At 39.1% G+C, this 144,179-nt stretch overlaps 3 protein-coding genes and 1 long non-coding RNA gene across 4 annotated transcripts; 1 reads left to right on the top strand and 3 right to left on the bottom strand.

Annotated features, from left to right (window-relative positions):
• The first annotated feature begins 7,772 nt into the window (after window positions 1–7,772).
• Window positions 7,773–55,199, top strand: IL16 (interleukin 16). The gene is made up of 23 exons (XM_064456280.1): window positions 7,773–8,492; window positions 12,419–12,520; window positions 17,421–17,455; window positions 21,978–22,389; window positions 32,236–32,372; window positions 33,082–33,214; window positions 35,454–35,547; window positions 36,026–36,168; window positions 38,331–38,441; window positions 39,782–39,896; window positions 40,113–40,186; window positions 40,279–40,492; window positions 41,539–41,656; window positions 42,844–42,976; window positions 43,844–43,931; window positions 44,770–45,245; window positions 47,702–47,843; window positions 49,046–50,141; window positions 50,633–50,816; window positions 52,434–52,535; window positions 53,227–53,479; window positions 54,347–54,472; window positions 54,731–55,199. Exons 2-23 carry the CDS (start codon window positions 12,506–12,508, stop codon window positions 54,922–54,924), a joined length of 4,395 nt encoding a protein of 1,464 aa, XP_064312350.1. The 5' UTR covers window positions 7,773–8,492; window positions 12,419–12,505; the 3' UTR covers window positions 54,925–55,199.
• A 2,493-nt stretch (window positions 55,200–57,692) lies between these two features.
• Window positions 57,693–62,972, bottom strand: STARD5 (StAR related lipid transfer domain containing 5). The gene is made up of 6 exons (XM_064456281.1): window positions 62,749–62,972; window positions 62,605–62,654; window positions 62,348–62,480; window positions 60,853–60,970; window positions 59,735–59,828; window positions 57,693–59,166 (listed from the first exon to the last, which is right to left on the bottom strand). The coding sequence occupies exons 1-6, from the start codon at window positions 62,836–62,838 to the stop codon at window positions 59,019–59,021; spliced, it is 633 nt and encodes a 210-aa protein (XP_064312351.1). The 5' UTR covers window positions 62,839–62,972; the 3' UTR covers window positions 57,693–59,018.
• Window positions 62,973–63,452: 480 nt separating this feature from the next.
• On the bottom strand, window positions 63,453–88,880 carry TMC3 (transmembrane channel like 3). Its single transcript, XM_009504333.2, has 22 exons — window positions 86,432–88,880; window positions 85,033–85,176; window positions 83,065–83,140; window positions 79,949–80,030; window positions 79,151–79,257; window positions 78,038–78,136; window positions 77,803–77,945; window positions 76,223–76,370; window positions 75,237–75,280; window positions 74,931–75,078; window positions 74,012–74,121; window positions 73,781–73,859; window positions 73,094–73,339; window positions 71,375–71,503; window positions 70,632–70,699; window positions 70,266–70,394; window positions 69,342–69,452; window positions 68,742–68,867; window positions 67,490–67,568; window positions 67,250–67,292; window positions 65,865–66,162; window positions 63,453–65,123 (listed from the first exon to the last, which is right to left on the bottom strand). Exons 1-22 carry the CDS (start codon window positions 86,539–86,541, stop codon window positions 64,289–64,291), a joined length of 3,354 nt encoding a protein of 1,117 aa, XP_009502628.1. The 5' UTR covers window positions 86,542–88,880; the 3' UTR covers window positions 63,453–64,288.
• A 27,768-nt stretch (window positions 88,881–116,648) lies between these two features.
• LOC135314182 (uncharacterized) lies at window positions 116,649–125,477 on the bottom strand. Its single transcript, XR_010373633.1, has 4 exons — window positions 125,389–125,477; window positions 122,888–122,985; window positions 122,592–122,734; window positions 116,649–117,133 (listed from the first exon to the last, which is right to left on the bottom strand). It is a non-coding gene; the product is annotated as an uncharacterized LOC135314182 (long non-coding RNA).
• Window positions 125,478–144,179: the final 18,702 nt, after the last annotated feature.

Consider the following 144,179-nt stretch of genomic DNA (forward strand, 5'->3'; position numbering starts at 1 on the left):
GGGAGTTGCTAGGAGAAAAGCCCACAAACCACGGTGCTGTCCATGTGGGTCTGACAAACCCACAGAGGGCAAAAGAATTATACATTGCAGTAGTTATTTTTATATATATATATATTTATATATATACAGTTTTTTAATTATATGGTATACTAGTTAAAAATACCTAACCAACTGTTAGCATAAGTCCCATTTGCAACAGTGACACTGGTCCTGAGAAATTGAAGACCTGTTTCTGCAGCTTGTTCACATTAAAACTGTTAGAAATTAGGTTGTACATACCTTTGGAGATCTTAGTCTGACTAAGAAAATCACTTTAAAAAATGGCGTTTAGCTGTTTCTAAAAATGTTACCTGTAGAATTTACAAAAACGTCAAATCCCTAAGCAAAATGAAAGCAAGAAACCAGTGAATAAGCAAAGCCCTGAATTAAAGTATGAGTTATCTTTCCTTTATGGGCAAAACCTCTGACAACTTCTAAAATGCTAATGAGCATGGATTATTGTTATAGGGTCTCTAAAAGATTAAATGCAGCAGTTTGTGAAATCCACATCAGACAGCAATTTCTATCCTTCCTCCCTGGATTCCTACCACTCCTCTTGCTTGGGCTTTCTGCCTCTTCTATATCCTGAAGAAACAACTGAGCAGTTGTTTTGGGAAAAGTTTAAGGTTCATCAGCTTTTCCGGTCTTTTTGCTGACAATTTTGGCAGCATTAGTTTAGCCAGAACACCCAAGATGTATTATAGTCCTGCAAATAACCAGTGTATTTAACTGACCATGAAAAGAGGTGTATTTTGCCATATAAATACACACACATATTTATGTATATAGATATAAATAGAAATACAAATGAATTGGCACTATATACACATACACACACTGGGTACTATAATGCTGACACAAAAATAACGTGTGGTTCAGATATGCAGAACAATATTTTCCTCCTCTAAAAATATTAATTGGTTTCTTTTGAAACAACCTGAACTGATTAGTTCTGATGTGTAATCTTAAGTGGTCAGGGACATACTCAGTTCTGATTATAAATGGCTCCAAGGCATCCCATGGTAATCCAGAATGACACTCCAGCTGCACTTATTGCTTTACTCTGCCCCTTTTTTCATATTCATCATCATTCCCCTTTCTGCTTGCTGTACAATTGTGTCTTCAAATCCAGCTGACCTCAGGTTCTACTCGTAGTCCCCACAGAGAAACTAAAAAGTTGCCTAGAGATGGGCCAACTTACAAGCTGTGCTCTTTGTGTGATAATTCTTTATAGAACATGTTGATTAGAGGACCTAGATGACTCTACTGTGTTGTCTACAATTCATAATTACAGAAAAAGCAACTTTTAACCGTGGTGGTGTAAGTTCTGCAATAAGGTCCTAATTTTTTTACTGTTTTCTGAATTTTCTGCCAAAAAAGCAGTCGAAATTTGCTCTTCAAAACTTTCTTATTGAAACATCAGCTTTGGATCAAACCAGGAATTCTGGCAGAAGTCACCATATTGAACAGAAAGGTTTATTACCAATAAAACAGTTTAGACCTTAAATCAAACAAAGGTTAATAATTTGAGCAGGTTGCTGTGGTTTTAGTAAAATGTTCTTTGGGAGTCCCAAGCAGGCATAGTTGAAAGCCCCAGGATTCAAACTCTTTAAAAGAATGGGGCCCTTGAAAGGTAACTAAAGCGTGCCTCCCACCTTATTGCCTAGAGAGGGGAAGCCAACCAGGATAAAGGAGAAGGTCTGAGTATGAAACTGCAAACCTTATAACTATGTCTTTTGTTTTTATGGCACCATTGTAGATCGGTGATCGTATTAGACAGAGGTAAAGAGCAAAGAGACTACCCAGGCCAAAAATCCCCAATGTTTGAGCTTTGTATCTCCATTTACTGTTTCAAACAAAGACAAAACTCCTTCTATTTCCCTGGCTAATACAGGTAATGGTAATGATAATTCTGCGCTTCGTCATACATATATTATGTGCCTTTTCATGCCTCATTTACCATATCTGTGCATCAGCATCACTCCCTGTTAAATGGGCATAATTCTTTCCTAAAGGAAGATAGTAAGAAGTATTTTGTGGATGTTTATTAGATGCTTATAAGAAAAACACAGAAGCTTTACAAAGAAAATATTATCATTGTTCTTAAGTGTCATGGCATTCTAAAATTTACCATAAAATCTGTCTGCATATATTTGGTCTCAGATGGCACCAAATTTCACTGGCTGAATTAATAAAATTATCACTTTCAATTAAGTTAGCAATTTATCCAGACAAAAATCCTCTTGATCTATTCTCTTTTCCCCACATTCCTTTCTCAGACACAAATGACAATTTGTTTAAAAGGGATCTGTGTAGCTACCTCAATAATTACAATGTATGACCTTTAATACAACATAGCTTAGTGTTCTCGCTGCTTATTGAAAATTTTGATGCTTCCAGAAGTAATTCAACATTTTCCTCCGTCCCGTGCTAATTAATATCTAACTATATATCAACTGATTGTGCCATGTTAGGCGGTTATGGAATTTTTGTCCTTAAGTGCCAACTGATTTTAAACAGTGTCACACTTTGGGACTAGTGAATGGTTTCTAATGAATTGGGCTTTATACAGCGTTCAGAACACCAACACAAATTCCTGCTTCCTATGAAATTAGCTTAACAAGGATTTGGGGAGTAACCATTTGTACCATATGGTTGATGTGTGCAACCTTTTCATCTAAGCAATTATGAGAACACAACATTCATTCATCACAAAAAGAATTGAGGCAAAGTCAATTTATACCACATATTTGGCCTGTTATACGACACAAGCATTAGCTGTTTGGTTTTAGAAGTTAAGCATTACATACAAGCCAACAAGTGGTGAAGGTTTTTTGGTCAGCCCATGTAACCTTTAGCAATTTTAGGTTTTCTGGAGTAATGCAAGGTTCTTATTGTAAAGAAAGATGTTGTCATAATTGGTATAAATTCACAATAATGATTTTTAAAACATATTTGAAGCTATTCCATGAAAGAGAACTTACTAACATGCTGGGATAGGGCAGCAATTTTTCCAAATGAACAGTGTAATTAAGTGAGCACAATCCTCCTGTGTAACTGTCATGAAGAGAGTGTTCATCACCTAGAGTTCTTGTGCCTGCAACATAGTGGCATCATTGGCTAAGACAGCCTTCCTGAGGGTGGGACAATGAAGTTGGAACTGAACTGACATGCAATGAAAGGAGTTCTTAAAGAGTTCAGAAAACACATCCACGAAAACAAAATTATAAAAAAAAAAAGAACACAAACTAAAGCTGTTCAAATGTGTTTAAACTTGTACAGCTCTCTGTCCCTGGGAACAACTCAATATGATATTAGTCTTCTGCAGGTGAACATAGGTTATTTTTCCTACAGAAGTAAACAATGATCATCTTTACAATTTAGTAGTGAAATATAGCCATAGTTATATTCTTCGACAATAGTCTATGAAGTTTTGTGTTGATACTTTCTCCCTTGTTGATCAAAGTTAAAAATGTTTGCTTGAAAGAGTGTTTTCAAGATTTAAAAAAAAAAAATTTACTACATTGGAAAACAGTTTCCCTCATATAGTTCCTGTTATTGCAAAAAGATCCTGGTATGATAAAAACACTGGGTATGGAATAAAAAGTGTATTGGCTTAACATCTCAAAATTCATTAATCTCTGTAACATTTGCATGTTCAGTACAATCAGGGCAACACCTAATAAGTTATAATTAATAGCTTCATTTAGGTAAAGAAAACAAACCAGTAATGAGGTGAATATTTTACCTGATTTTGCCAATTACTACATTACATTCTTCCAATCAGGAAGAACATTAATGCAACATATGAATGGCTGGGCAGGCTTTTGAAAAAAGAACTAAGCAGAAACATAGCTCCCAGAATTGGTTATGAGAGGATTAACTGTTGAAATTAGATCAGCCACTATGCCCAAAACAGTACATTGCTGCTGTGGTAAATTGCATAGAGCAGAATAAACATTCCAGGAAGTTCTAATTACCTTATTGATGAACTTTCATTTAACCATATTTCTGATTCAAATGCATCTGCCTTCACATCCCAGTCCTCTGAATTCTGTCTCATGAAGGTATGTACACAGCAGAGAAATCACATTACAACAATTTGCTGGAAGAAAATAAAAGAAATTCTTTAGTCTCTTACTGAAAAACGCACTCCTCAGGCTTCTTGTAATTGTTTTCTGAACTCTTCCCACCTTTTTAATATCTGTGCTAAACAGAGTGGATGCCAGAATTGAACATAGAGTTGCTCCTTTAATGCTTTGTTTGGTAGTAAGGATGCTGGTCCTCCTTGACCCTTTTTGGCACATGTATCCATTTTGAAGGCTGCATCCAAGGCCACAGTGAGGGTGGGTGGCCTGGGGCTAGCTGGAGAAGGAGTTGCATCCTCCAGCCTGCTCCTGCCCCTGCCGCCTTCTCATTTCTCTTTGCTTGAGCAGTGTGAGACCAGCACAAGCTATTCCCCCAGAGTCAAGGAAGCAGGGAGGGGAAGATGGAGAAGTGAGATTGGATGCACAAAAGAACGTGCTTGGGCTCAGTAGTTAGGCTGGGAAGAAGTAGGACCTGCTTTACTGAATTCAGCCATTAGTCAATTACTTCACACTCCTTTTGGGAGACTGGAAGGGACTCTTGTGCATTGACATTATGATTTTCTCTTTCCCCCCATTATGCAGCTCTAGGTAAATGCTAGCTTTGCCTATAGCTACACTGGCTGTACTTCTCCATACAGTTGCCATTAAATTATTTAATAAAGACATTAGAATACTGGATAAAAGTATAATTTTTAGAGGTATAACCTAGCTGTATATTTTAAATGGCATAATGTGTATAAGGGTAAAGAATAACTGAAGACTAAGAAAAATATTATGCCTCAGGAAGTAGTGAAGACTGAATAAAAACTACAAGTTAATGGTTATTTTCAACTGGGCAGGACATTAACAGGGGGAGATCCCAAGACCTACACCAAAACTGGGGGTTAATTTAATATATATGTACTACTCATCTGGAAAGCAAGCATGCAATAGGAGCGACAGCATAATTCGGAATTGTACACGATTGTTTAGAAAAGCCACAACTTTAACAAAAATACCCCAAAACAACCCTAAAGAAAGGGATCGGACAAGCTGGCAGCTGAAATTTAGTGTAGGTAAGTGTGAGGTAATGTGTATTGAAGGGAACAATTTGAACTATTCATATATACTGATGGTTTGCAAAATCACTCAAGAAAAGACCTAGGTGTAACTGTGGACAGCTTAATGGAAATTTGTACTCAGGGCAGAGCAGTGGTCAAGAAAGCCAACAAGACATCAGGCTATATTAAAGACAGGTTGGACAATAGTACTGAAAATAGTAACAATACCATCAAATACTTCAATAAAGTATTCTTCATTTTAAGATTAGCTTATTTTGCTTTCATTATCTGAAAACAAATAGGAGTCACTTGGCAATTAAAAGGGATGTAGGGGCATAGATAAACTTCTATAAAGTATAAGATTTTTAAAGGGTGTCAGAATCATGACATCCTTCCAATTAAGTTTTTTCTTCTCTAAACAACTTATCTGCTCCTCAGTTCATCATTTTGTAAGCAAGGATAGCAGGAGCCATTGACCTTTGTCTTATCTACTGAGATGAATGGATGAAAAGTGGCATACAGCCTATGGATGACCTTCTTTCAAGCACTAGACCTGAATGTAATTTCCCTGCTACCCCGAAGACAAAGGGAAAGGGTCAGTTCCTCATCAAACCTCTTCTCTGCTCTCCCCGAGCCCAAGTCTGCAGGGCCCAATCCAGCACCACATCTTATCCAGCTTACGCACAGCTGAGGCCTATACCCAGCACCTTCTATTCAATCTTTACCCACTTCCTCAAATCCAGCCTAGCACCCTAACTTGAGACCTTTCCTCCTTTAATCCCTTCCTTCCCCTCGTGCCCTGCACTTATATCTGAACTGCCCTCTGCTGCTTCCACAGTCTCACAGCAGTTACCCCACTGCTCCCCATATGGCTTTTTAGCCCACTTTTCCCTCACAACAGGCACAGATGACCAGCTTAGTTCCTTCAGCGTCTGCTGTCAGGATTACCAGCGCGGTTGGACATCCATTAGTTTGCCTCCCTTGCAGTACCTACACAGCAGGCCACTTCCCCATGTTCTGCAGACTGCTGGTAGAAGTGCATGATACTGCTGACATTATCAATTACTATTCATGGTAACTGAGAAAAACTGAAATCAGAGGTTAATTTACAGCAGAGGAACACCGCCCCACACGCACACCAGCCAGTTTAGGGCTATAGCATGCCTCAGTGCATATATTGCTTAGATAGCAATTAAGGCAGGAGGTTTATGTCCTGACTACTTGACATGCCAGCTTGAAGCTGTCCTGTGGGTTACGGACAATGATCTACACCAACATCCGTGGTTCCTAGGGTAGAGTGCTTGCTATAAATAGACGTCAGATTTGTAAAATTAACATTGTTTAGTCTGAGGATAAATGAGGAAATTGGGAAACTCCTTTGCTCAGCAGTGGGATGGTGTGGAGTGTTGTTTTCTGCTGAGGATTTTTATTTTTATTACTAAACTCTTGAGAGCGTTGATATGTCACAAGGTTGTTTTGCTTCTGGGCTGTGAAACCAGGAGGGGAAAATATGAACTGATGCAGTTTTATATAACTTATAAATGTGTTTAGCATTTTCTGTGACAGTGAAGGCAGTCAGAAAATTTAACTGTTTCCTTTGTGAACTTTATTTTGTTTGTCTGGAAGCTTGCTCTTTTCCAGCAGAACTGGCAGTAGGCTTGTCCAGAGTGGGGGCAGGACACTTTTCCACATAAGCAAAATAAATTCTAATTACAATAAAAGGGGAGGAAAAAGAAAAATTAAATTTATACTGTGAAGTGGCATTATTACCTCTCTAACAGGAAGCATATGGAGTAGTAGCATGCACATAGGTCTGAGAGCCAGGAATAAATCAGGGACAGTCTAGACATGCTGATTCCAGCTGTGGTCCTGAAACAAGCTGTTAGGGTTACAATTTGATTAAGTCTAATACCCATCTGGAGAGAATGGTGAATGACAGCAGAATAACACTGTCACATCAGAGTTGTGCTAGAGGTACTTACATTGTGGCTGGGACACAGGCAGGAGAGCAAGGGTTCCTCCATTGTAATCCCCTCTTTCTGACAGTGACTGGTTCCACAGCCAGTATCAGAAATCAGGGTGGTACATCCTATGGAATAGTGACTTATCACATAGCCCTGTTCTCTCCAATATAGAAAAAGGACCAAAGGAAACGTCTATATGCAATCCTGTTTTCCACTTCTTACTACAGCACTCAAGGTTTCTTTTGTGTTTTCTCCATTGTGGCTATAACATTTAATTAACTAATATTTAGAAGTACCCAGAAGATGGAAAGCCTATATATTATCTATTTAGGGTGAGTAATTACCTCACAAAAAGACATAAATGAACATTGACCAACAATGTCATTCAGAGAGCAAAGCACTAGCAGAGTCTTACAAACCCTCACAAAAATACCTCCTCCCTCCTCCACTCACTTCCCCAAAACAATGAATACCTCTCAGGTGATCTGATGTGAATAACATTTGCATTTCCTTTACTATTATCATATTTTCACACAGCAAAAGGATCCTAGTTTTTGTCTGTTTGCTTTAGCTCGATCTCAGCTATCCTCAGACAAAACTTTTCCCTCCACTACACAGACTTTATTCACCAAAGAAAAACCTCCAAAGCCCTTGCAGACCTTATGAAAGGCGTTTTCACTCACTTGGGTTAAATGAGCACTGTGTGTTTTCTTTCTTCTTTTTTTTTTTTTTTTTTGTGGGGGGGTGAGCTGTAGGCGGAGAGTAAAATGTAATAAATGAATCATTTCAACTTTGGGCAAGAAGCTTAGGTGTTGTGTTTGTACCATGCAACTACATAAACACAGAACGAGGCAGTTAACCAATGAATTGCAGGAATGAGAAGCAATGAGATGATCTAAAACATTTTAACACATTTTCCATATATTAGCCCTTGGACTAGTTGTGTTTTGCTTTCTTACAACAGACACAAGTCAGTAAAAGTCCAAAAGGAAAGTCTGAGGTTTTACATTTCTGTTTGTGGTACAGGAAAAGGGTTACGATCTCAGTGGTTGATTCAGTGAAATAACATCTCTTTTATACACATCTGCCTAGCAAGTAGGGCGGTAGTTGGAAATACCCAATCTAAAGCATTAAAGATTTGCTGGCAAATAGCAAGGCATTTTCTGCAAAGGAAAAGTTGTTATATTGAGTAGTCACTTTGAATGCTTAGGAGTTACAGTCAAATATCCAAACACTGTGGAGTTACACGGCATTTATTATTTTGTCAAGTATTTAACACACTGGGAATTGACTCTGCTGCATATTTCATATCCAAGGAGGCATGATAATAGTGGACTTACATAAGAAGACACTTGGCAATGGTAAGTGATATTTTTCTAGCAAATTATTTAGGCATCATACAGTCAGCTGTTTTTACATGTCAGTATGTATCATTTTCAACTGTTTTGAGAATTTAAGAGGAGAGTATACAGATAAGAGGTGAAACCAGAGGTGTTTCACAAACTACGTTTTTCTCTGTCTATTCACTGTCATTACTGTTTTGTTTTTAAATAATATGAGAAATTTGGAGCAAATTATTGTTGCCTAATTATCAGCATTATGACTTAAAACAGAGATGCTCTACAGGGAAGTACCTTAATTTAGGACACTTTTAGTTTGCTGTATGGTATTTCTGCTATTTCTCCTGACACATATAAAAGCCAGCAGAGTGGATCAGAGACTTTTGTGAGTTCGTAGCTTTCTTCAGTTTTGAAGGCCTCTCTAAACCTGCAATATTATAAGAAGCAGAAATGAAACAAAATCACAAATCAAATTATTATTTACTTAACAGCATTTTAAATCTACAAAATCTCTCTCACTGGAAATTAATCTTCATAAATAAGAGAAATTAATTAGTTTCAGAACCAGATGAAAAGGGGATGATATGAGATATTTTTTTCTTTTTTAGCTTTTGCTAAGTCCATTTTTTCCCAGAATGGTTTCTAACCTTTCCACTCATTTCTACTCTGGTGTGTAACTGCAGGATATGTTCTTTAACTAGTTTATTTTTCTTTAAAGAAGCAATGCAAAAAAATTTATTTCTCTGTGAGAACTCTGTAAGTATAGTATCTAATCTCTGAAAACACATACACATTTCCAAACCATTTTAAAATGAAACATTAATATGATTATCTAATACTGTTTCAGAGCATAGTTCCAAGCAAGACGTCCAAATGCACTATTTACTTGAATTTCTGTATGAACTAGCCTATACAGGAAATCAGTAAATTGCTGCAGAGCCTCAGCCTCAAAGGGGATACGTATTTGTTTAGTCATATACTATAAATAACATCTGTAGACTTGAAACCTTGCCAGCATTATTAATGCAGTGTTCACTTAATAGTACCCTTTATTATGAGCCTCATTAGTAACTGATTCATAGAGTATGAGTCTACAGAAAAAACATACAGGCTAGTACAGCACACACATATTGATGATATATCATCCGTACTGCCAGTGTAACCTCATTTGTTGTGGAGCTGGTATGCTCTAAGCTGAGCTCACACCTCCTGGCAAGCAGCCCCTTGGGAGACGCAGTCAGCACAGAGGCTTCTGGAGGACCCCTTTCTGCTCATCTGCGGGGGATCGCTGTCAGGGTGGTGATAAGGCCAAAACACTCCCCTCTTCCCCCACTGTACTAGCCTGTGGGTGCAAACAGATGACATAAAGCTGTGAGGCTGTCAGATTGCTTCAGTTTATGCTGAAGGACTGACCCAACAGACAATGGCTTCTTCATCACTTTTACAGCTCTTTGCTATTAGAGAACACCAGTGATGTGATCTGCTGCTTTTATTTGCCTAGTGCTGTTATAATATTTATGCTGTCTATATTACAGTATGACACATACTGTACACTGTAAAATAACTTACATGCTTTATCATAAGGAATAAACTTTATATGTGATAGGTTCTACATAATATGAGATGGTTTAGTGTAGGATATCATTACCTGCCACTAGCAGATTCTTTTTGTTTTCTAAGAGTAGTTCATTGGTTTGTTCTTTGTCCCATTTAAAAAACAAAAACAATAACAAAAACACAACAACAACAAAAACCAAAACCCAAAACATTTAATTGTCTTATAGTACGTTTCATCAGAGGAATCCCCACCCCACACATCCAAGAAAGAAGGTGATAGCCACAACCCAATTTTCATAGATGCGGACAATGATTCAGAAGTGAGGGAAAGTAAACCTATCTGAGGTCAAAACAGCAGGTCACTATCAGAGCTGGAAGGAGATCTCCATACCCAACACAGTGTTCGGTCAGAAAAAATGAGCTGGGGCAGATTGTCACTGCTTTATAGTGAGTGGTGTGTGTTAGATGTGATTGGTAAGGTTCACTGATAAGTAGTTTACAACTTTGCCCAAGATTAATGCTGAGCCTAAACTGATATTTTCAAGAGCTTAACATTTTCCCTCTTCCTATACATTTAGGGTCCTTTGCTTTAGCCAGAGATAGGAGAAAACCAACTTTAAAACTCCCATTCTTGTATGCAACTGCCCAAGGTCTGGGTATTCTTACCTCTTGAATGTTTATTTCAATCAAGTCTTTCTGGGGAAGTGATTATGGGCCTTTACTGTGCCATAACAGTAATAGTCAGGCTCTTTTGGACAAATCTAGAAATAAAAGCAAATGAGCATCAGGACACAGCAATGTTTAAAAGCTATGGTAACTAACCAGTGTAACAATCTATCTGAGGATATAGCAAGTTTTCAAGATTGGTGGAATAATGTCTTTACAGTCACATTTGGTGCTTATTTTAAAATATATGCTTTACCTGGAGCAGAAGTTATTGCCATCAGTACAGGAATTACAGGTTAAATTTTTCTTTTTCACAGGCCAATTGGACTAGCTAATTAGAACTCCTTCTGGGCTTAAAACCTGTGAGTCTTTAGGAAAAACAAAATCTGAGATCAGGAATCTTCAGCTGAGATCTCTTAGTCGTTGGATCCAAGCTATTTAACATTAGATACTGCTCCAAAAGTGTAGGCTGATTTCAAAACATGGAAGAAAAGTCATCTCCCAAAGACACTAGATCCTAGACTGTTTAGGATGCTACAGCTGACTCCAGCATGATCTATCATACTGATGAGCAGGGTGCCCTCAGGTCTCATGAAGAACCAGAAGCACTGTGTTTTGTGTCTCGCCAGGGAGCTACTTATGTGACAGATTATACTGCTTCACCCATGACAAAGCTGTAAAACAGTCTAGTCTTATCTTACTGTCAACAATAATGCCAGCAAGTAACATATGTGGTGTGCATTATGACTAAAGTTAGTGTTAAAAGCTACAGTATTGTAGAAGTTAAGAGCAAGAGAGCTGCCCTCAGAGCTTTATACTGTTATCTTCAACACCACAAATAAAAACCATCCCCTCAGCTTCATTCTGATCGTCACAGTCTTAGAGATAAAGTAAAGCAGCAGCAATGTGAAGGGTCCTCAAGACTTGTTTAGTGCAGAGTTAAGCAGCAGCCCATGTTAAGTAGCTTTGCCTCTGCCAGGCACTAGGAATGACAAATACTCAAAAGAAGCTACTCCTAAAGCCTTGCAGGTTGAAATAACAACTGTACTTATAAACATAGTAAAGTCGTCTTACTCGGGCATGGATATGCAAGAGAAGAGATTGTATAATTACTCATCACTCACTGACAAGATTAACTCAAAAACAAACCAAAACCAAACCCACAAAACACCCCCCCCCAAAAAGCTTCACAACATCCCCCCTCAAAAAAAAACAACAAACCAACAAAAAAGCAACCACAAAACCCAACCTAAACCAAAAAAAAACCCAAACAAAATGCCAAGTCAACTAACCCGGCAATGAAGACAGGACCATGTATGCTATCTGTGAAACACTAAAGGATAACAAGCCCCTGACTTCAGTGAGACTGAGTAGAAAGTGGTGCCTGTGCCAGAGTGTAAAATATGGAGCAAATTCTGCCACTGGTACTCACATGTACTAAATATATTCACCTTTTCAGTACTTCCATTCATTCATATCTGGCTGTTCAAGGTGTAAAGGAGAAGGCAGTAGCAACAAATATGACAGAATCCAACACAGACTCACAATAAAATGCAAAACCAGTCAGGTCTAAATACACCTTTTATACCAAACCCACGAAAAATACAGAGAAAATTTTCATATGATTTTTGCATGTAGAATAAGTTCATTTTTCTTTTACTCTTTTTTTTCCTGATAAATCATACTTTTGGCAATTGATAATTCTCCTTTCATTCAACCTAAAGGGCCTCTTATGTCAGCCTACAGTTCAGGCGAATATAAATCAAAAGGAATGCAAAGCCAGATGAAAAAGGAACATTATGTGACTGGAAATGTGGAAAGAAGAGGTAAAGTCATAACTTTTTAAAATATTTGTTTTAAATTAGAATGACACCATACAGGGGAGCTCACATAATGTTTTTACTACTCTGGTGCAGCAGTAAGTTATAAACTCCGTATTGGTCAATGGCTTTAAAAAACCCATTTCTTCAGTATCAGATATTTAGCAACTTCATAGCTGACACAAATATACTGTAGTGTTTCTCTAAGCCTAACATAATCACTTACACATAGTTGATGTACCCAGTGCAAAAATATTAAAATAACAAACACAGTTCACAATACTTTGTTGTGATACCATCCCTGCTATGCCTCATACACCACACCATGGCTACAGTCAATGCTCTTTACACTGGTAGTGCTGTAATTTTTCAATCACACTCCCTTAATACAATACTTATGTAGAGCACATAGGCTACTTTTTCTGTAAAAAAATACATTGTATGTATACAATAACATATTCTTCATAAAGTTCAAGGATATGTTCCTAAGAAGAGGCAAAGGTACTTTTTGACAGGCGAACACTCAGTATTAGACCCTCTTCCATGGAACTACAGGAGCAATATTTTACAGCTTATCTCTAAGGCACTGCAAAAAGTAAGGACACCAGAATAAGGCTAGTAATCATGCAGAGTGTGAGTGCATGTCATGCAACACAAACGTATTTGGGAAGACAAGGTCTAGAAATTTTTATTAACTCACAGGAAGGCAATTGACTGGAAACAGTCCAGAAAGCTGCAGAGCTGGATGCCATTATGAAAGAGTCAGGTAATAAAGTTCACAAAAGGAAGTGGATTTTAAAATAGTTCTGAAGAAAAAGAAGATCTAAACATATGAAAGCAGCATGAAGCTGAAAGAAAGGAGGGGCAGAAGAAGAAAAGAGAAAAGTATGTAGAAGATAGAGGATGACATCGGTACAGAGATAATGAGAAAAGGATTCTACAGAGACTTGAAAGATTGGGATATTTTTCTGGGTACAAGAACTGAACAAATCTTAGAGGCAGCAAATTTAAAACAATTACAAGGAAGTACATTTTTATGTAACACATGAAACTCATTGCTTCTGGATACTCTTGAAATCAAAAGCTTAATGGGAGCCAGAAATGGATGAATTACAGTTACATTACACAGGATTCATTTCATCTGTTGAAGGAAAAAAAATTCTTTGCACTTCCTGGCAAAAGTTAGGTACTAAGTGACGATAGGAATTAGAAAGAGATTTACCTAATTTGACATAATGCAATACTTATCCATTATGAGGCAGCTGTATCTTCTGCTAAAACAAGATTATCCAATCATAATATAAAAAGCTTCAACAATTTTGGAATACATACAAAACCTCAGAATGCCAGCCTACTCTCAACCTGTAAGGTACCTCTTGATTATTTTTTTTTAACAAGGTAATCCCTTCGAATCAATTGCTATTAGCCATTGCTGGACAAGGGTCCTGCATTAACTGTGCTTACAGGGTGACTCAACATGCCATGTTGCTATGTTTTGATGGATGGAAGGGCAGAGTGAAAGTTACGAAACCCAAGACAGAGATGACTAATCCAGTCCTGGCTTAGCAGCGATGAGGGGATGGATTGTGTTGTGCAACATAGCTGTTGTCTGGAGTATGGCAAAATGTGAAAATTGTGACTCTGTTTAAGGCAAGAGTAATTAATCAGTTTGCTGAGCAATGTAAGGACAGGACAAAAACTAGAAGACTCCAAACTATTGGCTTGCTTTCCCATTAACACAAGCAGCATTTGGAGTTGGGCGGAGTTCAGGACTGAGGCTAAGTTCCATCATTACTTAGATTTGCTTTGCCCAGTACTAATGTTCTGTTTAAATTTATATGCTTCTTTTTGGAAAAGGTTATCACCAGTAGCAACAGGCAAAATATTTAGTACTGAATAGTCTGTATATTTGTCCTCTAGAATCCAAACCTTTGGATATGGAAAATAATTTAGGGAAAAAAGGGATCAGATCCTGTATCTGCTATGGTTCCAAACACATCCTGATTTTAGCCAGGCAAAAGAGAAGAGCTGTCATAACAAATAAATTCAGTGGCTCTATTTCTTTTTCACACCTCCAATAGACATTAACTCTAGACATCAGAAAACTTCCTCCATTTTATGGTAACTAGGACCCTATCCCAGGACAGAAGTATCACTCTACCTGTGAACGGTACTGTTTGACTTCTTCTGTGAATCAAGAATTGCTGCCACTTCTACATGCTATTCCCTTTAACTGCAGATATTTTTTCATATCTGAAATCAATATACCCACTGAAATCAAAGGCAAAACAGCTGACTTCAAAGGGCTCATGATTTCTGCTATCTTCATGTTCCACACACTGATTATGCTTTAGGTTACAAGTATTTCCTTTTATTTGTTTGAACTCTCTTCATTTTACTGCATTCTTTTCCCGTCCCTCACATGAAAAGGCAGTAAAGAAACCCAGCTGATTTTCCTTAGAGTACTTACTATCTCATAAACCTTCATCACTACAGCTCCTTTCTGCAAAGAAGAGTCCACATAATTTCAATCTTTTAATATAAAATTTCAGCCTCTGATCGTGTTCACGGCCCTGGTACAATACCTTTGAGCTAAGTAATGAAGATTGACCACAGTATCCAATATCAAAGCATACCATTAGTGCAACATGGCAGGCAGAGCAGAGGTTCTCTCTTTCTCTCCCTCTCTCCTTTTCCTTCTGGCTTCTAGAAATGTGCTTTTCTGTTCACCACTGGGCACTGAACAATTACTCTACAGAGAAGATGGAAAAAACTGCAAAAGGTTAGAGTGAAACAACATGAAAAAACCAGCCCCTCCTTGTGATATTTATGTTTCTGCTGCTGGCCCTGGCAGAAGTCCAGATTCTGAATGAACAAAACTCCCAGAGGCTTAGGGGTTACAGTATTCAGCCCATAGTCAGGAAATGCAATAGCATGTGACAATGAGAAGAAATAAAAAAAGCTTTCCAATGCTTTGGAGCTTCCAGCTCAATCAGTTTGGATCAAAACTCAGGGGCTGCTGAGATTTTCTATGAATGAGTTCTCTATTGCTAAACAAAAATGTGTGTGTTACAGTGTAAGACAGTTAAGTAGTAAACAGCATGTGGCTTTGCTTCCTCAGTGATATTTCATTTTTACAGTACTGGCACTATACAACCCCATTTTATGTATGTCCTCTCCATACAAATACAAATACAGTGAGGAACTATTTCTCAAAACACAAAATCAGCTCCCTATTTCTCCCCCTATCCAGCTACTTGATAACTGTTGTTTACTGCTCAGTGTCAAATCATGGTTCTTGTACAAGATTAGAACTTAAAAGAGTGGGGTAATGTTCAATGTTTACTGTCATCCAATGATCCAGGTTAAAACTATTCCCTTTACAACAGATTTCCTTCAGGGAACTAATATCCTGAAAACTTATTTGTTGGGAAAATTAATGCCAAATTCTTTTCTTTTCGTTAACACCTAAAATATAAATTATCCACAACTGTATTATCGGGGACAGAGTGTTTTGGGCCTCCTGCAGACACTGTAGAGAGCAGAGGTTTCACCTTCACTTTTTCTCCCAGTATGTACATCATCCTCATGGGGCAGATGCTTGTCTTCACAGTCCATGTTTTATCTAGAAGTCACAGGACCACTAAACATAAGACCATGTCAGTGCAATATTTTAAACCTATTTTATAGTTCTCTCTCTCTTTTGCAAGACAGACCAATAAAACCAGGACCTTCAAGCCACAGAACAGAGGGCAGCAGGTGTCTAAGCAGTCTCTTGACCATTTTCATGACCATGCAGGGCCAGGTGTAAAATTCAGGTTTCTGTTTACATTTTCCTGAAAAGTATAGGATTTATAGTTTGTGAGAACATTCCAAAGAGGCCTCACTATTTCAATAAACTAACATTAACTGTTTCAGAGACAATTCTTTCTGTTATGGAATATTTTTTTTAAATCTACTAACTCCCTATGTATCTTATCACACAAATTAATTGAGACAAAGCAGGTTTCTGCAGCAAGATTGCTATTTGTCCGTGTGAGCAGAGTTAAGGATTGACAGGTGGGAACCGACACATTGATCTGTGTAATTGATGAAAAATAGCTAAGTGTGCCTAGGGACATGATGGAAAGGTGGATCCCTGCTCCTACAGGTAGGATGGTAGATGCAACTCAAGCAGTGTTTCATGGGGGGAGTGACCACAATAGTAGCATAGACTGTGAACCATTTACTTTGCAGCAAATGAAAGGTGTAATTGAGGCAATATGGAGTCTATGGCATAGTTCTCACTTCCCGGATGCTCTGTGGAAATAGCAACAATTGATCAGGTTGGATCACAAAGTTGCAGTCTAGCCCATAAAGGGGTGAGTATTTAAAAACTGGTAGGTTAAAGGGTCCATGCCACTTCATGGTGCACAAGCCAAGGGCTTGGCACTCAAAAGCAGCTCATATTATGTTTTGCTCCTGGAGGAGAAGTGGCCTATGAAATTCTTCTAGCTTTATGTTTAAAATATCTGCTAAAAATTACGAGAAACGCGCTTGCCATCTCAGCCTCCAGCAGGAAATCCTGCACTTGATTAGCACAGATTCTGGCTGGCCCCTTTCGCCTCCCCCCAAGTAGGTTTAACATGCCTGAACCCCCTCAGTCCTAGGAACAGAGAGTGATGGGTAGAAACAAATGACACAAGCGCCTTAAATGGTCTTGCCTTCTCTGGGTACCGAGGAGCCTGCTGGAAACAGTTTCCCCAATACTGCATCCCATTGCTTTTGTTTATCTATCCTTGCTGACATTTTCTTCAATTAGGAAACAATAGCTCCGTTCCAATGTACTGAGCAGAATTACTGAAACCAAGTCACGTGACACGATGAGAGTGTGTTTTCAATTATTCACTCTGCCTTTTTTTGCCAGGCCTATGAAGAGGAACAGCCTTCTGCAGGAGTCAGGTTTGTCTGCCTCGCTGTTGTAAGTTCCTCCATTTGAATTTTTATTTTACAATTAGGGATTTTTAAAATTTTTTAATTTTTTTAACAGTAAATTCAAGTCTCAGTGAGTTTCTTACTCTATTAGAAAACTTCAGCTGTGTAGCTCTTCCTACTGCCTGGAAATCCTAGACATTTGCAATAGTTCAGTGCTAATAGTACTGCTCAGTAATGAATCTGACAAAGATCACAAGCTCTAGATTAAAATGGGAAGAAAGATATTGTGCTGTAAGCACTCAGTAATGTAAAACTCATCGTGTTCTTGCTAGTAAAGAAAAGTTCTATCTTTCCTACTGCCTGGTTAGCAGAGCATTTGAATTCAATCTGGGAGCTACACCAAATTATTTGCATCTTGTAAATGCTTGGTTTAATATCCAACCAAAAATTTGAACCAAATGGGCACAGCTCAAATTAGGTATTTTGTTTGCAGAAGGCAGACCGAGTTAGAGCTTTTTAGACTTAAAGCTGGAAAAATAAAGCTTGGGAAAAAAAAAAAAAAGAAACAGAGGAGGAACATTTGGTTTGCATTACAAACCACAGACAACTTCCATCAGGCATGCTGGAGGTATAAGAATGGCAAGAGAAAATGACAAGCAGTGAGTCCACTGGAGGAAAAGATGAGTGGTTTGCAGAATTGACTTTGAAGTAATTGTCCATGCCACCAATACCTTGAATTAAATTTGGTGGAAGGTGGCAATGAATCATAAATCTTCTCTGGCACTTGTGATATTGTTTTCTGTGTAAAATAACATTTCTGGATATTTTTATTGGAAAACTTATAGACTATGTTTATGGTACCTCCTATGTTTCTGTCACTTATGCAACCCTGAATCAGCAGCTCTGGAGAGGATGTTGCCTTAGTTAAGAATTGGGCTGTGACCTAATCTTAGAGCAAGATCAAGTATTTAACTGCAAGTCTTCAGGTCTACTGGGTTTATTTTCACCTCAGCCACTGGCTTGCTTTGAGATTCTAGGTAAGTCATCCAAGGTTAAATTTGGTCTTTGAGCCGATGGAGCTCTGGTGGGGGTTGGGGAGGAGGAAATAGCTGATGCAGCAGGGCAAAAGAGATGTTCTCTCCCATAAGATAAAATTCCTCAGGAGCATTGCGGGGAGGGGGGGTGGGATGGCAAAATTCACTTAAAACAATGTTTCCTCACTGCTTCAACAGGTGCTTCTGTGTGTTCCCTGCATCCCAGATGCTTATTACAGTCAGAGGGACACCTCTTGGAGCATTTAGTACCCATGGCAGTGCTCCCTTTTAAGCTCAGCAGCTTCAGGCAGAGCAAGAAAGGGCTCCTGCATCTCTCCATCCTTCAGTCTAGCATGCCCGTCTCCAAAGAGCTGTATTTTGACCATGAAGCTCTCGAGTCCTCTGCTTACCCATGTGTTTAATAGCTCTTTTTAAATTCTTTCTCTTCCGGGAATTAAGAATGTAGTTAATGTTTGTACAACATGAAAAACCTTGAATGAAAAGTACTATTTCTTCTAATTTTCCCCCACAGGCAAGATTGTTTAGGTCTGAATGTGGAACTCGGGCTCATTTCTGACATTCTTATTGCTGGTGTCTGGTAGTAATTGCCAGAACCAGAGAAGGAGCAACAATCCCTGTTGTAGACTTTCAAGCAGTATGCATTCTATGCACTTTCGGCAAGTTAGCTCTGCTGCTTCCTACCGAGGTGCTGAGGGGAGGTACTTGCAGAAGTTGCCCTCATCCTAGCCATCATATTGCTTTTTCAACTCTACATTCTGGTCTAATGAGCCAGACTGCATTTTTGCTTACCTTCAGACATGCAGAAAAAGCAACATCAGGCTTTACAAGATTAGTTTCCTAATACGCTGGGAACACTAACAGCGATTTCCCAACTCAAAAATTGCAATTAGGTACATACATATTATGGCAGACTAAAGCTTTAGGCTTACCAAAACACTAAAAAGTGTCTTTAGTTGTTTAGAACAAACAAACAAAATCTCCAAACCTTGAAAGTCTTTACATATTTGTAGGGATAAGTGTCAGTCAGCTTTTAACTAGTGTAATCAACAAAAAAGCATACAAAAATTGCCAACTTGTGATGCTGAATTGCACCACCAACTACTTATTTCAGCTCTCAGAATTATTGTTCTAATATAATTCATAGCACTTTTCATCTCTGTACTTCAAAATAAATTACCACAGAGGTTCTGAAAAGTAGCTTCTATCAACGGTGCAGGAAGGGAGGTTAATCCCAGAGAAATAAGACCCCACGTCAAAAACAAAGATAAAACTGAGCTTCATTATGTCGTACCTTTCCCCATCCCCTCTGGCCTCTGTGTCCTTACGCATAGGCTCAGACATCCTTTTATTCAGCATGTGCTCTGCGTCACAGGAAGGGAATGTGGCTGTGCTGTTAGGCAGTCCTCTATCCACGCCATGGCTGCATTCAGCCGTGGTTGCAAATCTTGTTATTCGTAAGAAGAGAGGCTACTCTGATGAAAGAGAAAAGCAGAACATTCTGTGTACTGAAGGGAGTGGAGAATATGCTAGTTCAGTGTGACCCTTAAAGCTTCCTTCATGCTAGTGTGGGGAAGGCTGTGAGCCCAGTGACTTCAGTTCCAATGTTCCTATCCAGTAGGGTCAGACTCTCCCACAGGAGCAGAGAGGATCCCAAAGACACACAAGAAGAGGGCCAGAAAACACACCAGCATTGTGGAACTTGACGTGTTCCATCAAACTTAAAATTTGCCCTGGAATAGTGTCCTGCTAGGAAATCTGACAATCTAGTGAGTTCCAATACTCAGGGCATGAGTTTCTGAAGTGCTAGGGATTTTGTTTTGGAAAAAAGACATCAGAGAGCAGAGCAATAGTAGCACTGGTATGATGGAAAATAAGTTGTGACGGAAGGCTGTAGGAGCATTACCTATCAAAAATACCAGAAAGGACTGCAAAACCAAACATAATTCTCCCTGGGAGAAAAGGGACCTCTTTGCTGCTCCTGAAAAATCTATGCTTATTTCTCCAGCAATGCCGTATAGCTCCTTTAGACAGGTACTCAATGGCATAGTATTTATCACCTGTTTTTGTTTTTCCTGGTTATTTGTATGAGGGGGGGGGGGGAAAAGAAAAATAATCCTGCAGGTTTATTATAAGGCTGGCTTGGATTTATTATATGAATCTAGCTCGGCCAGAATGTGCAGGCCTGTATTTATTGTTGTGGTTGTAAGGAGCCCTTAGAAAATCTGCCTTCTATTTCTATATCACTAGTGGCATTTCAGGTACAAAGTGCATGCATACCTACCTAATTCTGCATAGAAGCAGAGTAAAAAAACCAAACCGAAACAAACACAACCTAGTTTAGAGCACAATGTACAAACTTCTCTCTCAATAGTATACTTGATATGTGCTTTTCAAATTACATTGATTTTCAGTTTTGTGTGTAACACCTATGGTATCTTTGATTTATGTAAATCCTTTTGTTTCAATAGGTATTTTCTCTGGAATGGCAGCATACAGTATCAATTAGGTACTGTGAAGAGAATAGAAAAGTTTGTGTAATAGATATGATAATAACAATTATGTGAAAAAGTCAAAGTAATTAATTTAGACTTCCTTTTGTTGAATTTTCAGCACTGACACACACCTACCAAAATATTTCTAGGAAACTTTTCCTGAGAGAAAAAGGAAACAGTTTAACAAAGGTCCCCTCTGTTATTGTAACAGTGCTTTGCTCATTTTACAAAAGTTCCAACTTTTGCCACGTTTTGATTGTATAGCATTTCTTCCATTTTCTCTTAATTTTGTATGCTGAATCATGTGCTGAAACAAACCATTTCTGTAATGGGATGCTTTTTGATTGATGTATTGGAGCTGTATTCCTTTATAGAGTTCAATCCCTAATCAGATATTCATATCTTAAGTGCTTCACTGGTTCTGTTACTGTTAAATGCACAATCTTAAGTGAACTCTGGTCTGCAAAGGTAGGAGTTCTATAGCAATCTGACGCTCCTTGCTCTCTCATGGCTAAGATCTACTTTTGCTAAACCACTTACAAATCAGATGTGCCAGGCAGAGAACTTAACCTCGACAATTTGATTAATCTTCTTTGAATTATAGTGGTTTCATGAATCAAACCTCAGAAGGAGCTTCCACTTTCCAAATAATGTTAGGAGGATGGAATAATGCTTTTAAAGTATCTTCCTTTTCAATTTGGGATTTCAACATGCAAATTCAGCAGAAGCCCAAAGGAAGCAGCACAATGGAAGCATCAAAAACATTTATTAAAAGCACTCTATTGTGCTTGGGGAGCATGGGAAGAGAATGAAAAGGTGAAGGAGAATTTAGTAGAGCACTGCACAGAAACAGAATTAGCAAGTCATGAGATATCACGTGGCTGTTAGCAGACTGAAAGGCTCTGTTGATTTGATTTATTCATTAGGGCTTTTCAGTAGTATAGGTTATTAAGTGGGAGAAAGTGGGGTATATTAAAACTTTTTATATTTCCTTTCCTGGAGGATATTTAGCACGAGAGAAGTGGAGAAAGTCATCGAAAGGATCATGCCGCATAAATGGGAGAATGATAGGAAGAAGAGCAGTGCCACCAGCTCTCTGAAGATGGATCGAAAGAGCAATGCTGGGAACAGGAAGTCAAGGAAGTTTCGCTCCATTTCAAGATCACTTATACTCTGCAATGCCAAAAACAGTGACGATGGGTCAAGTCCTGATGAGAAATGCCCCGATCCCTTTGAGATCTCTACCAATTGGGGTCAAGAGGATTTTGATTGCTGTCCTAGAACACAACTGCCATGCACATCAGAGACTGAAGACAGCCCACCTGATCCTCCATGTGTGATCACCAGCATGGTCCAGTCCAAAGCTGCAGCAAATGAAAACTGCAACAACATGAGAAGAAAGTTACTTGCTAAGGTAGGCAACTCAGTACAGTATATTGTAATGTTCCCATTGCAGTAGTTCCTAAATGGATTAGTTAATTTTTCTCAGGAACACAGGATTTTACATGGCTTTTTCAGAACCTATGAGCCTGCAGTGTTTCTGCTCTATATAAACAGCATGAAAATGTATTAACTTCCCTGCTGTGATGTTGCACTCTGCTGACTGATGTTCTGTTGAAATCAGCGGCCGCTAGGCCACTCTCTTTGTATTCAGACTAGCACAGTTGGTGCTTTCTACCTGCAATATAGTATTCAGCTCAAAATATAAACCTGTCACTACAGTAAAGTGTATTTGTAAAGTGTGATACCATGAGATCTCACAAGCTATGCAGGTATGGATTATATCAATACTATGAAATACACAGGAGATTCAGCAGGCAGGTGTTCTTTCTCTCTGATTCAGGAGGGAAGTAGTGATGGCTCTAAAACCACCAGAGAGGTCACTTTTTCCTAGAGATGTAAAACTCTTGACAACCCCATATTACAAAATTATTCTTTAATCAAGAAGTAACTGTGTTAACCCTAACAATCTTTCAGTCTGAGCAATATATTCTAGATGCCCTTAGAAAGAACCTTTTCAGTAGCTTATCCCAATTTTTCCACTTTCTCTCTACCTGTTGGTGTGATGTGTAAAAGGGACCTCACTGCAAGTATGGCATGTATTTTAATACAGTTTGTGTCCTCCTGGCACCTCCTTTATTATATGTCCTTTACCTGTGCAACTGATTCTTTCATCTAAAATATTTATTTCTTACATATTCTATTTTATTTTACATACCTTCAACAGAAATTGGATAACAATAGACTTTTATGTCTCAACACAGAGTGGCACACACAGTGGTACTGAAAATCAGAATTTCCCCTTACTTCTTGAGTTCCTTGCATGCAGACCAGTATTACAGAGACTGCAGCAGGACAGAGTTCTGTATGTGAGGTGTTTCAGCCCCTGGCAAAGTCACAGCATGAGGACAAAACCAAGCCAACTTTCTATTACATTCTGACAGAAAACATAAATAAGTGATGCTGACCCAACTCCCAAAATACACCCAGTCACCTGCAAAACCATACCACCTCCTTCCTTTTGGAAACAGTCCATATGTACTCTGCTTATTTCCTTCTGTGATTGAAGAAGGAACTGACCTCTGTGGCCTCTCACCTCTTCTCTTTTAACAAAGCTGAACTACTTGCTTAGGTGTGTGTCAGATGCCACAGTCACCTTGCTTGCATACCTCCAAAATATGCAGGACTCCATTAACTGTTGTGAACCACACCCATATGAAACTACTCAGTATCTTATTGCAGACTGTAAGTTTAGATAATTTGCTTTTCTAGCTGGCAAGCAGCTCAAATAGGGATTTGGGGAACAAAGTAAGTCTTTAACTAATGCCATTGCACAGGTAAAATATAACCGCTAAGGGTAGAAATCCACTCTTAGGCTGGAGTGTTAGTGTCACTGAACAGGATGGGTCAGGAGCCTGGATGAATGGCAATATAAATTAGTCATCAACCCAGTCCCTCACAGCAGAGTTTGGGTTTCTTAGTGACATTAAATTCCCTCTACAGAGCTCTCATAGCAATACAAACCTCTTCAGATGGTATTTCCTAATCTTCCATACCTTTCAGAGTCATGGATCAGTGAGTGATTCTAAAAAGTCTTATTCTCAGCATGCTAAATAGGATGAACTTTGGGAACAGCTACACTGACCTTATCCTGTACTACTGTTGCTGAGGCTTTGCCCTATATTATGAAAGCAGTGATCTCTATCTTCCATATGGCACAAGCCTGCCAGAACAATCTTCCTGTACCATGTATCTTAGAGAGCTTAAGCTTAAAGCCTCTCTCTTTAAGAAAGGAGTCACAAGCATTTTTCAAGTCCCAGTGTAACACTCACTCCCTCCATCTCCATGTGATGCTTCAGAAATTCATGATGTGTGACTCAGAGCTGAAGGATCCTTTTCTTTGTTCAAGAAAATTGATTCCATTCTTTCTGTGGTGATGCTGAAGATATTCCACTATTCTGCTTTCCAGCACCTACACCCCTAAGCACGACTCTGAAGGTACTAATAACTCCCACAGAATTGAACAACTTAATTTTTGCTGTCACCTTGGAAGGACAAAAGAACCTCTAAAAGTTGTGCATCATTTAATGCTCCCTGTGTATTTCTTCTCCAGAGCTAAGGAAGAACCTGAAACATCAGTATTCCAAATACTAGTTCCTCTCTTTTGTTCAAAACCTTAAGTATCTTTCTAAGCCATACTCTGCAGATTGCATGGGGCTCACTATTGTATAAACCATGAGCAAATTGAACAGTGTTTCAGGACTTCTGCATATGTATTAGAGATATGTTTTCCTGATTCCAAAATCTTCAGGATCCCAAATAGTCCTATGTCCCTTTACTAACAGTCTGAGAAACTAGGTGCTACTTACAACGAGGCAATGAGCGGTAAGAGGAGGATTTCTGAAGAGAGGGCATCTATGCATCATGACATCTATTCCTTTCACTTCAGTCTTCAGTACAAGATCTGAAAGGAGGTTGTAGCGAGGCGGGGGTTGGTGTCTTCTCCCTTGTAACAAGCAATAGGATGAGAGGGAATGGCCTCAAGCTGTGCCAGGGGAAGTTTAGGCTGGACATTAGGAAAAACTTCTTCACTGAAAGGGTTGTCAGGCATTGGAACAGGCTGCCCAGGGAGGTGGTGGAGTCCCCATCCCTGGAGGTATTTAAAAGAAGGGTAGATGTGGTGCTTGAGGATATGGTTTAGTGGTGGACTTGGCAGTGACAGGTTAGCGGTTGGACTCGATACCTTAAGGGTCTTTTCCAACCTTAACAATTCTATGATTCTATCTTTCTGTATCCATTGAGGAAAGCACTGCCGCATGAGCACAAGCCATACTAGACTCCAGAAAATCCCTACAGAAACACTGCTCTGATTGCACTAGCTGTAGAAAAGACTTTGAGCTGGAACTCAGATTTTATTACATACCAGAGAATTTCAGAAGACTGAAATTCTGATGATACCAGATTTTGTTCATTCTTTTCAACAAAATATGCACAGGTTTTGGTGCCAACAATACTACACCAATTGGGGTGGGACTGCAAATTGAAGTAACTTCTTCTCTATCATCTGACTCACAGCACAGTGCTAGCATGTGTGTGTGAAGGGACCAAACCTTGTGTCTTGGGTAAATTTGGCTTGTGAGGAGTATTCTGAAGGTTGGCCCACAGATGGGCCAATGGGTACAAAAATGGGTACAAAAACCTGACTTGTACCTGTGCAGATATTTTTAACTGAAGCATCCATAGTCTGCATTTACACCACTAGTGCACCAAATGGGCAGATTCACTGTGATGCTGCCTACCATTTTTACTGTGATGATATGTGGGCAGTACCAGATGATAGGGGTTTCGGTTCATAACTGTATCTTCTAGGCAACTTCTTTCCAACAGTATGGGGCATGGTGGCACACTCAACATGAAAGGTCAATCCGTGCAGCTTTATATCTGTACAGAAGTTGTAACAGGTGGAAGGAAATAAAGTTGAGACAAGGCTTAAATAGGAGCCCATCAACAACTATTCAGTTCATTACATTCAGGGCAAAAACCTTGGTCACTGCTACATCCATCATTCATGTGAACTATGGAGTTACCTCAGACATTTGGGTGACCAAATAGTCATTCACATCCTGCCAAGACATGGCCACTATATGTCACATAGGGCCCTTTGTAACAGTCCTTTGTGGTTATGTCCTTCTTTGTCCTCAGCCTACCCTACTGCCACAGATATCTAACTTTCCTGCTGCAGTCCTATTTCCAGTCATTTTTTTGTCACAGAAAAGCTGCTGCCATGACATACAGAGAATGGAAGAAAACAGGAGATAATCTGGGAGAAGGGAAATGGAGAGGGAAGAGAAAGTGTGGAATTACAAAGATGGGAAAAGAGGAAACAGTTGACCATGGAATACTTTAAAGAAAGTGAAGTGAGAGGAGGAGAAAGCAACAGTCAGGAGCAGTGAAGGAATCATATCTGCCGCAAAGTGCATCACCTAACTACTTCCCAATTCCCATCAAATGCCACATTCTTCTTTCTGTTCTCAGCACATTTTGTGCATTGCAATAGCAGCTTCATTCATCTACTTGTTGAATGGCAAGTAGAGATGTTCCTACTAAGGACCATCACTTCATAAACTTCCCAACCATCTCTCTCCTTCTGCCTGGCTGATTTTACAGGAAAGCAGTAGAAGCAAATAATACATCACCATGCACACCTAGGCAAAGAAAAGCTGTATCAAATTATTATAGCACATAAAAACTTATGCTTTGTGAGATAGTACCTGGGAAAGAATGTCTCAGTCTGATCCATTAATCTCTACATTCTCTTCAAAGTATCTCCTTTAATTATATATTCTAAATAGCAATGGGTTTTTTTCCCCTTCTCTAATGTACTGTCAGCAACGATGAGAACAGATGAAGAATCTTTTAATTAATTTGGTTTCTGTGTTCCATTATTCACTCATATTGGCTATTGCCTATTGTATCTAGAGCACACAGGATTACCTGGGTGTCATCTGTTCAGCCAGCTCCTGAACCACTTGGTTTCCAAGATGAGGTACACTTAGTCTGGTATGGACAGAGCTGGAAAGCCAGCTTGTCAATGTATGAACAGCAGTTCTCCTTATAGTTTGTTTCTCAGAAGATCAGCAATTTTCAGGTGGCCTGAAAGGAAAAAAAAAAAAACAAAAAAAATTATAAGCAGTGTCTGATACCTTGTGCACTGACACAGCAAACACTGTGGAAGATTGCCTTGCCTGCTCATGAAATTACAAAGTCTGAAACTATGCCAGCTGCAGGGAGAAAGGACATGACTAGATAATATCAGCTCCTATTCTTCAGAGAACAGCAGTCTTCGCTGCGTTTGAGAGCTGTTTCAAGAAGCATGCCATTACCTCTTCCCTGCACCACCAACACCCTGGGAAGCACCGAGAGCCAGAGGGCCTGGTAGCAGGGTTGAAATAGCATCTAGAATAAACTATAACAGGGAAGGGCTGCCTTGTCATGCAAACACTGCATCTAAGCTGATCTGACTGCATGGCTCCACTCAGTTCTAGAAACTTCTCTGTCCTTGCTTCCTTTGGTCTTTCACCCTCTGCGTGAAGGAGGAAAAAAGCAAAAGGTCTTTTTTCTCTCTTGGTCATCACCAGAATATATTTTCATTAACTCACCTTTATACAAACACCAGTTAGCTGGTCCTTTCGTACAAGAACAAGTGTTATGGCAACAGACTGTAATGTCTCAAACATAAACCTATGGGCAGGATGGACAAACAAAACCAGGAGAGAAGACTGCACTTATTTAGACATTCATGTGTTCTCCTCCCTTTTCCTACTTGTTCTCTCTTTCTGTCTTCCTGGCCTTCTTGCTTTTGTGACATCAGGGCCATGTTATTCCCAGAGCAAGTTGGGAAAGAGACTGTTATATTAAGACAGCGTGTGCTACAAAATGTGGGCCAGGGCAAAGGCTCCCAGAAAAACATACCAAAGGCCAGACGATGGGTAGAAAGGTCTGTCTGTAAGATCTGACATGCTGAATCATCCATCAAGGGCAGAACCTGAATCCCATGCCCTGCTTCTTTCATCATCCAAAGGCTTTCTAGCTTCTGCCATTTTATTAATTGCAAAGAGAATATGCTCCTGGGAAAAAGAATTACATCTACCATAAATATTTTGAAAAGACCAAGGCATTGGCTAGGGTACGTCAGAATTGGCGAAGTCACATCAGTTTATGCCAGAGAGACTCTGGCCCTCTCTTTGTAGAACTGATATAGAAAAAAAAATACTTATTGAAGAAAATCCCCAAAGACTGTATTCTCTTAAACTTCTACTTGGAAATCCCAGGCATTTCACAGTCAGGAGACCAGAAAACCTGAATATTTAAATTCATTATTATACTGTTTTTAGATTTTTTTTATTTATTTTTTGGCTTTTTTTAAGACAACAGTCAATCAGCTCATTGTCATATGCTTGGTTAACCGAGTCAAAGACCTTACTTGAACTAGCCTTGTATAACACTTCATATCAGACAATCTAACTACTGTGTCTTACGTTAAGAGGGCACAAAAGTTTTTCAGTTTTCCACTGATGCCATGGTTACCCTTATTTCTAAACAACATCTGGAATTAGATGTTTTGAGACACAACTCTGGGCTAGAAATGTCTAATGAGAGCATGAAGGAAAAATAAATCTTTTAAATGGCAGACAGAAAAACATCCTCAGAAGCTTTGCATTCTGCACAGCAAAAAAAAGAGGGTAACAGGAGGAGAGAGTTGGTCTGGATGTGCAAATTACTTTTCCAGAACTAAACACATGAAAAATTAATCTACTCTCACCTGTGACAAAAATATATTCAAGAAGGCTCTTGAACTCCACGTTTGATTTTTATCTTTCAGCCAAGCAAACTCAGTTTGAAGACAAATTTTGCTTATAATGCACTCCCACAGGCTTTCTTAATTTTGTTTTTACAAAGATGAATGCATATTATAATGCAGATACAAGTTTCCCCAGAGTCTTGAAGTGGTCAGTGGCAAAGCCCCTTATAAGCAGAAACATTTTATTCACTGGCAGCAAATACATATTTAAACATATGTTCTAATAATGAGTAAGCAAGGTTGACCTACAATCCACCTGCCCACACACCAAACCTGCCAACCTTATTTTAGCAAATTTTCAGCATTTGCTCCATTCAGAGCTATGAATCACCTTTCAAAATAAGCAGGACACTTTAAAAAGAAGGAGGATGCAAAATAAATACTGTCTTCACTCTTGGAAACATCAGCTGTATTTCTATGTGTAAAATAATAAGTGAGACAGGAAATAAAAGATATTAAAGAGCAAAACCCAAAGCAAATTGACTGCTGGCACATGGATTGATCAAATGTTTATTTTTCTAAAGAACAGCTTTTATTAATTTTCTGTCATGTTGCAATACCTTGGATGTGAATATAGTGATCTATATCCAGGACCCAAAAGAGCCCAGATGCTGGCAACATACAGATATGTGCCACATGTCCCTACAGCCCAATAAAACCTTTTTTAAAAAAAATAATTCATGTAAATGAATTGCAGAAACGATTAACTCACAGAGTTTATTTGAAATGTAGCCCAACTTGGGAAGATGACTACAGATTTAAACAAAAATTGTTCCCAAGATTTTTCTGCAGTGTACAATGGATTTCACCTCTACTTTCCTTCTGAATAAGTGCATGCAACTTATTGCTCTTGGAAAGAATATTCATATAAGTATTTATTTGGTGTCATTTCACATGTATGTCCCAATACAACCCAGAAATTCTGGCTTGGCATGTGTCCCATTGTACAAAATACAATGCTTTCCCCACTGTACTCTGTGATGTCCTGTGAAACTGATGAGATCTGAATTACTTTGGGACAATTAATTATGAAGATTTTTATAAACACCATGAATGCAGCACCTGTACACTGTGAACAAGTCATAGGAAGGGCATAAGCATGACCATGCCCTTAACAGAGATGAGTTGAAGACAGTCTGAAAAGGCCCGCCATTAAGACCAAGAAAAAAAAGTGTGGAAAACAGCTATGCAAAGTTGTGTGTGGTGTGTCTGACCAGTATCTGTGAGAGGATATACAGATATTTCAAAGGAGCAGTTCACAAGAGTCAGGGCTCCTAGGAAGAAAAGCTGGCAAGTCCAAACTTGAATTCTGACTACAGAAAAAAAGGAAAACAACTTTTTAAAACACTGACTCTAAGACAATTATTCTTTCACAACAGCCCCAATCCATGAACAGCTGAGGTCTCAAATACTTACCAACCAGCAGAATAATTTCCTACCTTAAATATCGATCTTACATTTCTCATGTTTTAGAACAAGAACACTACCGTTACTGAAAGTTCTGTGAGCTTCTTGCATGCAGAATCTGGCTGGTAATTTCTTACAGATACCTAAATCAAAGCACCAATACAAATAAACAGAAGAGGTAGCTCACATTTTTTTTACTACTCAAGATCTGAAATTTTAAGACATCAGAATTCTAATCTTTATTTTGTTACCATGCCAAAGACTTCAAAGCACTGCCATATAAAATAAAAAAGAACATAACGTAGTCCTGATTTCAAGTATGTATTTCCCAAGATATTTAACTTGGGTGAAAAGTAAATATAGACGCTCAAAAACTATATACTAGAGTTCAAACAAACTCATTTAAAATAAAATTCTGTCCAGGCTTATACACTTACCTGTTACTCACTAGAAGCACTCTTCATGAACAAAAGAGGCTTCGTAAGATTCAGACACTCCTCACTAACAGCAGACAATCTGGAATGCAAGCAAACCCACAGAGTTACCAAGTCAGTCAATACAAGTATAGCCCTTATGCATTACCTACTGATTTCAGCCTGCAGTGAGCCTAGGGCTCAAAGTTAAATACTTAATTCATTCACAGCTTTAGATTTACTCTGGCATGTCTCAGAACGGAAGCCAGGCTTCAACAGTCTGCCTGGAAGATAATGACCATTATTGACATTGCTGTAAATTCAAAGTTTCTGTGCTGTAAGTTAGGTATGATGTGATGCCTATTGATTTGTGGGGAATAGGCATAATGATTCTAACCCTCAGGGCTGGATGAACTCTGCTTAGGGCAGAAATGAAGCCCTACTGACAGTGAAGAAGGTTACACAGCTTTCCTTGTGCTGTCAGAGGACTACAGATTACTGGAAATAGTTATGCCACTCCAACTACAGGATCCAGGAGCCACACAGACAGTTGACCGCTGCTGTATTTTGTGGCCTGTCCTAACATGAAATCTGTCTCCCCTTCAGAAATCTATACCTCAGTCATAGAAATCTCTCAGGAACAAGCCTGGATCCAGGATACACTGAGAGCCCTCTTTACTGTGTGGAGTATGGAGAGGCTGGTGAGGGCAGAGGAGGTGGGCTCAGCTGGGAGCAGAACAAGTGAATACTTGAATTAGGAGATTTACTAAGCAAATAGAAAAGAAATTATGTGCTAACTTTTTCCAGCTTTCCTTGTCTCTCTAGAATTTTTTAAGTGTTCACGCATTTGTGCTGCAGCAGTGTATTTGCTAGACAAATGTCTTGTCCTTCATGTGCTTAGTCAATCCATTCTTTGCTTTAGTTACTCATATGACTTAAGACACTCTTTTTCTGTATGGCCATATGTTAATGATTCATAACTGTGTTTAAAATATGCTTACAATTAGTCCTCCAGATGCAACACACAGACTACAGCAACCTCAACCAGTCTGGAGCGGACAAAGAATCTTCAACTGCTGCAGTCCTCTCTGCTCCCCTGCCCCCACTAAACAAGTCAGCAGCAGGGGTGGAGCTTCTACTGTTTTGTATACAGTTATTTTCCATTAAGACCTCTTCTGTTTTCCAGAGTATTTCCTTTTCTGGCATATGCTTATTTTCCTCCCTGTCTTTTCTTATAATATTTAGCATAGGAAAAATTTATCCAGTTATTATGAAAAGTCTATTATCTGTTCTCTTCCCTTCTATGCAAGCGGCCACTCAATTCTAATGCCTCCCTCTTGTAGCCAGAAGCCCTGAAGTCCTAAGGAAAACAACTTCTTTTAAACACTGAACCTATAATACAATTATTCTTTCACAACTGCACATTGTTAAAGGCTTGTTCCTATTCTACTTGGAGGCATTCCAGTTCTAAGAACAAGAGCATTTTCTGCATTTCTTAAAAAGGCTCAAGATAACTGTAAGTAACTTTTAACATCCTTGGTACATTTTCTTTCATGCAACATTTCATCTTCTGAATCAGGAGAGCTGCATCTGCAGGCTGTGTACAACCACAGGGAACAGCAACTCAGGAATCAAGCTCTCCAGGAGTCCGAACTGTGCATCTTTCTGGAAAGGGTTCACAGCCAGCCACTTGCTGGCTGGAGGTGCAGCAAACAGGTACAGTACCTGTGAAATCAGCAAGCTTATTAGGGAGCCATTTGCATGGATGTTGCATGACCAGCTTTCTGTGACAAGCTATGCCTGGAAGCTCAGTTTCCGAGAAAGGCATTGATGTCTGGGAATAATTTCTTAGAATGCTTCCAGTTGAGAAGACAGGTCAAGATTCTAGAAAAACAAAACTGTGACCATTCAGGGATTTAATGCTTCTCAATTATACTAAGAAATAAAACCTAGGAGAATGAAAGATTGTATATAACATTAAGTTTGCAAACAGTGTTTTCCTGGTTGCCCTATTAAAGGGCAACGTCAGATATCACCAGCATAGCAAGGCCACTGGAAAGCAATATGAGCCAAAGTTCCTGAAAGGGAGTAAAGTATATAGCCTCTGATCAACTTGCAAATGCAAGACAGTGAGAGGAGGAATATTTTGCCTGGCTTGGGCTATTCTATCCTGTTGTCTTAGCCTGGATGTAAGCTATATGTGGAAAGGCAGCCACTGATCACCAGGACTGAGCAGAAGAGAGCAGCAAGAGGAAAAAATCCTAGCAGGGGATGGGGTGTATCACACACCAGGCCACCTCCTGGCAGCTCTGTTCAAAGCGAGGACTGCAGCTGACTCCTCAGTTAGTGAGACACATAGCACAATAGTACTATATTTTCCTTTGTAAAGCAATATGTAAGCATGTTCCTGTTCTCTTTTTTTAAGGGATGGTTGTCTAAGCCCAAGAGATGAACTGTTAACACTAAATGGACAATCACTTAAAGATCTGTCCAGCAAGGAGGATGAATCTCTCATTCACCCAACAACACGGCTGGTGAACATCATGATGGCTAGCAAAGTAAGCGCGAAAGTTGTGGTCCCCTCCCACAACTGTGGGGTGATTTGACATTTACTTGGGAGAGAAGGGGAATTTATGCATCAGACAGTTAAGAACATAGTTTTGCTCTTCCTTACAAAACCCCAAACCTCTTGTGGCCAGACTCTGGTGGCTTTCAGCATAGCTTGTTCCCAGATAAACAGAGGCCATGGGGAGGCCAAGGCCCTGGGAAATTCTAGCAAGGGCTGTACAACCCCTCCTGTTAGGAACACATAGCTTGATAAGGCTCTTTTTCCATTTGGAAGTCGAGCAAAGGCAGAGGTGGATTTAAGGGAAGATCCATGAATCCAGAAGCCAGAGAGCAGGCCCTGTACTGAAGTACTTCTGTCGATCTAGGATCTATAGCTAGAAAATTCCCATGGTGAATGTTACTGGAGTCTGTTACAGAGAGAGAGGAACAGGAGCCAGCATTAACAGGTCAGCAATCCTGGATTGTCACCAAATTGTTCAGCGGAAAACACTTTTGATCTTTCTTTCAGAGTCCATTTCATTGGATTAGACACATTTCATTTCAGGCTTCTTGTCCTCTCATCCGCACCCCAAACTAGTTGGCACCAAAGGCTTTTCACTTGCAAATTCAGGATGGCTGGTCAAAGTTATCCCCCTTCCACACATTCACCACTTCGAAGGCAATAGAGCTCAGCCAGAGATTTGTTGCAGGCTTCAGATCTTGATATTCATGCAAAAAAGGCATGTTCTTCTTGTTATCTGCAAATGGGTCACACAGAAAGCTCTGATATAATCCTAGACTGAGAAAACAGCCCTGACTGGAGCTGCTATCAGGTCTCAGTAGCCTCATTCTAGGACGGCAGTGAAGTGTCTAACCCAGACGTTTGCTGGATTCTGCCAAGACTTTTGTTTCTTTTCTCTCCTTTAAATGCCTAAGTGTCCAGAGATGAACTATATTAAACTTTTGTAGCATAGTACCACCCAAGAGGCAGCCAGGTGAACTGTACATTTCAAGACAAGCCTGCAACAAATTCATTAAGGGTTAATATCAAAGGCTTTTCAAGCTAGCTAGCTTGGTAAGAGAAACACTGCAAAATAATTTTCAAAATGCCTCTTTAAGGCTCTTCTCTGCATTTCTTATTCTGAAGAGTTCCCTAGGGGAACAGGACTGGAAAGCCCTAGCAGGATTTTGCTACTTGGCAATGCCTCCACCTGCTGTCAAAGAGGAAAATTATCATTCTTTAGTTCTTGAGGTATCTCCAAACAGTGCTACTAAAGTCAGGCTTCTGGAAAAAAGTGTTTGTCTTGGTTGGCTCCAGACAGATTAGAACATATAGATCCTGCTCTGATGCTGCTCTTGTGGCCTTCTTAGCCCCTGCATAATATCACTGAGCAGAACCCTTTTATATTTGGAGGTTTACTATATCTCAGTCAGTTTCCATATGATGTCTGTATTTAGTAATGTTATTGCTTTAACTGTGATTCCCACAGGATCAATGGCATTCCCCATGTCAGAACAGAAGCAAGGCTTTTGGGAACCATACACAACCAGAAACTATTCCTAATGACAAATGTTATTCAGATGTAATAATTTATTTGTTTTCAAACTGTTCTAAAAACTGGTATTTAGAAACCTAAATGTGTTATCTACAAGTCTTTAAATGCTAGAATTATTAGCCATATTTTCAAAAGCAACTAAGCATTTCCAAGTAGAAGGCCTGAATTTTTGGAAAACACTAAAGCCTAGTTCTCAAAGGTTTATAAACACCCTGGCTCATATTTGGACTAAAAATGGTCCCTCTGAAATCAGCAGAAGTTAGACACCTATCCACCACAGCAAAGCTGGGCCTAAGAATTTTCCGATAGACACCTTTCTAAGGTGATGGAGACTGAGTACCTAAAAGAACCAGTTATCTCCGGAAAATAGTTAAGCACAGCTTCAGTTTATCCATACATCAAAATATCAGTCTGTATGGGAGCATCCAATTAATTTTCTGTCCATTTTGACAGAAGACCAGAATCTGCTTCTATCTTACAACTTTGGCAAGTTAAAATCATTTTTACAGCAAAGTTTTGAGCTGCATTCATCTTTATCATTCTATTTATTTTAAATAATTAATATTGCTCCATGTTTTTTGATTCAGGTTGAAATTTGTGCAAGCCAAATTAGGAGAAATTTAATTTTTAAATTTAGATCACTTTCAGAATTTCTTGCATCACAATAGCCTTTTTTCTTTTTCTTTTCTTTAAGGAAATGCCAACCTGTAAGGAAAGGCCTTTGGAAATACAAAATGGTTTTCTGCACAGTAAAGCTGCATGTCAACGAACTCGCAGTAACTCAGCCAGTAAGTTGCAAAAAAGTAATCAGTAAGTTGCAAAGAAGTAATCTTTTCTCTTGTAATAGTCAGGGAGCGCACAGCACAGCACTTTATTGTGTCTCGGTATTGCAGTGTTGAAAGAAACTGCAGCTGTTGTCCAAATTTAGTCTGCAATCCTTAGCTAAGAATTGCTGCATTCATAAAAGCACCAGCTTTTATATTCACCATATCCTACAGTCAGAGGTTTTATGGATAAGCATTCCATTATATGTTTTTTAAGGTGTATTCTAAATAGGCCAATGCTCTTTTGGTAGGGAATATTTGCTTTTTACTATATTTAACATTGATAGCTATCCCCACAGGGAGGACTGAAAAGATTATTCCTTTCACAGAGGGATTTACAAGAGGATAAAACATTTTGAAGTAACATTTACCTGATAAAACGGATGTGCAGAAAAGTCCAACGCTTGAGAAATAACCCAGCCTCTCTCCCCACATCTGACAGGTGTAAACCCATACTGGATAGGGGAGATGGACTGCGCAGCTCCCCGGAAAGCCGTGCCCTTCAGAGACCGGCAGCCCAATGCTCTCCACACCAGCTGCAAATCTCTTTCCCAACAGCTGGACTGCTCTGGCGGGAGAAACCCAGTAAGTGCCTCAGGAAATCACCTGAAAAACAAACAAAGCTGTCTTCAGTAAGAATATCTCAATGACCTTGGCCGCCACTTTCCCGCCAAATCCTACCTTCCTTGCAGGGCCTGTCAGGGAAGATGGCACACTGTGGTTCCTCCACTTTTTAACCCCATCCCTCCTCTGCGAGAAGTAGGAGAGTGGGAAAGGCTCTGTACCAGCAAAACCCCTTTTCTTCAGCAGCTTCTCCCTCCCGTTGCCCCAGCAGGTTTTACAGTGTGTGTAAATCCCCCTGTGTGGTTCGCACCACCTTGGTAGCCACCTGGAGCCACCTCAGAGCTCACCGCTGAAGAGGCCCTTCCCGGGCATCTCCCCGCTGCTGGCCATGGAGATGCTCTGTGCACGTGGCAGATAAAACCCCGGCCTGAGCTTTGGGCCCCGCCGCCGCGAGCCTCCCGAGTCACCTCCGTTGGCCCAGCCATGGCCACAAGCAGGTATGGACTTGCCTCGTGGCTGGTAGTCGCTGCCCTGAGCTGTGCTGGCTGTGTGAGGCATCCCGCTTTCTGCCCCACAGTGACTCAGACATATTGAAACAACCCCGTTAATGCAGACTAGAGACTGACAGAGTCTCTTGCTATCCAGATAGATGCCAAGTGATTCACCACAGGCTGGGAGAATGGAGGCTGGGCAGGGTAGAGAGGGTGTGCTATTTATGGCCGCAGATCCCCAGGCTCAGGACTGGAGTGGGGAGATGGAGTGGAGCTCCTCACACTCAGCTGCCACCTCTCAGCCTGCCTGAGGGACTTGCTGCTGCTCCTCTGGCTTTTCCTGGCTAGTCCCTCACCTAAGGCTTTAAGTGAGGAGATGGCATGCTGGAGCACAAAGCCCAGCGAAACAACACCTGTGCAGACAGAAAGACCCTCAGGGATTTGCTGGGCTTCCTCCTGCTTGAAGGTCCTGTGTGGCAGATGCTGCCAGTTGGCAGAGGCTCTTCAGCGGCATCCTGGTTCTGGGTATCGTTATCCACCACACACAGAAATACAAAATACACCTCCTCACTCAGAAGCAGAAGAAATTTGAAAACTTCCAATTTCAGATTCAGAAGACCCAAAATGGAATAAGCAATTACTCTGATCTGGCAGAATTATACTTTTCAGAGAGTATGTTTCTGGTATTGTACAGACATTTCCCTCTTAATCATGTTCGCAATCCGATGTTGAATAAATCATTTTGTTTTCATGTCAAAATTGAGACTTATTTTCTCACATATGCAGAAGCTGAAATTTTGGCAGATGTTCCATACACTTTAACACCTGTTACTTTCACTTTGCTGCATTAAAAAAAAAGGTGTTGAACTCTCGTCTACTTGTAATGAGTGCAATTATCTCTGGCCCTGCTGAAGTTCATGCATAGTTAGCTTTGGGTAATGACTTTTGTCAGTGTTTAAATTAATTTGTAATACTGAATTCCATGTTCAGATAGGAGTTTTTCATTAAATATTCCATTAAACATTTCATTAGAGGTTCATTAAAATGGGTCAGATCTCAGGGGCTGGAGTTCAGAAATCCACTATCTGTGGGATGGAGGGAGGAAAAGCACTGAGGAATAGCTTACCTTGGTTATCAAGCAAAAAAGATGTGATTCACATTTCAGCAGCAGAAAGAAGTCTGTGTGGTACCTTATCGGAAGCAACAAAGGGTAGTTCACAATCTGAAGAACTTTTGCAAGCACTAATTCTTATTTTAGGGGAAATGCTGAAAACAGGTTCTATATGGCCCAAGATAAAGTTTTTTAGTGGCCAGATGAGGAAGGAGTTAGAATTTCTTCTTTTTTAGTTCAGTTCTTAGAGGCAAATAAGATAATACTTGTTTAGGACCCCTAATGGCCACAAATGTCATTTTGGCATGGAGAATCAAACGACACCACAAATATATCTTTGCACCACTTCAAGGACCCACATTCCCTTGATTTTGGTCTAGTTTACCCGCTGTGGGACAATTTCAGTGAGCAGTGATTGAATAACAATTCAGGCTTCTGAAAATTAAAGAGAATTTATTTTTTTTTAATTTTTAGTACCATCAGTTATAAGGAGGAAAATTTGAAATAAACAAGTTGTCCTAACATATGTCCAAGAATTTCTGGTTCTGCAGTAAAATGATTTTTTTTTTTTATGTTCACAGGCAATTTCAAGGTCATCTAGATCACTAAGTACGGCACACCTAGTGCACACATTCTGTGGCTCACAGGCTTCAGTAATCTCAAACATTGTATTGATGAAAGGACAAGGGAAGGTAAGATTGGCTCTGTTGACTTACCATGTTTTACTTCAGTTCTCACATGCAAGCTGCAAAGTGCAGGGAAGTGACTTCAGGTATTATGGTTGCTAATTCTGGGTTGCCAGATCATATCCAGGCTTTGACATGAGTGATTAGTTACCATCACTTGCTTCTCAACATTCTGAAGTATTTCTTTGCTGAAACACAGTCTTCAGGTTCTAACAACATACCCACATCAAGATAGCAGCACCAACACTGACATTCACTGCTACCCTTTTTGGCATCGGGAGACAGGCTTGAAATCATAGACTGTGTGTCATCCATAAGTTGCACTAGCACAGCAACCTTAGAGCTTCCTTCAAGTCAGAGTTGAGACATAAAGACAGTTCTGTTGAGAAGAGAAATGAGAGCTACCAGGAACACATAGGACCTCAATAAAAACAATACACATTTGCAAAAACCTCAGTAAAGTCTGCAGAAAGACAGAAGATGCTTAAAAAGAGAATACAGAAGCTATGAACTTAAATACATAGCTTTTGAACTTGTTGAATAAGGTTCTAAATTTGTTCATTAATAACCTTTTAATTTAAAGTATTTAATATTTTATTTATAACTATTTAAGCTGTCAGAAGACTCTCAGAAATCATCCCATCCAGTATCATCATCATCATTTACAAAATAATAATTTCTTGCTTGTATTTTGGGAGCCTATGAAGATGTCATCAGCACAGTACTTTCACTTTCCATTTGAGGGACCTTAAATGCTTCAGAGGTGCGAATTAGTCTTGTAACATCCTTCTAAGGGTAGCACTTAGTGTTTGACTTTTATATAAGGGGAGGAAGGGCAAAGAAAGAGTAGACAAGAAGTATCTACCTACGAAGGTCTATCAGTGTTGCTTAAACATACAACTCTCATTAACTCTGTTTGGTAGATGGTAAGAGAGAGAGATCTCCATGGAATTTCCATCTGTGTGTCTGAACTTAGTAGTAATATCAAGATATTATATGGTGTTATTTATCAATCTTATTTAAGGGAGAGGAAATTAAGGGCAAGAACGGGTAAATTAATCTCTCAAGGCTGCTTATTGGTTCAAGGGCAAAAAAAAAAATTAGACACCTTGTGTGTTTATAATAGTGAACTAACTGATCACAACAAACAAAAAGTAAATCATGAGGGTACTCCACTGAAATTTTAATTTGTTTGTACTACTGCCATGTGGTTGACTATTTTTTCATGGATTATACTTCTTCGTTGACTAGTACTGCCCATGTAGGTAACGCAAAAGAAATTGCAAATGAACTATTATAAGAACTGAACATGGGCTCTCACACACTATTTTTCTTCCATAAATTAGGGTTTGGGCTTCAGTATTGTTGGAGGGAAAGACAGCATTTATGGTCCAATAGGCATCTATGTCAAAACCATCTTTCCTGGTGGAGCTGCTGCTGCTGATGGAAGGCTACAAGAAGGTGGGAAATCCCTCTTCTCTCCCTTTCCCACTCCAGATTCCCAAAGAATGATACCTAAGGCAGATTAAAGTGAAGCTGAAATGAGCCATAAGTGACTTTTACACCTACATCCATTATTACATTTGCAAGACTGCTTTTGAGTACATGTATGTATCACCTAATTTATTGCACAGTACAGTAATAATAACATAGTACCATTTCTCTCTTTAAAAATAGGTGATGAAATCCTGGAACTGAATGGAGAATCCATGCATGGATTAACACATTATGATGCTTTACAAAAATTCAAGGTTACGTACTCTTCTTCCAGAACAATTTCTGTCTTTATACACCACGTGCATGTGAACTCAACCATTCATTCATTATCCTTTCTTTCTAGCAGGCCAAAAAGGGTCTTCTGACACTTACAGTCAGGACAAGCTTCAGCACGCCTCATTCTGCTTCCAGCTGTCTGTCACCCCTCTTGTGTCAGTCACTGAGCTCTAGTACATGCATAACCAAAGAAAACAGCTCTTTCAGTTCAGAAAGTGCAGCATTCTCATTAAATGCTACAAAGCCCAATGACAGGGTGATAATGGAAGTTACCCTAAACAAAGGTAAGTGCTAAAATTAACTGAGCACTGGTGAACAAGGCACTGATTGACAAAGCACTCTTCATTTGTTCTCTGGTTGTCTTTCCTCACTAACCTGATTCTTTTCCTGAACTAAGGTTTAATACACTAAATTAGATCTTGGTGCCTGCCAGTGTTAACCACTATCTATCAACAGCGGGATTTTGAATACCATCTGTCCTAAGGACCAATCATTAATTTTTTTTGCACTCAAGCATTATAGTCACATTCATATCCTTCATGTGAAAAAGTAAACCTCTTAGCAACAACTGCCAATTATTAAGCAGATTATGCAACTCTTACCCATAATTATGCAAGCAGTTAATTTCATTCTTGAAAAGGTTTAAAAACAAATAAAATACATATCTATATCTTCTTGTAGTTCTTTCACCTCCTCGCTAACTGTCATCACCTTCTATTTATAAACAACCATTGGTAGAATGAAATAAACTTTTAAATATGGGAACATCAAAGCAACAAATAAAGCAAAGTCTCTATGAGGTAACAGCATGACTTTCCAAGCATGCAGTATGGGATCTGACATCAGAGTGATTGTCCAAAGCAAAGATGGTAAATTCACAAAAATCTTAAAGATGTATTATGTAAAACAGAAAGGGGATTGAGATGATATAGCAAATAGCCACACATCCTTAATTTTTTTTTTCTCCTTAATTTTTGCTCCTCCTTAATTTTTGTTCTTTTTTTTTTCTTTCTATTCTGTCGCCTTGTAAAGCCTTTCAAATTCTTCTCCAATAAACCTGCATTACATTGTGTCTGTGACACACCAGTAATGAATTGCAAAACAGATCTTGGATCTCTGCAAGCAATACTGGTGTGCACTCACTTTAATCGCGAGCGGAAAAAAATAGAAAACAAAAAAGAAAAAAGCAGTAGGAGCAGAAGCTAGTACTGAACACAAGACTAGTTCTGGTTTGTATAGAAAAAAAGTATTAAATTGAAGGCAGTTTTAAAAGAGGTCTCTCCAATGGTTTGACTGCTTCTTATGTCTTTTTCTTTGTTAATTCTTTCAGAGCCAGGTGTTGGCCTTGGAATTGGGTTATGTAGCATTCCTTACTTCCAGTGTATTTCAGGAATTTTTATTCACACTCTCTCACCTGGCTCAGTGGCTCATATGGATGGGAGACTCAGGTAGGATGAGAAAGAGTGTCTGTCGTATGCCACAAGTTTTTCATTGCTGTTTTATGGGTTTATTTTTGAGCTGCTTTGGCAGGAAGTCTAGTGGTTTCTGGGAGATTTGGGTTTAAAGCATATGTGTTATTCTGAGGTTTTGAGCATGCATATTTAGGATATGTGGCATTTCCAGATATTTAGCAACCCAGTGAAATTATTGTCTTGTCCATGCTGGGCTAGCTTTGGGGGTCTCAGGCAAGCATATAGCGTGCTTCTTGGAGAAGATTTCCAAATGAGAAAGTATCTGGAAAAACCCCAACATATGGCATATTCTATCTTGTTTGAACACTAGTTTTTCCTGACACAAGCTTCTCAAATTCTATCCCTTCTTGCCCAACAGAAATACAGATTTGCTAAAATGAGCTTTAGTGGGAGTGTAGAAATTAACTTTGTAAGATTTATGACCAGTTAGTAGCGTTGAGCATATTTAGAATAGAACAGAACACAGTATTTTCAGTGAAGGCTTTTTGGTTTAACTTTAGGTGCTCTGTAACCCTCCTCTCTACATGACTAAGACTTTAGCTGAAAGAACTGTGGTCTTACACTGTTTGAACGTTTGTATGATATGAATCTGTGCCTTCAGTCAGCCTCTTAATGTATGTGGGTATTTGCAGTTGAGCAGAGGAGGGCAGTCTCAGTTTCCATGTGGGCCAAATTTGGATTTAATCTGGAAAGATTAAATCCAGTAGTCATCAAGATTACTATAGTTTGCCACTATAATTTTTCCATTATGAATTTATTCATATGTAGCAGAAACACAATACCCTTTCTGACCTTAAGTAAAACTATCAGACCATAAAGATATGAAAAGTGAAGTGTTAACTTGAAAGGAAGGAAGGAAGACGTAGGTGCAAGCAGCAGCTGAGCTGCATACAGCAACAAGATCACAAAGTGTGCATAGCTGAGCATGAAGAAAGCTCAAAGGTTGCATGCAACAAGGCATTTAGATCAAAAGAACTTTGACGTCCAACTCATTTCCATTCCATTTTCTGTAACAGGAACAGAGAGACATAATGATTCAATCTGTGATCAAATTAGAGGTCAACCACATGAATTTCTTTTTGTATGCTTTCACATGGGTGAGACAAGGTTAGGAAAAAATCTGTTTTGTTTACATCCTCTCTCATTTTTTAATATCTCTGTAGGTGTGGAGATGAAATTATTGAAATTAATGAAGCTTCAGTACAAAATACAACTCTTAATGAAGTTTATGCTGTACTAAGCCATTGCGATCCTGGTGCGGTGCAGATTATTATTAGCAGACACCCTGAGCCACAGGTAGCGAACTCTGTATTCTTTCTGACTTTCAATAAAGCACATATTGAGAACTAAGACTAAATAAGGAAGCAGGTGCTAATCTAAAACAGGTGGAAAAATGTTGATAACAAAAATGCTGGTCTCTTTATAGGCATCACTGCACACAAACAAATCAGAGACATGCACTATCTTAAATACAATCATGTAAGATTTGAAGATCACTGGAGACAGTCTTGCATGAGTTTCTGTGCTGTGAATAAGGAAACTACAGAAATGACATTTAATGAATAAACCAAAATATAGTTCTTATTCGAGAAAGAATTCCCAATAATAAGAAAATAATTTGAAAGAGGGAATATGCCCCCCAAAAAGAAAGAAATGTTTATACACCTATCTTTCATTAATTAAAATTTAGGTCTTGTCCAGCCAATATTTATAATTAAATTAATATTAAAGTAAAATATTTTACTCTTGCAAGATTTTTCTACAAAATGCTTCCTCACACCAAATAACGTATAAATGATTATTAAGTTCAAATTGTTGCACAAATTATCATAAAAATGTAGTGTTAAATTATCTTATACTGGTAAATCCAGAAGTCCACTCCTAGTGAAATATGGAAAATAATATTTATCTTTGAAAGATTCCATTTCACCTAAAAACCAATATAAACAGCACATCCATAGATATACTTCAGCTATAATAGACTATATACAAATACAATGGTATGCACTTACTTTCAAATTAACTGATGTGAGATATAACTGGGCCTATTAATTTCCATTAGAGGGCTTGCAGGACTTGGAAATCTTTGTGAAAGGAATAAATGTTTAAATGTTACTCACCCCACAGCAATCTCTGAGAGTATAATGGCATGATGTTTTCTAGGTATCTGAGCAACAGCTAAAAGAAGCTGTTGCACAAGCTGTGGAAAACAACAGATTTGGAAAGGAGAGACTCCAATGGAGTACTGAAGGTAAGGGAATAAGTGCATTCATTGAGACATGGTAATTTTGACTTAAAAGATATATATAATATATATCTATATCTATATAAAAAGATATATAAGATATATATATAAAATATATAAAATATATAAAATATATATATATATATATAAAAGATATAAAAGATATACATGCTGTATTAGAACCCTTGGTAACAGTCAGGTAACCCAGAGCAGAAAAGAAGAGGAGGAAACCTCACAGGACAGTGCTCCTACCATGCCTCCTACCTAAGATACGTTACCAGAGTGATGAGAAAAGACCGCATCCGACTGATTGCCAGCAAAAATTTTTGTGCAAACTTCCTCTCACTCTTGCTCATCCTTTCCAATTCATAACCTCTGCTAAAAGCTTTTCAAGCAACTGTCAGTGGGTGACAGGACTTACAATGGCAAGGAACTGCACAATGCAGGTGATGTCCTGGGGACAAACAGCTTGTTAATCCTCTTGTGAGGAAAGGCATATGCAGTCATGGTTAGCACTATTTGCCCAGTTCAGCTATGACAGCCTCCCACAGTAACATATTGCAATGATACTCCATTTAGTGTCCTCATTTCTTTTAAAGGACCAAAGGTAACAGAATCATCATCGGTAAACTATATTTTGAGATATATATATATGTATGGGGAAAATTTAACATTATATTGCTGTCCGAGAACGTAACTCTTCGACCTACAAGCCTTTAATGCATAAATTGTACCTTTGCATCAACCAGTGGTGGTATTTAACTGCAAATTTAATCAGCTGAATCCTAGAAGTGAGCGCTTTGCATGTATCTGAATAGACATTTTGAACATGTTCCTGACACAGGTGTTAAAAAACTAGAAACAAGCTGGCATGGAAGACACTCATGTGAAAAACATATTGAAAGGAATGGTGCTCATTGCAACCGCAGGACACAGAAGCTAATGACCCGCTCCAGCAGTGACAGCAGCTACAACCCTAGGTCCTCATGTAGTAATGGTGCTGCATACCAACTGACTGACTTGAAAGCAAGAGTACATAGCATTGATGTACCAATTACCAGACAGCCTGGCCTGCTGTACTCATTGTCTGGTAATAATTCAGAGAGAAATCCCCCTCCTACTTGTAGCGAGGGAGGTCGTCCCTTGCAAAACAGTAAGAAATCATCAGAGATCCTTGTTAGAAAACCTAAATCATCAAAGCCCAAACCTCCACCAAGGAAATATTTTAAGCAGGACTGTACATGTAATGACCAGTGTAACGCAGACAGAAAAGAAAAGCTTGTATCGGAAGTGGCTGTATCACCTTCTGCAATTGTCCAGGTAAAGTAAAATTTGCAAAATTTTTCTTGTGCTTGCGTATTTGTGAGGCAGGGGAAGGAGGAAGGCAAAGTAACTGTATGATGGCAGGAAGAAAGGCAGGGAAGAAAGCGTGCTCGAATATGTGACGACTGGAGGAACAGGATGAGGCTTTTCTGTTTTGAAAATAAGGTATGTATCTTAGTGAAGCCAGTTTAGGTCAAAACGTGATGTGCAAACTAAGGTCAGAAGGCAGAGAAGTGCCTGAAGGAAACTTTCTTCCATATCAAGGAATCTGAGTTAAAATCCCAATCCTCCAGTGCGAGCAGCAGCAAGAATGAATTTGAGTCCCTCACTGTCATTCTTCATGAACCTGCGCCACTGGTTGTATCAGACTCTCTCTGGTTCCAGTCGGACTGGAACAGCGATGTGCTCTGGGCTGGGACTGGAGTATTTTGTGCAGCCTCTGATGGCAGCTTGGTATGGTTGATCTAACATTAACACTTACAGAGTCAAATCATTTATGAAGTAGAGAAGCTGTGAAACAATTTCTTTGTTTTAGTAGTGAATTTCTGTTGAAAGAAATAACATTATGTACAGCAGGTAGTCTTGAGCTCACATATATTTCCTGAGACCAGGAGGTACTAAACAAACTCATTTAAATTGTGAGGCACATACATATTTGTTGATGAGCTGCAGTATTTGAAAACTGAGTGTATATCTGTACATTACTAAATTTCAGTTCCCTCTCTAAGATAGAGCAGAAAGACAGTGTTTCACATTTGCATGAGTGTGAGGGATTGTGAGATCTGCATGTTGAAACAAAGTTGTGGTTTGTTTAAAAATGAAACCTCTTTCCCCTAGGTTTAGTAATATGCCAGCAGAAACGAGCAGATCTCAATGCAATGCAAACAAAACCCCCCACAGTTCCCAAGCTGCAAAGATCAAAATAAAAGTATACAGCTCAGACTGAAGTCCATGTACAATGTTAATAAGCCAAGAAAGTTTCAGTTCAGCACCTCATGTAAGGTCATTCTTTTACCATCCCCTAAGAGAGCAGTAGAAACATATTCATCAACAGCTACTAGATAATAAGCTTTTAGAAGTAAAATTCAGGGAAATAAGTACATGTTGAACTTATCACTGCATGCAACTTATTATTCTTCAATACTCTGTTATTCTAAATGATAAGGAGGAAAAAAATCTTAAGATCAATAAAGTCCATGAAAAGTTAAGCTCTCTTAATGAAGAGAACTTCTTCCAATAAGACAGTCTGTATATCTCAGGGCAATAGCTCCTTTCAGTCCTCAGGAGAGAGCGTTTCTTGTCAGAACATATTTTAGATCATTAAGAGAAGGTTTTATTACTGGTTTTTGTTTTTAAAAACCACCTTTATTCCCCAAACATTTTGTTTTAGTCAGTTTGAGGCCTGCACACAACAGTTTTATGTGGGGGTTCTGCAGACTGTAAAGTTGTTTTTTCATAACGAAGAATGCGTAATTGATATTTTCGACTGTGCTTTAAACAGCATCAATAAAAAGGTAGGTATAACTGCCATCAGTAAAGAGTAAGATCAAGCTGTCTGGTCATAGTGCTTCCAAATTGGCTACTTACTGAATGTCTGATGTCCCCATCTAACAGCTACAGAGCACAAGTGCAACTTCCAAGAAGGACCCTAATAAGCAGGGGATGGAGGAAGGTTTTCCTAGAATAAGAAAGTTGCATAAGAAACACCACCCCATTACAGAAAAGCTAAGAAATTGTTCAGTTAGTGATTTTTTCAGGACAATCTCATTTGTCTCTAGACCTTCCCTCTCTGTCCTGTTTGATTATGGTTCTTATTAGCAGTCCTAGAGCTTAACTACATAGCAGAGAGCACTTACAGTGTCACAGCGGAGCAGGTGGTAACTTGGTATCATTGGTTACAAAGGAATCAAGTAATTCCAGAGCGTATGTTAATGATGTTAAGAGTGGCATTTACTGCAACCTCAAACTAATCCTCTCACCCTGTGTTTCCAGCCAAACACAAGACAGGGAGAGCTCTGAAACTGCAATAACGATTTAGATTGTCTAGCTTGTGCTTAAGAGCAAAAGGCTTCAACACAAAACACTGTAGTATGAAGTTAGAGGCAATTTGCTTGACTGGTTTGCAGAAGTCTACTGGATGTTTGATTTTACAAAAATGGAAAATTATAGTAGGCAGTCTTTTAGTTTATTACTAAATTTTTGAGTTGTTAATTGCATTTTTTTCACAGTCTGTTTACAAGTGTAACCATGAAATATCATGCCAGCACTCTTGAAATGTAGAATAAATTAAGTCCTATGAGGATTACATCCAAAGCAGAAGTGAAAGCCTGATTTCTATTCAATATTTCTTTTCAGATTAAAAACAATTGAAAATATGGGGTTTTTTTCAGATTCATATATAGTGTGGCTTGTATAATTATATTCTGACACAGTTCTATTTCCTGTTTGTTCAGCAGGAAGTTGGAGAACCAATGCTAGAGGGACATCAAACTGATGTAACCCACAGTATCTTTACCACTTCTCCTACAGCATGTGATACTGAACACATAACTGCTGTTTCAGCGGGCAGAGATCAAGAAAGAAAAGCAAACTTAGGTATGTTTCATTCCCATGAACTTTTTTTTGCAGCTCAACCTAGCATTTAGTTTGGATTCCAAAATGGCTATCAAGCTGACTTCACCTCTCTCTTTAAATGTAGACTTCAACCTATATCTGTAAATTTTTGGGTGAACAGATGAAATTTCAAATTACTCATTAACCTTTGGAAAAAAGGGGAAACTATATCAAAAGAAGCATAGCAGATTATTTATTGTAAAAATACATTAATGGACAGATACTCTATTGCTGTATTTCTTCAGATGAAACTGCTTATTCATATTGTAAATTTTATATTAAATGTTAGTTTTAGCATTTCTAAAGGACATTTTTATGCACAGTTTCAAGGCTCGAGTGTTGCAATGGTACAAACCACTGATGACAAGTTAGTATCTTGTGCTAGTTAAAATTAAGGAAACTTAGTATTAAGGGAATTAGACAATCTCAAGATGTCTCTTACAGTTTAAACCATTATGTACTTCTGTAACTTCTGGCCAGATCATTAAAAAAATAATTGTGCCTTAAAAATATATATATTTTTTTTATTTACACTGAAGCAGATAACAGTAACTGTGCAACTGCAGAAAGAAAAGTTTGCTGCCATTCAGCTCTACCATGTCTAACATTAAAATGCTTAATCAGTCTGTGATGTAAAAAATATTCCTACATTAGAATTGAGCTTCTGCTTACTAGAAAAATAAAACTGGAAACGCCTGCATAAATTTAAGGAAGCATAAACATTAATCAAAGATCTTTATGGAAGATTCATTTTAGAGTGGGATATACTTATAAATGTAGGAAAGAAAAATGACTTTTTTAAAGAATTTACTGTAACGCCAGCTTTTTCAGTAGGCTGCAGACAAAATTGTAATTTTAGCCTGTTTTAACTGTTACAGCCTATATCATGACTTCAGCACCCCAGAATTTCAGGTTACCTTTAGAGTTACAGGCTCTTTAGAAAAGGGATCTTGTATATAAGCACAGAAGAGCCTTGTTTTTCGGTTAATGTCAGTGTCAGAAATTGGAACTTGTAGATCAAGAGTTGTGAACTTTAAAAAAGTTTAAATTTTTAGCAACTTTAAAAAATACCTATTGGAGGCTTGAATGAAATTCAAATTTAGTGGATTAATAGCAATGCATAGATAAGGGATGGAGAAGAAGTAGGAGGCGATTTGTTTATAATCGATGTTTCTCTAATACAGGGAATCCACTTTCATCAATACAAAGGCCTATACTTAAAAGACAAGCACGAGTAGATTATAGTCTAGATACAACAACAGAAGACCCTTGGGTTAAAATTTCCGACTGCATAAAAAGCTTATTTAATCCTACCATGAGTGAAGACAACATCCACTTAGATTTGCAACCTGCCATCGACACAAAGAAAGATAATGAAAATCAAAGCAGCTCAGAGACAGTTCAGAAGAAGTCAGAATCAGAAATAGGCAGTTCAAAAATGCTAAAATCAGATGAAAATGACAGTGTGAAAAAGGGTCCTCCTGTTGCACCTAAGCCAGCCTGGTTTCGCCAAAGTCTGAAAGGACTGAGGAAAGCAAATTCAGATCTAAAAACACAGGCAGATCAAAGTCCTTCTGACCTCGAGAATATTTCCAGCAAAGAACTGCAGTCCAGCTTATCTCGTGTCTCTCCTAGGGGATCATCAATAAAACAAAGAATAAGCTCATTTGAATCCCTGAGTGCTCCGCAGTCACCTGAAAAAATACACCGAAGGTTTAGCCTGAAACCGTCAGTCCAGAAAGAACATTCTCCCACTGCAACAGGGTCAGAAGCAGCTCCAGCTCATTTAAACCAAGCCTTACTCCAACATTGTGAAACTAACCAACAACAGGCAAAGTCACCTGTGGTCATGGGCACAAAGAGCCTAGACAGAACTTCCTCTCCCAGGGAGGTCCTTGTGGCTAGCTCAGAGAAAAGCAACAATGCCAACAGTGAAAATTCCTTGGGTCTCTTAACTACAGAAGCCATTGCAACTTCCCATCTTGTATCGGTAGCAAAAGCACACAGCCTAAGATCACGAAGCTTCCCACTTACTGCTACCCAGTCTTGTGAGATGATGAAGCCATATAATGAGAAGTATAGCAAAATCTATTCCATCAGTAGCCAGGTGTCATCTGCTTTAATGAAATCTTTGCTCTGCCTTCCTCAGTCTCCAGCCTCTTCTGGAAATAGTGCATGGGAAACTCTGGACACGTTGTCTCAGTCCTCTGTGGAGGAGGATGGGACTTCTCTCTCACCCGCAAGTGAGAATCATCACCTGGACACTGGGTTTTCACTGAAGTAAGATACCATATTTAAAAATCAGATCTGTACTGATCCTATGACAGATTAACATTATAAGGCAGTAGCACAAAATAGTAAAGCACAGACTAAGTTAAGAACTTTTTAGAGCACAAAGGTTGAATGACTCACATGACTGTTATGCTTGTTTTTAATTTGTACGATATAAGCACATGTATGTTTCAAACTTCCTCCTCCTTAAGGAGGAATGTTTCTAGCATCTCCATGGTAAAGGAGTTTTAAGTCTTGGTTTTTGCCTGGGGCCAAGAGATTATTCCTGTTCTTTTATGTGAGGGTTCCTACTTCTGTTAGGCTAATATGATTAATTTACATTTGTATGTATTTATAATACTTATTATAGGAGCTACCACCACAATTAAATGCTAGTAAGGTCAAAAGGTGGCTGCTCCAAAATTGTTTGTGCTAGGCTTCTGAGGGTATGTTTCTTCATAACTCAATGTTTCTTTTTTTCTCTGGTTACAATGGGACAGCCTCTCTGAGTTGAGAGAATACACTGTAAGCCTAGCAGACAATGAGAAAGGGGAAGAGAAACAGGAACACAGCTCACCTCAAGCGTCCGGTGTGTCAGGGCAATCTGTCATCTCTCTGCTTTCCCCTGAAGAGTTAGAAAAGCTCATAGAAGAAGTCAAATCGCTAGATGAAGCAACCTTAAAGGTAAATCTGCTTTTTCTTTTTGTGCACAACTTCCAGAAAGCTGTGGAGTGGATGCACCTGGCTATTCTTTGCAAATTGATATTATAACAAATAAACCAGTCATCTTGATATGTACCAGTAGTAATGTTTAGCTCTCTTGATCAAAAATCTTGAAGAAGTTTTCAAAGACACCTGAGCTAGGGTAATACCCATTTAACTAATGGGATAACAGTTATTTCAGCAGGTAAGGTCAGTGTATGCAGAACTAGGCATTGATATTTTAGAGGCCTTTCTTTTTATTTGGGTTGCCAGTCTGAGATACCCAATGCCTCATTTTGGGGATATGAAGAAACCTTTAGTCTTACTGGATTAACACAGAATTGTGATAAAGCTCAGAATAAGTCAAAATCAAGGTTAAATGTGTGCATCCCAGAACTGTAAAGACTTTTAAAGACTGCTCACACTCAAAGATAAAGGAGATAACATCCAGAGCTCAGCACTGGAAACAGTTCAGCTTCTGCTGACAGCTACATGCTTCTGTGTTTAAGACACTTCAAGCTGTGCAAAAGCGGCATAACCATTAATGCACCAATGAGCCTAAGCTAATATAGTTTTTGCCTCTTAGCTAATTGCAGTGGCATGTCTCCCAGGTTAGTCCTGGTTTGTGTCTGTACTGCATGGAGCATGGGTAGAGAATTCATGTCTGCCTATCAGAATATTAGGTAGACATATTCTCATGACAAACACAAATTCTTACTGACTACGTTAAACTTTGCTAGTATGTTGCAATCAAAAAACAGTTTGACAAGCTGAATTTTTGAAAGCCAAATTTTGTATCAATTTAAGTTTCTTCCAACATCCCACGTTGACATTTTTGGTCTGATGAGCAGTAAAAGCTATGTTGCAATGTAACACTCAATGGGACATTAGTGTCTCTCGTATCAAGTCGTCTGTTTTCATGGAATTTCCAGGACAATCTCTGAGCAGCATGTACCGTCTGCTTGGTTGCAGCCGGCCAGTGGATTCAATTGTGGAAGGAAACAAACTCAATATCAAAAGATGCAACCACAGTTGCTCACATTTGAACATGATTGTGAAACTGTGGTCAAGAAAGCCACGTTTCCTCAGGAAACTAGCTTGTTACTCTACACAAACTCATCTTTGGGATAACACAATCAGAGGCAGCTTACTCTACCTGTTACCAGAACATTGTTAAAAAATAAAAATAAGACTAAGAAGCAATTTTTTAAGCTGTGACACTTACATCCATGTGAGTTGTATGCCAAATTCTTTTTCCACTTTTTCAGTGAAAAAGTCCTCTAACATGATTCAGCAATATTTTCTGTTTCTACAGTACATATCTATACTCTGTAATATAATTCAATTTATGGTCCAGATCCAACTGATAACCTGTTTACCAAATCAGAACAATTTTAGACACAGGATAGCATTTTATAAAATACCTAACTGATAGATAAATTTGATTAAAACCTAATACTAAACATGTCTCAGTATTATGCTTATGCTACTAAGGCTCATTATAAAATACACAATGGACAAAAAGAAAACATGTTAATTTTCCAATCATCCTGACATATCTATTGGGAAGTTCTTGACACTATTTCTTTCTCTGCCTAGGAATTCGATGATATTCATGTTACAATTTTACATAAAGAAGAGGATACTGGGCTTGGATTCAGCCTGGCAGGGGGCATTGATCTAGAAAACAAAATAATAACAGTAAGTAGCATCTTTCTTAAAAAATGCTCCAAAACCAACTACTCTATCTAAAAATATATAACTTACTGGATTTGTAATACAGAGGTTGTTTTTTGGCATAATCAAGGTAGGCAGCTGTACTGATAGGGTCAGAAGAATCATGGTCTTACTGGGTGAAAACAGGATCCTTCTGCACAGAGCTCCCCTCTCCAGGTGATTGGCAGTGGTGTCCTGTTTCCTTGGGCACCATACACCTCAACAGCTCTGAAAGCCAAGGCAGAAAAACACACAGCCCTCAGCAAGAAGTAACCAACACCTTATTCACATGCTTATAGGAGACCATGCAGGGTGGTCAGGAGGAATGAGGTGAGTATGTAGACGTGTAAGTCAGGACTAGCTTTGCGCCTTCATCCTCCCACCAGCAGAGCAGAGAGAGGGTCAGGAGGTAGCACAGGCAAGGAATATACCATGGGAAGCAAGGTATTGGCCATCTGATACAAGGGCTAAACAGACTGCCTAGCTGCTTGAGGGGGGCAGTGCCCAGAACTTCTCTGTACTTCTCAGTCCTGAAATGTGCTAGAAGCAACTTGTCGCTGGCAAAGAATGGAAGATGCACATGGTAAAAACTATCTATTAACTGAGTGATCTAGTGATTTGTCCTTTTTTTCCCTCTTTCCTTGTGTGCGTGTGTGGTGACTGTGCTCTTCAATAGGTTCACAAAGTGTTTCCCAATGGACTAGCATCTCAGGAAGGAACTATTCAGAAAGGAGATGAAGTACTATCCATTAATGGAAAGTCTCTTAAAGGTGCGACTCACAACGATGCCTCAGCAATCATGCGACAGGCTCGACAACCCAGACAAGCTGTTGTTGTCACTAGAAAAGCTAAAGATGGAGAAAAAAATCTCAATGTTTCAATTGACTCTAGTACATCTTCAGTAGCAAGTGATGCCTCACAAGAATCTGGTGAGTAAGTTCAGTGGTGTTACCTTGCAGCCCCCACCTGCTAAGTGTTTACTCATCACCTTGCAATCCTGGGTGTTCATAAAGCAGCTCAGCGTTGGCTGTGTAAATCTGAGAACAATGATTAAAGACAGCATGGTTAATAAAACATTCCTGAAACAGACTTTTGGAGTAACTGTTGGAAAGGGAAAGAATTAATGTATTTCTAAAATAAAGGAACCCTCTGAAAAAAACCAGCTGTGATCCTCTGTATGAATCTCTGTAGACATACAAAGATAATTATTGTAGTAACACATCTAATTGAAGGTATAATGACAACTCAGTGAACAGTGATTCTAGTATCATTAGTCTCTAGTTTACAAGACTTTCTCTGCAAAAGAGAATTTCGGTTTGAACAAACAATGTGCTATTGTTTGAAATAGCAGGTAGCTACATCTGAAACAAGGTCAGATTCACATTCTTAAGATGTTCTTGTAGTTTTTTTCTAAAGCATAATCTGGAGATCTGTGGCTCATTTACATACTGCAAATACATTAGCTGCTCTGTAGTTGATAACAATTTCATAACCAACATCAAGACAAACATGTTTACCTTAAATTTTGTTCATTGAACAGATTTTTTCTAATTCTAGTAAATGTCACCAGCTTCCATTTTTATATTTCCATTCTGCCATGAATTCAAACATAGCCTTATCTCCCCAGCTTCCCAGAGGGCCTTACAATGACAGAGGAATTAAAAATTATAGTTTTCTCTTTCATTTGGCAGTTTATGGTGCCTTTGCAAACTAAACAGAAGTTCATCTTTTGTAACAGATGTTTTAGCTTTCCAGACTATGTGGTGCCCATCTGCTAACTTTCCATTTGTTTCCAGCAACAGAAGATACAATCTGCACTGTAACTCTAGAAAAAACACCTGCTGGTTTAGGATTCAGCCTGGAAGGAGGGAAGGGCTCTATTAATGGAGATAAACCCATCATCATCAACAGGATATTTAAAGGTAAACACACTTAAAAATCCATACATGGCAGGTTCTTAGCTGACGCAAACTTGCACTGTTCATAACTGACTGCTGATTTATACCCTGGAAAATGGTATTTTTTGTAAATGCAGCATTATCCTGTGCAGCGCCAGTAATTTGTTGCCTGCTGAGACCAGGTGCTTTATACCAAACATGCTGGTGATCCTTAATAAATGAAAGATACACTAAAGACTCCTCCACACAAAGAATTAAAGGAAATTAATTTTCTTTCTCCAGGGACTGCATTAGAACAAAGCAGCCCCGTTCAGCCTGGTGATGAGCTATTACAAGTGCACACAACTGCCATGCAAGGACTCACTCGTTTTGAAGCATGGAATATAATCAAGGCATTACCTGATGGGCCCATCACAGCTATCATCAAGAGGAAGAATCCAAGCTCTGTTACCACCAAGTCAGCTGAAACTTTGTAAGAGAAGGAGTTAGACTACTGCCAATATTACAAAAAAAAAATAAAAAAGGACTTTATTACTTGCAACCATTTGGCTAACACAGCAAGATACTCAGAAAGTGCATCTGAAAAGTACAATGATCTTACTGCCAGTTACAGAGCAAGCTGTCTGGGATAAAATAAAATGTGCACAATTCTTATTTCAACATTCTGAAGCAGATGCTATAAAGTTTAGAATTATAAAATAACGACTTTATTAATAATATACTGGTTGTAATAAAAGATGTGACAGCTACAGTACTCTCCTATTTTAAGCCATTAACTTAACAAATATCAGAAGCACGTTCTGTGTTAATTTTTCAGTCCTAGTCTACAATCTTGCTCCCTACCTTACCTTCCCAGGAGGAAGAAATGCATCTACAAGCCTACAACTAAACACTGCAGCAAACGAAAAGCCCTAGACAATGCGTAAAGGGCAGAGAAAGGGGGATGCGACTTCGTGTGTCAAAACAACAATGTACCTTGGAATACTCCAGCTTTTCTATTCAAACCACAGAATATCCAAAATGATCAAAGCTGTCTAGGGTAACTTTCTACTAGCAATTGACAGAGCCAGCTCAACTCCAGCAAGCAAACACAGAGTGGGGGGGGGTGTGTGTGGGGAAGAGTGTCTCACAGTATTGCAAGGGTGAGGCAGGAAGCTAAGGGTAACAAAGCAAAGGTTTTTCTGACCTTCTGATCTTCCTTTCTCCAGAGGTCTCAGCGGACTACAGCAGGAGAGTAACAAGGCCATTTAAAACCAACTCTTACTTTCTAACTACACATATTTTTTGAAATGTCTTTGTGTTAATTTTGTAAGGAAAAGTACCAGAGAGAGTATTTGGGAACTAGAAGTTCTGAATCCAAATGTTTCTTCTGGAAACACTAACTTGGAGATAAATCTATGCTTCAAACGCTGCTATCAGCATTTTGGCAGCGCTTTTTAAGCACTGTATGGAATTCTACCAGCAGCAGCACGTGTACCTACAGCAAGATGGCCTTGCACACCCATTTGATCTTCTCTGACCTACTTCACTAAAGGGAGAGCTGCAACATCAGGATGGAAGTAGTGACTCACCAGCTGAAAGCCAGACGGCTGCACTGGTTATTGTCTTCAGCTGCTCACCTTCCCACAGTTGGGAATTTGCTGCACCCTCCTTCGGTTACTTCATTTCAGCAAACCGTAAACTGCAGTTCAGAAGCCATTTTCTGTGCACTTAACACAATGTCACAGAAACAGCAAATGAAAGAAAGGGAAGTAGGATGGAAGGTATTAAGGGAATCCAGGCATATAACTTGGTTTGGCCTTTCCTCACAAGTCAACTCTGTGTTAATCCTTTAAAGAATATTCTTGACAAGCCATATGCCCTCAACACTTCCAAACCCCTTCCCCATTGAGTTGTCTTTTCCCAAAACCAACCAAACATTCCTCAAAACAAAATTTCTGTGAATTGAGTAGCAACCAGAGAAGGAGAGAAATGTGAGGGGGAATCTTTCTGTACAGTTTTTAACCAGTACCTACCTAAAACTCTCTGAGTATTTCCTTTTTTGGGGTAGAATTTCTTGTATTTAACTTAATCTGCATTATTGGCTTAGGTTTAACAAAGTCTAAGTAAATGCCTGGTGCATACAAAAGATTCTAAGATTTTTCAACCACTTGCCCATACTACCAATAATAGGAAAAACATGAATGATTTCTGAACAGAGGAGCAGGCCTAAAGTCTTCAGCACTGTTAAGGATATTTCCTGTAAAAGACAGATCATGTTACGGTGAGTTTCATAACTTTAACAGAGACTGGACCAGCTACAGCCACGGCACAGAATGCCTTGATTACTTCAATGCCATCTGCTGAAGGTGTCCTCACCTGAAACAGCTATTTATTTTCATCAATTTAAGAACTAACACACAACCACCAAAACAGATTTGATTGTTTTATTTCTGGAGGTGCTCTTCTCACTTCACTTCTGAAGTTTTTAGTTTTTGCATGCCTCTGCATTTCCTGGCATCTGCCAAAATCAGTCAAAACATGCTGTGTGAGAGGCAGCATGTCTCACTGGGGAGTCCTCAAGGATCTTAAGAGATGATCTTTGCCAAGACATTTCCATCTCCCATTTGGCAGGGCAGAAGGCTGAACCTTAAGGGCTCTTAATTCCTTCTGGATAGGTGTAGAGCACTTAGAAAAGGGATCCTTAAATTATTCCAAGAGCCTTACCTACCACTTTTATTACTCAGAGCAATTTAAAAAAAATTAAATAGATGATAAATAGCTAATAATACCCCCATTATCTGCAAAAGGTTTACTTTTCAGGAATAATGAGCAGTGACCTCAGCTCTGCTCTTTGAACTTTTTGTTAATTAAATTAATCCTAATCCTGCAAAGATTTGCCAAGATATTGAACTTCATGCCTAACAGCTTCAGTACATTTACATGAATATATATGAGCCCCTGTAACATCAGGGCTCAAATGTCTCCCCAGTCAATTTGTTACTCTTCTTAAATACAGAAAGCAGCAATCTAAATCGGAAATAAGGACCAACCAAGGGCAAAGAAGTCAGTAAGGTGAGTGTTCTCACCAACAACCTTTATCCCCACTTAGTGAGGAGGGCAAATGGGAGTGAAGGATTTTCCCTGCCTTGTTGCCTTCAATTGAGAGAGATGCTGGAGGTCCAAGTGGCTCTTGCGTTTTTTTGATGGCAAAGAAGGTGCATGAGGAACCACTTTAAAGGATGAACCAGGAAAAACAGGAAGATGTAGCAGAATAATATTTATTTCAAACTCATACAAGTTTTCACATCTTTGTACACAAAAGAGACTAGATTAAAAGCCGATTCCTTAAAAAAATCTGTTCCATACAGTGAGATTTACAGTAGAAACTTTGTATGCAAGTCCACGCCCTATACTAAATATAAAACAAATACAGGGACAGAAAGCAGAGCATATTAACCTCGTTAAATGATCAAGTTACAGCATTAAAATTGCAACCTGCATTTATATTTCTAATTCAGAAATTAGTTTTTCTGCTGTAAGTATATATAATCCATAGTAATGTCTGACATTCCTGCAGCAACCAACACCATAAATATTTTCTAAAGCTGGACGCATCACTGTAGACAAGATCAGAAGCTGATTTCCCAAGCTAGTGCCGCAAAGCAAACCAGTCTTAGAGAAAAAGCAATGTCCTTACGGCCTGTCAAGTCAAGGCTAAGCTACAGAAAAGATTATTTACGTGTTAAAACCTCTCACCACAAGAATGATGAGACTCTCAAGAACAATTGCACTAGATTCAAGTGCAGTTAAAAATGGCCATTTTAAGTGCAATTTAAAAAATGGCAAGTAAAGTGCTTAATCCTCTTTATTTATTGCCACTATGACAGTGCAGTTTGTTTCCTAACACTATGAAAATCACTGGTTTTGGTAAGGGGGGGAAAGAGTGTCTGCTTGCCAACTCACAGACCTAAGAACTGATTTGCACTGCATATTTACCATCAGTATTGAAGTCTGCTGGAACAAACAAGTGGGACCCACCGCACAATCCAGTTTTTTCTGGCCATTTGCTGGCTTGGACCCACTGAAGCACCTCAGCAGCTCTATGAGGGCTGGCAGCAGAAGAGCTACCTCATCTTTTGGGGAAGGAACACTGTTCCACAGGAGCCTGCGGGCAGCTTCAGAGACAAAACAGGGCTGGCCTGCACCTGGCTAATGCTGTAGTGCTAAGTGGATTTTCACAATGCTCCTCCTCACAGACACTGACAAAGTGTGGCCAAGAACAGATCTAGTTTGTGCATCTTCTCTCCGCAGACAGCCCCAGCGCTGCTGCCAGGATTCTTCCAACCTCTGGTGTCATATTTGACTATGAAAATGAAGGATATCATATTAGAAAAGGATGCATTGGTTTGAATACAGATGGGTAGAAAATTATGTTTTAAAAATTTACTTTACTTAAGCCATTGTTCCCCTTTCACCTTTCCTAAGTATCTTTGCTGTTAGAAAAGTCCTGTAGGGCAACTTCCTACTCCTACCCTTAAGCTGCCAGGTTTTTCCTACCCTCAGCTGGTGATGTCAACAATTGGTCTTGTCACACTTTTAATGCCTTAACAGCTTTGGTCAGGTTGCTGTAAAATCCAGCTATGCTAGCTGGAAAGAAGGAATCCACCACCGTCTGGGGAAGATAGCCACCAAGGTCAGTCTGAAAGAAACTGAGGAGTTGAGTCCTGCCTGGCTCCCTGCAAAGACAACACAAGTGATTTTATAGCCAGCGGTTTAAAAACATTAAGAACTTTATGATAACTCATATATGTATTGGCTGATGATAGATATTTCTAAGTACTTTTTTTTTTTTAAACAGACAACAGACATTGATTTGAAATTTCAATAAATGCAGTTATCCCCACAAGTCAAATTACAGTTAAACTAGGCCCTAATAAGGCACATGACTCTGTTTATGAATTATGGCCATGTAATAAACAACCGGATATTCATTTACCAAAAATTTAGGCTGCACTTGTGCATTCTGCTGAATCTCTGCTTAAAAGGTCAGCAAGAATCCTACCACAATGATGGTTCCTGCAACATTAAAGACTTCCCTCTAGGAAATGACAACAGACTAATTAATTGCACAAAAAAAAAAGAGAACAAAAAGGGCACTCAGTCATACTGATTACCAGTCAAAGGAGGACAGAAACATGCTATTGCCAATAGGCTACTCATGTGTGGCCATACACACATAAACACACCACACAATGGATAAGAAGGGCTTTAGAATACATAACGGTCAAAGAGAGAGCTTCTTACCCTGGAAGAGGTATACAGAAACAGCCACAGGGATAATTAAAACCTCTCACAAAATTTGGTTGAGGAGGACACAGCGGGTGTTCCACATTGGTGGCTGTAAGAAAAAGCATTCAAGAAAAATGTCATTTTTAGAGGAGATGGAAAAGAGTCCTTGGTACCTAAAGCACCAGCTGAGAAGCAAACTCACTGAAAGAGAATATATTTAAGAAGAATGGCCGTATAACATTTTCAGTGTGGGGTTGTACCATACAAGCAGTCAGAAAAGACCATTAAAAGGAACTACTTGGCCAGGGGATGGGGAAATCAAAGCAGCGCTGAATTAAGAAGCAGTTGCTACTGAGCTCTGAACTAAGCATCAAGATGGTTTGAGGGAGTTTCACTGAACCCATGTTGTATGAGACCTTTGCTTTTCTTGAGAGGTCACTCAGGTTACTTCCAACAAATCCATACCACAGAGGTATATGCCACATGACTGCTGAGAAGCTGCACTCTAACAAGTATATAAATTCCTGGCAAGGCATTCCTGAACAGGACAGGAAAATGGGACAGCTGAACAGCAGGGCCATAAAAGCACTGACTTGTAACAGTTAAACAACAGGTTGAAAGTAAAAAACCCGAAAGAAACATCCTTCCATACAGTGACAGCCACTTAAAAATCAGCACTGCTTGGTTTCATAAGAACAATTACTTCCACACACAGGAGCGGTACCTTTATTCAGTGGCTTCACCAAAATCTAGAGGCATTGCAGAAAATGTTAAAATATGATTTAGCCTATATGGGACTCCTTTCAGAAAGTTCTACAAATTCTTAAAAAAATCCACAACAAAAACACACACAAAATGCCAGAATTTAACAGTAAATTAAATACTTATTCAATCTCAAAAGCACAGCAAGGGAAGAAACCACAGCCCATCAATATCATCATTATCTGAACATTAACATGACTTACGTACTCTGAGGACAATGATGTAAAGAGACTGCTAATATTTTACATTCTGATCAAGATCAGATCAACAACTACTAAACAGCATGTTACTTTTTATTTTATATTGACTTCTGCTAGCTGCTGGTTACCTCTGCACATAATGTGAACATGTTGAGAACACAAGCATCTTACCAGCAGATAGCATTGTCCCATCTTCATATTGCTTCACTAGTACCACATCCACAAATTCTCTTGGTGAAATAATCCTCATGAAAGCTGAAGGTGTTGTGGTTCTGCATACAGAAACAGTCTGAAAATCACAAAACAGAGTTATGTCAGTTGATTTCAAAAGTATAGCAGAAAAATCCCTGTACTTTCTGGCACTCTTTCAGTTGCACTTTCTAAACTGAATCAAGGAATTCTATTACACTCTTTGTTGAACAAAATGGAAATCAGCACCATCAAAAGGCACTACAGTGTGTTGGTGAAGAAGACTTTAATGGAGAAAAACATGAGTGATAACGCATTGCTTCCAGGCTGTTTAAGGACAGATACCACAAGGGATGCTGAAAAGCAGATCTGGCACATCTGTGCTCATAAGACAGTTAAAACGCTTCTCCTCTCCAGGAAACTAACAAAGATAACTTCTTTCTATCATATCACATGGGATACAACTTGATAACCAGATTTGTTACACTGCAGAAACCTTAACACTACCATCCCCTTCCGCGGAGGCTCTGTGGTGATAGGCTTCCCAAAACAGAGGTTTCTACCACGCTGGTAAGTCTGATAAAATCTATGAATTTCAAGTGGCAGGTTGCAGCATTTCTAAAGGTTAAGTTTATAATTAATACTAAACGTCTGTAAGGTTCCCCCAAGAAAAAGAATCTCCCCAGGACTTCCACAAACATTCCTGGGACTGGCTGTGTTTGCACCCTGGCTGCCTCTGAGCACCAACATGCACTTCAGATTTGGAGATCTAAATCCAATGCCCTTTTAAGGTTCTGACACACTTAAAAAAATTGGAAAGTAGACTGTATAACCACAGCGGCAGAAACTACTGCTCATACATAGCCCTTTTAATGCTCCAAGTGCAGCATCTCTATCTTAATGATAGAGTCACTGAGGCGAAGTGCTGGGTCCCAAGGTCAGTCAGCCGGTTAAAGGCAGAGTGCAATGTGCCATGGGTGAAAGACAAGGCCTGAAAATTAAGGGCTGATGACATGAACGCTTGGCTGCTTAGCTAAATCTATGTGTTCTCTAAGCCTCCTCTTCCCTCACAAATAGCTTGTTAAAAATAATCATACTTAGCTTGATTTACAGCATTAACAACAATGTAATGCAGGAATCTTTAATGTTATACGTTTACATATCTTAAGTATGCAGTATTTAACCAAGAATATATTAGTGGTTTCTTTCAGAAAGATAAGCCATTGTTAAGAGGATACATGCAATTTACGGAAAAGAAAGGAAAAAGAAAGGAAAAAAAAAGGGGGGGGGGGGGGGGAATATTGTTAATCCCAGAACTGTCAGACTGATCCAAACAGAGAGGCAGTACAATTTCCTGAAACCTTTCTACCTCCCTGCACGTGACACAGGGCTGTCCCATGAGGCACTACAAGAAGACCCAGTGCTTCTGAACGCAAGGCTGCATTAATCACATCACAACAGTTTTTAAGGAACTTACATCGCTGACGGCTTCAACGACCTCAAAGTCCTTCACGTTTTGGTCCCACTTGGTCCTAGGCCCGCCGGCCACCGGCTGTATGCATTCCCAGACGTGCCGGGGGCTGGCAGGCAGGATGCCCTCGCCCTTGTACCTGCGGCGGGACGAAACGAAACCGAAACCCGCTGCACCACCCGGCCTGGCCCCAGACACTCCGCGGGGGCGATCCCGCACCTCGGCAGCGCGGGAAGCGGACGCGGGGCGCCGGGCGTACTCACACGTTGCCAGCAAACTCCGCGGACGGTCTCCAAGACACGGAAACCTCGCTCTGCGGGGAGGGGAAGCGTTCAGCCGCCAGGCCGGGCCCGCCGCCCGCCACTCCCCAGCCGCAGCCGCGGCCCCCGCCCCGCTCGCCCGCTCACCGTGCGCCGGCAGCCCCGCCAGCCGCCGGGGTCCCGCCGGTACAGCCCCATCTTCTCGGCAGCCGTCTCAGCGAGCCCCGCGTAGTCCATGGCCGGGCGAGCCGCAACCGCCGCTCGGCCGCCGCCTATGAGGGTGCCGCGCCACCCCCGTGGGCCGATGGCGGCGCCGCCCCCTCACCTGAGGGCTCGCGGCCTCCCGCCGGCCCGGAGGAGGTGGCTTGCCTCCCCTCCCCTCCCCTCCCCTCCCCTCCCCTCCCCTCCTCTCCCCTCGCTGTGGGGGGGTGGCCCCGGCGCTGGAGTCGGCCGTGAGGCCAGGCCCGGAGCCGCGGGTGGCGGTGGCCGTGGCGTGGCACTCCCCGACAGCTGGTAACAGCGAGCCTCGCCGCCGGCAGTCTCCGGGCAGCGTCCTGAGGGGAGAAAAGCCGCCGGGCGACAGGCAGCTGTGGGGAAGCGTTACTCAGATCGCCTCTGGCCTTCGGAAATGGCGGGGAGCCAGGGCAGAGGCTCAGCTGTTCCCTTACCTAAAGATGGATGAGCCTGCTCACCCACCTACAGCGCGGCCGTGGCGGAGGGCCGGTGGCACACGGCACACACCCCAGCAAGGCCTGGGGCGGCCAGCGAGGCGCGGCGGGAGGTGGCCGTCCTCCGGCCAGCCTCTGGCGGCACGGCACGGCTTGGTGGGACCGACTGGAAGGAGACAGCGTGGTTCTGGCTGAAGGCCAACGGTTCTTTTAACCCGGTGTAATACAAACGGCATGAAAAAAAACAATCTTCAGCATCTAAAGACGGTGTAAAATTCCAATGGTGTGCAAAGAACAGGAGACAATTAAATTATGAGTAATGAAACAAATTTTTAAAAGGCTGCGGACAGAACGTTTTCCACAGTCTTGCAGTGAAACTTACAGCTGGCTGGGCTGAGCAGTCTCACCAGAAGATGAATTGAAGACCTAGGATTTCGTCTAGAAGACTATTGCTACGATCAAATAACGTGGTTGCCCATGCAGTACACTCCAGAGAATGCCTGTATTCTCTGTAATAAGCCTATTGCTGGTTTGTTTGAGCTATACCATATTCAAACTAGGCATGTCAATATATAATAATTTATACTGTAGATAGCAACTCTATTTGTAGGAAGTTGATTTACTGTTGAATTTACTCAGTGGAAGCGTCTTTAGCTGTGGCTATGTCAAAGAGAGCCTCATCTGACATGGTTTGTACTGGTTTAATTAAAGTGCCCCAAGTACATAGCTTTTGATTTTCCAGTAGGTGGGGTTTTTGGTTTTTTTTTTTAACAACATAACAGTAAGTAATAAATTGTAATAATTTTTTTCTTCCAAATTTTGCAACATGTTGGGTGTGATATTTAAAGCGAGGTACAGTTAACAGTAAACACAAGGCTAACTATGCTTTTCCCACCTTGAACGGCTGTATATACTGCTGTTGCAAAGACAATATCATAGTTATTCCGACAGACCTCAAACAGCAAGCACAACAAATGCATGTACACTTGTTCAAAACACAAAAGGGCTAGGGCACTTTCTCAGACATTTGAGCATACCAGTTCATTAGGCTCAGACATATTTAGATCAACGCTGTTTTTTGATTTCTTTTTGGTGAGTTTTGTCCCAGGTTTTGGATACTTTTCCTTGCTATGAATGACCTGGATATACTGGTCATTGCTGCTGTTCTGCGGATCACTGCTGGATTCGATGGAATCAGATTCAGTTAGAGATTGCTCCATCTTTTGCTTTGATTTTGGTTTCACACGTGGCTCAGCATAGTTCAGGTGCACTTTCTTGTAGGCATACGGAGGCCTGTCCAGGTCCAGCTCAAAACCATCATCCCAGGATTTGTAATGCACTCTGGCTAGATCCTTGCTCATAAGGATGTGGCCATCAGCACGTTCCCCAACGTAAAATCGTGGTGTTGGGCGAAGATCAGACAGCGAGCGAGGGCGATGGGATCTGTTCATTAATTCTCTCCCAAGTTCCTCTTCATCATCCTCATCTTCACTGGGGTGAGGGGAATACATCTGGTGCGGTGCTCGAATCACATATCTTCTGACATTGCGTGGATACAACTCAATAACGTCTCCTGGTTCATCCTTTCTGATGTGCCTTTGGAGTCGGGAGGCAGAACGGAGCGATTTTTTGCGGGACTCATTTTCATTAACAAGAAAATACCTGGTAGCGTATGGTCTGCGTCCCACAAAACCAGGAGCCCCTGCCCCAAGAGCATCCGGATTTACCTGCCGAATGCCTTTTCTGAAGAGAGGCTCAGAATGAACATGTTCAGCATGCTTTTTGAAAATCACTGGTGTGTACGGCTTTGTTTTACAGAGCTCACTTGCACTCCCATGCACAAGGCTTGGGTACCTTTAGGAAGGAAAAGGAAAGGAAGGAAATGTTGAGATACACACTTATCTGTCAATGTAATTAAAATGTATAAAAAAATTAATTGCTCTGGAAGTCAAACACTAGGTTGTAAGGGTGGAGATTACAAAATCTCCATTGTTCCAGATTTTTAGGACCAGTTTGAGAAACAGCCTAGAAATTAGGAGATCTATTTGTCTTCCCTGGGAAAAGGCAGCAGACAATCAACCTCTCAAGTTACATTCCCGTTCTGTTTTCTTATTTTTCTGAGAACTGTTTAAAAATGCTCTTTATCTGATCACCTGGAAAAAAAACAACATGCAGCTTAAAGCATCAGTCTGCTGATGTCCAAAACCTGTTGTCCTACAACTAGACCTGCACAGGCATCCTGCAGAGTTGCTTCACTCTTACTGTGTCTGTCTCGTTCATGCAAACAGTATCCGGCACAAACTTAGTTATATGCCTGAGGGGAAGCTTAGTATTTCCCTTTGCTTAAGGTGTGTGTATACTCTATCAGCTACATTATTTCAAAGGTTTTATAATCCCATCTCAATTATGGGAGAGTTAAGGGGGTGGTGTTACCATCAATCTGAATGGTACCCATGAATTAATCTGCTTTTAAAAAAATTCCTCAGCTGTGTTACTGCACCAGACAATCTGAATACACAGCTATTTTGTAAGTAAACAAAGGTATGTCATGAAGCTGCTGGAAGAAATGCCATTTCAAAATCAAAGAAGTCTTGCCTGTTTGTGATATGATCATTTCTTGGTTTCTGTACACTTGATACTGAGGGAGCTGGTGTTAAAGAAGTTGAAGTTGTGGGAGTGGCATTGATGGGTCTTGCAACATCAGCTGAGGGCACAGTCTGGGGCACAGACTGGGAAATGGTTTGTATTCTGGTGCCTTTGCTCACAGGAGATTCAAAGTTCAAGACACTGCCATTCTTTCGGGGAGTTGAGGACCGAACAGAAGACTCCTGGCTGATAATATCACTTTCTTGCTCTGGTCTCTTGTCATTCCCATCCAGATTTTGGATTCTGGCTACAAAACAAAAATTATTACAGGAACTGTTCAGGTCTCTAAATTCAGAAGGTGCTGTATAAATGCAGTGGTGCAATTCACCCTTCAGTCAGGGGATCCAATGCTAACAGAACCCCACTATGTTCAGAAAAAAGAAACTGGTGTCACACTGGGAGACATGGTGATAAGGGGGTGGTTCGGCATACTATGGTACATGGCAGGTGTAATATTGGGGAACACAGGAAAAACACTGGACATTGCACTGTAGGATTCCAAAATGGGCAACAAGCCGCCATCTCTTTTCAAGAGCTCTGGTTTAGTTCACGATGTACACCACTTCCAATGTGAAGGTGGCCAAATTCAGCAGACTGGCTCCAGTGACTGTGCTGGTCACAGCCAAAAGCTGAATTTTGTTTCTGTAACAAAGGAAATCCAACTAGGACACATGCCTCATTGCCCTTAATAGTCACTCCTGATCACTATATTGTTATACATCAGGTATTTCACCATTTATGTTTGCTGGAGAGCTACAAGGGGGTCACGGTAGCATTAAGATCTAGCCAGAAGGCTGCTGAATCATGTCTTCTCTTTGGCTTGGCAAATTTGTACTTGTTCCTTTCACTGAGAGGTGTTAGAAGGACAGCATCCTTTCTGTGGTTTCTTGTTGCTAAAAACTGAGAAGTGGAAGGCGCGGGTTCAGATTTCCTCAGGCACAGTAGACAATTAAGTCTGAAATCTTTTAATTGCTGATGCAATATTCAGCCATTCCCTTCCTCCTCTTCTGCCTACTAGCCTCTGAATTTTATGCAAGGTGTGGCATGATTTGGATCATCAGAGATGCCTCCCACATTCTGCCCTGTTCGTGGTAAAAGCAGGAAAATACCCGGTCCAAAGACGCAAACAGGATTTTGGTATAAACTACACACCTTGTCTTTCAGTGCTGCCAAGATTAAGTCAAGCTGAGGTCAAAAACCATCTAAAAGGACGGCTCTACAGTGAATACAGTTTTTAAAATATAGTTGACCTTTTCTATCTGTATGAGAAATCAAAATGGTTTTGCATCCAGATACTTTATTAGCAGTGGCATTTCTAAAGCTCACCAACTTACCAACTGCCATCTGAACCACCTTTTTCTTATCTTCAGTTCTTTCCTAAAATACATTCAGAAGAATGAGAAGCAGCAAATTATTATGGATTGGAGAGTAAATCCATAGCTGTGTAAGGATGAAAAACGCGGGATTGGTTTTACATTGTGAAACACTGAAAGTGACTTTAGAGATTTAATTAGGCTAGTACTTTATTGAAGACCTAGCAAATCGCATGTAAAAATGCTTTGCGCTGTACTTACTGTTTGGATCTTCATTCTCAGTTGATTGTTGGTGAATTTTAATGATCTTGCAATACTTTGTAGGTAATAGATTAGCATGCTAGAAGTGAAAGAGGTGATTATGAGTCACTTCAAACATTCTTGACTGTTTTCTCTTTGAGGGTTTATAGGTCATCAAAATGATGTACAGGTTCAGCTGCTGCTTTGTAGCATTTCCTTTATACCATGATAATGGATCACAGCCTTCTTTCAAGCAAACATACATGAAAGAAAGAAGCAACACTGAGAACAGATTTAACAGCCGTTCTAATTGTGCCTGTGTTTTTTGTAGGTCTTTTCATTGCGCATGTAGCCCTGGGTGCCATTCTAGCTTTTTTTTTTTCTTTAAATTCTGGACACACTCAAAACAAAAATTTTTATAAATATTTTCTCCTCTTTTTTCCCAGTCCAGGGTTACAGAGCAGAGTCACCAGAATTACAGCTGAGTTTGCACACTCATACCAATGTAATTTTGTTGACTGACTGGAAGAACACCTTGTTTACACTGGCACAGCCGAGATCAGATCTGGCCTGACATAATGAATTACACTGGCTTTCAGATGAAGTAAAGTCTTGTAGCTAGACTTCATACCACAAACATTTACGTATGTGCTTAGCCATCAGTTTGAAGCGGTCAATAGATCTACTTAAATTTGCAAATATGTTCACATTTACATGACTGGGACCTTAGAGAAAAATGTTACAAATCGGAAGTAGTGCTTCAGTCTTTTTGATTTGTCTGAAAAGCCCGCTGGTGGGACAAACTCTGCATTTGTCTGTAGTTTACAGGGAAAAAAAATCATACAAAGGTACATGAAAGGCAAATGATACTTCATAGATGCAAAGTTAATTTCAAACAGCTCAAAGTAAATATTAATTCCCAGCTGTGAACAATTATTTAGAATCTAGAGTAAGAAAGGACTTCCACTGGAAAGTCTGCAGCGAGTTATATTACATTAACACTTAAGAGCAGACCTTCATAATTGATTTATCTTATCAGAAATCAGGGTGACTGAGTATCTTCTTTAAATGATAGACTGAACCCTGTTCGCAGTCATAAACTGAACTAATGACCATGAGGAAATGGAAAATTAATTTCTGATGAGCTTTTGAGAGGGAAGAAGGATCTTATAACTTCCTGGAACCAGCAGGACTGCAAGCCTTGGCACAATATATGAACTTGCTAGTATTAATACAGTCAATTTAACCTGACTGTGAAAACCAAAGTACTTACAATAAAAGTAGTAGTGCGGGGAGGACAACCACAGGACTGCTGATGTAAGTAATCACTGTGTTGAACCATGTGGGAAAATCATTCTGAATTGTTTCAGAAACAATATCATATATTTTTTCTTGTCCACTATAAGAAGGGAAAAAATCCCAGGTAAAATTAAGCTGTAAGAAATCCTAGGTACATCAGTTTGTTAAGCAGTGCTGCACTGAATAAACAAGGAGTTTCATCCAAACTAAAGATAAAAGCAACTTGTTCATTATTTGCTTTTTACCAATTTTTCCAAAGCACAAAACATTGGCCAGCCTTGGAGGGTGCTTGAATTGAGACTCAAGATGGTGATGATGTGTGCTAGATTGCTCGGTGGCACATTACATTATGGAAACATAACTGAACCATGTACATAAAGCAAAATATTGAGCCTCACTCAGAACATATTCACCTAGTTAAATCTTAAACTGGAAAACACTGGCAGCAGAAAAACATTGTCCTATCAACTTTTTTTTTTTTAATCGGTAATTTGGGTATTACTGAACCTGATGAATTTGTTATGAGAGGGTGACACAAAATCTTTGCAGTTTTCATTAGTCCATTATAACTTACCTGAAGGGACCACAGCTTAAAGATGGCTTATATCGGGCAATAGCAAAAATTGTTGGTAACATGCATAAGAACAACATGAAGAGCAACATGGCCAAGTAGAAATTGTTGGATCTGCAAGAAGGTGTAACGTGTTTCAGATTATACTAATCAGAGAGTAAAACAGAGGCAACATAAAAGGTGCAAATCTGTATCTACCTAACAAGTGCAAGATTTACATTTCTGAAAGATCGAAATCATTCTGCTATGATTAGAAAGCCTGAACAGAGCCAGTTTAAACAGACTCTTAGTGATCAAAACCCTATTTGCACTGCTTTCCAGATACCACTGCTGACAGAGAACGGTTGATAGTACCCTTCCATAAAAACCAACCTTACGACCGGCTGTGTTGGGGGAGAAAAAGAACAGTGGCAGAAGTTGATTCATCTTCAAAACGTATTAGAAATAATCGATTCTTAAGGAATAAAGATGCCCTAAATTATTTCAATTTGGAGCAAACAGTTAAGATATTAATCATGATAGAAGAAAGATGGGGAAATCTGTTGTGCAATGTAACAGGCAAAAGCGGATACTTCCTAGCTTTCAAAGAAACATCAAGAAATAGGACTTGAAACAGTTAACACGTAGGTTATTGTGCTCGATCAGATTTGTATGGAAATAAAGCATTTATGTTAGGCCACATATATTGGTCTAGGAATATTCCCTGACATGTTTTTCAGTTCATGCATGCCTTTAACTACCCTGCTTTTCTAACCCTCCAGTTTCTCAGTAACTGTTTTTTTCATGGACCTTTGGTATCAGTATCACTGTCAAATTTGACTGTCAACTTTCAGAGCTAAGATCTGTCATTTAGTTCCTATGCACAGAAGACATTTCCATTGCCTGCATTTGATTTATTCTTTGTCATTTGTTCTTGTTTTGACTAACCGAGATGCTCTGAAAACCTGCTGATGTGGTACATTACATGTTAACACAGCCCAGCTCCTCAGGTACATGAGTCCAATCAACTTGAGAACATTGAATGCTGGTAAGCAAGGTGAAAAGAAAGCTCCCATCCTGGAAAAATAGTACAATGTCAGTGCTTAGTGTTGCCAGAAGCGATTTTAATAGCAAAAGAACATACGAAAAAAACCAGGTAAACAACAGCTCACTATCAACAGGTGATCTTTTATCATAATAAAGTATAAAAGACTGAATTACCAATATCCTACTCAAACAGGTTTCATTGGATCATCAGATTGACTTAGTCATCAGCCAACAAAGGACAAGAAAGATCACTTTTGGACTACATACCAGATCATTCCTTGGTTGTAGACCAAATGCAACACATTCTCTGCAATTTTGAATTCTCCATATTCTGGCTACAAGAAACACAGTGTAGGATGAATACCTTGTCTTTATCTTTTTTTTCCAGAACATTTGTTAGAAGCATTTGACTGAACCAGTTGGCAGACAGCACATAGCCTGAAACATCCAGATCAAATACCAACTTTTGACAGACAGTGGGAACACAATAAAACTCACTCTGCAGCAGGGGATTAAATAAACTAATTCCTTTCTAGTTTACTTCACTTCTTTAGTTAAGGACAAAGAACAGTCCACCGACTTTCACGCCAACAGCTTCTTGCTAACCAAATATTACCGTCATTTTTCTGAAAGGGCTATATGGTTTTGGTTATTTTTTCTTGGACCACTATCTACATTATGGATCAATGTTACAGCTACAGAAAAGAGGATGTGGGGAGCAACTCTATGCTCTCTGTCTCATCTCTGACTCTGGGACTGCTCCATGATCTCATTTCGGGAAAGACAAAATTTCTGTACACCATGGCCATGGGAATAGGCTTGAAAAAACATCCAACCTCAGCATTTACCCTGTGCCTTCCAATTTAGACTCAGTGTGATCTGTGCCACTGTAGATGTGTGCTACCAAGAAATTATTTATCTGTTGAAATGCTTTAAGGACGTTCAGTACTAAGGGAAGGAGCCTACCCATCTTCAGCATCTTAGTTTGATGAAATGAAGACTGTACTTACAAACTTGCTTTCTAGATCCCAGCACCAGCAATCACTTAAGTATCGAACACACAGTCCACGGAAGAAATCGATTAGCAAGATGCTTGCGACTGTGAAAATCATGTCGATAATTGAAAGTTTTAGCATCTCCTGAAATACATATTGTTCACACATACTGAGTCACTCTGGAAGCAAATGGAGTGCATGTGGTTCTTTTGCATTTTTACTCATATTTTGGCTCAAATTTAGTATCCTGATAAAATACAATTTGAATATATAAATTATTTCATTTTAAGCTTTTCCTGTTTGATTTTTCCCTTGTCTTTGTTCTAGCAGAAAGAACAAATATAATCAAGCTTCCAGTGCGCCCTCTATTGCTTGCAGCAATAAAACTCTGGTCATGACGGCTTCAAGCTTTCTTTTTAATGACTGTTCTGAAAATTTATCTAGATAAACTGAAACAGGTTGGTTTTTCTATTATACCCAATCCTTTTTATACCAACTGTTGTAATACATTCTTGCTAAGTGCTTCGCAATGAGAAATGCTTATTATTCATACAAAACTAAAACCCAATGGCAGTAGGATCATCAAGCCATAAGAGACCTATTTAGTGCTTAAAAATGAATGGGGTTAATCCTATATTTAACTGAGCTTTAAAAACGTGCAATTAAATAGAAAAGGTTCAATTCCAAACGTCTCTAGCCCATTCTGGGGAAAAACCAAACAATCAAAAAACCCACGAACACCGATTCTAAACATTTCCTGATGACCATGAATAGGGAGGGTGCATACAAGGGTAGAAGTCAGGCTAAAAAACCTAGAAGGGGTCATTTGCTCCAGATGATCAAACAAGACCTTTAATATTTCTCACTCTGGAATAAGGTGCTCAGCAAGTCAGAAGCAGGCTAGCATCATGTCTCACCACTAGATCAAGTACAACACTGACAGAGGCTAAAGTATATTGGGATCAAAGGGCGTCTTTTGGATTTTGTGTGGTTAAAATTTCTCTGTATGTGTTAGTGCCACTGCTAGTCACTCAAAGCAAAAGCTACAAATGATGTACACTTCACATGTAGGGAAGCAAAAAGTGTCATATTAAGTGTGCAGATTTTCTGCAACCTAACTGTGGGACCATGCGTACATGGTGCTGCCACCCAGCTGGCTCCATTCTTACAAACTGGCAGTATTTTGAAACCTTTTGTTGTCCTCTTTCTGAAGAAGTGAAGAACACTTGATTCTCTAGCAATTTACCAAAGCAGAATGAATAGAGACTTCAGAGATACCGTACAAATGACCAAGAGCAAAATCTCATGCTTGGCTGAGGTCTGCATCTATCAGGCAGCAATCTGAATCTGCACAGAGTGCACGTTACTGCATATACATTTTCATAGTTGTGTTTCTCTGTATGAGTTTAATAGGATGCATCCTATTAAAATTGGATCTGTATCACACATCTGTGGAGATCTGCCTGTGCAGAGCTGAAGACAGAGACCACAGTCTGGCAAAAGAATATTTGTACAACACTAAACACATTGTAGATACTGAACAAAAAACAAAGCTTGCATTTGTGGCCACATCATTTTGTGTAGTCTTTACTCTTTCTACAGAACCCTTAGCTAAATTCTGGAATTTATATAAAAAAAAAAAAGCTCTAAAACTGAACACAGCACAACATGTTTTAATTTTTTGTCAAATGTATTTTAGGAATAAGTTGATGACATAATAAAACAATTACATACTTGACCAACATACGTCTCCCAGCACTGATCCTGGGGGTTCTGGGTGTTGTAGTTAAAGGCAGCTGATTTGTTAACCAGTGAGTCAGAGACCATCAAGCCTGGAGTGCGACCGTCTTCCAATGTGACCATGTTGTTTCTCTTAATTTGTACATCAGGAATAGTTGTAGATATATTGTCTTCTTTAGAAAGAGTTCTGGTTGTTGAGAAGGCGGTAGAATTACTTGCATTGTTGTTAACGTCAGAGTCCTGAAATAATAAATGTACTGAAAGCTACTTTTTCAACTGTGCATACATGCAGATGTCAGTACCTTCTACAACACACACACACAGAGGCATTCTTTCATGTATTTTCAAGCAGCAGTTAGGTGACTGTTAAGCAGCTGTCAGTGTACACAGTCGGTGGAACTTATAAGGACAGTACTGAAAGATGATTTTACGATTTTAGGTAGCTGGAAATATTTGACCTAAAGTGATTGCTTTCAATCAAACTGATCCAGTTATCCTAAAAAACTACAGGTAATTGTAAATCAACATTATGAACTAAACTTTACAATCCTATCAAACTGTAATATGTTTTAATCAATTTCAAACAAATTTTCATCTGCCTTCATATATATCATAATAAATGGAATTCTATCTATAAAGTCTACTAGCTTTACACATCAGAACACATCAAGTTAAACTTACGGTGACGCTCATACTGTCCACTTTATCCAGGAGAGCAATGATTAAACTGTATAGGTTTCCCAGGTATAGAACAAGAACCCTGAAAACAGGAAGATATGGGTTATTGGCATTGATAACCCATTGACTTCTCGTATATTCTCTGGTTTATCTGGACTAAAATGTGACCAGAACACATCTCTCCTCTTCCTCTCTTTCTCCCCACATGTTTTCTATCCTGCATAATGCCCATACCTGGCAAGCTGGAAGCGAAGAGTGGTTCTTGGATGATACATCTCCAGAGCTGCCACAAGTTCAAAGGCCGAGGGTGCAATCATTGTGATCAGTGACACAACTACGCTTACCTAAAGAACGGAAAGACGCAACACTTTTGTAGCTTTTCATGTAGATCTTCTGTGGTACCTTGCGTACTGTTTGAAATACTGCTGATGCACATGCTTTGGTGATGGCTTTTCTTGGAGGAGGTGCTTTAAGAAGTTATTATTAACGTTAGTGATAACAGTAGTTATGATCCAAAATTATAGATCTGGAATACCACTCAGGAAATCTTTACTCCAAATATTGTAGCTTTAAAGTTTCTACTTTATTAAGTAAAATATAAACTTAACATGTGGGAGATATGAAGATAGCATCTTCCTCCAAAATAGATGAGTAGCTTCTCCATACCTACTCACTTCCTACTCTCGGTATCCACCTGTTCCTCTGAATGGAAATATTCACAGAACATTCAGTATCCCCCAGCTGAGATCAATGGCTATTGTCAAAGCTGGTTCCTTTCTAGTCCGCTGGCCCAGTGTTTGCTCAGCTCCATCATGTGCACAGAAGTAGATTTGTAAGTGACAGGAGAGTTTATGCTTTGTCCGCACAAAATAGGGCCCAGCTAGAACTGCAGTCTCTGTGAAATGAGGACCAGCAGCATCCCTCTGCCCACTTCAGCTCTGCTAACACCTTGCTGCAGAGCAGAGGGAGCAAGTGTGCAAAGACAGATCCAGGTAACCACCACTCTGCCCTTTCATTCCGTGTTTTGCCTGGCTAATCTCTTGCAATTTACACCTCAGTGCACTCTCTTGCACCTCAGTGGACACTATTGCTGCAGAGAGCCCTGAGATGACGAACCTGCTTCTAACACAGAGGTGGCATAAAGACAGTGTACCTCATTTTTTTCCCAAAGAGTCAATTCCTTTTTGGTACGCTCTAACCTTTGGGATCGATCCACGACAAAGTATATGATGTAAATACTTCCAGCAAGTGAGAGAAGCACAAGGATGTTTGCAATAATTCTTAAGCTTATAGTCACTGCCCTAGGGAAAGAAAAAAGACACCACCAATACAGTAGGTTGTCTTATGACACCAGGGGTCTTTTCTAACATGGTTTTTAGAGGTATGAGACAAGCAGATTAGCACTGCTATCTGCATTGAAACAGTGCTTTGAAAAGCATCTCTGATCTTATATACATACAAGTTTTTGCTTTTCTTCTTTTCCTGCTCTTCCAATATAGCTTCCTTGAAAGAAACACAGCATTATCATTTTAATACTGTTCAGCAAAAATAATGCACATATCTTTATCAGAAGGTATCAAGTATACTAATAAAAAACTTCACATCCTGGAAATGCAAGCAGATTAATACCCCTCTGTCCTGCCTAGCTTTTTAGGAGTGATAAGTGAGCTTAAATAGTGAAGGAGATTTCTGAGAAACAAATACACTGGAATCAAATACTCGTGCACTTTTAGTCATGCATGTTCAATGGGGTACAACCAGAGGTTTACACTACCAGATCTTTTTGCAGGACATGCCTGTGGAATCCACGTGTCAGTAATATGATACAGAACTGCCAACAGTTATCCTCAGTCATTGAAATAATGAAATGCCATAGCTTATTAATTTATCCTTGACACAGTTTGAAGTAATTTTGTTCAATGACTTAATGACAGTACATCAAATTTGGGAAATAAATTACTTTTCCTGAAAACCACATCTGTTCTTAAATTTTAAATGGAAAACATCTATATTTAAAGTCATTTTCTAATATTGAGAGAGCTGTAAGATGTCCCTGGACCGTTTGTTATGGAAAGATTAAATAAATGTGTGTTTTCACGTTGTTAACACAAATTTTGAATTTTATTCTGTTCCTCAGTGAAATTTCATCTCAAGCAAATTTGTTTCTAGTTATTTAACTTCTTGCCACACATACAGTGGCATTAAATAAAACTCTTCTGAAGAAGAACACAATGGCCTTGCTGGGACAGAATGACAGTGTCAGCAAGTACAATGTGCCTGCAATACCACACAGAGATGCGATACCGGCCCTCCCCTAGGCAAACAGATTCTATAAATGAATACCAAAAAACAATAGGAAATGCAAGGGAATGAGAGGAAAGACTTATCCAGCATACATATTAATAAACAAATCAACTCCAAATAATTCGAAGGTCAATTGCTCACCCTAATGCTATTCACTATGGCAGCAGCTTTGCTCTCCGCAGCCTCGGGGTTTCCTATTAAATAGTCCCAAGCACAGAACAGTCGCCAACAGAAAGTGTAATTTTCATCAGAAGCGCTTGCTAAACTCATTCTTGAGTTCTTTGCCATTCTGCAAAAAAATAACAAATATTCAAGTGTTGTTAATGTGTGAAAATGAATATGAAGGAAATCATTGGTTTGGTTCATAATTTTCAGATGTCTACACCTTTAGAACTACCAAAAGTTTGCAGCAATTAGTGTCACTGTTGGCAGCTTTCTGAGGAAAATAAAACAGGTGGGGTTCAGAGCATGAACTTGACTTTTGTTCTAGTGCAGAACTGACTCATTGTGGAAAGGCATTTTCCTATTTACATTCTTTATAGCTGACAAATAAAGCAAAGAGATCGCACTAGAGCCGTGGACTTAGATGCATTTCAGTTTTACAATCTCCAGGTAGGATCCAGCTGGAAGGTACTATCAACTAAGATCACTATTACTGTGATTACAAGCTAGTTTGGCAAAACTAGTACTCGTGCACAAGATCTGTATGTTTTCTGTGTTGTTTTCACCCTCAAAATATATGTTATTGTCAAATAGAAACCCAGTGCTGTTTTGCAGACCTTGGGAAAAAGAAGGAAAACCCCACCTACTCATCTCAGATAGACAAGGTGGCAGAATATTGCAAAGTATAAACAATGAAATGAAGATTAATAGCTTACGAAAGAAAGGGCATCCAAAAAGACAGTGTTAAAAGGGGAACTGTAAGCAGCTAATCAAAGAGTCAGTGAGCAAAGTCAGAAGGAGAAGAGGTAATCATATCCAGAAACTGCAGATGTGTAGATCAGTGTCAACATCAGTGACCCTTGGCACAAACCAGCAGGTAGAATAAAAATAAATGAAAAGAGAAGGTTTGGCTTCAAACTGAAAGTTATTACAGGCATCACTATAAATGTCCCTGGACTCCACTGTTCCGGAAATAGGTATCCAGAAGGGAAGGGAAAGCAAATCAGGAGAGGGTAGAGTGACCTTGCCCCTCTCCAAGCACTGCACATTCCTGGATTTATGGTCAGTGCTAGCAGTCTCGCTCTCTCTGCTAAGTAACTCCTACTCCTTGTCATTCAAAGCAAAGGAATTATGCTCACATTCGAATGGGACACCACATACCAGCTGAAACAATGCAAATGGTATTATACTGGGATGGAATTTTTATATTTGTATTTCAATAGATGGGAATACTTAAAGTTCTGTCATAGCAGTATTTATACCAGAAGAGAGGAAAACAGAAAGGACTTCCATGAGTGTTGGCCCTTACACTATACAAACACAAAGCACGTGGATAATTTTCTGTTTTATAGACTGGGAAACTGAAGAGAGAGCAAAGATAAATGATAGCAAGATAAAGAGCAAGTTAGAATTAAACTTAGTCTGCCTCCCTAATATTAGCATACTTGAACAGATTAATAGAACTATGCAGAATAAACACAGAGGAAATGGAATAGATACACCACTAACGATTGCCTGAACACACAAGCTTATGAACACCAATAAATGGGAAGTCTTACTTTTTTAAGAGAATGATGAAGCTGTAAGCAAACACTGCCATTCCAACAAGGAAGTAGGCAAGAGGCAGCCGATATCCAGCTTTCCCAATCTTTCTGTCACGACCGTAGTAGCCATAAAACAAAACAGAGTACTGGAGGTAACCCTGCAAAGACCAGAGCCTGTAAGTAAGAGCAGTAACTACTGATTACAACAGAACAGCGATATTGAAACAACAAAGAGTGTTTTTAGTCTTGCCCCTAGTGACCAGATGGTGTCCAGGTCCTGAGCAGATGCAATATGCTCTTTGGGAATGGTCTTGCTGACAGTGCTGCCAAACGGTGCTCCGGCCAGTAGCTGGGAAAGAGAGAGAAGGTCTCAGAAGCTGCGCGAGCCCGGCTGGCCTGGGGCTGCACAGCAGAACCCACCAAGGGCTGCCCGCAGGGACGATACTAGCAGGGTAGCGAGTATTGGGTCATTCCTCATCCTAAACTAGAAACTCCGTAAGAAATCCTGCATTCATTTTCCACTAAACCAGATGGGGTTTTTTTGCTCTCTGTGGTCTGCCTATGAGGAAATTTAGTGCTCTGTAGATGTCTTCTGAGAAATGAAAAGAGAGATCAACTGAAGCCATTAAAAAACTAGCATAAAAAGTTATGTTTTATTTACTTTAAGCATTTTGAAATTAAATATATCTGTGTTTGATTTCAAAATGGTGTTTCAAGATTAAATCACTTTTTTTAAAGTAAAAAATGAAAGTGAATACCTTATTTTGGTTTACTTTTGTGGTTTTTCTGGGGGTACTTACCTTTTTTTTTTTTTATTTTAGCCAATGAGAAGAAAAATCAGATAATCCCACAGTTTCTGATAATGTTAGTAAAGCATAGGTTAGGTGAGGCAAAATAGTATTTATCAATAATTTTAAAAAGGTAAGAAATAGCCTTACTTGCATACAAGAACTAAACAAAATAGTGGCTGTTCAGAACTTCTAGAGAATTATTTCTAACGGACAATAATCCAGAGTCTGGAGAGGGATGCTCTGTTTTTCTGCCTGTAAATTACATTAACAGGACTTGAGCATACTCAGCACCAACTACAGCTTTTAGGATTTGGTTCTCCATTTTAGTAATCAGATACAAACATATTCTGTAAAAGCATTAGTACCATGTTGACAAAATACCGTCTCTAACAGTAATAGCAAAAATCTCATCTCCTTTGGCAGAAAAAATACCTCTTAATAATGGAATTTATTTTAAACATTTAATTTTCAATTGTACATTTCAAATTGATGTATGCCTTTAAAAGTGGCATTTGTTTAATTCAGCAAGTGCAACAGTAAGCATTTTTCTGTAAATATTAACATGTTCTTACCTCTGGTAAGACTACAAATGCTCCTGTCATTATCGTAAGTACAATATTGATTCCAAATAGCCATCTCAAGAATATGAAGTAAGAGGCAACTCCAGACCCAAAATGACCTTAAACCACAGAAAACAGTTTTCTGAGCTACACAGTCTATAAAAGCTCATATAATTTATTCATGAGGTATTATTTGAATAATAAAACAAAAGAAAAACCTTTCTTACTCATGCAGGGTGTACAGCAAAATAGAGAAAATGTTAACGTGCCCACGAGAAAAAATATAATTCCAACACAAACTGTTGGGGAAGTCTCATGATTACCAGCAGTATTTACACAAGAAGCTTCTATGTTGGGTGATGTCATACATCCATTTGCCTTTGCCACTGAAGCACAGGGTATGACCTGGCTGCTGATGTAATGTTAAGGGCAGCTTTAATTCAATTCAAAGAGTCAAGAGCTGGTGACGCAGGTTACAACTCTTAACCCTGGGCAGATCTGGGGATGTTGGCCCGATGGACTGTGATAAACTATAACCAAATCTTGCTGCATTTTCAGAACCACAGTGGGGCAAATTTGACTTTTTAAAAGTCACTCCCTGCTAAGACCATAAATGAGAACTGTACAGTGTCTCAGGGACCAGGAAAAGAAGAAAAAGCAAAGTTTTAAATGAAAACATCACTGCTGAAAGTTTGCATTTAATGCTTTCTCCCAAATACTATTTAAGTTGGTAAATTTAAACATAAATAGTAAGACCCAATTTTTTAGCAAGTGCTTTAGTGTTCAATACCATTAAATCTTTATACTTACTCTCAATTTTCTTTATTCTCATTTCCCAAGGAATAAAGATTACCACAAAATTATATGCAAGTCGAATAAACTTCCTCCAAAGCTGAGAAAAAAACAGAGAAATGAGAAATATGACACTTCTGCATGTAAAAAGTAAAAATAGAAATGCAGAGCATTTTGCTCATGTCTCGTTCATCTTATATCACAAAAATATTACAAATGTTAATTACTAAAATCTTAGAGCATGTCTGTGGGTAAGGTGGGTAAAGCAAACCACGGTGAGGTTTAGAAACACACAAAACATGGGGGCGCAGGATTCCTTGACCCTGTTTACCAGCCAAATGCCAACAAAGACAAGATAGAGTGCTCTTTAGACACCTCTGTGGGTATAGTCAGGAGCCACCAATCTGCAGTTTTTACACACAAAGACCATGAGGAACCAACAGAAGGAAGCCAACGGGCACCATTCCCTGTCGCCTTCTCCATGGTTGGAGGCTGCAGAGGGGAGGAACTGCAAAGAAGGGCCAGGCAGCAGCTCCAGGCAGCAGAAGGCATCCAAGCTGGGTGCTGCCAGGATGCCTAGCCTCTGTGTAATTTATGAGGGAATCCCTCTGCACTACACATAATAAATTTGATTTCTAAGACAGACAAATGAACAGACAACTAACATCAAATTCAAGAGAAAGATAATGGCAGTTTTTCTGAGAGGAAAAATAAGGTTTGATATTCAGCAGCAGCAAATTCAGCTGCTACATTCTCAGCCCTGTGTATTGCAGCTGACACCTGCAGAAAACCTGTGGTTATATTTTGTAGAGTACTTAATCTCCATTTTTGCATGGTCAGAGGAAAGCGTCTTCCTGCACACAGTAGGGTGTGCATACACACGTGGGAGAAGAAACAATATCTGCGTGTGCAAAACTGAATGTAGTTTTTTGTTTGTTGAATTAGAGCTACAACTTTACAGTATCAATAGAAAAATAATATTTGTGTATCATGCATTATAAAGTATTTTAGTACAGCTAGATATTTAAACAAATCTCTATATTTAATCAGCAGCAGTGTCAATATTGTATCGTGTAATCTAATCTCCTTAAAACCAAAGAGAAGTAAATAACATTTTAATTACTGAATATATCATCAATCTCTTTAGCTGAAGGTAATTAATTTTTAGTGTGGCATGGTTATTTTATTGCACGAACGGTAAGTATTTTAATTAAAGAGACTGTAGATGCTGTGAATCGCATGGGAATTGGTGGGATTGCTACTTTCAATACAAAACAGGGTTCACAAGGATGAGAATGGAATCTAGCAGCTTGTGTCAGTTGTACTGCAGATTTATAAAGTACACAAAGCTTTCCATGAGGGAGTAGTATTTGTTAAAATTATAATTAGATAGCTATCACCTCTTTTCCTGCCTACTGTGTACCTGAACAGATAATTTATACTTTTAGAATCCAGACTATGGGCATCTGGCATTAATTGCAAATGTAAAAAAAATACAATGCAAATATTAAAAAAATGACATGAAAAGGAAAAATGCTTTCAGTGTCAAAACAGTATAAGGTATTTTAACTTCAAATTTCATAAATAATAGCATGAATGGATTGCCCAATTATGAACAGTTTGTATTTTGCCAATTTTAAAAACTTATTTAAAAATTTATACATTTACAGCTGCATTTTGTTCTTAGCGCATGTTCAACCACTGCGTTCTTAATTTTTATGATGTAGTGCTTGTTTTGCTGTGCTACAATTTTTGCCTCCTTTGTCACCATACCATTTTCTGAGAAAAGATGTGAAAATAAAGCCCTTCCAGTTAGAAAAAAAAAAAAAAAGGCAGCTCATTCTGTTGCATTTGCTGAATTTAGCCTTGATGTAAAGGCTATATTCCCTAATTTGTGCTAGGAGGAAAGAATACAGTTCCCCTGCAGAAAGTGAGTGGTGCTAATTAACTGCAGAATTATATCCCTGTGCTGAATATTTTTCAAGGAAATACATACAATAGAGACAATTAGATTAGATACGAACTTCTAATCATTGTGATCTCTAAGATAAAAAGGGGAAAAGATACAAAAAGGGGAATATAAACAAGTAATGAACCCAATCTCTGATTTACTGACATGTATTGCAGACCCTTAGCTCATACTCCTCTTTCTAGGTGACATCCTAGTTCTGCTCAGGTCAAAAGCAAAAAACCAGTATTTATTTTAATGGTGTCCTACTTCCACTGCATTTGCCACACACATAAAGGCAGAACAAGGCAAAATTACTCTTCCCTACCTTTGAAAGTAGTACTTTCAACCTTTGCTGTGGGCCAGCATAACAGAACGGATATGTATGTGGCCTTTCACTTTTTCATGTGAATAAAGTACACTGTGTTCCATTTTACTGTTACAATCCTGCCTTTCTGAATTAAGATAAGTTACTCATTAAAAGTCTACTCGTTATGATGACAAAAATATTCTTGACTGCCTAGATGACTAAAGATCTCTCCTGTGTTAGTTGCATATTAGGGACAATTTCCTACATGTTATTAATTTCCAGCAACTAGGGCCAGGGTATATTTTCAGTGGTGTAAAAAGAATTTTAATCTAATCTTAGCAAATCTATGAGTATTAGACAAGCAAAACCTTTTTTAACAGTATATTTAGCATAAGCTATTGTAGGATTGTCTTCCAAACTGAAAGCTAGACACATTTTTCATATTAAGCTATTGAACTGTGGCCCCAGAGTCTGGTGAAATAGCTCTTCAGAGAGTACTGACATTGTGTTGTTGGTATCCTGTTCCCATCACCCCCTCTAGCAGACATCTAGATTTCTATTCTACTATTCTAATAGAAATATCTAATATTTCTAGATTATTTGAGAAGGAAGCTTACACTGCGTTAATAGAAGGACATCCATCCCTCAACACATCAAATTATTCTGCAAAAACGTAATTACTAAATTCAAAATAGAAAAAAAAAAGAAAAAAAAAAAAAAAAAAGAAGCAGCAGCTTTTAACTCCTTTTTCCTCCCTCTACAGAGTTCCCGAGTTGGAGACCAGGACTGCATAGCAAGCGTCTGCTTCCGTGAATGAAAACTGCAGATTACTACTGGTGTAGAAAAGAGCTGTAATTTAAGAAAAAGTAGCTGTACCTCTGCACCAGCAGCTTGGTAACCTCTTGTTCTTGTGAGCCTCCCTTCATACTTCAGCACGATCTCCTTTGCCTGCCTGCACAAGAAGGTGGAATTTTATTTTACCTTGATCCAGTTACTCGAATCCCTTATTCTGCAAAAGCAGCGACTACCAAAGTTGTCAAATGCTCTGAAATACTACCGTGGATTGTCTCACCATAAAATCCTTAACCAGGCAAAGCTTTTTCCTTTTCCTATTGAGGTTTTTACTGACACTTTAAAACCACTGAGAATTTTGACTGAGAAAACTCAGCATTCAAAAGCTTGCAGGGAACATTTTCTATTCCTCTAATATTTTTCTCTGTCCTTTTGATTCAAAGTCTTTCTTTTAAAATAGCACAACCTAAATGAGTGAAGTAAAAAGATCCCCATTACAGTCTGGCTAATCTTATGGGGATACTAACACCTCTTCTGCAGATATGGTGCAGCACTTCTGTAAGATACAGAGGTGCACGTTCCTCTGGTCGTACGTAGTCTTTGACCTCAGCAGGAGGTGGATGGGGACCACCAAAATCTCATCGGTAGGAGCAGGAAGGCAGCAAGTCACAGACTCTGCCTAAGAGAGAAAAATCTCTCTTTGCTCCCAAGATTACAGAACGGCTTTACTGCTGGTAGGGATTCTGTGGGTCCTCATAACTAAAACACCATCCTAGCATCATACTGGGTTTTAAGAGAAAGATGCCAGTTGAAAAGGAAAAATAAAGCGCAAGCCCCAAACAGATCACACTGTGAAAGACCAGACACAATTTAGACAGATGGCCCGAAGAGTTAGGCACCTACCTTTCACTGAAATTTGGAATTATTCATATAATAATTGCAATCTTAAATTGTGAAACATGTTATTACCTGTCCCAGTTTCAGCTGAGACAGAGTTAATTTTCTTCCTAGTAGCTGGTCTAGTGCTTTGTTTTGGATTTAGTATGAGAATAATGTGGATAACACACCGATGTTTTACTTGTTGCTAATTAGTGCTTACACCAAGTCAAGCACGTTTCAGCTTCTCATGCTTTACTGTCTGTGAATGCTGGGGGTGCACAAGAAGCTGGGAGGGGGCACGGCCGGGACAGCTGGCCCCCGCTGGCCAAAGGGGTATTCCACACCGTATGACGTCATGCTCAGCCTATGAACTAGTGAAAGCTGGCTGGGGGGGCTGCTGCTCGGGAACCGGCTGGGCATCGGTTGGCAGGTGGCGAGCAATTGCATCATTCATCACTTATTTTGTGTATTCTTTTATAATTATTATAATTTTACCTTCCTTTTTCTGTCCCATTAAACTGTCTTTATGTCAACTCAAATCTTAGGGTTTTTTCCCCGATTCTCTCCCCCATCCCACTGCGGGGCAGGGGGCGAGCAAACAGCTGTGTGGTGTTTAGCTGCCTGCCAGGTTAAACCATGTAATTACTACACTGAACGTGCCTTTTAAACTTACAAGCGTCCAATATTTACTGCCATTTACAATATATTACCTGAAGATTGTGACCAGCTGCTGTTCTCATACTGTGCAATTGTCACATGCAATTACCTTGAAAATAGACTGTTTTTCCTTCTTGGGACAGAGTGAAACAATTTTGGTTAAATATGTATTACTAAGCCTTATCACAGTCTTTCCTTAGACCACTGAACAGCTGACACACTGTTTTAATAGTTAATAGCCAAAGCATGACTTTTTGCTCTCTCCTCCGTACAGTGACTGTCTAAAGGGAGCCACAGGCATGCACAGGAGACAACCTCACCTGCAGACTTTCCACCCTGAGGCTGCTGCCTTCAGCCAGCTCTCAGATCTTGTCAGAGCATCCTCATGGCATGCTTCCCTAGCAGCTCTTAATCATTTCTGTGGGCACTCCCTCCCAGCTTACACTGAAAAACTTCTGAGGCTGGAAGCACTGTCACAGTCAGTGCACCTGAGAGCTTTCGTGCAAACACCTTTACCTGAGCGCCCTCAGCTTCTGCCTCATCGGCCACGGCCGGCAGCGGATGTTGGACATAATCTCCTTCTGGTACTGGATGTTCTGAAAGATCTGCTCTGGGTCATGGCTCTCAGCCTTTTCTTCACTGATATCATCTTCCGAGTTGCTGGAAGCCCAGCACACACCCCACAAGAGGAGAAACAAGACAAATTATTCCCAGACAGATTCCCCCCAGCAAACTGTTGATTTGCAGAGGATCCAACCTATCGGAGCAATGTAAGAGCAGTGAGCTAGGGAACTCACATAACTTTATTGTTTTGAAGTTGATGAATAATTCTGATGATCTCCCCATCTCCAGGATGTGCCTCTCTTCCTCCTCACCGCTTGCTGCTCAGTCATAAATTATCCCCACCCCACACCACAAGTTCCAGTCTTTCCTCTCCAAGCATTTCCAACCATACAGCTTGTACATCATGCTTGCAAGACACTCAGTGTATTTTTCTGGAATGAAGTGCTGTCTAAACATTTCCAGCAAGAGCACTTAACATTCATCAATTCACCACGTGGTGTTGGCCTTTTATTTTGATTGTAATAATGATAAAATATTTTCTTGTTATAATGGGGGGAACAGATACTTAGGACATGGTCACCCTTCATTCCTGCTCCCTGCAGAGGGGGACGGGAGTGTGGGACCCTGCCCACCATGAATTACTCATCCCTGTAAAATGATTCATGTGCTTTGATGCAGATTTCTGTGGATGATTATTAAATCATCTTTCCTGATGCTGTCATCACATTTGCTAAGCTACCGCTGTCTCAGTTCTCTGTTTGAAACAGTGTACTCTATGTGAAACAGCAGCAGTAATCATTCTTGCAGTGGCTTAGGTCTAAAAACCCATGGCGACTCTTTTCCCCTGAATGAAATGAGTATTTCTATGTGCTCGTTGGGAAAGTTCCCTGCAATTTTGCTGAAAAAGCAACACCTTTAAATCACTTAGAAATAATTCATAATGTAAACCATGCCTTGTAAAAACATTCAGAGGATGTACTTCATCAGACCACTCATCCATCAGTCCGCAGTCCTGTCCCCTCAGTCACAGGGGACATTCAAGGGAAATGTATAATTACACAGGAAAAGTATAGAGAGATTTCTTACCCCACTATACCCTGAACTCTTTGGAGTTACACTGTTTTATGTACAGCGTTTATGTTGCAGTTTGAAACATTACTTTTGTGAAAATAAAAAAAAAAAAAACACAAAAAGAGGTTTAAAATACATCTACATATAGAGAGAATAATGATTTTTCTCACACTCCTTTCCATGCTACCACACTCCGTCTAAATGAAAGTGAAAAGATGAGATCCCACTTCCGTGCTAGGTAAGGCAGATTTGCACTTCAGGAGAGAGGAGGGTCTCTTACCTGTGGGGCGGCTCCTGGTAGGTGTACATGCTGGCGTGTCGCTTCACCGTTCGATACTTTTTGCAGGACTTGGCAGTTTTGGCTGCAGCAGAGCCCGTTGCTGCTGCCATGGTGGCAGCTGCCGCCCGCACCAGGTGAAACTCTGCCACGCTAGAAAGAAGCCTTTAGCTCACCGGTCAGATGTCTCATAAGCAGCCAAATGTTATTAAGTAGAGAGCAGCGAGCGACTGCGAGCCCTGCCGAGTAGAGGATTGCTGCCTGCGCCTGGTGCGCCAGCTGTGGAGAGGACCTGCTGCTTGGCAGTGCCTGCATGCCTTAAAGCGGCAGTGCACAGCAGCCCCTGCCAGGGTGCTTTTAAGTGATATGGCCAGAACCGAGGCAGGGAATGGAGTCCAAGGGTGGGCCACCTGCAGTCCAGAATCCAGAGTCAAGTTTCCCTTGTCACGGATGAGGTATTCCTTCAAAGTGCCATCGCGCTGTACTGCGCTGGCCCCTTAGGGTGATGGTTCCAATGAATGCACTGGACATACTGTTGACATATTTGCTTCACGTGCTTGGGATAATGTTATTGCTCAAGTAAGCAAGACAGTTTGCATTTTGGCCTTGACTAACAGAGAAGAATGCTATGTCATTCTCCTGCAGGACTTCCAGAGCCTCTCCCAGAGGACAACCCTGACAGAATGTGTGGTTGCTACTTTCCTGGGCCCTGGCCCCAACCTCTCTGCCTGACCTCCATTCGTTGTACCTAAATTTATGGCTTTTGTCTTGGAGGTAGTAAAAACACCTGCTATTCAGATGAGTACAGAATACCAAGCAATTCACTTTCTCTTGATAATTGTAATATCTTAACTATGATCAATTCCATTAATTACTGTATCATCTTTAACATTTATAATAAGCATTGGCTAGATTATTGGCAATGATACTGGTTATTCCTAGAGCTAAAACACTGGAAAGCGTTACCATCTGATGCTCATTTCCCATTTCTTCAGCTCTACTACTTAACTAATTTTATCGCAAAATTAATTTATTAGATACTAAAAGTATATTTAACACAGAGAATCACTTTAAAGGACAATAAATGAACTGGTGCTGTGAGCTTGAGGACCTTATAATAAATATTCTCTCTCTTACTTTTTGTATGTTCTGGGGCAAATTCTTGCACTTTTGTGCCTCGTTTTCCATCCTTAAATAAAGGTAGCATTTCTGGATTTTACAGGAATGATGCACTTAGTGCCTGTCATATGATGCTTACATATTGCTACATCATTAACTAGCATCATATGGGCATGAAATTCCTCATTCACTCAAAGCATTCATGTGCATGGTAAAATTGATAGCAAAACACCTGTTTTCAGTTTCAAATGTCTCAACCAAAATACTGTAGCAATAGATATGACTCAGTTTACATCTACTCAAAAAGTAATCCATCCATTTAATTCAAGATTAACTACTGGGCAACTGACATACTGTACTTGCCAGCAGTCATATTTTTATGGTGGAGAGGCCCCTGACACTATTCCTATAGTCAGCTCTAACACCACCTCTCCATCAGCATTCCTGTGATACTGGTGTTGCGTTGTTGGGACAGCACAGACTGCTCCAAGCTTTGCTGGAACCAGGGCAGCTGAAGAACTTGACACATGGTCAAGTGAATTTCCAATGCCTTTCTCCGTTGTAGAAGTTGTGGGTATTCTGGGTCACATGATTAAAACGGAGCAAAACAGACAAAAAAAACTTGATATGAATAGTTTCTACACCATAATTTGATGCTCAGAACAGGGGAGAGAAAGGGAAATTTTATGGACAGTTTTCACTTGTTCCTAATTTGGTATTTTCTCTCCTTAACAGCTCTGTGCACATTGCAGGAAGGTTTCAGTAACATAAATCAATGGTCTGTTGTAGTTAACTTTTATTTGCAGCCTCTGACAAGAACGAACATTAAGTTCTCTGTGCTAAATTTTCTGTAGAGAATAACACAGGCTGCTTTTCCCCTCTGCCCTGAGTTAATCTAAAAATACTGCCACTTGCTGAGAAATTTTACTTTTCCATGATCATGCTTCTGTCCAGTGTACAATACTTATTTAGTTAAATAATTAAAGGGCTAAGTAGTCATGAGCCTCATAATTTATACTCTGAGAGTTACTTGCATGGTTTTACAGTTTTGAAAGTGTAAGTCCACTTGATGTAATTCACTCCACACTTTTTAGATTAGAAGGAAGGACCAGCTTAAAGACAAGTCTGTATTTCCAAAATGTAGTCAATAGTAAAGCCCAGAGCCCCAGGTGTACCTTGTTTGAAGCTTCCCCAGAAATCTGGGTGTTCCATTAGCACAAGGCAGAAGAGCACCAAAATGGTAAAGAAATGAAGAAATGAGCCTAAAGCCCCTGTTCAGGGTTCAGTAAAACCAGGCAGCTGTATTCCACACCACCCTTTTCACTCTCCCTTTTGTCACATATGCATGACTTTTGAACCTAGTAAAAACCATTGGTGGAAACACCGCTTAGCCATGTTCTACTTCCTACACGGGTTTTTCCGTGAACTGAACTCGCTAGTCCCAGCGCCATTCTGAGCATCTCTTGTAGACACCCCCTTTAACCACAATAGAGGCTAAAGGGTGTGGGCTCCAATTTCCAGCTTCCCAAGAAGGATGGACCATAATAATTTTACTTTTTCTGTGCTGCATTTTATTATTTTTCATAGCGAAGTCTGTAAAATATAGACTGTTAGATCTTTGACATATCAAACTATCTGTACCATACTTAAATCCACCAGCCTTGGAATGGCTTTCCTGTTTGGCTTCTAGATCACAGAACAGAAGAAGCACCCTACTATCCTCTCTGTGAGTCAGACCATTCATCAAGTGAAAACAAAAAGCCAAACAGAATGGATATCAGCCCAGAAATATGTCTCTACTAAAAGACTTATGGCCTCTTTCCATCTGGAAAAACACACAGAGGAACTATTCTGAATTCCAGAAACACCTCTTAAGGCTTTGATGCTCAGAGTATACTGCAAACATGCCCACATCACCTTTTTTGACCTGCTGCAACTTATGCTTTCCATTTTGTAATTTAAAAGTGATAATATGTCAGTTCAAATATATTTCCTTGGTTGTAGTTATTTCTTTGTATCTGGAGCAGTGGCATGGCACTGGGGGCCAGATTCTGCTGCCTTAGCTCGTGAGAATAAGTGCCTCTCTAGGCAGGCCATTCTACTAAAGTCCATTAGCTTATTCCAGTTATGTGCAGAAATGTTAAAATCATGTCGCAGATAAACATCTCACTAAGCAAAATTTCCATACACCCAGAAATTAGGTTTTGGCAGAGTAACACCCTGAGAACACCCTCAGAGACCATAAGCTAGATGTCCAAAAACTACATGAAAGAAACTCGACTGTTTCTCCCTCTGTATTACCATTCGTACTTCCCACTTTTCCCTGGGCTTTCGGATGCCCTAGCTTTCATGTGAAGGAACCACGCTGGAGAGATTAAGACTTAACATCATTGGTAGTTCCCAGAGGTTACTACATTCCACAGATAAAGCACCATCCTTTAATACGATGGTGGTGTAGCACTACCAAAAACATTAAAATGATTTACATAAATTTAATTAGGTAGTATATCTTAACATGTCAACAAGGAAGATCAATTTTGTTGCCGTTTGTTAGAAGAAAGCCTAAAGTCTAAAAAACAAAGGGACAATTTAAGCCTGACATTTATATATCTCTAATACTGCCAGTGCTGAAATCACATACGTAATCTGGAGTAACTACCGAGCGCTAAAAGCACAACGAGCAGCACGACACCCATGAATTCAGAGCCCATCTGACAGGAGAATGCAGAGTGCTTTCTAAGAGAAAATAAAAAGCAGGCCTCACGAGCTTATCCCTGAAGTTGGTGGCATCCTCCATCACCCATGACCCCTGCAACAGCCCCTTTAAAGAACTCAAGCATTAACTCAGATCACAAAGAGGGTTTTGGTTTTGCATTTCACTTCAGCAAGCAGTTTAGCAGCCAGAACACCCAGCTGCCCATTTCAATATGCTCTACTGAATCCAGAAACCTACTGAGGTTTGTTTTACTCTGAATGAATACTGCAGGGGTTACAGATTTGATTTCAGTTGCTATTAACTGGATGTAAACCAGGACATTAACCTTTTACTGCAAAACTTACAGTGGCAGTGCTCTGTGCATAATGAGAAGCCTCACATTTGATCCATGGGATCATTTTGCATTTTCAAACACTTATCCAGCAAAAAGCTGGGTTGGTGAACTCTGCCTACTGAAAATTCAGGCAGACAGTAGACTCTATTCTCCTTGCTTGTCCGTTCCCATGGACTTTCAGTTTAAGTTTTACCCATCTTTCCAGCAATGTGGTTAAATTCTGGGGCCTTTTCAAGATCTCTCTGCTTGGGAGGTTCACAACAGTGCTGATCCCAGTTCCAAGGTGAAAATTCAGAAAGGACTGAATTTTCCAGTAATGTCTGTAGGAAGAGAATGTTATCCCTCCAGATCCTTAGGTACGTAAAGCAAGTGGGGGAAAAAAGTATTTGGAAACACTGAAAAATGACCCTGGTGCACGTTTAAGTGAGCTAATAATCAGTAGCGCTAAAAACATTCAACGCCATGGAAAGCGGTGATAGGTAATGATGCTGTACATCATCCAGGTTGGTGTGAAAACACTGAAATTCCTCTTAGTTTGAGCTTTTAAAGACTTTTTTTTAGAGCTGCAAAAACTCAGATGGAAAGACAACCCAGCTGGGCTTCGAAGACAGACATTCTGCTCTCAAATTACAATCTCAGTTCACCTGTTCAGTCCCCAGAGTTATTATAGGTGTGCAGCTGGACATAAGAGCAGTTAAGAGATTTCCACAATAACAAAACCAAAGCCATCATCTTCACTTACTGAGAGTAAAACTGATCTACTGAACCCTGTTAAAGTGCTGTCTCCCCAAAAGATTGTTTGGGCAGTTTAATTGCGTACAGTAGGTTTCACTCTTCAATTTGAGCATGTTCATATCTCTTGCTGACATTTATCAGACTTGGATCAAGGGGAATACTCCCATCATGGTTCAATTTTCTTTGTGAATTCACATCCCACATAAAAAATATTCCATGCAAAAAGCTCCTTTTATGCAGTTAACTGATCTTAATCATCATGAGAAGGCTATTTTTATTCATTAGGTGAGTATCATGACTATTAAAATACACATTTCTGTGACAGTATAATCCACAACAGAATACATCGAATTCAGAAAATTGTCAGGAGCATTTTAGAGCCTAATGCTAGGACAGTAGCTAAGGACAAAGAGAAGGGGAGCAGAGAGGAGCTAAGGACAAACAGAAGCAGCTGCATGCAGAGCCAATCATCCATGGCGGGGCAGAGCAGGCCCAACCAGCTTTTACAGCCAATTCAACTGATGCACATGGCTTGCAGCACTGCCCTGATTTGCACGATACACCGTCCCTGTGACTCGCAGCTCTCTACTTTCCAGTAACAAGAAAGTAATTAGGCACTGTAAGAAAACGTGTTTTTCAAGTGTCATAGGCTGTAGCTCCTCTGCTATGAGGCAATCTGTATTTTCTGCAGCATTGTCTATCCAGCAGTATGACATGCATCCTACAGACATATCCATTTCACCAGAGACCTTTTTGAAAGCACTGTAACCAAATTATTTTCCAGACTTACGTGCGTCATTACATGCCAGACCTAGAAGTCAGTGAAAACAAAGAAGATAATTATAGAACATTTAAAAATAAATAAAGAAATAACATTTTAGAAGAAAAGAGGAAAAGTTCAAAGAATTGACAATGGCAGAAAGTAACTGAATAGTCAGGGCTTGGGGTCGGTTTAGCATTTTGGACTGAGATGAAACCCTTAAATTTCACAACTGCTTTTAAGGGTCTTTTGGCAATACATTCTTCCATGAGACTGTCTCATTTTGGCCCAGGGTTAGGAAGCAAAGAACTGTCAACATTTGAAATGCAGAAAGATTGGGTCAGATGCAATTCAAGTTGGTTTTCATTGTCCTTTAAGCATTAGAATCTTGTTTTGCACCTTTTCTAGTATTCACTGAAAATACACCATCAGTCAGAGCTTTGTGTCTCTTTGAAATGCATGGGATGAAGTTCTTCACATAAAGATGACTGAAACAGAGCAGTCAGTGATTTTTTCAGCCAAGACAAGGCTCTGAGCACCTATAGTCAAGCCTCTAAACTTTCTCCTGATCTCTCAGTGCTTGATTTTGCACTGGTCAGGTTCTTTAGGCACTCTGTTCTTCTCCAGATCTTTAACAATCTCGGAGGGTTGAGGGGCTATGTGTTTCTGTCATGCTTAAGACCCTGCAAAGTTTGATCCCACATGCCTAGCATGGAACAACATGACTGAGCTCCACACACAGAGTTACAACAACCACCTTCATTTAATGGAATACAAAAAAGGTGGTGCTAATTTTGACCAGTATCCAAGTGTTAAAATCATGCACCGAGGAAATACAAGACATGAATTCTGTCTCCCAAACTAAAGGGATTCAGAAAATCATGCCTTTTCCCTGCTAGAAGAATGCTTAGGCTATGTCAACTTTTTAAAGGTAAAGAGTAAGAAGAAAGAAGGGTGGGTACACATCACTTTGCTTGTCAAGTCAACATCACTTTGCAAAACTTGTGAGTTACTGGCCAAATGAGTCATTTCAGAGAAGGGAGATGCAATTTCTAGTACCTGGTCACATTTTGTACACAGAATTCAGTGCAGTTTTTCACTAATGGAATTATCCTATTTGAGTCTGCTGTGATCTAGACAGGAACGTTAATTCCTTGACACCATATTTTGGAAAAGCCAAAGGCCACTGTGTCCAACAAAGAGAGGAGAAAAATACTATTGAATATTGAAACTGCACTGAAAAGTGCAATGAAACATATAGTAGGAAATGTACCTAGTGACATAACTCCAGCTGCATGCCACACAACAAAATGATAAATAGCAGCAGGACATCTGAGAGGTTCATGAGCTACATTTGTTTGAGAGCAATGGATTGGAAATCCAATGTTGGGGGAAGACAACAGCAGAGCTTTCTACAGCAACAAATGTAGAACCAAATTCAGTACTGAAACTGAGAGGCTAACATTTGCATTCTGGTTATTACAAGATGGCTAGTTAAATTCCCAATGTCATAAAGTTTTGATAAGAAAAAACAAATACGAAGCATTAAGGCTTCATTTTAAAGTCTCCAGTGAATGTTTTGAAAATGATGTTTTAGAGAAGAACACTCAATCCACACAATGTTGGTTAATCATGTGAAAAACTAACTCCACTTCTAGCTTTCCCAAGGGAAACACTGGGCGACTTAAAAGGGGAGACAGGGAAATTTACTGCAATAAAAGAATAATGAAATACATTTAGCCAGGTTTCTCTCCAAAGAACTTTTAAAATAAAGATATTTTTTTTCAGGCTACAATTGTACCCTTTGATTACACAGTTCAGAGTCCTGGAAAAGCTAGATTTGGGCTTTTGAGGTGGGTCGGTAGAAATATGGTGTGTAAAGCTGAGCAAAGGGGATACTCTGGAGATGAACCTTGCCAACTGCTATTGCTGGTTCTGAAAATGACATATTAAAGGACTGCAGAGACAGGGTGAGTAGGAAGTAGTGTCTGGATAGAGACAGGGAGGGAGACATGTACTAACATAGGTCACTATAGCTCTGACAGCAGGCAGATGCAGATTTGGAGAGTTCAGATCACTGTTTTACCCGTATCTTTCCATTCTTATTGCACTGTGCTATAATAAACACTTTCAGAATTATTTGCTCCTGAAATGTCACTTGCTTAATGCAAAGAGTGTTAAATACAAGAAACAGTTCTGATTGACTAAGAATTTCTAGAGTAAGGATACTTGGGGAAGTCTTACAAGTCAAAAGCCTGGGAGAGGTGTGGTGTGGCTGGAGCAGACATCCATAAAAATCTATGTCTAGGTTCCTTGCTTTTTATAACATCCACTCAACTTTACAGCCTCAAATATCACCCCAATTTTTAGAGGGCCCTTAACATTGAAATAGTAAGATTATTTCCCCCACATTGAATGTCTAACCTCTTCACAAACCAGATGTTCACAAATAGCAGGAGAGGAAGTCGAGATCAGCTTAAATTATTGCATAAGGAATGATATTAATTCTATTACTGCCTTACCTAGGAGGCTGTTTAGATACACAACAGTTAACTCATTAGCAAACAACAGTCATGTTTTGTCCAAGGAAAAACCCCAAACACAGCTATTCAAAGTATTGTCTCCAAGGAGACACACTTGCTCCCCTTGCTTTCCAGGATATCATGTCAACACAGTACACAGAAAAACCCAGACATACCAGGCTGTGGTTACATGATCACTTGAATTCAGCACCTCGCCATAATTCTTCTGAAAATCCCCTGCCTCTCCCCACCTCCCAGATTAGTTTTCAGCAGATCAGTTCTTTGTTTCAGCTACCATTCAGCAGCATAATCCTTACTGTGAGTGCAAGAGAGGTGGGGAATGAACGAGGAGGATGCAGGGAGTTGGATGGGCTCATCCTTTTTAACAGTAGCATGGACTTATGTCAAAGGTACCATGTAACAAATGCCTGAGAGTTTTTAAGGGCCAAAGGATCCCACTGCAGTAGTTCATTCACATCCTGTACCTCTTACAGAATGTTTCCTTCAAGCTCTGTCTGGTTCCCTCCTGCCTTCCTTGGAAATGTACCTGTTTCCAGTGTTAAACTTGTCTCCTCATTTCCTTATTCAGTCCTAAAAGCTTTTAGTCTTCTCAAGACCAGATTTTACTAAAATACACCTCTCTGTTCTCTGGGGGAAGCTGCTCTCCGTAGTTTTCCCATAGATTATTTGGAACAAAATTCTCTTTGGACCTAGGAAGCAAAATAAATCAAACATTGCTTTCAGTGGCCAACACGCTCATTTGCAGTTGCCTTGTGGCCCATTTCTGTTCCTTAGCACATGAAGCATATGGTAAGAGCGCAGTGAAAGACAGCCAAGCCTATACAGGCAGTATTAACACAGGCTTCAGAAATTCTACCTAGGCAAAGTCCACAAACCCTCAGAGTCAAGTGCAAAATGAAGATATACAATATCCTTAGCCTGGAAAACAAATCCAGGTGATTATCTCTACACATAATGTAGACCATGCTGGTGATGAGAGGAACTGGTAGCATAATGATTTAGCTACAAGAGTTTTCTAAGGGGAAAAAAAATGGCATTAAGAAACACATTAGTTAAAAAAATACAGCTAGTACATTCAGTAAACTGCCAAGGGGAAAACTTGGAAAGCATAATAAAACAAATAGCAAAGCTTTGGAGTCCTCCACACATTATAACCTTGCTCAAAACTATTCTTAATATTCTTCACGCAAATACAGTATGCTAGTGGCTAAATGTCACAGTAACTCAACACAATAAGATCTGGCATTTCTTCTTACTCTACCCATAAGAGAGACCTCAATTTCTAGGAAGAATGATGTTAAAATTGATGTTTATTAAAAGTAGCAAAATGTTTTTATTTTATACAGTCTAAAAAGTGCTGTGCTGCCTGATCTCACTATGTATTGGATGACCTTGAAAATGTCTGAGTCATGGGTAGCTCGAGCTGCAATCTAAACAACCATCTTAAATCTTATACATTGTCGTGTTCTCATTATCTGGACTTTGTACTTTCCTACCATGGAAATATTTTCACATAAATTATACAGGAAATGAAGCAAAATGTAATTACAGTGTCCAACAGCTCCAAGGCAGATAGATAGTACAAAGCATGGCACACAGTTCAAGAGTCAGCTTTCAATAAAGGGCACCTATTAGGAAGAATCTAAATGAAACATATATCACTAAGCCACCCATTTCTAAATTATATCATTATCTCATCACTGGAATAAGGAGTTATAAGGTTACAGCAATTTCAAATAATCAGCTTTCAAGCAGATTTCTCAAAGGGACTTTCATTCTTTGCTTTTACACATCACCATTTGGACTTAACATATATTAGAAAATTCTTTTACACTGTATTAAATTGAGTTAACCCAATGAAAACATCTCTAGAAAGGTTAACCCAGGCATTTAATAATCCATTAACACCCTCACTTTTTCAACGTAACTTATTTTGCCATAATAGCTTTTAGTCTCAAAAGGAAAAGACACAGCTGTAGTGCTTTTGAGTGTCATGAATAGATGTGATTCAGTTGAACAGAAGGAACGCTACAATGATGAATAAAATCACATTTTTGCCCCTGATGTCAGGGGCTGGTAAGTCAGACCCATAGGCTTTGCATTAAACATTCATAGCCTAGTTTTTAGAAGAGAGCACAGAACACTTACATCTTCAAGGGAATATCCTTTCTTAACCCATTTTTACAAAGTAAGGATTTTGGATTTTTTGCTTGTTTCGATTTGGGAGTCTTTTGCATGTGCTATCCTCAGTGCAAAAGGATTATAAGGAGAATGCCAAAACCACAAAGTATCATTTACAAAGAGTAAGGAAATACTAATAAAATTGTAATATATATTTCAAATATTCCTTTCCTCCAAGGACCTCACATGGCAACTACCTAAGCTTTACTCTGATGCTGAATTGAATGTTCCCATGGAGGTTATGGAGGTGGAGCACTTGAGCCCTAAAAGTTAGAGGAAAAACCTCAAATTATATAAGCACTGTAGAGACTCTCTCAGATACTGTGATCATCTCTTTCCTACCAGTGCACATTAAACACACTGCTTTTCATAAGTCTGTCTACTGCGTTCACTAGTCTCATGGTATGTTTTTTTTTCACATGCTTAGTAGGTGGAATGCTTTGAGAAAGCCCTAGAATAGACAGTATGGGCTTAGCTACATTTCTAAGATTTGATATGTGCTATGAAGATGCATATGGACAGTCTCTAAGGCTCAGCTGATGCAAAGCAGTTTAAGCCTTGATAATAGGATTGTGGCTCACACCTATCATTAATATTTATCTTTTCATTAATGTTGCACAGCAAAATTAGACTGATCAGCATCATGTTTTGCTCCCTTTTCTTGTCTTTCACTGCTTAGAATGTGATCATGAAGTTCTCTTCCAGTCATAAATTTTCATTTTCACACATTTTTTTAAAAAAGTGTATGTTCTTCTCAAGGTTTTAAGTTATGTGGTTCTTTTCACAATTTAAAAATGTTTTCAAGGTGAAACCTAAATGCAGAAATTATATCAATGGAATTAAATAAATTTTTGCAGGTTTAATTAAATGAGTGCAATCTCTTTGTATACTAATAAATCATCTTAGCTATAGCCAATACTGATTTGTTTAATTAGGTAACTAGTTTAAATGCCTAAAGAATTAAACTGAACCAACTCCAAGCTAGGAAGCTATTTGATTCAGCCCGTGCAATTTGTATGTATAGACAGACCTTTAAATTTGTATTCTAATTCAAAGCACACAAAAGTGAGTGAACCACTGAAAGTATTGGCATATCATTTAATGAGTTCTTTCAAGATGAGCACTCATTTCTAAAGGGATGCCATATCTACCTATAGGTAAGAAAAGATAATGAAAATAAATAAATTGAAGGAAAAAAACCCACCAACCAGAACATCAGTGAAAGTTAGTTCTTAAAATGTCTTATTTTTATCAGTGAAAGGATTTTCCTTTGAGGCTTCATTTCTATTATCACACAATAGATCTTCTGCCACCACAAACACAGATGTTCCCTTAAGCCTGCACAAATGCCAAAAGCTCTCTGCCTTAATATCCACTCTGGAAGGACTTCTTTGTTAATGAGGATGGATTAGCAATTTATTAAGTAATGTTCCTGCATCTGCTGCTGGTCCTTAGCCTTTGCCTTTAATGTGATCCAAGTGAAGTACTATACAAGATGGGCCTGAAGGAAGGCAAAGCATATAATGAGCCTCTTGTAGGCAGAAGTCCAGCAAGGAAACAGGGTGATTTTATTTGTAAAAAAGAATGTATATGTATGATGAATCTGATGCATGTAGGGATGATGAATAGGCTGTGGACCTCTTCCTCTGCATGTGACAGTAAGCTAAGAGCGCAGCCATAATGCTGGAAGTAAACTGGAATATGCTGGTCTGAATGAAATGCATTAGTAATTAATTTCACCATTAGATGCATTTTCCAGACCTGGAAGAGAATAAAAGAAAAAAAAAGCCATCCAGACCTCTCATTACACATATATAAATCACCACAAAGACACAAAGAATGGTATTTCTAGGAGAACTTACAGGACTTAATATTTCCCTCTTCGCTGGAGGATTGTGACAGAGTCAGACAGCTCTTTTGAACATTTTCTCCTGCATAGAGAGCAGAAAGCTCCACCATGTGGCCAGGTTGCTTCATTGTGTATTGCTTGCTATCAGAGTTACGGGGCTCCTTTGGTAAATGTGTTTTATCTTTAATAAAATTTAGATTAGCTCTTGGGAGAGCAGACAAAACATTGAAAAGAAGATATTTTCAGCTAAACAAGAAGAAAGGTGGATAGTTTATTAGGACACACTCTGACCTGAATATTTTTTTTCAGCAATCACAAATTCACTTGGAAGACTTCAAAGGTTTCCTTGGCCATTTGACTAGCAACTCTGCCACAATTACAGTTTGTGAACTAGTAACTGGTACAGTTTGGGACTTCAGATGTATGGTCCATTCAAATAGCAATAACCATGACTTGTACAATTTTTTTTTATTACTCCCCTTCTTGTTCTTTCCGCTAACTTACTTGCAGTACATTTGTGACAAGACAATTCTAGCTGAAAAACAACTTCAGATACAGTTGTGTATATCTGGTTCATTTGCAGAGCATGAGAAGGCACTGGGAAGCTGAGATAAACCCAGGAATGATAAAGTAATAGGAAACTGATGTGGAAGTCTAGAAACAATTAAATCCCCATTTGAAATCCAAACCAGCATTTAAAATTTAAAGACTGTACTTCAGATTCATTAACAAGAAATAGCAAGCAATTAATTAGGAATGAAAAAGAAAACCTATGTAAAATGAAAGATTTTTAATATCAGAAGCATTAAGAATAGAATGTTTCTTAGCTTATCCTTTTTGCTTAACTCTTTAGTGAACTTTTTAAGCACTACTACTTCAGGGTAGCATAAATATGCCATTCTGCATTAAACGTTTAGTGTCTGCAGATGACTAGAGAGAGGAGTATCATTGTTATTAACATTTGTCAACAGGAAACCTAAATGAAGGGATATTTATGCTCCAATTAAAAACCTGCTGAAGTTTTTCAGTAGTTTTTCCGGTGCTTTCTAAGGGCCTTGAAAATGCTCCAGTAAGACTGAGGACTTGACCACAAAGACCTTGAAAATATAGTTTCTGTAGGATGAGGACTCCACCTTTAATTGCCCATCATGGAGCAGCTGAAAAGGTGGGAATGCAGTACAGCTTTCTTCAAAGTCTGATCATCCTCCACCTTCTGACCTAGTCAAATCGATACATTTACAGAAACATCTGCTGCTGAAAGGTGAAGCTCTCATAAGAAATTAGATGTTTTTGACAAAAAAAGAGGCATTTGATTCAGATGAGTGATGTGTTTCCTAGAAATGTGACTCCATTGTCTGTCATAGAACAAATATCTTTCTTCCCATAATGATAAATAATAAAATCAAGATACTGTAAGTGCCAGATAATAAAACAAGCCTGGAGTGCAGGCCACGTGGTATGTCGTGTTCATAGGAGTTTTTGAAGAAGGTAAATGAAACTTACACTGGGAACAGCAGCGATATTTCAACAACCAAAGCATTCTTCTGAAAACTACTTTCTCAGGCTTTTAGTTTAATCTGCTGTTTACTTACTACAGAAAGTCTCCTTGAAATAAAATTGAGGGGGTGGTGCATCCAATACTGAGTGCTCTGCTCCTCCTGCACATCCAAAGTAGACATATTCTGTAAAATATTATTTTTTAAGTACCAGGTCCAGACATTAAAGCTGTTCTGTTTAAGAACAAGAAACTAATCTGATTTTGTTGTAATCTGATTTGGAATTTGTAACATGACCTAATATGAAGAAACCAGATCAGTGAGATTAGGAACCTGCACTTCTCTGAGGAAAAAAAAAGCCAGTAGAATAAATCCACAGACATACACAGAGACAAAACAACTGGAATCTGAGATGAATGTAGCTAAACAAGAGTCTATCATTTTAGATGACATGCAATAATTTCCTGGAACATTTAACATTCATGTCATTTGCTATAGATCTATTAGCAACCAAGAATACCTGAAAGGGGAAGGTTCAAATCACTGGATCACAAATTCCCATTTTAGAAGATGAAAATTCTTACACACCCATTCCTGATGGTAATATTCTTACTCTGGCCGGTGCAGCACCCAGCAGGAAATTATGGAATGGAAAGACAAGGCCTAAAAACAATGGTCTAAAGCATTTGTCTCATGATTAGGTGAAGTGTCCGCAAGATACAATTTTATAGAACAGGGAGATGTATCAATGCATCAGCTACCAGACAACAACAGGAAGAACTAGAGGGAAACAGGTTGCATCAGACCTGATGCTGGAGCTCAGTTATTCAGGGTGCTATGACTCATACCATATCCAAACCAATCTGAAAGGAATTCCTTTGTGAGACTAGTATGGTAAGCAGCATGCTGTCATCTCTAAATGTGCCACAAAGTCCAGAGCTATGAATATCTAAAAGACCAATTAGCAATGAGTTTCAGTGGTAGTTCATAAGCCATTCATGTTTCAGCAAATAATATGAACAACATATGAGATTCTCATGGCAACCTTTTGCCATGACCTCCCAAAATCGTGCACATGCACAATCTTGGTTTCCAGTTCAGAAATTTACCCATTGTAAACCAGTTATATATTTAGAACAAAGGCATAAGCCGTCACCAAGAAACCATTTCCACACTGTCCAACTTATTCAGGAAACAAGGTCACTGGGAGACAAACCTGAGGACTGGAATCCTCCTATTGGCAAGTGGGTGGTTAAACATGGCCAACTCACATGGGGAAGGAGTGGTGATGGTAGGCCAGCTTGCTAGAGATCTTCAGGAAGTTCCCCCAAGGAATTAAAAGAAAAATTATATTCAGTGTTGCAAACATAGTTCTACCTGGCTGGGTTAACAGCTTCTGACTATCTTTCTGACCTGAGCTGCCAGTGAAGCACTAGAAGCAGAAAGGGAAGCTTTGACTAAGTACATAACAGCACATGCTGTGGCAAAAGGCTAACTGCTGGCAGCAGTACAGCAGCAGGGGACAGGGATAAGCATGGTCAAAAGGCATTAAGAGTCCTTAGAGAAGAATTCATGAACTGAATGACCTGTACCTCCATCACTTGATCCTGTCAGGACAAATCTGTTTCTGAAGGAAGCTTGCTTGGTCTCTGCCTTCCTACAAGCTGAATCCTCAAAACCCTCAGGAAAATGATTGCTATTTCTAGTGAAGTGAGCATTCTTTGTTTCACTGTTTCACAGAGCAAGGAACTGCCAAGAAAACATAGAGGGGATGACAGTAAAGCAGTTATGAAAAGAAAGGAAATACTGTCCCCAAGTCAAATTTGGCTGGTTGAGTTGGCAGGATGGGAACAGTAAGGGTATAATCAGAAAGAATGGGAAAACAGAAGGCATCTAGTTAATGGAAGGAGGAAACAGAAATGGACTTTTCAGCCTATCAGTATTGCTGGCAAACACAGCTAACCCTTCCAAGGCCTCTTAGGGAAGTCAACAGCAACTCTGACTATTGCTGTGTCATAACACAATAGATTTAGCTTCAGCATGACAGGGACCTTCAGCTGCTCTGCAGCCAATGCCCCAAACTCTACATACTTACTTTTACAGTAAGTCTACGGTGATTGTGCGTGGGTGGGGGAGCCCAGGATTTAAATGTAAAGGAGAAATTGTCTCCCACTATCTACAGTCACTATTCACTGACATACGCCATAGGACTCTGCTCACTCTGACCCAGTGACAAGGAAGTAAAGCTTAGCGTTTAGACTTTACCAGCAAGGCCGTGCTGCTTACTACAAGAGTGTCCCTCTCTGGCTCTGCCTCAGTGAACATGCACAGACTCTCCGCGAGATGGCTGCAGAGACTGCGGCATTATGGCTGAAGGCATGGAGTCTCAGTCAAAGGGCTCAAAAGATTTCAAATGCACATGGACACTCCAGAAAGTTGCTTCTTTCAAAAATGCAAACCCTTGTGAGATTTTTCAAAACCTCATTAAAAAGGATTAAACATTTAAATTAAACAATTCTCCCTTTTTTTATTTTTTTTTTCCTGTTTTTCACTTTGCTCTTCTCATTCAGTTTTGGGTTATAATATGCTGCATAAACAAGTGTTTCAAATCATCAGCATCAGATTATTTTTTCTTTTCTTTCTGCTTTTTATAAATACATGGGTTTTGGAATATCATTTGAAGCCATTTCATTTCTGTCCTCTGCAATTAGGCTTTTTTTGTTGATTACTCTGTCAAACCTGTCTTCTTTCCTGTGTTTGGCTGTCATTCAGCTATTATTACTGCTTACCATGCCTCGTCACTATACTGCCTATCCTTTTTCATTCTGTGTTCTTTGATAATTGGCCATTCTACACCCTAACTCAAGACTGGCTATGGGTCTTAAGCTTTAAATCAGCCAAGGAACATAAGCATAAACCCAAACATAAGCTTAAGTATGACAAGCTTTGCCCATCATCTAGCCCTGCAAACCTTGCCCTGACAAGGGAGACCACCACCACCTAAATAGAAATCTAAGCTAAGGACTCCTACTCACTCTTACTGTGAACAGCCACAGCCAAATTCTACCTCAGCCTACCTGAAACAGTTTTAGGATGGGTAATGCAAAAACTTTAGTGCAGAGAGATCTACATGCTCTTACCCAGCCCCAATTGTAATTTCTGAGGTCTGAAGGACATAACATTGATTTTAGCCTGGGAACCTCTTCTGTAACAGATGTTAAATGTCAACACAGACCAGGATCCCTTTTTTAGCCTGTATGTAACTGCAGCCTTTGTTTGGAAAGCCCCACAGAGAAAACCTACAGAATACTTCTCCAGAATGCATCTTGGTCCCTCTCTTGGTTGAAATCTAGCTCTTATCAGGTTTCTCTGCCATTCAGAATTCTTACACTTAGGCAAATCTATTTGATATCCCCATATTGGACAAAACTTTTGGCTAAATGTTAAACCAAAGCCTATCTATTTCTACCCAATCAGGCTTTAGGCCTGACTACTTACAGATTTACATCCCCTTCTTACCATGCACCCATTTTTCAGACTGATTCTTCTAAGGTTTAGTCTAAGTACTGATGCCAACCTCAGCAACAACCTTAGCATGGAATCCAGCTACTCTTGCTGAATTTGGTTTTCAACTAGGTCTAATGAGAAACCCTAATGCTTTCCTTTAAATGTGCCCAATCAGCAGCCAAAAATTTCCACCCTCGTACACATACTTAGTACCTTTGTTATTTTTTTATTTCCCTCTTCCTGCCCCAGCAGTGAACAAAATGATTCAGTGTCAGGCCTCCGTGGACCTAGTTCATGAGAAGAGAAAAAAACTCTGACAAAACCCCCTGATAAAACTTTCCACCATGAATCAAACTTCATGGCCTCATCTAAACCCAGTCCCTTAATTTTCATGATTACAGTGTATGCAACGTAGTGTGACTCACCCAGATATCCGTTCGGATAAGGTCATAAAGACTTTGTTCTCTAAGCCCTGAATGTGCACATTCAACCTTCTGAAATCAATTTATATAGCCATTACTAGCTGTTGTTTCATGCTTGTGGATTTGAGGCTTGGCTCTTATTGAAGAGCTGATTGATTAATTTCAACATTGCAGAAACCTAATTTAGCTAGGGGGACATTTCTGGAGTTTAATTTTCTAACTGAAAAACAACCATGAGAGTACATTAAAATTATCTAATTTTGAAACTCTGAAGCTTTTAATGAGAATTTGTTTTGGACATATTTCTTATTTGTTTTGGGTTTTTTTTTTTTTTTTTTTTAAATACTTTCAGTCATTGAAATTAGGCACATCTATAACATATTCCCCCATTTCGTATTGTAGAATCTGAAGGAGATTCTCTTGTAGCCTGCTTGCAATTTGCAAACTCTAAGAAGTGTAAAAATCTTATTAAGAGAGAGAGAGAGTGTTAAGACACTCCCAGACAAGGTCCAGAGCATGCCATGTATAGGTGGAGGTCCTAGACCTATATGTAAGAGACAAATACTGAACCAGGCAAAACTATTTATTTTAGAAATATCCCATTACTAAAGCAGAAAGGACAGTTAATCACTTTATTTCTGTTTCCCTGGGAAACTGTTCCATTAACACAATATCCCACCAAGAAAAATTAATACTTTATTAATATTTTCTTTGAAATGAAATCAAATTATGATAATTTGAAGTCAGTCATATAATTGCAATTTAATTTCTTTTCCATTTTCCCTTCTAACTTAATTCAATATGTGATAAAGAATGTGAAAATGGGAGGGGGCATCTTTTTTACATCTATATTTCATAGTTGTGAGGAAAGAGTGGGTGGTAGTAGTAAATATTTGAGGAAAGTTTAAATCTTGAAAAAACAACATGAAAACATGGAACATTTTCATGCACTATTCACAAGTCAGCCTTTGAGGTGAAGCAAAGCCCACTGCAATATTCTGACATTTTTAAAGGAAGTGGTAATTTTTATCTAGGCTTGGGAACAAAGGAAGTTGCAAAAGAAAGATTCCTTATTGAACACAAAAATATGAAGAAATTGCACCATCAGATGAAGTATGAAGAGAAAGTTACTTTCCCTGCTCAATACATGACTATTTTCCCCTTTTCACAGAAGTCCTGTAATGGCTCACTGGAGGTGGTAAAAATCCTGGTAAGAAACAGTTTTATACTATATATCTATTAATACATAACAAGCATTGTCAAACAGAGATGAACTCTAATTTTATGAATGTTTTACATTCTGAAGTAGGATTAAAATTCATTCATCATCATTAAACTATATTCTGAATATAAACATTAACTTTATATCTATTTGTTTTAAATTATTACAACCTTCGCTGCAGGTATTTAATTTTCCTATAAGTGACACATACAGATGGGTATATATGTATATCTTCCAAAGTTATGGAAACAAATAGAATATTAAAATGACTATAAAATTATGTGTTCAGACCACTTATATTTGCTGTCAGAAAAGGCCATATCAGATATATTCGGTAGACTAATCAAGTGCTGTAGGCTTTGTAATTACACAGCAAAACAAGTGACATGAAGAACAAGTATACTTTAAACGGTTTCATGATAGCTAATATTGATGGTTTTGTGGATCCCACCTACTCCTCTCCAGAGCCTGTTTGCTGTTTTTAACCTGCTGATTCTACAGTTAATCAATACAGTTTTTCTCAGTTGAGAGGTTCACTTTTTCTTTAGTTTGAATGCCCTTCTGTATGGTCTTATGATTCTGCACGTGTAAACAACCTCAATGCCTATTTGACTTATTATTGCCATTCAGAAGGCACAAAAATACTGAAGAACGCTACAGATGCCCATGAAAAACTTCCCTTGTGGAAAGGTCACTTGATGTCCAAGAGAGATAGACTTATTTGTCTATCCATACCTCAGAGATTATAGACAAAATACTGAGATCTCTTGGAAGAAGCCTAGCTGCTTAAAAGAAAACTAAGCAGTGAACAACAGACACAACACTTTGATTGGAAATAAATCTTGTCTAGTTGGGAAAATGTACCGATTGAGAGTAATTTTTTATCAGGATAGAAAACTAAACTATCTATCAGACAACGAACTGTCTTAGGAATCCCAGTCTTGGGGTAATTCTGGTAGGGTAGCTACATTGTGGGTGAGGAGTATGGGATGTGGTCTACAGCGATTATCTCCTATTAATGTTATTCAAGAAACCATCATCTAGCTCTTCCTCTTATATGGACAGCAGGGCCCCAGAGGTGGCTAACTCATTCTTATATGATCCAAGAAATACCTGTACATGAAAGAGAAGGACAGTCCATCCCTTATTTGACTAATTAAGCAGAAAAACAGTGTTAGCAGCTTTGAGAAAATCCAAGACAAATTTAAGCATCTGGTATTTTCCACTCATCTCTTAACTTAGGCTTTCTTGGCATATGAGCTGTCTTTTGGCTGATTTCCATTACAAGCAGAGAGCTTGCATTATAGAAGAAGTCAAGAAGAGTCTTCACTTTCCCACCATTTGTCCTTACTCTTTTCCAAAAAAATCAGTGATAAGGCGAGAGTAATCTCTTTGGGCATCCCAGGCATAGGGGGACATGTGACTCTTTTCTAAAAAAATTATAATATATGCAGTTGCAATATTTTTTACATACTTTCCCTGTCATCAAATTACTTGGGGATTCTTCATTGCCCTTTTGGCAACTTCTTTTTCTTGCTGCCTCCTCTGCCACAAAAGGCTGTTTTCCTTGTCAATCTCAGTTGTATTTGTGGGGGGGGAAAAAAAAAGCCAAGACAAAGTAAACAACAAATTGGCCAAAGAAGAAAAAAACTTCTAATTCTCTTCCTCCTCAAATATTTTCATGTATCTACATTCCATAAAAACTGTATGTTCCCACGTTTACCAGGGGTTGCAAACGTTGCTGAAAGAGGATAAATTCATGCTACTTATCTTCAAAATGCTGGTGCTTAAAAAACATTCAGTCTCTTAACTGAGCTTATTTGACTTCACTTTATCAGGAACACAAGTTTGCAATAGCTGATGCCCAAAATAATTAAAACCTGTTTCTTGCAGATGATGAATACAGGTCTGGCACACATTCCCTCTAAACAGTTCCATCTTCGGTTCAAGCAAGACTACAGTGAAACGTATTTTGGGGTCTCCTGTATGACACCAGAAAATGAAAATCACAGCAATATAAATTAGAATTCGATCTCCAACATAGACAGTTTAATAGGCCATGATTTAGGAAAGCATTTAAGCAAATGTTTAAATCCCATTGATTTAAGTGGGATTTAAGTACATATTAAGTACTTAGTTGAATTGGGGCCATACTGTGAAGGGACTCTTAGAACAAGGGAAGCACAGTAGGCTTTGGAGATCTTTATTTACAGCTCAGATGTTTAACTTTGCAAATTTGGCTTAGGAACCTGTATAATGCAAAAGGAGCCAAGGACAGACTGCAAGAACATTTGGCTACCCCGGGTCAATTCAGGATAATGCCACATACCAATATGGGATGTATTTAGTTTCAAAATACTTTTATCTTGTAATTTACCACATGTAGTTTATAATTAAGGTGGTTCACCTTAATGCGTCATTCAGCACTTCATTGTACGTACAGATTTCTGATGCTGCCAAATTTCTTGTGCTCTCATTTCTTCCTCTCCCATTCTTCCCTCCCACTTTTAACCCCAACCTTCTGGTTACAGGGTGAGGAGGAGGCGTATGACATTTGCTGTTTGTCAGCCAACTCTCACTGCATAACTAGAAACAAAAAAAAGCTAAGAGCAACAAGTACATCATTCTGGAATATGAAGACATGGTTCTCCAAGAGGGGATCAAACCAGACATTTCACCACAGCTGAGGCAGTTCTGTTAAAATTATATAATTTCTCTCGTAGGTGTCCTGGAGTGGTACCAAAACTATGTTTAGTCTGTATGTACTTTGCTAAATATTGTAGCTGTCACAAAGTATTATATTGCCTATAGGATGACTTCTAATTATTTCCTTATCTTTTCTTCTTGACTCCAGATATTATATAAGTTATCTAGTTCTACTGACACCATTGCAGATGGTTGAACTATTTCTATTTATCTTGCAGAGTAGGAGTTAGCTTTTGGGGACATTAATAATTCTTGCTGTCAGCTTTTCTTTTTGGGAATAAGCCTATTTCCGGGGAGGTCTGGGAAGCTTGGCTTTCTCAGTCTAAGAATAGCCCAACAAGAAACAGAACATTATATCATGTCCAGGCACTGCCATTTGTAGTGAAATTAAGACTCAAGGTTTTATGAAATCACCTAATGATATTTTAAAACAGATTACTTTTGAGACTAGCTCTTGTTTAGCAGTATGCTCTGAGATGTATTAGAAGGCTCTTGGTTCTATCTTCGTGGCAGGTCCAAATGAAAACATGACCAAATTTGAGACATCTAAAAAAACCCCCTTGATTTCATTGCTCAGGCTTATTTCTAATAAATATTTAGTTATATAGATAATGCTGTGGGGATGAGTAATATCCATAATTCTCATAAATAAACAATAAGGATTATTTTCTGTTAGATAAGAAAGATGAGCAATGTTTTTCAGGTGCTTAATCTGGTGAGGGAAAGGGACCTTAACAAAACTAATCCTTGATTTATTGATAAAATTTGCAGATTTGTGCTGAATGAATTTGTGATAGTGCTAAAAGCTAATCTCACTTCTCCTGATTCCTGCCAGGTGGTGCATTTTCAGAAAGCCATGTTTCATTCTAGGGAAGATATATGAATCCATTTACAGTACAGCTGCTACAATGAAAGTACGTATAATTATTCACCCAGCTCAAGAACATGTCTCTCAAAGAGTACAAGATGAATTTAAATACATGATAAACTGACTTTTCTGTCATTGCATGCACTTTTATTTCTGGTAATTAAACCCTGCTGAGGAGGTTGATTTAACCAGTGAAAATCCTGACCTTTATGGGTGCAGGTGTAGATGAGTACACACAACCCTGAGCATACAATCAATCAGCCCTACTTGTTCTCATTGGACTGTGTGCAAAATGCTCCAATACCATTACATAGACATGTTTTGGATTTCTTAGTACTATGTTAATCCCAGCTTGACACTTAGGACACAAGTCTCTGAATTGAGGCCAAATGTGTTCCTAATGATTCACAGATAAATTGGGAAAATACTCAGCCTATTAAAATAAGCATACTCAGAAATGTAATTGGATAGTGAATTACATCATTCCCTTCACACTGATTAAAACTATAAAGTGGTATGATCGTTCATGCTCTGAAAGCATGTTACCTGGCATTTCACATAGTCTGTCAGAAAACAAGGAAGAATAACTAAGTTTTAGCAACAACAGTCAGAATATTATGAGTACTTAAAGAATGGACAGTGTTTCCACTGCAAACACTTACTCCAAAGCAAATTTTTGCACTACCCAACAGGCAGGTATTTACAATGGAAAGAGGCTTCATTTTTCTTCATTCTCAATTATGACAAAAGAAGTTGGTCTCATTTACCTCTTCAGTTGAATCAAATCTTTTTGATAGTAACATAACATGGCTACAAAAATCTGCTGTGACAAAAGATTTAAGTGAACAATTAAATGAGTGGTATTTTTTCCAAGAAATACAGTAGAAGTTTCCAATACTTTTCAGTTTTTTTTTGTTTGCAGATTTTCCAAACAGCCTAAACTCCCAAGCAGTAGAAAGCAAATAGCTTACACAGCACAGCAATACAGTGGTTTTGTGCTGGAGGGAAAATTAGATTTTTCAGTAAACTTTCTGTTCAATATAATACTACATTGAGCTGATGTCAGTTTTATTCAGAATTTATGTTGCATGTTGTTGTTCTTAACAAAATTAATGCTGAAGAGGGGCTGTTCTCATTCAGAAAATACAAATCCATATCCCATTTCAATTAATTGTGAAGTAGGAAACTCAGGAATCACAGTGATATCCCTAAGAAAATGGAATTTTTGGAACTGTTCGCTAAAGCCATAACAATGAACTATTGAAGCCTGGCAAAACAGAAGTTGAGGGCCAGAGATGGAAACTGAGAGACAGAGAAGCACTTGTTTTACAACTATATCCTTGAGGAGAGCTGAGAGACTGACCAAAGCAAACATCCCACCTCAGAAGCCTCTGAGAATGGGGTGATAAAGTGTATAGTCAAGGAGAACAGCTAGTTGGGATGTAGATAAGAACTAAAATAAAGTGCTCAGTAGGGGAAGTATCCTCATTATAGTACTAAAAATCAGGCCCATAGGCCAGGAACCACCCCGCCCCTAGTAAATCCGTTAATCTATGAGCATGCATGGTAAATTAAAAGTGAGCTGTACCGTTATATCCAAGTGACAAAGAAATTAACCAATTATGGGCTGTGGTTGACATATTTAACTGTATAAATGCCTTGTAGTTTCTCGGTGTGGTGTGCTAGCTTTGTGGGTTACCACCTAGCACCCATCTTTGCATAAAAATGAATTTAATAAAATACCTCTGTTCTGTGTGCAGTTTGACATTTTGAACACCGGGCGAATGAACCTGCTTTTTGGGATAACAACAGTGGGTCTGAGAATCTCCTGCATGTGGAATTAAAATGTTGTCAATAAAACCCAGGATTTGTTTAATTTTTATCATTTCCATATGATTAAAATCAGCCTAACAGGGAATTGATATAGTATACCAAAGATAGTAATTAAGTACCTAACCACCTGACTGACATCAGTGTCCCCTCAAAAGAAAATATGTGAACAATAAACTGCCCTACAACAGAATTTATTAAAAAATAGTCAAAGCTAGGGATAAATTCTGCAGTGAATTTTGTCCCTACCATTTCTGTTATTTCTTTATATGCAAAACACCAGTAATCCAGGATAACCTTTACATAATCAGTTAGTCACATCAATAGGACAATAGGACGATTCTTGCGGGGGTTGAGGGTGGGGGTAGAGTGAACTGAGATTTTTCAAAGGGGAAAAAAACTGTTAATATTTCTAGGCCAGGGTTTACATTATTTACAGGAAAGTGAAAGCAAAACACAGTAGTCATATCCCAAGTATTTTTGGTGGGTTTTTTTTTGGTCACTTTAGTTGTTGCGGTGTGGTGGTTTTTTTTTTAAACATCATGAAAATGCTTAATGATTTAGGACAACTGCCAGTGTCCCTGCTCTAGAGAGGGTAAAGTCAGGGACTGGCGAGCTATAACCAGGGCAACTGCACTTGATTTGAGTCCTTCTGAAAGGCTCAGAAAATATAGTTGCCGATGTCTGGCACTGCATTCTGTCCTGTGCCTCATTACAAAGCTGCCAGTGCCATGAATGAAGAACTAAAGCAGCATTTATAGGATATTGTCTTTTTTCAGACCACAGGAATCCTGAAGAGCTAATGCTACACAGGCCTGCTTGAGTCTTGGAATCTATCCAGCAGTCACAATGGAGACATCAGGAAAGGTTATTTTCATCTACTGCTTGGGTAAAATATCCTGCTTTAGGGTAAAATAGCACTTTTTGACTTCATCCTCATAAGATTAGGCTGTTGCTGGTACTAGAGTAATTTTAACACAGTGAAGGACTTCACTGCAGGTTTCAGAGAAGGCAGACTGCTCTTTTCATTCTTTTGGGTTTGTGACTAACAGTTTAAAACTGTATTCATACCTTCTACAGTAATATGTATGGGGAATGCACAAGGTAGTATCATCACCAAAGGCTCCCAGCAAGCCACTGTCAACAACATGGCACACGTGAAGACACAGCACTTTACCTGGCAGGCAAGGATGCAGTTTCACCACCAATACTTGGCTAGACTAGACTTTAAAGGAATGTGGTGAAAACCCAACTTGGCCTGGGGAATTTATCAAGGAATCATCCTAGATGAGAGGGAATTTTCTGAAGGAGTTATCCAAATGAAGCTGGAAGGCTCTGAACAATGTAATAGGTCTTGTTCATTGCTATCAGCTAGGGGATAAATTATCCCTCAGATGGAAACTAAACCCATAAGGGGGGAGAGTTATTCGAAAAATTCACCACAATAAACAAAAGGAGCCATCATATCTTCAAAAGCAAAGCTATTTTCAGACAAATAAAGAGATAAGAATTTTGAATTCTCAGCTATTAATATGCAAAATCTTCCAAGAAACACTTTGAGAACCCCTTAGACATAGCCTAAAGCACAGACTTTCCAGCTGTTCCTGTTTCTGTGATTTGACATCAGGTGATTTTCTATAATTTTCCACTGAAATCCTTGTCTTGTCCTCCACAGCTCATGACACCTGTAAGGATACGAAGGAGCAATGACACAGACAACAGTTTTCGCTGTAGCTTTCCTCCATTTTTATATGTTCTCCTTTAAGGTTTGAATGTACTGGGTAGATTTAAAAGGCAATTACTTATTCCTTGTCCTACAGATTTTGTAGCAGAGCTTTGATTCTATTACACAGACATCTCTGCTGCATCTCAATGCATGCTGTAACTTACTTGCAGGTAACAGAGTGTGTCCATATGAATTCCTGCTAATAGTTAGTAATGTAAAGCAACTAAATTAAACAACTACCCTTATAATCAAAGCCACAATAATCTTGATAATTAGCCCTTTTTCTCTTTTTCCTTTTTTTTCCTCCATAATAAAGCAGTAAAAAGTCAGAGCTTCTAGCACACAGACAAGACTCAAGAAGAGAGAATAAGACCAAATATCTTTGTTTTACCAACAATTTTTAGGCTCAGAGACTAGCAAGTCTGTGGAAAAGTCAATACACAGAACTTGTGGCTACCATTATATCATTTCCTGTTGTTTTTTCTAGAATCCCATGATCATTTAATGTGGCACTTGCAGGAAATACATAAAAAGGAGCACTGAAGGCAGCAGTACAGCAGCGTGGTGACATCAAATGCAGATACACACTATCCAAAGATTATTCCCAAGAACATCATTAAAAATAATGAACTCTATGAGTTCTGAGGGCCTAAGATGGGTGTGTCTAACACATACCTGAGTACCCCTCTGGGAGACTATGGCCAGCAGTCAGGTTACAGAAGGCAAAATCCGAAAACTTAGGCCATTCTTTTGAAGAAATGCTAAGGTTGATACATAACCAGTATCTGAAGAACCACCCAAATCCCAGGAAGGCAACACAAGTACTGATATGAGTACACAACCACAAAAAATAATAATAAATTTGGGTTTCCAGAAGATTGGGGAGACACCTATTTTTTCAGCTGTGGTAGGCACAAAATACACATTTTTTCCTTTGTGCCAGTTATTCTGTAGAGTAATGGTCTTAAGCCCTAACTCCTTCAAAGTTTTACTTGCATTTGGGCATTAATGAATGGCCCCACCACAACATATCCCCTGCACCAGTCAGGAGGTCCTAGAAATGGTTGCACCGGCTTGGCACATGCTGCAGAAACTCCCAGGCAAACAAGCTAAGAGAAAGGACCAATATTGGCTGCAGTAGAGTAACAGCAGAAAGCGGGGTGGAAAATCCATCTCAGGCTGTTTTCATCAGGGTTTAATGTAACCATATGCTAGCACAGTTTAAACCATGTTAGTGTCAGCTACTACCATGAGATTTATTAGGAAGGAGTGGAAAAGGCACCTTAAAACAGTATCCTGTCTTTGGGAGAGGAAAGCAGTTGGGATTGTGGGATTGCTAATATTGCGCCCAAATATGCTTAGACTCTATAAATGGGCTACAGGCAGTAGATTTTATTAGAATCAAAATATAGCAACTTATTTTTAGTATATGTCAAGCACTCAGTGGAGGGGAAGAGATCCCCCACCAAGTATTCAATTAGTAACAATAATCTCACAATCATATTCCTGCTGCCTGGGACAGTGATTACTCATAAAATACTGAGTTCTGAATACTGACTGAAAATACTGTCACCAAGTATGAAATAAGGCAATGGGAGAGAATAGGGAACAATATGGAAAAAAAGGCAACTAAAAGTTATAAACCTATAAAAAGAATTCTGAACATTACAAAGTAGAAAGCAGGAGGTGCTGGAGAAATTCCCTCATTGGAAGGCCTCAGGCTTCTACTTTTTATGCTGTCTATCCCCAGGGACTTTTAAATCTATATATTTTCTTTAGTATACTGTTAGGATCATAGGAACCCTCAATAACTGATCTGTCCCATCTTACTGATATTCAGAGTAAGATGAAAAAGTTGTGAAGTGCAATTATAGGACAAAGAGAATGGTATCAAACCATCTACATAACAGGTAGGATAGTGCCTTCAGTATTTCCCTATCCCCCTGCAAATATACCTAAATTCTCATTAGCTCCTCTGACATCCACTGCCAGTGGTATCTGCGTGATGCACGTATCCAAGAACTCCACATTGGGCCTGAGCTCAGTTGCTTTCCAAGAAGCTTATTCTGCTGCCCCTTACAGTAAATTTTCACTAACGTCACACTGCTCCAGCATTCAGCTTCAACTCTTGCTACAGTTTGTCATGCTGTGTATATTGTGTCACAATATCTATTCTGTTCTCAATTAAACTACATAATGTTGTTCTCTTATACGAGGTGACTTACACCTGATGACTGGAGAGGGCTTTAGTCATGAGGATGGGAAATCTATTTTCCCTTTGTCTCTGTATGTGTTAAGCCCCAACTTAGATTTTCTGCTGAGGAAGGTAAGAGACTCAAGATGGCAATAGAGAGCTGGAAAAAGAATATTCCAGGAAAGTACTATAAATATCCCTTTTGTTGCTTAATGTGTTGATAAACCTCTTGCTAGAGAGGCCTCTAGTGTTAATTTGCCTATCAGTCTTTCAACAATTCCTGTCTAAAATTATCAACAAATAGTTTTGTCAGTAAAGAATGTTTATCTGCAGTTGCACAACTCAGTTTGCAGAATATTAGCTGCATAAAACATAAGTAAACAGCCACAGCCTAGAAAAGCCAGTACTCTGAAAATTAATTAATAACCTTATTTTGCAGTAAATTTAGAATTACAGGGTTTAGCAATATTTAACATACTTTGGACATATCAAGTGCCTTAAGGGCAAACATTTTATTAGAATATTTTTTAAAGTGGTGCTCAGTAAAAAATATGATTTTAGGAAACAAACATATGTTCTTATGAAAAGAGGTTTCTACTTCCCCCTGCATGGAATCACCCTATAGTGCAAACTGGATGCAGTTTCTGAATATGCCTTGAGACTGCTGTGCAGCACTGCTGTGTTCTCCTTGACAGCTGCTGCCTTCCGTCCCAGAGGTGGCAGCCTATAAATGATGAATGAACTTATTCATAGAGTCTGTAGCTATGTGAGTGTAAGAGATATACCTAACATGCATTACATACATCTGTATTGGTTTAGTAGCATTGAAAAGCCTCCCAAAAGTAAGGAATTTTAGAATTATCACTTACCAGTATTTCCCATGTTAAATATGTAAAAAAAAAAGTAACATTTTCTACAAGATTATCCTTAATTAATATTTTACCTCTTCAAGATCTTGTAACAGTATGCCTCTTTCAGCCTAAGTGACTGTACTGCCCAAAGAACTTGCTGTGTTAACAGCTAGGCCAGAGCTGATAAGGGTTTATCCCTTTACTTCAGTGGACTTCAGATCAAGCCTACAGCTTCTGCCAGGGGAGGAAAAAAGTGGTTTTTATAAATAGGAAAGGCTAATTTCTGCCTAAGCTCTCCTTTCTGATCAGAGCAAATGTTGAAGGCTTTAAAGCTTTAAAGCTGATTACAAATTAAAATACCTGGGTCCCCAAATGCTTGCCTAACTTCAAACAATTGGCTGCCACTGCTGAGCTGGAGCTGCAGTGGGGACAGGTGTGCTGAGAGCTGACACCTATTTCAGGATCAGAAGAGGGCACTAGGGTTTCAGCTATGTTCAGAATAATGCAAGACAAAGAAGGGAGAAAACCCAGTGAAGTGTGTTAGAAATAATCTTTTGTTATTCTGCTGGTTCCTTCATACAAAATGAGAAAACACAGGCAGGGCTGGAAGCCCGTGCAACAAGGTGCCACAGCAGCTCCAGCACAGCTCAAGGGGCATGTTCAGTCACCAATATTTACACCAGTGCCTTCAAACTGCGGTAGCCTCACCCCACCTACCACAGTCCTCCCCTCTGTCCCACACTACATGGGCAAACCTTTGCACATTGTTTCTCTATTGGGCTCTCCGCTTGTGTCTGTGCTGGCAGCAAATGGGGGTGCCACCAGAATGACAGCTATTCACAGAGATGCTGAGCTGCCCGACCCACCATGCTGAGAAGCAGTCAGAAGGGTCAAGAGATGTCCCCTGGGGCCTTGAGAGATACAGTGAATTTTACACTGCAGCTTAATACTGATAAAAAGCCACACGCACCCAACAAAAAGCCCCATTGTGCCTTGCTCTCCTTATAGCTATGAAACAGAGTAATTGCATTATGACTGTTATTCTCTGTTAAATCTGATGTGGTATTTTGATACAGCACAACACAAATTTTTGTTATACAGGACTTGCCACAGACTGTGTATGCCCTGTATTAAAGGGATACATTCAGTGGTCATGGACAGACCAGGGTCAGGAGAAACCACTCAGCACTTATGTGGCCTGTATTAGCTAGCTCAGCTGTTTTATCTCCCTTTGCCATCAGTGGATAGAGGATTACCTGGAGAAAGAGAACCCAAGCTAGGCTTTTTCTCTGAAACACCTTCTGCAGGAATATTTTTCTCCCCATTGGCTCTACAGGGGATTTAGGAAAAACTATACCACATGCCCTAAAACGGACATGTAAGTATCTACTATGTGTCAATACATCTATATATATTTGAGTGCAAGACATAAAAACAGCTGTACTAGGTTAAGCCAAGTTATCCTGTGTGATAGAAGATAAATGCAGAAGACCGTAATAGGAGGATAAGTGATACTTTCCCAGGTGTCTTCTCTTCCAGCAGTTTCTGGCTCAGGGACATCAAGTCAGATGTCTTTTTGTTAAGTAACCCTTGGTGGATTTTTTCCTGCATGGATTTCCATCTTCCTCCAGAGGTGAAACAAAGACCTAGAAGACAATATAGTGAATTAATTTTCCTGACATTCATTTACGTTGTCACCAAAGACCAGCCCCAAGGTTCATCCTTACCCCACATCGAAGTCAGTCCTATGCAAGGCTGCTAAAGAAGTACCCATTGGCTACAACTGCCTTAGAGGCATAAGCTAAGCATGCTGTCTAGAACACCTCTGTACTCATTATGTCCATACCTTACCACTGCACATGAAGCACATGAATGTCCCTCCTGAAACTCCACATTTGCCTAAACCAGCCTAACAGAAGAATTTAGTTTTAAGTTTCCAGGCCTTGGAGAAACCAGAGACCGGAAAGCCCTTTAAGAGAAGAGAAAACCCTTTAAGGAAGCACCTCAAATGCAATTGCTGTTTAAAAATACATTTACATCTTATGAAAATGGAAAAGTCAGGTACAGTGTCAAAGTTGGGAAACACTATTTGTAAAACCAGTGGGTCAGATACCTATGTGTATCAGCCTTCACACCACAGACTTTAGCTATCTGCAATCAGTGTTGGATCACTACATTGTACTGTCAGTTTTGTCAATATTTGATTGTAAAAGATTTATTTCATTCTATGCACTAAAATACCTAAATAATCTACATGACTATCTAGTACAGACTGTATTAGGATTTCTTACTGTTAGCTTGCAGTATGTGTGTAGGTATACAATTTATATATTTAAGAGGCATTTCAGTGAGCAAAACATATATGCATGATTATATTATCTAGTGTATATTTCTTTGTAAGCTAGAGGGGAAAAAAATTGGGCTTGTGCCTAGAAAATGATGTTTCAAACCAACTGAGAGTAATTCAAATTGCATTATAATAACAAGGAATTTTGAGTACAAGAGGCCATCAGTCTTTGGCTTTTTAAATCTTGCCTGTCAAAACACAAGATCCCTAGCATGAATTTATTTTCTACTTAAAAAATAATTATTATTGTGTTCTACTGAAAAGTAAATGAGCAGAAACTGAATTTCTCATGCTGTTTCTAAGATAGACAGGAACAGAAGGGGACTGGCGCATTTATGTGTAAATTAGGGAGTAACTTTAGCAAAGGAATTAATATGTTGGGTAGAATTAAAGAAAAAAGGGGGGGGGGGGGGAACAAAACCTTCGGGGTTTCTGAGGCAGCCTATGTTCAGAGAGAGAACTATACCAGCCTATAAAGTACAGCAACTCCCCATAGACTGACCCTATATAAGCTTATTAATATGCAGTTTTCCAGTGTATCTGAGTCTAGCGTGTCTTTTTGTAGCAGAAGTAAAATCTTCTAGGATGACCCGATACTGCTCAAGCCTCTCCCTTGGACTGAGACTTTTAAATCTTATTCTGCAGTTTTCAGACCATCTTCCCAGCCTGTTGTTACCCAAAGAGGTATCTCCTCTATTCCAGTGAGGAGGTGGTAATACTAGTCTTCTAAAACCTTAGAACAACATAGACATAATTAGCACAAATATCAGCACACAAGAAATCCACATGAACTTGAGAGGAAAGGAATGAAAATGCTAAATTATGGTGAGGTAAAGTTGTTGTACATGCCATACAAATGGGCTTTGCCAGGAGACCTAAACAACCTATGTTGTTCACCTAGTGAAAATGTGCGTGTATAATATCAATTACAAATCAATGACAGAATATACAGAATGCCTGAAATGTAAACTTTGTTAACAAAGAAGACCTTGTTAAAATTTTTTTTATCTTCTTACAATTGATTTATGCCACCACTGAAGTTTTCTTGACTAGTATCACAGATTGGCTATCAGCTCTCTCCAAAACTATCTCCTTTTGGTTTTGTCTTTGCTTTTCAAACTCAAACAGTTGATTGAATAAGCTAAAAATGCAGATTATCAGACAAACACAAACAATATTGTCTTTCATATAGTTCATCACATGCTTATGGAAGGCATGCCATTTTTATCCAAGGACCAAAATAAGAACCTGTAACTTGCCAGAGTCTTGTTGTAGTTGGTAATCATACCTCAAAATTAGCAAAGTCACAAGTATACATCACTGAAATGTATTATGTTACTGGGCAGCTATTTTTTTCATGCACAGTCACAGACATGACAACAGAGGAGAGTCTGACTGCATGGATTAAAGATACAATCTGCCACAAAGAACTAAAAAGGAAGTAACATCCACAAAAATTTACTACAATTACAATTCAGGATCATGCCACTATTGTCTTGGAATGTCTGCATATTTTAGTGCAGACAACGTAGGGGGCATACACTATCAGAAATATCCAAAGTATTTCCATGAGCCAAGAAAGAGTAAGAAAATACTGAAGGAGATATTATTGACTACAAACAAGACAATATTGCAAGGCAGCTCTTAAAATGTTGAAATCGGTGTCCGAGCTCCTCTAGTGTAAGGCTAGCTAGAAGAGAAAGATTCTTGCTAGTACCTTAGGAGAACCAGGAGGTGAATTTGAGCTGAAATATTTAATTTATGGCTAATGCCAGCTAAAGATAGCAGCAAAAGTGCATGTTTATCACAAACATGAAAAACTTTGAGGGCAAACATTCAAAGGTGAGAGTCAATAATGCCTTAATAAATCTAGAAAGTAAAGGGACATAAGTAAGTATTAATGTTATTTTTAAAAGGAAGAAGACCAACGTTGTATTAATGCAGATGTGGAGTAAGAAACACTCACAGCAAATGGAAAAATAATTAGGACAAAAAGTGTGGCAGCTTAGTGGGATTGATTTGCTCTTTGAAAGTTAATAATGAAATACACTGCCTTGGAAAGGAAGAACAAGTCTGCTTAAAGACAAACACTCATTACTTTTATAAATAAAAAACTGCAAAATAATGAGGAAAAGGTGAAAGCTGGGGGTGTATTTTGTGGGAATGTAGCATGCCTAGAAGTTAAATGGGGATAATGACCAAAGAGCAGCAAAAAGTTATTTCAAACTAAGACTTTTTGAGATATAAGATATATATTATAGGAATTGCCCCTTTCTCTTGGAAAGGGGACAGCAATTTTACAGATCTTCCTTTAATTTTAGACCTTTGGTATTTTCAAGTGTTGAATATACCATCAGGAAGGGTTAGGAGCAATATGCCAGCTTCACTGATATCATCCATTTCTATCTGATCAAGCCAGTAACAGATTGGACACAGATTGATCAGGATAAATTTATACAGAGATCAGCTTTCCCTGGAAGAAAGCACTATGTGCAGTTAAACAGGGTTTATGAAACATGGTATTATTAAAAAAATGATGAAAACAGCACAGAAAAGCTGAGGAATACTTTGAGACTCTCCAAATTTATAAATTAAGGGACTTTGAAAGGAAGCGATAAAAAGTATGCAGGAATTGCCTTAACAGGTGACATTGAGCCTTGTGTGGAGACGTAAAGACATGTCATGTTCCTTTTGGATTATCCTCCTCTTAGAGCAGGGTGGGGATTTGCAGAGGGTTTGGTTTAGTTCCAGCTTGTGCACAGGTCTCCCTAATAACCATCTAAGTGACCAGAGCAGCCCAGGACTGTGTCTTTTTTATTATAAAAGATGCTTTTCTGAAGACAAAACAACCACTACCACCCACCTACCCCCAAATCCAAAACAGACTAAAATCTTGGTGAATTTATAAATTTACATTGAAATAAAACCATAGCTAATTTCTAACAGATAAGTGCTCTATCTTTTCAAGTTTTGTTTAGCAACACATCATTCACTTCACTTTCACTATTACATTATAGTTTGCACCACTGTAATTACCTCTCTGAACAGAGATCCCAAAAGGATTCAGAAAGGTGTCCACTGTTGTGGCAATTTACATAATATTTTGACTGTGCTATTTACGTGATTAGAGTAGTAGACTAATTTGCATACCAGCTATTAAGATATTCTACAGCTAAATTTATGATCTTATATTTTTATGGTCTTTATAATTCACATCTTCATGAAAGAAGGCTGACTTACTTCATTGCATAGATTTTTAGTTTGTGGGATGACAGCATTACTTTCTGAAGTCTCAGGCGAAGACATGTGAAGACTTCCAAAAAGATTCTTCACCGTACCGCTGCATCATGTACATTCCAACATTTAATGGAGCTGTACATAAACACCTGAAATGTGAAAATGCTTATGGAAAAAATGTGCTTTCCCTGGGTATCACATTAAGCATCTACCATGACCACGTGCACAAGCATAGCTGAACATGCAAAGCACAAAAACGCTGATACCCAGTGACCCAATGGGAGTTGCTCAAATGTAACCGTTGACAGCCTCTGTTCTTATCTCTTCTGGATTTGTATTTTTGGAGAAAAAGAAAAAAAAAAAAACAAGAAAAAGGAAAAACCAAACAAACCCTCCCACCTTCTGCTTCTCTATAGTGGATGTTGAGAAATATAACATTTACACTGCAAAAGTCACAAGCATGCAGACCTCTTTCTCATGCACAGCATACACAAGATAGCATTCTACATGACTGAACTGAAGAGTGCACAGTCTTACTCAATATTATTCTTCCTTTAACCACAGATTTTACTGCATGTTACAACACCTAACAAAATTTTAGATTGTGGTTTTACCAAAATGTACAGCAAACCAACAATTCTCCCTTAAGAAAAACTGATTACAAAAATCCATAAAGCATTACTGCATAACAATGCAATTTAAGATCTAAAAAGTTTCAGAAAAATGAGTAATTTGGAAATTGCACCAAGACCTTGGTGGAATTAAAACAATTTTTACAGACAGAGCAGCCAGCCCTGAGACTGGAACAGAGTTTTTCCAGAGAAAAGGCAGAGGGAAGGGGTAGGGTTGGCTTTATAAGACAATACACATCCATAGCTCAGGAAATGTTTTTGGTGAGCCTCATGGGGCACAGACAGCTCCTTCCACCCTGCAGACTAAAATTCTTCAGTTTCACACACAGCTCACAATAACCAGAAGGAACACTGTTTAAAAAAGAAAAAACCAAACAACCAACCAAAACAAAAAAGACAAACACCCCCCCCCCCCCAACAACAACGAAGCAGCTGTATTTTCCCACCCAAGATTCCTGCAGTAACCTCCACAGTTCTGAATGCATGGAAGAAGTGGAAGTTCCTACAGAAGGAAAGCAGTTACAGTAACATTATGGGCTAAATTAATGTAACATGAATAATGACAACCTATTCCTTAACTAAATGCTAATGTTACCCTGCAGCCCCCTGAGATGTCGGCAACACAAGTGCAAGTTAAACGTCAAAACTTAGATAAAGTCACCATACGCTTGTTCCCTAGAAAGAAGAGTCACCTTTAAAAAAAAACAGCTGTTTTTTCTTTACTGTGGTATTTTTCTTTGATGCTGGTAAACAGAACATGAAAAATACTCCAGCAGTGTAAATCTGAAGGTGAAACTATTCCTACACTAAACCTCATATTGTCTGCTTGGCACTTTGTTTTATGTTTGTAATGAGATACTGTGAAAATGTAAGCAAACTTGACCTTACCCTCATCTTTGGACTTGCAAAACGGTCTCTGCATGAAACTTCCTCACATTTCCTTTCATGTGCCAGATCAAGACTGAGACCAATCAGATAAAGCAGCATGTCTTGAAGGCTTGACTCACAGCTGTCCAGACAGTTAACCTTAGCTAGGGAAGAAAAAAAAAAAATCAAACCACCCATTTTCTTTGCAGACTTACAACTGCTGTATCACATGATGTGACACTGATTTCCCAACAGTGTATACTTTGAAGCTGACGAGTGTTAAGCCATGATTAAAAACTCCAAATGAATGTAAGTACCTGTCACTTAGATGGGTCCCTTGATTGCTTGGGTGACCACAGGAAAACAAGCAAGAATCCATCTTCCCATTTATGTAGGAGGAAGGTGCTGCAGAGACCTAATCACAGGGTGAATCAGCTAACTTTATCAGCAGCTGTAGATCAGATACAGAGTTGACTCACAACCAGCCTAAATTAAACGCAGTTAGTTTTTATTTTACCACTAGGATCAGGTATAATACAGCAGACAAAAAAAAACCCAACCCCACAAAAAAAAACCCCACCAAAAAACCACCAAGCCAAACCACCAAATCCCCCCAAACACTATGGGAAATTTTGCATACTTGCTTCAAAAAAACTCACAGGTCTATTGTGACTAGTTTTACTAACTGGTTGAGAAAAATAATTGTTTTATGAATTAATAAAGCATGTATCCATGCAACAGCTGTACCAAGAATATACTAATTATAATAAGAAGTGTAACTGGATAACTTCAGTACCTGCAGGGGAAATTACGACCTCTGAAGTAACCTCATGTCAGACAAAATTACAGCTTTTAACACAAAGTATTTCTTCACTAAGTATACTTCACCTTATTGCATATGCTTTGAATATGGATCTACAATTAAACAAACACGCAGTGCCTTGTTAGCAGGACACCAGATTGAGCTATTTTCTCTTCTTTGATAAATCACTCATTCCAGAACATTTTTAGAGTAATAAATTCACTTTAAGTAAAATGCAGCTAACTGTAGAGGTTGTTAAATTATAATAAACAGATATTATAAACATTAAATACCGAGTGAACACACTAAGTAGGAACACTACAAATGATTTAAATCAAGAACTAAAAGCTAGGAAATGAATAGAAAAATTTAAAACATTTTCAATAATTAATAGTTAGAGCAAATATTCAAAACAGTTGTTTAGTCTAGATGAAATCCTTATTTGGGACATATTAGACTAAAAATGCCTTCTGATGTTCATGTGCTGGCTTTCTTCCATGGAGGAACAGGAGTAATGTGGGAGAGGAACACTGACATTTTGATCCCAAACACTTAACTTGTATGAGTAATTTTACTCCATGAAGAGTCCCGTTGAGTTTACCAGCACTATTCATGCAAGGAGTTCCTCATGGGCATGATTGTTCACAGAATTTAAACCATTAAAGACTATTAACTCTCTTCCCTGGTAATAACGTTATTTACATATTTCTTCTCAATGAACAGGGCCAGTCATTAAAAGGAAATAAGAAAAATATTTCATTGGACAATACATTCCTCAAAAGTACAATTACTTAAATTATAGCTGGTCAAAGATGCTATCAAACAAGGAGTTGGCTAAGCAAATCAGAAGTTTGGAAATCAGTTTAGACTTAAGAAGTGCCTTTTTAAAAAAAAACAAACCCAAACAACCCGACATTTTTTAAAAGAAATTGCCCCAAAAGAGAGAGGAAAAACGTCCCTTACACAGTAAACATCTGTAACTTGTGAACGCCGTCCTTTGACTACAATGCAGAAGGTTCCAGTGCAAGAGAGTTCCTTCTCCCTTACCCACACAGAGAAAAGTGACACTTAAAAAAGTTATAAACGGGACTTCTCTCCCTTGTTTTGGCTTATAAAAGTCCACACTAATTTTGATGTAAGCAGGAGCTAAATGGTACAGCAGTTCACCCTTAAATTTGTAGAAAATAGCAGTGCCTTTCACTGTCATAACAATTTTCTCAAGTCACTCTAAATGTCCATGGTAGTGTGGGTGTATGTTTCTCTCCAGAGAACCTCTGTTGTGTGTGTGCAGTGTCCTGGTAAATTCCAGGACTCTCATACAGCAGTGGAGAAAATGGTGATTTAAAACCCTTGTAAATCACACTGCCTCAGGGCTCTCTATGTATTATACACACCAGATCTCTTCCAAAATTTTTTTCACTTCCCCTCACCCCTTTTCATTTAAGCTGGGAGAAGTCGATGTTAGCATTGGATGCCTCCTTGGATTCTAGTTTCCTTGTGCAACCACCACAACTGTTTTCAAAAAACGGGTAGCATTAGCATGGCACACTGGCAGTTAGGTCAGTATGGACTCACAGTTACCTGATTTCCACGTGCACCTGCAGTAGCTTCTTTTGCCTTTATGCTTTTTTTTTTTTTTCTACTGAAAGTGATATTTGTCTCCACCAAGAGCAACGGGCTTTAAGATACACAGTTATACCAATTCCAAAACTACTCGCAACAAGGAATTAATATCTTGTTAGAAACATGACACTGAAATGATGGCATTATAATCACTGAAGGATTTAAGCGGACATGATTACAGTAATTTCTATCTTGATTACAGTAATTTGTAGCTATTAATTAACACAAATTTTCAATCTCTTGCCATGTTAACTTTTTTAAGGAAATGCTACACTTCAACTTAATGGCATGAAATTCATCCCAAATGCATTCCTTATTTCTTTTCAATTCTGTTGCACAACTATAACACAATCACAAACCAAAAAAGTACCAGCTACAGAAGTGTTAAGTTACCTGAATGTGATCAGAATGAAGCTGTGGGCATTTATAGCAGTGTCAGGGAAGACTTTTCTTGAAGGGTCTTCTGCATAAGTGATATAACTTTTCTCTTGACTTCACCTGTAATATAAGTGTAGCATTAAAGGAAAATATCAATATATCTTCCATCCATATCAGTATATCCCAAGTCGGATTTTGGTTGTATGTCACTGAGATCCATCCACATTTCTAAACTACAGGGGAGAGAGGATTTCTGAAGAATAAATATATTGAGCAATTAAAATGAATGCCTAGAGTGGAATCTTGCTAGGATAATAATAGACAAGCAATAACAGAGAAGTTATAATACCTCATACTTTATGTGTTGAATGGAATTTGAAAATATGAATCACTCATCTGAGCAGTGGCTAGGTATACATGCTATTGCTATTTTACAGCTAACAAAGGTGAGTTAAAGCTCACCAATAGCTTTAAAGTCATGCAAGACTAGAAGATCTTTAATTTTTTATTTGAAATTCTTTTTTTTTAAATAATAAGGAAATAATCAAATCTGAGAATCTTAAGGAGGTGGCAACAGAAACATTTGGAAGAAGGATGAAATCTACACAAGGAAAGAATAAGAGTAAGCACAGTTTTTCAGACAATGAAGTGAAAATCTCAACAGACTTTTCCTTCTTCTCCCATGTCTTCCTGTGACATGAGGGCTCTCCAAGCTGCCACTTAACCATGTTCAAAAACTGGAAAAAATGTGGGTGTTGACCAGCTCTTCAGCCTACTTTTAACATACTGGCTGATGTTTAGCTCTTAATGCTGTCCAAGATTTTTCTCCTAGATTTGGATGACGATCCCTACCTTTGGAGAGGGATGTGTAAGCAGTGGCAAGCACTCAGGTTAGATGATGAGGGTAATGAAGGAAAATAACCAACAAACCCCAGAAGCAAGTTATGTCAAAAGGTCACAGGCTAAACAGTGCCAAAGTAAAGTGAATTTGGCAGATGGGAAAAGAGAGAGGAGGAAAAATAGAGCCAAAACCAAATTCCCACTCGTTAGCACCACCTAGCAATCCCTTCCCTCCTAGGGCACACAATCAAATGCTATTGATCTTCCCTAACTTCTAACAGATTGCAAGCAGCGGAGAATCAAGTTTCAAGAAAACAAATCGGGCCGCAGAGCTATGATTCATATTGCTTCCTCCTTTCCCTGTTAGGCCTTTGAATTTCCTGGGCAGGATTGAATTCCATCCATTTCTCATTAATCATCATTTTAATGTTTTACATTTACAGTAGCAAGTCAGAGCCAGCAGCACTTTTGCTTGTATCTTAAACTGGCATAATTTCAAAATATTGTGCCATAATGTCACAAAACAGTCTGGGGACGCATTTAATTTGTATTTACTGTTGGCAGCAGTTTATACCAAAGAGATGCTGTGTCAGGCCACTAAAATAGATTTAAAAAATCCAGGAGAGTGCTCTATACAGCATACCTTTTTGTAGTTGGTTTCAAGCAACCCATGTATAACATTGTTACACTGCTGTCTCTAAGAACTGAACAAGGCTGAGTGTTGTTATAGGCTGCCTTGGGTATGATTCATGAACATGTATTTTTAACTTAACAGCTAAATCAGGAGTATTTGACTCCAGATACAGCATTTAAATAAATCTACATAGCTGCTAAAACCAATTCCAGAAATTATGTGAGGACATGCAAGGAGGAAAGTGCAAAAGTTAGCTTATATTAAAATTTATGACAAATTGGCTGTTGTTTTAATTTAGAAAAGACAAAGTTCTCCATTTGTCAATTTGATAAAACACATGTTTAAAAAAGCCCACTCCTACCAGTATTGGTTTTATATGGCTTACTTTGTACAGTTCACATAAATAACATATATGATTTATATAATTTTTTTTAGAAGCTTTCAAGGATTTCAGAAAATCTGTTAACAAATTGTCAAAAAATTTAAGTCAGCCTCTTTAGAAGAAAGAGCAGATAACATAATTATTCATGAATTACTAGACCTTAATTCAATACCCAACATCTCCTGGCTTTCTTTTCAAAAATGGCCGTGTTATTTAGCTGTGTTCCCAGCTGCCCAACTTCCCCTGATTCATCCTGGAATTTCTTGCTACCTCTGCCTACAATATTTATGAAGGTAATACCTTCCTTGAAGCAGAGACTTTGATTTATTATAAATGTATAAAATAACTAGAACAAAGGGGGTCTAAACTAATAACAGAAGATTTAATCACAGTAAATCAAGTAAATATTATGAAACACATTTTACAGCTAGGTAAACTGAACTGAATTGACCAAAGTGAGGGAACACAGTAACAGCAGACTTGGAAATCAAAGCAAGAAATCTTATCTTGCTATTTATTTTAACTAAGCCCACCGGATATAAGGAGCACACATATGACACACTCTTCACTGGATGCCTTCCCCATGCAGCAGATGTTTCTCGGAGGGAGAGGATCATTGCTGTCCAGAGCGCTACTTGTTGCTTAATGTCATCTGCTGAAAATGATAAATGTACAACAGAAGAGAGGCCATATATGTACTACAGACTTTTTCCCCCATTTTTAGAAATAAATGTTGCATAACCTTTGAAATTTAGATGGAAGAGCATGCCTGTACGGTGAGAGAGAACCCCACCAAAGAGGCTGTTTTCACTGTTTTTCTATTTTGTCATCTGTTCAGCTATTGAATGGCCATACTGTAGTAAGGCTCAGAATTCTAGTCATGAAAACAAAGAATTACAAGAAGCCTATAATACTGGGATAAGTATTTTCTTTTCTTTCCTTTTTTTTTTTTTTTTAAATTAAAATAACTGACCACTGCTAGTTCTTGAAATAGCAGTATATAAGACAAAAAATTACCTCTGCCTTCATATTTCATGATGTCTCCCTCTCCCAGCTCTCTCAACTCATCTGTGCTGCATCACTTACAAATTCTTTATAAAGGTGATACTGAGACTCTTTTCTTCTCCCACTTACTCACACCATGACACCATGCAATACCAATAGACTTATCATGGTAATGACTGTAAAAGGTTCACTCTGTTCCTAAAAGGATAACTGAATAAACAATGAAAGACAAAAGAATTTCTATGATGTTACCCTCACTTTCCCTAAATGAGCCGCATCAGAAGGAAGGAAGGCAGACTGCTTGACTTGATAAACTAAGGAATGCATTTAAATTAAAACCTGATTATTGCTATAATGCATTTGTACTTAGGAAACCCAATGATTAACTAAAGAGAAAATCAAAATAAATTAAGTGTGGCCTATAATGGAGTTGTGGAGGCAGCATTCTTTAGTTGACTAAAAATGCAGATTTCTCTATGTAAAACTTCTAGCAGTTTTGGTTTGACTGAGGGTTTTTTTAATTTTGTGTTTGTTTTATCATTTTGATTTTTCAAAAGACAACTTCATGAATTGTATGTGAAATCTAATTTCAGTGCCAATTAATTTCTGTAGCTTAATGAAAAGATATATTCATAGCAATGCAGATTTCATGTGTTTAAATTTCATTTGCATATCTAATGGAGGAATGGAGACAAAAAAAGTGATTGTGCTTCTCCAGATTAAATGGAAATCAGCTAATGTTACTGTAACAGAATTTCTTGCTGGACAGATTTCATAGACATTTCTAATCTACCTACAACTTCCTAAGCAGGTGGGATGCGTTTGAAATAGGAGCAGTTCTAGCTTTGCAGTGCTAATGCTATAAATGTGAAATGTAGGCATTATTTCTGGTAATTTGCTGGTGTCTGGATCACCACCAGTGATGCCACTAACATTTTGGCTAAAAGAATAATATATTTGTCAGTTTTGTGTTAATATTATCTTCTACTAAAATAGAATCATTCATTTATTCATTGTTCGTTCAGGATTTTTTTTATTTTCAATGTTCTTTGTTTTTTTTTAAAAAAGAAAACAGTCTATGCTTGGACATTTATATAATAAATTCCTCTTCCAGGTGAGGCCAACTAATATTTCTCACTGTCACTGCAAGTGAGAAATAGCAACTCAAATCAGAACTGAGTCTTTCGAAAGATGAAATTACCAAGACAGAAGTACTAAAAGACTGAATGTGAAAAATAAGCGGCAGGACAGCTTCTTGGCTATATAAAAAATATACTGAAAGAGTTAAATAATATAGGAAATTCTAGTCGCTATGATAACACACAACCATCATGACATGTATTTTCTACTCCAAAAAGGTATTTCTTTGATGGAATCACAAACGGTCATTATGGTTTTCTTCCTTCGGACTAATGGACATATTACAATACACTTTTTATACAATATAAAACAAAAGAGATTTTGTTGGAAGAGGCTGAGAAAAGATGTGGTATAAGAAAGAGCACAGAGGACTGGATACAGATCCCACTCTTGTTCCAAGTAAGAAAAGTGTTTTGTGAGCCAAGGACGTCATTCACGTGGAGACAGACCATGCTTCTCTCACCTAAAAACTTGCAGTGTTGGTGGTGATTTAATACTCTAGCCTTGACAGAGCTAGTCTAGCTCAGCAATGTGCTACTTGAAAAGAAAATCACAGTCCAGATTGAAAGAGGTTTCACAGAAGTTTCATGAAACCCACACAGCAGCCAAGACTCCAAGAAGACTTCCCTCACTACGGTCCTCATGGGACTACTCACATGGGTTTGGAGGCTTGTGTAGATAGGGACACTGCTTCTTAACCATAGCAATCTGGAAAGGAGGAGGAAAAAGAAACATATTCTAAACATCAAGATTCATGAAGTGGAAAAGCAAATAGGTAATACAGCTCAGTATTCCTCAAATATTAGCACAAAATGCTTGACTTCAGGTGTGACGATAGTTGCACTGAAGTCAGACAGAAGCAGTATGAAGCTAGAGCTGCAAGTGAAGATGATGACAGTAGTCAAAAAGCACCCCTTCCATTTCTTCTGATGTAAACTGTCAGCCAGACATATTTTTCTCTAAAATCATACAGTACTGCCTACCATTGCTATATTTTTTATTATGTATCCTTCCCGATATATAAGGCTCAGGGCTTAGTTTATTTTTGTATCAAACATTCCGTCGTTTTAAACTTGCAGTCAATAATTAACAGATGTTCTAGAAGAAACATCCATTTGAAACACAGTCAAAATTATGAATACTAGCATTTTAATATAAATGAAAAGACCTTGATTTATTGGTATTTCACCATTAAATAAAAAGGAGATTTAGGGGCTTCCTTAAAAAATAAAAATAAAGCAGTGGTGAAGAAAAATTGAACATCAAAAGAATTCTGAATTGGGAGACTCTAAAAAAGTTAGTAAACACCCTTATTCCTGTACTTTCTGCTAAGGGTTGCTTCAGATGTCTGCCCCTTGTAGAGAAAAGACCTGCTTTCAGTAGGTCAGTGCTCACAGACTTCTACATGCTCTTCCAGATTCCCTCTCTCTCTTCACACATTCTCACATTTTCTTTCACTAACTTGAAAAGTGCAGCCTGTCTACCCTGAGAGATGAAGAAGACAAAGGGACCCTGTTCACACATCATGTCTCAGCAACTCCCATGGCTACTGTGGTTTGGACTTCCATGGTAAAACCAGGAACATTGTGTGGGCAAAGTTTGGTTTCCTTATTTGCATATTGATAAAAATTGCTCTGCTCTGCAATAACTAATGGGACCAGCACATTTTCAATGTGAAAAAGGAACCCTAGGAACCCCAGACTGCCTGGGAAGCCTAAGAGCCTCTCTGTGAATTTCTATGATGATAAAAATTAAATCCAGCAGCCTCTGAAGTGAAGATACAGGGGGAAACTATAAAGGCCTAGCCTTTTCCTTTATTGTCAAAGTCTTTTAGGACATTTTGTCCACCTGCTTGGAAAAAAATCTCCAATATCAATGAATGTGTTACAGTTCAAGAACAGTTATTGTTCAGTTAAACTCTCATTAATGTTGCATATAATTATAATACAATCCTCTGATTTTCATTTCCCCCCCGCCAAAAGTACACTAAAAATTATGCAGCAGGGTAATAAAACAAAACAAAACAAAACCAACAAAAAACCCCACACCAAAACCAAATTGTAGAGATTCACGTTTATTACTATTATTTCCTCCTTCGAAATGACTGTCCTCTGCCTTTTAATAAAAAGCAGATGTGTTATAAAATATATATGAAAAAAATCATCACTGTCAGATGAAAAGGATTCTGGGCAAGTAGCACTCCCAATTTTGGAAGTTATAAAGGCACAGAGCTGTTTGAAGTTGGAGACCCATGCAGACAGGGAGCTGCTTTCAAGAGCCACTATTAGCCAAACTCCTCACTCCCTGGCTGCCCTTTTTGGGACTGTTTCTATAAATGTGACAAGACATTAGATTGTCAGGATCACTGACTAGAATGCTTCAGGTCCTGTCATCTACTAGGAGAATCATTTGTCCACAAACTTTCATCATTTCAGATGTTTTGGCCATTAAGCCATGGGTAACATCACCCTGGGAGTCCTATTTATAGCTTTTATGCTTCATTGTAAGGTCTCAAATTAAAGGTAAAAGATGTCTTCAGGTCTTTTATACACAGAAGAAAACCTGTTGAAGTAAAGTCAGTTCAGCTGAATTTTTAGAGCACAAGGAAATCAGCATTCACTGTGCCGCCTTTGAACAGTGAAAGGAGCTTTTATTCTTTTTATAAATATCATATTTTATATGAGGTTTATAAATATACTTGGCAAAGAAGTTTCATCCAAATGTTAGCAATTTCATATCTTTCATTTACAGGATTTTGACCCAGTTTATTTGTAATTAATTGCAGACCTTTTTCTCATTAGCTTATCGATTGAGGAGTCTGCAATGCATTCTTAACTGTATTATAAATTATAGCCTTGGTTCCAGGATACATTTGGTTGCAGTTAATTCCGGTTGTCTACATTTTTCACATTGTAAGAGTTACCTGCTGTACATCTTGCCAAACTATATCCTTTACAGTAGAGAACTACAGGGCCTTTGTTAATGTAGATCCCCTTCTATAAGTAATAAATCCAATTTTATACTTATTCAGATTTAAGAATGCAACAGTGAAAATTAAAAAAGCCTTCATTTTCATGCTCTTAAAAAAGGCCTTAGCCAAAGCTCATGAAACCTGCTGGAGGTTTTCCATTGATTTCAGAGAGCTTTGGATCAGTTTCCCAAGTGAGTAGGTTGTTGCAAAACCAGGCTTGAAGATCATACTTTAAAAAAAAAGGAAAAAAAAAAAAAGAAAAAGAGATGACTAAAACTATAACGGGGGGGGGGGGGGGGGGGGGAACACCTTGAAATCATTATGTAAAAAAATTCGTTTACTGGAAGTCCAGTAAACCTAACAAAATTGTAAACCTTAAAACCTTGGGTAAACTAAAACAAAAAAAATCCCAGGGTAGATTAGGAAAGATGTAAACTCCAGATTCATCAAATACATGCAGGTGTTAGGCAACAGCATTCATAAATGCTTGTTTTTCAGTACAGGTAAGTTAGCTTATTAAAAAACCCAAACAAACCCTGTGCTTAAAGAACACTTACCTGGTTTCACAGTAGTAGAGTTCAGTAATAGCCATCAAAGATAGCATGGAATCAACATCCTGGACCATCTTTATTGCCTATACAAGAAAAAACAAGCACAGAAAGAGATTAATTTAAAGAAAAACTAATTTCATCTAGATTGTGGCAGGAGAGAACAACATCGTGTCTTAAATTTCATTTAAAATAAGCGAGCCTAGAGTGGCTCTCATTGCAAAGGCTAGAGCTGTTTCTTTTTCTGTTCCGGAAGGTGCAGTTCTGAATCATGGTTCTAGCCACAGACGCGCATCCTGACCGGTACCACCATCAAATATGGTCTCAGCAGCCCGTAATTCCATTTCAGTATTTTAGGGTTTAAGCTGGAGGCTGCTGTCCCCAGCACACATCTCTCTGGCATTACAAGCACAACATCCTGAAAATGAAAGGAATGCTCCTTAAGTGCCTAAATTACTGACATGCTCAAGGCATTACCAAGAGGTAACATTCATTAGAACAATGGAATTATGACCATTCTGGCAAACACTGAAGCACTGCATTTCCACCAAAAATGGAAGGCCTCTGAGACCCGTCACATTTTAGCCATCTTCTCTCTCTTTATCTTCACAGCATGATTCCTACTGACTAAAAACCCAACTGTGGAGGAGAAACTGATGTCTTGCTTTTATATAAAGGTGTTCCAGCAAATGAGATGGAATTAAACTATAGAGGACTAAACCTATTCCAGCTGAAAAGAAAGCTTGCATCAGCAAGAGTTTCTCTGCTAGTATAGGCTGAATCAGTCACAAAACCAGAAGACAGTTCAACACCAGAGAGTTATTTTACCACATTTCTTTCAGAGTCTTTGCTAATAGAGCTATATCAGCTTTAGGTTCAGTTGCTTTGCTTCCTATGCAGCACCACTACATCGGCTGCAAACTTTTAAGCATGGGCTGAGGTCATGCTAGCAATGCAGTGCAGGCAGGTCAGTGCCACTGCAGTAAGACGGTCAAGGTCTCCTATGTGTAAATGCCTTTTAAACTGACAAAACAGCACTTACACCATTGAGCATATTCATGCCCATTTATTGCTTACTCCTGCCAAGCAAGTACACATAGCATAGCCAGAAAATTTGCATCTGCTCTGAGGGCTTCTCCTGACGCAAAGCTGCCTGACAGGGATCAAACTCCTTATCAAACCTGGCTTGACATAGCCCTACCAGCAAACATCTGTAGCATAGTCATGGCCTAACAGCCACTGCTTTAAAGAGGAAGGCCACCAGCTGAGTCTCACTTTCTCTTTGATCTTTTTGAATTCTTTTATCAAAGCAATCCAAAGGTCCTCTGCTGGAGTGACTGTTACTGAACTGAAAAGGCAAAAACAGAGACACAAGGGGAAGGGAAGGATGCTGTATGCACACACCCCACCTCCACCCCCCACCCCCCACAAAAAAACCCAAACACAAAAAACCTTCAAAATGGGATGTTAACAATATTAACTTTATTGTGGAGGCCTGTAACTGAATATCTAAAGACCTACCATGCTGCTTATACATATATTTAAAAAATGTCTGAGTGCATCTGGCCCGGGATTACATGTCCATGTGCGTAACCAAATAATTAAATTATTTCTCTTCTGTTGCTCATCAAATTTCTTTCAGAATTCTATAAGTTATAACGTTTGCACAGATAGAATCTTCTATCAACAAAGACTAAATATCATATCCTCAAGACGTGCAATGTAAAACTACCATGACAGTGCATTATTTTAATATATGCACCAAATTGTTTCAAGATCTAAAAAAAAGGTTACTGTTTAAACTATAATTTATGAATGGTTTCAGAGTAATCAGTGACCGCAGCCAGGAAAAAGTCATTGATCACCCTGAATCCGTTCACCTGGTTTTGAGAGAGGCTAATGTGCTGCATGATGGGCTGGTGTGCAACTCCTCCCTCCCCAGGTGGAAATTCCAGACCTGCTCAAGTGTTTGCTCATTTTCTAGCGTACTAGCTGAGATTGGACAAAGATATCTTGCGACGTGTTCTCACACAGCCTAAAGCAACTAAAAATAAGGATTCTGAATATGTACAAATGTCAGCTCACTATCACACAGTGAGTTTTGTTTACCTAGAGAACCTCGCCCCTTTCTCCAAGGCAAGCCAGCCAGCTAGCCGAAGGGATGGTGACCTTAACCCACATTAATTTGACAGAGCAACCATCCCTCCTGTTATTCCCTGGAGAAAACAGATAGTACTGACCACAGTTCCTCAGGGGATGGTGGGTGTCTCAGTAATGCCCTTGCAAAGCAAAAAATTGCAACAGTGAAAAAATAAAGTCTTTCAGAAAGCTGAAGAGCAGACTGATTGGTTAATTTCTCTTCCCCTCTGCAGCACACTAGGGGATGAAGCAAACTCCAGCCATCTCACTGGGGGAGGGTAGAAACTCATAATCCTTTAAAGCAAATAGAAAAACAGAAAGCCCCAGAGGAGTTCTCTTGTATACATTTATTAGCAAGACTAATCCTGGCCTCTTAGCTCCCTGATTATGCTTTTGAAGACTAAAGAAGAGCATTTTAGCTTTCCTGGCAACCCCAATGAAAACTGCCAAGATGAGGAACAACTAAGAAAGGCCATTTTAATACCTAAAATAGAGAGAAAGGCAGACTTCCAAAAACTAAGACAGAGATGATGTAGAATGAAATGTGCTGGAGAGAGTCAATTCCCCAGTAAACTACAAAAGAAGGTTGGTCCAGATCCAGCTCTGAGTCTTTTTGCTTCTGATGAGTCCCACGTTGCCTTCCATCTTTGTTCCTCAGTAATCTAGTATTGCCTCTATCCCTGCTCTTGACTATTCCTATTTAGCCACATCTACTTCTGAAGCATAGATGCACACATTCATATGTATACACACAAATACCTCTCAAAAAATAGAGCTGAATGAATGTCTCCTCTGCACTGCCAACCACCACCTTGCCCTGATATCTTGACTCTTTGTGCTGGTTTTGGCTGGGATAGAGTTAATTTTCTCCAAAGTAGCTAGTATGGGGCTGTGTTTGGATTTGTGCTCAAAGCAGTGTTGATAATACAGGGATGTTTTTGTTACTGCTGAGCAGTGCTTACACAGAGTCAAGGCCTTTCTGCTCCTCACCCCACCCCACCAGCGAGGGGCTGGGGGGCACAAGGAGTTGGGAGGGGACACAGCTGGGACAGCTGATCCCAGCTGACCCAAGGGATGTTCCACACCATATGACGTCATGCTCAGCATATAAAGCTGGGGGAAGGAGGAAGAAGGGGGGGACATTCAGAGCGATGGCATTTTGTCCTCCCAAGTAACCGTTACGCGTGATGGAGCCCTGCTTTCCTGGAGATGGCTGAACACCTGCCTGCCCATGGGAAGCAGTGAATGAATTCCTTGTTTTGCTTTGCTTGTGTGTGCGGCTTTTGCTTTCCCAATTAAACTGCCGTTATCTCAACCTATGAGTTTTCTTAGTTTTACCCTTCCAGTTCTCTCCCCCGTCCCACCTGGAGGGAGTGAATGAGTGGCTGTGTGGTGGTTAGTTCCTGGCTGGGGTTAAACCACAATAGTCTTGCTTGCCCCCAAAACCACTTTCTTCAAATTGACTTTGTGATGTGGACTTGTGCACATCATAGAAACCAAATCAGGCTCACATAGTCCTAGACATCCCAGCTTTGATGAATTACTAGAGGCTAACTTAACTCACACGTGAGAATGAAATGTCCTTAGATACCTAATAAATGCTTATTTTTGTAATGAGCTTTTTATTTACAGTATCCCTACTGAAATCCTCAGTGCTGCAGTCCTGTGTGCAAACAGCGAATTATTTTCTTCACTTATTGTTTCTATGCAGACAAGCTGGCTACTGATTAGCAATATTAAGCCAGGCTTCTCAGTGCTGTAACATATATTAAGATGAAATCACAGGTGCATTGGTTTTGCTTTACAATTATCCTGCATGGGTGAGGGGAAGGAGGCATTAGACTTAGTTTCAACTGACATTAATTGAAAGGATTGCAAACATAGTGCACTAGGTCAAATACACAATTACTAACTAGAAAGTAAGTGCTTATACATTTTGCGTGCTCACAAAATCAGCCTGATGGACTGCTTCAGCAGCAACAGTCTTATTTATGGCCAGAGTGCACCACAAAGTACACTGTTATATTGCCCAGTTTTGATGGAGGAGAGCCTCAAAAAAGCCTAAGGCGCAGGCTGTGTTACAGCTTACAGGGATGTAGCTTGTGCTGGTCAACCACAAAGGCATAATCTACAATAAAACTTCCTTTAGCAATTTACCTAAGTAAATTACATCTAGTAACTGCATGATCTGACCTAAAATATTTATCAGCTGGGTTTACTGCATCTACAAGAACAAACATTTAAACAGGTTGCATTGGTTTAACTGAATGGATTTATGCAAAACTTTAGTAAAATTTGTGCTTCTGGACAAGATGCTTCTGTTTGCAACTGTGACCCAAAGACAATATGATTCAGCATTCCCTAAATAAAGTGATTTAACTGGCTTCCATTCTAATTTGTCATTTTATCAGAGGCAGAGAAATCAAACAACAGTGGGGAAAGACAGACAAAGGGAAGGAGGGGGAAAAAAAAGTAACTGCTTCCAGAGAATGGAACACAGTTTATGTTTTGGTTTTATTAACCTAGACATATGATTAAGCTACATCCAGTAGAGCTGGAAAGTCAACATATGGCGTTTGTATCACTGGTGATATGTGCCTTGCTTCTCCAGTAGATGATTAAATGTGGGTAAATATCCATTGGGCAATTTTTCAGTGTGACATTTGTGCCATGACTTTATCCAAACACAGGGTATCAGCTACCAGGAAACATGCTGCTTTCTAACACAAAGGCTTCAAAAAGACTCTATGGCGTTCCAGATAGGGCAGGAATTTCAGTGATAGTTTGAGTGTGTAGCTTGCTCCATAGGGTTTCCATTCCCTAGAACCATATCATCAGAGAACAGTGTCAAAGTTGAACATGCTATGAAAGATAGAGCCAGTCTGCAAACACAGACTGATTTGTGCTTTTCCTTGCACATGCCCTGCATGGCTAACCATCTGTATATTCAATGAGAGGAAAATATAAGTGGCTGGATGTAGTCAGAGCCATCTCACTGCAGAAGTGGGGGGAAGGGAATATTACCAAGGCAGCTGAAGCTGAGGGATTTCAGTTCATTAGATTTGTATTATTACGTCCCTAAATGATTCCCAGAGAAGTGAAAAACCGGGCAAAATTATGACAGGCAAAGCCTGACTGCCATGCACGGAAATCTAAGAGCCAGTTTAAATGCACCTGACCTATCTGGCATGTTTTTTATGGCAACAGGTATCAATAAGTCACCTTAATGCCAGGAGTGGGTGTTTTTTTCAGATGAGTGGATTAATTGCTTGAATCCAATGATAGTTCAGTTCAAAAAACCTGTAGCGTATAAAATGATTAATGTGACTAATGTCAGCAAGCTTGAGAGTCTATGTGTCAAAGGCAAACTGATGAAAACTTCCTTTGCCCCATAATGAGCTTATGGTCTTGTGCAGAGGAGGAAAACATTCAGTAAAGGAGAAAACTGTAAATACTAATGGGCAAGCGACCATAGCAATTTCTTTCTTACAATGGTAAAATAAGTTTTAGCAGTAAATAGTGGAATTGGCCCATATATTTTAAAAGAAAGCAAAAGAGGGGGGATTGAAACAAAAAAACCTTCTCAACCCCCACTTAATCATGAGCAAAGCTGATCTTTGGGGAGAAAATACTGGTTCTCTTAGGAGGGGACCAGCCCAGAATTTTATCAAACCATTGGCAGCAGTGTTTTTAATGGTAAACTGTTGGGATTTTTAAAACAAAATCCTACTGTTCCATCACAAGCCTTAGCCCTTCTTAGTCAGATTTTTTAAAAATTACTTTCCACATTAGAAGCCTTTGCTGATGAATGGTGTAAGAGCAAGCATGATTTTCTGTGTTACCAAATCCAGTCTTATTGGGATCAGACCACAGTGCACTTTGCAAATATGTTTCTGCAGCAAAATAATCTAATGGAGTAAAATTGGTACCTCAAGCACATTTTTTGGCCCCCCTTGCAAAGAAAAACTGGTGTTCTCATTTCTTAATGGCAGGCCTTTGCCAAACTCCTGTAAGAACACAGGACATGGCAAGAGCTTGAACCCAGCAGTACTTAGATATTTAAAGGATTAGAACTCAATGTTTGTTGTGTAGCAGCAACCATTTAGTCGTGCAATGCTCTTTTTGCAGTCAACCCCTGCCTTGTCACACTATACATTCCTGAAAAAAAGAAAACATCACAAAAGTGTGGAAGCCTACACTTCTCTTTTTGGAGGAGTACAAAACACTACAGTAAAACATTCACACACACTGTTTAGTCAGGAACAGTGCAGGAAAATTTAAATAAGAAGCATTTATGTAGGGTGGTGACTGCCGCTGAAACATTATCTAAAACTCAGCAAACAAATGTTCTGTGCACTACCCAGGGCTAAAATTCATAATGGCATCTACCTCTAAAGCAGAATTTTTCCACAAAGAGATCTGAAAATACTATCAAAAGAGGGTCCCTTCTGAGTCCTGACATCTCAGAAGTCTTACCACTACCTGAGGACAATTTGTAGTTGGAAGGACCACGCCTTTAAAGAAGCAATTAAAATAGACAGTACTGTACTGGGTTTTGCTGAAAAGCAAATAAATTTGTAAGCAGTTTAAAAGTGAATCCACGATTGATATTTGATAATTACATAGAACCTTTCACCAATTAAAAAAAATTAATCCTAAGCAGAACAAAGAGCTTTTATATCAGCATCACAGAAGCATATGACATGTTCTCATCATGCACACGAACAAACAGGAAAGACCGGATTTATTGTGAACTGGGATTTTTGCTATAAATTAAAAGGCCATTCCCTTTTATATGTCATGTGTATTTAGTTTCACTCCATAGGGTAATCCACTGAGAATTCAGAGAGTGCCAAGATCTACTTTCCCTATTGCTTTTATTTCCTTAGGCAAATATCTAGATTTAGAGACAGAGAAAAGATGAAAAAAGGGAAGGCCAAGGGAAATACAGAGGTCCAAGAAAGAAAGTAAGACCAGTCTAAACATGGATTTTTCCTGGCTTATTCAAGCAGCACTGATTATTTGTAACAGGCAAAGGCATCTGTCTTTGATTATGATTTCATGTATACTGTGGATGGTGGTAAGCTTACTGTGTGCCAGAGAAGGCTGTCATCCTGCAGTATGAAATTCCAGTGAGAAAAACTAATCTCTCTCTCAGGGAAAGACTTCTACCTTTGACTAACTGAAGGGCAGATGGAAAGAGCTTTTATGCCAGGAAAAATAAAACTGTAAGCTATTACAGAATGTAAGGAAATCAGATTTAATTTACAAACAAAAGATAGAGTCACAGCACATACATTTTAAATAATTATACTTGAAAGTGTAAGTGTTCAAAGGCATTTCAACCAGTTTAAGTTTTGCAAAACTTAAGAATCCATATGATGGAAAAGATCAACATTCTTTCCTACAAACCTTTAGTTGGTAGGCTACAAATAGCCTTTAGTTTGTTGGTAATTTATGTGTTATTTGAGAAGTATAAGCACAGTGGCCGTAGGGAATAAAAGCAGCTTAGGGGCCCAAAAAGGCACTAGGTGAGTGCAGCACCAGGATGCACACAAGACACACGTAAATCCACAGAGTTAACTGAGAAAGGCACTCTACCATCTCTCAACTCATGACAAGATGCTTCAGTCTAGCAATCTATTAACCTAGCATGTAAAACATTAAACCTACTGAATCTGTGTATTATAGTCTCTTTCAATGAAAACAAGAAACAGCTGAACCTTTTCAGCCAAGCCAATTCACAAGTGGAGATAATAGCAACCAGAAGTACCTCGTAAGCAGAGAATTTTCTCAGACTGGAAAATGGGTGCTATTTTAGTGCTGTCCCTCTTGAAATGGTAGAAAATTACATACTACAATGACAGCAGTAAGAATCATCAAGGTATGTGACATGTCGCAGTCTGAACAAGCACTCTAAGCATTTGTTTCCTTTTCTAGGGCTGAGGGAAGCAGCTTCCAATTAGCCATTCTTGTCACTCAGGACACCCCATCCGTATCTGAAATCAAATGAGCAAAGCGTGAGAGTCTTCAGGGCTTCCTTCTTCTTATTGCCAGATACATCGGAAAGAAGCCTCACTTGCTTATCTGTACTCCATCAAGACCCGATCTTAGGCCTTAGTTACAAACAGAATCTTTTTCCTGCCTTAAAAATAAAGCCACTAACCAACCTAACTACTCTACCAATAGTGCCAAAAAGGACATCTGCTGATTTGATGGACAAGCTACGATTCAGAGTAGTCCGAAATCTGTACTGCTTGTCAAAAGGCAAGGAGCTGACAGCATTTTGTTGACACATTTCCTCAAAGTAATGTGCAGACTTACAGATTTGATTTTGAAATAGTCTGCATTTGAACGTTGCCAAGTGATAACAACATGTCACAGGCACTGAAACTCCATCTTATCAGCTTCTCATCAGCTTGAACTAGGAGGAAGGAGTCTATATATTTTTTAATTGTGGTCACAGAGTAATTATGGAAGTTTATCCACTGGAGCATAATGCTGTCCAAGAAAAGCTGTTTTACTGATTGAGTGGCTACATCTGGTAAAATATTATATCAAAACTCTAAAATCACATTAAACTATTTTTCTCATAGTAGCTACTATTTTACAGCTCCTCATTTAACACACTCCATTAAAAACCAGAACATAAATCCCTGGTACAATAACAGAACTATGGTCGCTAATCACCACTGGATTTCTTTAAATAATAGAGCTTCAGGCCTGAGCCTATACTATTGATGTGACTGGGATTTCTGCCATTTCAGTGCCACTGGAGTAGGATCAGACTTGGAGTTGGTTAGTTATAATAATGAATGATAATTACTAGCAGGCAGCCTAGGTTAGCAGGGAAGGCTGTCACATTTCTTTATGTACCTGGCATTGTGCTGAGAAATTACTATTGCTGCACAAGCTGACTGAGGGCAAGTATTGTAAAAGAAAATGTCAAACTAAATCCAAACTATTTTCTTATCTTCCCACTTCACCTCCCTCCTTAAGAGCTTACTTAACCCCTCTGATTTTAGTTTCAGACCACAGCATTTCCTAGCCCCAACACCCCTGCCATTTTCCAAACCACTCCCAACATTTCTGTCTTTTAATTTTGAAAATGGAGGAGGAAGCTGCTTAGAAGATTCATAAGGGACAGGGCATAAATACTGAAGCCAATATGTATTTTTTTTAATTATTATCGGTGATTTCTGTGAAGGATGTAACACACCCAGAAACCCCAGTTTATCAAGAAAGGCTGTTCAACATTTTAAGACTGTTAGGCCCCTCAAAGTGCCCTAAATGGGGCACTTTAAGACTAAAGCCACAACATTCCTAGTGGCATTATCTTAAAGAATGGCCAGTGTAAGTGCATTGAGTTTGCTTTGCACGTTTTCAAGATGTTGACTTTATATTACCTTCTTCATTGATTTCTCTGTGAGAGGAGAAACCAAATGAAGCATCTGTTTCCTTCTTCAACACAAACTCCCAGCAGGAGAAATACAGCATTTATTTTTTGGAAGGCCTTAGCTGAAAGGTTTTTATCCTTTTGGGTATATAAAAAGATCTTTTCTCAGAGGACATGGAAAAAATTTCAAGAGCAGCAGCACTGGCATCTCAGACAATAACGAACATCCCCAGCCACCCCAGGAATTCATAGTCTGCAACAGACTTGCTGTGTGTGGCAAAGCCAAGTACAAACACAGCTTCCAGATCTAAAACCTGTGGCTGAACAACTTAGAGGTTAAATGTCAGTCTCTAGAGAAAGCAAAAGGTTTAACAGTGGTGGAGTACCTTACTCACTGCCAAAGTACAATGATAAGGCTGCTGAAAACAGGAGAAATACTAAGCAACATTATCGAGTGTACTCCCATTCAACAAAGAGCAGGCAGAGAAAGTTTCTCACACTTATACTTTTACCTTGCTAATACCTTTATTTATTTGTTCCTTTGTAATCTCTCATACTCAAAAATGTTTAAGACTCAATAATGTGGTGTGGCAAACATGACAAAAACTAGGAATTTAAAAGGTGATATTTGGGAGGATGGGTTAAATGCCCTAGCCTTTCATCCAAGTCCGAGAATCAGTCCTGGTCTAGGTCTCCAGGGAAAATGTATTCACAGTCTCTGTGGGCACAAACACATGTTTCAGAGTACCATGCCACATGGCAATAGCAGTAGTCTTGGGAGAATAAGAGCTCAAAGAATGGATACCAAGAGCATCATGGGTCAAGATGGTGGCAAGAGCAAAGAAAACATGTTGAGAGTTGTAGAGGCATCCCAGACACAGGCTCACCTAGCCACTGCTGCCCAGATGCCACAACCAGGCTTTTCTAGTGGAGTCAAACTCCCCTGCTCTGCTTTTTACTTGCCCCAACTGCAGCTCCTTCAGTGATGAACCAAGTGATTTGTTACCTGTTGTGGCTATAAAAGCCAACACATGGGTCCTAGAGAAGCTGAAGTTCACTCCTTGCTCACCCTGCCTGTTTAGTTACCAGGGGTAGGGAATAACAGGAACTGCAGTCTCCACTCCCCTCCTGCCACTGCCTCCAGGCTGCACCTGTGAATATCAGTGCTCATCCCCAGTGACTGCGAGGCAAATTTTGTGGCCTGGATTAAAAAAGAGCAAACCCCACCTCAGAGACCATGCTAGGAGATAAAAAGTGTTTCTAGTCACCATCACTCTAATCTAGATCAGAAGCTGTGACCCCACGTTTGCTTTCTATGTTATCCTGTTCCTGCAGGCTTCTCTGTGCTGTGCTGCATTATTGAAGAGTCTGGCACTTGTCCAGTTCTTATGACTGGTGATCCCACTCATGAAAATTTGCACCTGGCAAGAGAGATATGGTTGTCTCCCAAAAAATTAGATCTGCTCCCAGTTTTTGATCTGTCAAGTAGAGTTGCTTAAGTGAAATCCCTCACTGAAATGTTATATATTTTCTTAAATGCAAGAGTTTGGAGACACTGCATGGGCAAATACAAAATAAATGTGATCTTAGATTCAAAATTAATATTCATTGTTACTCATAAGAACTTAAAAAAATCCCACAGCTTTATATGATCATCTGTTTTTATATATTTACATGAGCAGGAATGTCACCAGACTCAACCAGTTAACTAGTTGACCTGAAGTGATGCTTTTGATCAGTGTAGCTTTAAG

The sequence above is a fragment of the Phalacrocorax carbo genome, chromosome 7, assembly GCF_963921805.1.
Source record: "Phalacrocorax carbo chromosome 7, bPhaCar2.1, whole genome shotgun sequence".
In the NCBI taxonomy this organism is placed as follows: domain Eukaryota; kingdom Metazoa; phylum Chordata; class Aves; order Suliformes; family Phalacrocoracidae; genus Phalacrocorax; species Phalacrocorax carbo.

Coding starts and splice junctions, on each gene's coding strand:
- TMC3 (XM_009504333.2), bottom strand. CDS start 86,541: ATGGCAGCAGCAACGGGCTCTGCTGCAGCCAAAACTGCCAAGTCCTGC. Junction 83,141..85,032: donor CAGAAGCTGAGGGCGCTCAG/GTAAAGGTGTTT, acceptor CTTCTTGTGCAG/GCAGGCAAAGGAGATCGTGC. Junction 80,031..83,064: donor ACCAAGCTGCTGGTGCAGAG/GTACAGCTACTT, acceptor TTTTTTTCTCAG/CTTTGGAGGAAGTTTATTCG.
- IL16 (XM_064456280.1), top strand. Junction 35,548..36,025: donor AACTCGCAGTAACTCAGCCA/GTAAGTTGCAAA, acceptor CACATCTGACAG/GTGTAAACCCATACTGGATA. Junction 43,932..44,769: donor ACTCCAATGGAGTACTGAAG/GTAAGGGAATAA, acceptor TTCCTGACACAG/GTGTTAAAAAACTAGAAACA.
- STARD5 (XM_064456281.1), bottom strand. CDS start 62,838: ATGGACTACGCGGGGCTCGCTGAGACGGCTGCCGAGAAGATGGGGCTG. Junction 62,655..62,748: donor GGCGGGGCTGCCGGCGCACG/GTGAGCGGGCGA, acceptor CCCTCCCCGCAG/AGCGAGGTTTCCGTGTCTTG. Junction 60,971..62,347: donor TCGTTGAAGCCGTCAGCGAT/GTAAGTTCCTTA, acceptor TGTGATTTTCAG/ACTGTTTCTGTATGCAGAAC.